Raw genomic sequence first — 127,629 nt, forward strand, 5'->3', positions numbered from 1 at the left:
TTACACATCAATTTACCACAGCCTAATGAGAATCGCCAGAGAATTCTTAAGTTCACCTTAAAAAGGGGTTTAAACGTGCATCTAAATAGTTACTTGCATTGGTCCTTATTTCATGCAAAAGAGTCCTGATGCGGTAGGGTCACGATCTTCGATCCTTAGGCCTGGTGCTGGAGGTTGTCCTTGAAGGTAAACTTTCCAAAGAGTCAAAGTGTTGAAAGAGGTGTCTCGGAAGGAAGAAGAGAAGTTCTGAGCATTCGTGTCTGTGTGACGCTCTTTTTTGAATGCTTTCTGGCACGCCCATCATGTGGCCTGAATAGCCAATCACAAGTGTGACATTTTGGCGGGAGAAGTTCCCTTTGTCTGGGTTTACGACTGACCGGAATTTTTTAGGGCTGGTCCAGAGAGAGACTGTAGTTTGTTGCAGTTACAATTTCTATCTTATAGAAATTGTATGATGTATTTTGTGATCACATGGTATGCATCACTGTTCCAGTAGTAAAGAGAAGTTCCTTCTGACACCAAGAAAGGGACCTTTAGGAGGTAGGAAAGTAGAGATACACTTATACACTTAATTATAGGTAATTAGAGTTTACCTAATGCACAATAGAAAGTTGTAACTAGTATAATTCATACAAGGGAACGTACACACAACGCGTGCATATACGGGATCCACTTATAATCACATATTCCTAGCACAAGATACAGACAATATGTTTTAAGTGTGTGCGTGATTGTGTATTGCGAAGGTGGGGCCAGACAGGAGGTCTTTGGAATGCTTTGAAGCTTGGAGCCCCGATGAGCAGTTTGCAGACCCCGTCTGCTTCGCATCGTCTTGGTGACAGTGGGGGCAGACGGGACAATCAGGCTGAGGGTCCAGGTTGTAATTTGTATGTAAATGTCAAAGGTTAAAAGGTTCTTTGAAGATCAACCATCTATGATCCTACGCAGACGCTACATTTGTGACAGTGGGGGAAGACGGGACGATCAGAGTGAGGGTCCAGGGTTGTAATTGGTATGTAAATGTCAAAGGTTAAAAGGTTCTTTGAAGATCAACCATCTGTGATCCTACGCAGACGCTACAAATCCCCCCTTGTGGCTGAAAAGTGTTCAACTAGAAACCTTATCAGACACATTGGATCATGAAGGTGGGATGACAGATGGATCCTGTAAGTCAGATAGCAGGTGGATCAGCAAGCCTTTGGGTCTTCCATCCGGGTGTTCCCCTTGGTCAAGTTCAGCACTGCCTCCGCCTGGGGTACTCTCCTACGGCGGTTTTTCTTGAAAGGTCCGGGGAAATGCAGCCGTGCACCGGTTCGTGGACCTTTGCACCAAATTTACTCTGTTAAACAGGACGGAGGCAAGGCCGAGAGTTAGGGTGCAACTGATCGCTGTGGCGAGGCAAAGAGCTGTGTCGGCCGCAGTCCAGGATCGGGCAACAGGAAAGTTGGTCTGGACAGGTTGCCTAGACAATGCTTGGAGGGCTGTGTCGATTGGGGTGATATCAATTATCTGAGACCCCCCTTCCTCAATGCTCTGTTCCAGTTCGGGCTCCAGGGTGAGGCTGTGATCCTTGAAGAAAGTTGGAAGTTCCACCGCAGACTGGTACTCGTCGCTTGGAAGGTGGTACAACGCCAGGTATACTTGAGGGTTACGGTCGTTGGTGATGAGAAGTCCATGTTGGTCCCTCAGTGCAATGCCGGATGCTGGACCTGGGGATGTGATCTCAGGTTGTGGTTGTCCTCTGGTTAGCTGGAGGCATAGCAAGGACAGCCACAGCAGCACCCCCCTTTGTCTTTCCCTGCCAGAAGCCACATGTCTCTTGATCTGGTTACGATGGAACCATTTGAACGCTGGTTCTTTCTGTCCACGGCTTTGCTTGATCTGGTATGCGACAGGAAAGAGTTTGTCCATGATCTCATGCGGTCCAGTCCAGTGTGGAGGAAATTCCTTTGACAGCCGATGAGAGGATGTCTGAGGCGGTTGTATGTTGCAGTAATAACAGACCTTGTCACCCACGTCCAGTTCTTGGTGTGATGCCTTCCAGTTGTAATATGCTTTCCGGCCGTCTGCACTCTTTTGGAGTCGTTGTTGGGCAAAAGCAAATGCGGTTCTCAAATGCCGGTGCGGTTCCTCAAGGTACTGGTGAGTGGTGTAGTTGGTGTCTCCTGGCTGGTATAGCAGGTGTACTTGTATTCCCAGAAGTTTCCAGGTTTGCTGTATAATCTCAGCTGTGAAGTTGGTGCCCTTGTCTGAGTTGACTCTCAGTGGCAGCCCGAACTTTGTGAACTGGAATACGACTGTGAGGAAATACTTGTAGCCTCTAGTTGACCTAGGCAGGGGTCCAACCCAGTCACTTTGGAGGTCTGACCAAGGAGATGTGACTCCTCTGCGCTGCAGTGAGGCTCTGTGGTTTGTTTTTGTTGGTTGGAATTGGTAACAAGAAAAGAATTCTTTCACATACTCTGCCAAATCTTGCTGCATGCTGGGCCAGTATGCCGCTTGTTCTAGTGTCTCATACGTGGTACTTGTGCCATGGTGTCTCGCGCTTGGTGTGTCGTGAGCATATATTAGCATGACCCCCCTTAGGCACTGTGGCACCACAAGCCTTGGCGCAGTGATGTCATCAGGGCAGTACCCAAGAATATTGTGCATCACACACAGCATAGGTTTCACGTTGAGTAGTGCTTTGAGGGTTGGCGTATTGGCCATTTGTGCAGCTGTGATAGGGCGGTTGGAGGGGTCAGAGAGGTGGTGAGGGATAGTGTGTATAGCTGGGTCAGAGGCCTGCATGTCAGCAATGTCCATGGTGGTGATTTGAGGAGCCAGCGTAAGCGGCTGTGAGGTGGTCATTGAAGTGGGCAAAGTCTGTTTGCTGTGGGTTATGGCAGCCACATTAAGGGTGGGTGGGTGGGCAGGTGGATGCCATAACTCGCCGTGTAGTGCACCTGCTGTAGCCAGCTGGAAAGTGCATAGTGATGACCTTGAACCTTGCTCTTGGGTCGGTGTGTTCTCGCAGTTGTTGGCGAGACCTTCTGTGGCCTTTGTGACCTGGCAGTCTGTCTGGCGTGATCTTGGTGACTGAGGAGGCAGAGGTTCTCGCACTTGAGCCCAAATTTTTAGATGTCTGAAGTCCAATAGGGGCTCAAAGCGGTCTAGCAGGTCTTTTCCAATAAGGAGAGGGTATGTGTCAAATGGAGAGATGTACACAGGGTGTACTAAAGTCATAGGGCCGATGGTTAGGTGAATGGGAGCTAGTTGTTCTAGTTGTACATCATTTTGGCTGTATGATTGTACGTTCAGCACACAGTTCTTATATTCGAGAGTTCGATTCTGTCTCTTGGCAGCAATCTGAAGTCTGTCGAAAAGCTGGGCTGACATCAGAGTCAGGTCTGCTCCTGTGTCCACCAGGGCCTCTAGCTTAAACTCACTCTCCAAAGTGGTGGTCAGGTAGAGTTTCTTGGCCACCCCCCTTTCAATTAGGTTCCCCAACAGTCTTGGCATTGGGGCTTGCGTGGTGATCGGCAAGCAGTCAGGACCCGTCTCACGTGACTCTTCCGGAAGGCAGATCACCAAGACAGCACTCCCAGGTACGTCAAGGTCCTGGCTTGAGGCGTGATGCTGGAAATTGGCTGGCTCTGGTGGTTCTGTAATCATCTGCGGTGGTTGCGTGATGTCATCACCTGGTGGTGGGGCCTCTCGTTCTGTGGTCAGCAGAGGATTATGTTTGAGTTGGTTGGGAGGATTATGTTGAGGGGACTTTGATTGGGTGATAGGGTCAGACTGCACGCTTAGTCATGCCTGATCTGACTCATCCTTTTTGTCCCCCCTGTGGTGCCTTTCCTGGAGGAGTTCCTTCAAAACTCTCATAATCTCTGCTGCTTCAGATGTGGCTTCCCAGTTTGGTCCTGCTGGTGATTTAAATCTGGACTGATCCAGAGAGTGTTGAGAAGAGTTCGGCTGCTGCCAATCTGATCTTGACGCTTGTGTTGCTGAAAATTGGCTCCTTCTGGGTCGTCTCTTTCCTTCCCATGTGGCTTCATCCCTTGGGTTGGGGGGTGGTTGTGACCTGTCCCAGGATCTTCCGGAATGACCAGTTTGGTGTTTGTGTCGGGCCCCGTCATGTCCACGCTGCCCCCTGTTGGCTGGAAAGGTTCGTGACCATCTGTTGTCATGGTGGCTTTGCTCGGCGCCCTCTAGAGTGAGTTCTGCACTCTGAGTGGAGACAGGATAGATGGTGTGGGTTTTCGCTGTCTTTTCCGAAACAGCTCTGTGTTTGGCGAAGGCCTTGTGGGCCAAGTCTCTCAGCTGTTGGGTGGACATCGTCCGTGGGCATGCCAGAACCCCCAGATAGTGACTTACTGTGGGGTGCAGGTTCCGGAGGAACAGGGATCTGAAATTGAAATCGTCCTCCATTCCTGGCTCGTTGCGTGCTCCGAAGTAGGCCTGTCGGAGTCTGTTGTAGTAGGCTTGTGTGGTTTCCTGTCTGCCCTGTTTAAGGTCCATGGCAGTGATCAGTCCATGCTCTGACTCTGGGTCAGAGAACTCCCTGATTAGCGCTTGCTGCAGTTGCTGATGATCCATTTTGACGCTCTCTGGCTGTCGGTCCAGGAAACTGCGCACCTCACGGCTAGCAGTGATTCTGAGCAGATAAAGCCTGTCGCGTGTGGTAACGTTAGCAACAGTTTGCAAGTGGAAGTCCACATCATCGAGGTATGAGTGGACATCATGGCCTCCTGCAGGGTTGGGAGTGAAAATAGGAATGTTCCTCGCCAGCTTATCCAGTTCTTTGGTTGACACGCCATGACTGGAATGTAGTCTTTGAGAGGGTTCCCACCCCCTTGCTGCTGGCGGGGGGTTTGGGATGCTGGCAGGTGATGTCCTGAGCACTGGGCTCTCCTCCCTTTTGCTGCTGGTTAGGGGAAACTCTGCGGAGTGCATCTCTCTTCTAGGGTCATCGTGCAGTCTGTATGAGTGCTTGAGCTCTCTGCGAACTGTGTCAAGTTCATCTTTCAAATAGTCTCCTTGTTGGGACAGAGTACTGACCTCGGCCCGGGCAGTTTGCAGGTGGCCCTCACAGGCCCTGGCCCTGGCTTCTCTTTCTTTAAGTTCAGTCTCTGCTCTCATCAGGAGGGTCTTAGCCTCGTTGAGTTCTTCCCTCAGCTCTTCTCTGGCGTCCTTTTCCTGCTCTTCCCGGTGTGCTGTGTCCGCGCGGAGACCAGTCAAGGCGTTCTGGAGTCTCTCCAATTCCTCCTGTAGCTCTGGGTGCTGTTTGTGTGCTGTCCTGTCCTGAGTCTCCAGTTGCTCCAGTTGTCTTCGAACGAGCGTCAGATTCCTCTGTGCTCTCTCATCCTGAAGCTTTAGTGCTGCAGTCCGCCGTTCCTGGTGGTGGATTGTTGCTTCACTCAGCTTTGCCTGGCCGAGGAGGTTGTGAGCCAGTGATGCGGTGATCTTGGCCAGCTCCTTGTGGCTGTAGTCCTGCGTCGGATCGCGGGCCATCAAGATGCTCAGGTTGTCGTCAATCTGCTCTTGGCTCAGGTTCTGCAGGTCCCCGGTGGGTTCATGAAGAAGATTGCTAGTCAGGGCGTTCAGCCAGACTTCTAGACGATCCCAGTGGGCCTCAGGGCTGGATGATCGAGACATGTTGGCTTGCTGGTCAGGCGAGAGAGGGAGAGAAAGGGAGCGAGAGGGAGGGACAACACAAAACAAAACCAATGCAAGTCCTACCAGTGTTAATGACTGCGCCTATAGTACTTAGATTTGACCGCGTGACAGTCTTAAGACTTTGGCAGCTTGGGTTGTCAATGTATTACTCAGCCTTCCCTGATGATTCTCAAAGGTTTGGTAAACAAACAGAAACCAGGTGAAGACAAACAAACAAATACGCCAAACACAGAGGAGAGGTATAGGATTGGTAGGAGCACTACCTATAAGTAAACACACAGGTGTAGAACATAGAAATCGATTCTAAATTTAAATTCAAACACTGTTTAGACTAAAATTTAAATAGATCCAAACAGGGGAGAGAGAGGCTTGGCTCAGTATTAACAAGAATCAAGTTAAGAGGCAAAGAGTCAGACTAAGCCTTTCAGATAAACTGGCAGGCTTAGGCCAACCAACCAAGAAAACCCACCTACTGAGACCGGCCACAAGGTGGCGTGGGTGAGCCCCAAGGGTTAGAACAGAGGGGGTGGAGTTGGAATTTAGGAGTGTTAGACAGGGTGTGGCAGGATTTCTTCGCTGCCTTTCACACATTAACAATTAAAAACAGGAATTCTTCGCTGCTTTAAAACAAATGCAATTTAGCTGCACCAAAAGGGGTGTGTGGCAGGATTTCTTCGCTGCCTGTTACACACTAAAAATTAAAAACAGGATTGCTTCGCTGTTTTTACACAAATGCAGTTAGTTGCACAGCAATGTGTGGGCAGGATTCCTTCGCTGCCTGTTACACAAATGCATTTAGGGCTCTCATTTACGAATAAGGCCTATAAAAAAAAGATGACAAGAGGAACGTCGCTCAAATCAATCTTTATCGCGATGAAGGAAGATTTCTTCGTTCCAACAGGCGATCTGATAATATTAAAATGTACAGCAAAGAGATTTCTTCGTCTTTACAGCACAATTTTAATATTATGAACTAATGGTTGTGTACTTTAACAGACAATGGCTGTTGAAGTACAGTAATGGGGGTGGTCTTGAACCAACCAATCACGAGAGTGAGACTTGCCTCACTTTAAGCATGCATAAAAACACAAAAAGATTGTTACTGAGTTTGCTCACAAAATAAGTTTGAACGTGCCCGCATTCTCCACCATTAAATGTAACGAATTAGCTCAAGAGGAAATATCTAGAATTAATTATAACTGGTTATAATTAATAATAAACATTTAGACTAGATTTGGGAATAAGCTGTAGCAGAATTAATGTTACAATTACTTGATCTGTCCGTCCACGGAGCAGATAATATAATTATTTATCAATTCTGGGAATGATTATTCCCCCTCTTGTCAGGAAAGGTAGCTTTCCCACTCTGCGTACTAGCAGTAAATTTAGCATGTAAACTTAAAGGGTCAAACGTTCAGTGACTCCAGATGTGAGCAGCACACAGAAACAAACGATTGTGAATTTAAAGAATTTAATAAACACGGCTATAGGTAACATACAACAATTAGACAAACATATACATACAGGGTAAAGAAAAGTGATGAAAAGAGAATGGCAGTATTACACATCAATTTACCACAGCCTAATGAGAATCGCCAGAGAATTCTTAAGTTCACCTTAAAAAGGGGTTTAAACGTGCATCTAAATAGTTACTTGCATTGGTCCTTATTTCATGCAAAAGAGTCCTGATGCGGTAGGGTCACGATCTTCGATCCTTAGGCCTGGTGCTGGAGGTTGTCCTTGAAGGTAAACTTTCCAAAGAGTCAAAGTGTTGAAAGAGGTGTCTCGGAAGGAAGAAGAGAAGTTCTGAGCATTCGTGCCTGTGTGACGCTCTTTTTTGAATGCTTTCTGGCACGCCCATCATGTGGCCTGAATAGCCAATCACAAGTGTGACATTTTGGCGGGAGAAGTTCCCTTTGTCTGGGTTTACGACTGACCGGAATTTTTTAGGGCTGGTCCAGAGAGAGACTGTAGTTTGTTGCAGTTACAATTTCTATCTTATAGAAATTGTATGATGTATTTTGTGATCACATGGTATGCATCACTGTTCCAGTAGTAAAGAGAAGTTCCTTCTGACACCAAGAAAGGGACCTTTAGGAGGTAGGAAAGTAGAGATACACTTATACACTTAATTATAGGTAATTAGAGTTTACCTAATGCACAATAGAAAGTTGTAACTAGTATAATTCATACAAGGGAACGTACACACAACGCGTGCATATACGGGATCCACTTATAATCACATATTCCTAGCACAAGATACAGACAATATGTTTTAAGTGTGTGCGTGATTGTGTATTGCGAAGGTGGGGCCAGACAGGAGGTCTTTGGAATGCTTTGAAGCTTGGAGCCCCGATGAGCAGTTTGCAGACCCCGTCTGCTTCGCATCGTCTTGGTGACAGTGGGGGCAGACGGGACAATCAGGCTGAGGGTCCAGGTTGTAATTTGTATGTAAATGTCAAAGGTTAAAAGGTTCTTTGAAGATCAACCATCTATGATCCTACGCAGACGCTACATTTGTGACAGTGGGGGAAGACGGGACGATCAGAGTGAGGGTCCAGGGTTGTAATTGGTATGTAAATGTCAAAGGTTAAAAGGTTCTTTGAAGATCAACCATCTGTGATCCTACGCAGACGCTACACTACATAGCCTGTATGGTGTTTTTTTTCCACCTTTGAGTGTGAATCCAAATCCAGACCTCCAACTTTGATGTCAATGTCCGTAAAACAAGTCAAAATGAGCCTCAGTAGTGTGTGTAGTCACATCCCCATCTAAGGGTGGGGAAACATGACTACGAAGGAGAGGGACGTGTGAGGCAGGAATACACACGCACCAGGCCAAAGTGAAATATTGTGCATTTACACAAACAGAACAGAATGACCGCGACCTGGAAACCAAAACCTGGAGTGCTGTACTGAACAACAGGCAGGAGGAACAAACACACGCTATAGGAGTGACTGTATACAGTTTACACGAAAAATCGAACGCAACACAGGCTTTCCTCTAACTTTTCTCCAACACTCAAACTCCATCCTCCTCTGGCTTTACAACAAGGGGCTTCGTCTGGTGGCTGGAGTTGTCCTTAAATGCTCCTGTCTGATGAGTTGATTGGCAGACCGATTAAGGACCCATCAATTGCCAAACTCCATCCAGCAAACAGACCACCCAAAACCACTCTACAGCCCAAAGGACATAACAGTGTGGCCTCCACATGTGTTAGAGTTATCCGTCTTATCCAACACTTATAAACCAGAGAGATATGACACAAAGCAGTTGAGCTCTTTTTACTTGCAAGGAGAGCGATCAGAGACGATCATGCCTCCAAAAGCTCTGCCGTCTCTTCCGCTTCCTCTCTTTTTATTCATTCATCACAGGATCACACCAAATAAGCTTATAATTTGCATGTAGGGTTGTCTCTTGGTAGACGCTCCATCGCAAGGTCTTCTTGTTTTCTTGCTTCTCCGCGGCCGCAGGACTCCTCTTATCAAGTCGCGGTCATTCTGTTCTGCAAAAAACCTTTAGCCCACCAGTTTCTCATCCAAGGGACTAATGATTAAATATAGTGCACATATTAAAAAGATTAATAAAGTTTAATACATGTGAGATATATATGTCAAAATGATTCATACAGTTTAATACATGTGGGATATATATGTCAAAAAGGTAATAAAGGGTAATAGCATGATAACTTATATACATTTTTCAACAACATGTCTGTATGACATCCCCACAATGCCTGGGCTTGCTCCTGATGAGGTGGCGGATGGTCTCCTGAGGGATCTCTTCCCAGACCTGGACTAACGCCTCCACCAACTCCTGGACAGTCTGCGGTCTGTTTATTGATTAAGCGAGACACGAGGACCCAGATGTCCTGCTAGTGGGTTGTTGCCCTCTTACACCAGCCATAAAGCATAGGAACCAAGAAGTGGTCTGTGGTCCCCGCCTGCAGAACCACGCCTTTATTGGGGATGTCTTGCTAATTGCCTATAATTTCCATCTGTTGTCTATTCCATTTGCACAACAGCATGTGAAATCGATTGTCAGTGTTGCTGGACAATTTGATTTCACTGAAGTGAAAGTGGCTTCTAGTTGCATTGTGATGTTTTAGTGTTCTCTTTGACTTGTTTTAAATGAGCCATGGGAGTTCGTTGGCATGGACCTTGGAAACTGACAATGGCTAAGAAAGGAAATCAGTACGTTTGTGTACTGTTTGACAACTTCACAAAGTGGGTAGAGGCATTTTCATTAGTGTCTAAAACAGCAGAGGTGGTCATAAGGATTACTGGCAATTTACTTTACCATTTTGAATGTCTTCCTTAGAGGACTTTTAACAGACCAAGGTAGAGAATTTGTCATGGCCATAATAATATATATATATATCAAAATATCAAATATACTAATCTAATTGTAATAAGACACTTGCTTAGTTCTGATGTATTTTCATTCTGTTTGTTTTACAAGTTAAACAAGGAGGTGTGCAAGCTCTTTGAGATTTCATGGTCTGTGTTGTGCTCTTGTGGAGAAAATGAATGGAACGATACAGAGATAGGTCTCATTTAAACTTTTACTTTTACTTGTCATTTGCACAATGACAATCAATGGTATTTGATCTCTTTTATTTTATTCTTAGGGCCCTGGCAAAACTTTCCCAAGACAAACCGGACAAGACAAAGTGTTTTCCCTGTACCCCTTATTTGGATGGGAAGCACGTTATCCATATGAGGTCACTGAGACTTTGACATAAGAAAACAGGCAGTTGTCATTTTGAAGTCTTATTTAAAACCTGAATTTTGTTTTTTGTAGCTGGCTTTATTTGCTGATCAGTTAAATGGAGGAAGGTCTACTGAAGGAAGTAAGTCCTGCTCTGCAGATCCAGGACCAGGTGTTCATTCATGTTAAAGAGAACATAAAGACACCCCGAGACCATACTAGGCAAAGAAAGGAAAAGAGTTCTGGTGCCATGGCATTTCAATCCAAAATTGAATTTTAGGAGTCGACAGAGGAAAGGGAAACTGGAGAAAGACCTTTTAAATTCAAATTCAAATTTTATTTGTCACATACATAGTCATACACGATATGATATGCAGTGAAATGCAACTGCTACAGACCACAGTATTGCAAATGTTGTATACAATGAAAAACCATATGCAAATTTTGCAAGCATAACCAAATATTACACTTTTATGTCTTTAACCTAAAATATGTGTAACAGGTAGGGTGAAGGTGTGGAAATGAGTGAAGGTCAATGTATAAAGATAAAAAAGCAGAGATTTTTTGTAAAGAGTAAAAAGAGCAGTGATTTTGTGCAAAGTGAGTTTGTGCAAAGAGTCCAGAGTGATTGAAAGTGAAAGTGCTGGAGTGTATTGGAGTTCTAGGTACTGTTGTTGTTGAGAGCTCGGAAGAAGAGCCTCCTCATTCTCTCTGTGTTGGACTTCAGGGAGCTTCCCTGATCGCAGCAGAGAGAACAGTCCATTGTTGGTGTGGCTGAGGTCCTTCACTATCTTCCTGGCCCTGGTACAGCACCGTTTGCTGTAGATAGATTGAAGGTCAGGGAGCTTGGTACGGATGATGCGTTCGGCTGATTGAACCACCCTCTGTAGGGCTGGCCTGTCCTGCATGGTGCTGTTCCCGAACCAGGTAGAGATGTTTCCCGTCAGGATGCTCTCTATGGAGCAGGAGTAGAAGGCCATTTAAGAGCCTTACAGTAGAATTGGAAAATGCAGACCTATTAGGTAAAGATGGTTCCTGAAAATAAATGTCGATCATCTTGTTCCTTATGTGGAAGACGTTCAGCGGATCCCTCACAAACTGAAAAAATCTTTCTCCATTTGAGTTCCTTTGCCATCTCCATACGTTCGGATCCATTCCAACTATTATATCATAGTGGGACCTTCGGAAGCTGACTTATTAGGGGTGCTCTTTATGGCAACCTACCTGCCACGAAATAAGCACCCCTGCTTATTTCCCACATCAATCACATGGTCACAAGCATGGAAATCCCTCCACTAGTTCTTCTGGGAGTCCCAGCATAAAATGATTTTCAGAGTGTGTTTGCTGAACACTGCACAGCTGCATGTGATTTCACATAAAAGGTTCATGTATAATAAATTCATGTTCATAATAAAACATTGCAAATTTAATAAAGTGCAGCACATAAAGAAAACAAAATAACAAAAATACAATTTAAAATGCAGAAAGTCGACAGCAACTGACAGCAAATGAGTCTTGAATAACGATCCAAATGAAAGCATGCACGGTCTGTGACGTGATCGTCATTGTGAAACACTGCAGCACGGCACACGGTGACACAACGACACGTGTCCTCTGGGGCAGTGGTGGCCTAGCGGTTAAGGAAGCGGCCCAGTAATCTGAAGGTTGCCGGTTCGAATCCCGATCCGCCAAGGTGCCACTGAGGTGCCACTGAGCAAAGCACCGTCCCCACACACTGCTCCCCGGGCGCCGGTCATGGCTGCCCACTGCTCACTCAGGGTGATGGGTTAAATGCAGAGGACAAATTTCACTGTGTGCACTGTGTGCTGTGCTGCTGTGTATCACATGTGACAATCACTTCACTTTATTTATTATTATACTTTAAACCATCACCCTTGGTGAGCGGCCGGCAGCCGTGACGGGCGCCCGGGGAGCAGGGTGTGGGGACGTTGCCTTGCGGATCGGGATTCGAACCGGCGACGTTCTGATTACGGGATAAAAAGGAGACACAGGTAAGACCTGCTACCGGATCTCTCGCAATCCCGGCGCCGGATGCAGAAACCTACGTCGGAAACGAAACTTAATTCCGCAAGTGCCTGGACCAGAAATCGAAAGGGAAGCGAGAGGAGCCGAGGACCGCGGGTCGATCTGACAGCAGCTGGACAAGGTAGGTGCATTTCCCACGAATGTCACACGTCGCTAGAAACGTCGGTGGGCACGATCGGGCGGATCCCTTGTCCGGAGGGACGTCTGATCTTCATGCCTGTACAGCCAGACTTAAATCCACAGCTGCTGTTTGATCAGCCAAGACGTTGCACACCTTCACCAACCCTATTACAAGTCTTTCTTTTAGAATATGTCTGGGAAGATTCTCAATCATCCAGGTAAATTTGTCTGAAAGTCGAGTCGTGGCCACTCGACTTTCTTTCTCTAATGTAGAGACGTTTCATTCTGCATCCACAGAACGTCGTCAATCTGAGGGAAGTTGGCTTGTGACCACAAATTCATCCTCCAGGTTGGTTTTGAGTTTAACATTTGCAATTTTGAGTAGCAAAATTTTGAGTAGTTAAGGTGAGCGGTGTGTGGGTGTTACCGGTTGACCTGGGCGGATGAAGTCACTTACAATGACCGCCATGAGCTGTTCTGTCCAGCTGAACGATCATCCACGTTAAATCAAATGAAAATGTGCTCATCTGTTACAAGCTGGTCAAGTTTTTGCATACTTTGGGTGGTTCAGCTGTTCCTATTGGCTTCTTGTACCACATAGATAGACAGATATAGTATTTTATTTACTGTACTGTTACAGTAATAAACTAAATAAGACAAACAATAGACTGAACAGATGGACACATTGACACAAATCGTGGCGATTGACAGCCCGGTTCCCAGTAAGTTTGACATACCATCAGATATTATTTAGTGTGAAACTGAATTTTGAGTAGTTCAGTGTGTCCTACACTCAGTAAATAGATCTCCTTGTACACAGAGAGGAGTTTTTTTTTAATATATATAATAAAAGTTATTTCTCTGGGCATCTTAATCAGTTAATCTTAATCTTGGACCATCCCCAAGAACTCCAAAGCTGTTCCCTGCACAGATCCAGCCTTCTTTATAAACTTGTTCAGCTTTCTAGTGTCACCGGCTCTGATGCCGCGGCCCAAACAGATGGCGGCAAAGAACATTGGACTTGCAACGACAGGCTGATCAAACACATGCAACATCTCACCTGTTGGGAAAACTGTAGGGCCCACCATCAAATAATTTTCTGAATTTTAGCAGCAGGCTGGTCGCCGTCGTGATCTCAGCACAAAGCGCTGTACTCTACTGACGGTGGACGCAATGGGCAGCATCGCCAGACTCAACCACTATGGCCAGATAAAACGTGTCTCTGTCAGGTTTGAAGATGTTGGAGCTTCGGGTCCGGACCACATTAAAACGTGAGTTTATCTAAATGCACGCTATAGAAACCATACCGCTAGAAGCTGCGGTCGTTGATCACCAGCGTGGAACACGTCTGTGTAGGTTCACCATCCGGGCTGTGGTGAACAACACCACTTACCATGAAGGGTCTGGGCGGAATAAGAAGGAGGCGAAGGAGAAAGCGGCTCAGAAAGCCCTGGATGCCATTGGGCTGCTTGAGGCCACGGAAGAAGTGAGATTTGTTCATAAAAACAGTCTTAAATGTGGTTATGTAATATTGTTGTTATCTGTTAGATTCTCACGATCGTGATAGATTCTCAATAATAGGCCAGGCATTTAATAAATAGTTACCTTTTTTTAAAGAAATGCTTGAGATCCCCAAGCACCTCTGGAATTACAGCCACCATCACACAACCCAACTACCAGTGTTGGTTAAATGAGCACTCCCACAGGACCAGGATCACTTTTACCCCCATTGACTCAACCAGGATAGGTTCCCTCACCACCCCGCAGTACGTATTCCACGTCTCTCTGTTTAAACCAAGCCGCTAGTAAGATGTTATTACAGTATATATAGAAGAAATAGAAAGTCTGTGGTTTGAGAATTGTGCACTCATAATCTGACAGATTTGGAAAGTTAACTGGGCAAATATTATATACTGTATCCACTGTGTATTAAAGATGCTGCAGATATCTTGCTGGTGGTAAAGAATACCCTGAAGGCTATGGGAGAAACAAGAAGGAAGCCAGAGAGGAGGCAGCGAGGCTTGTGTATCAGACCTTGAGAGAGGAAGCCGAGGTGAGGACCCCACCCCCACCATCCACCTAATCCAACCAGATCTTCACTCAGGCAAATGACTCGCTGTTCATCAACATTTTTGATCGTGTTCAGATGACAGGCGATAGCTGCCCTCTGCTGTCTTCCAGACAACACAGTCTGAATCTGAGCGAAAGCGATTCTGGTCTCAGGTAGTTTACGTTTCTGTTGTGGCGTGCCTTTATGCTGTATGTGGTATGGAATTCCTGTGACGTTTTTTTTTTTTTTTTTTTCCTCACAGTGGATGTCTAGAAAATATGACACCCAAAATAGCATCCCGTCGCAGTGTGACCGAGACCAATTTCATTGGGATAGTGAACCACTATTGTCAGAAGACTGGGCAGGTGCATGATTATAAGATGGTGGATAAAAAAGGACCGGCCCATGCCCCTGTGTAAGTAATTCTGCAGAGAGAGGGAGAGAGAGAGAGAGGGAGAGAAAAATCCTGCATGTGTTAATTCCCGTTTATAGATTTGTTTACAGAGTGGTCATGGCGAAGAAGGAGTACCCTGATGGAGAGGGTCACACTGCCATGGAGGCCAAGCAGCGTGCAGCTCAGCAGGCCTGGGAGGCTCTGCAGGAGCAGTCGGACTGGAACAGTCAGGTCATTCATCTGGCATAATGCTTGACAAGTTTGTCAGTGAACGTATTTGGTTACAACCTACAATTGTGCCCTAGTATCATTTGCCCTTGTTTATCTCTTTATTACCTACAATCATTGTTGCAATGTTTTTTTTGCCCACCTACTTCAGGTGTCATTAAAGTCCACCGTCTCGGAAGATGAAATAGTCTCTCAGACACCGAACACAAGGCATGTTTCTAGTGCACGTATACATTGATATTTAGGCAAAATGTATGTGATTAAATTGACTCCATGTGTTCTTTGTTGTCCAGTGAAGGTGCAGACATGGCTTCAGACACAAGCGACTCAATCATCTTCAAAGACTCTTCTGCAGTGAGCTCACCAAAAGTAAGGTTCTTATTTCAGCCGAACTGGTTGGTTGATTGTCTGATCGATTGATTAATTGATTGTCGAATTGATTGCAGGAGATGCACGCTGAAAATAATAAAACAAAAATAAAGTAGGTCTCTGTGTGTATTGTCACATGTGTATGCCCTTCACCTGTGCCTTGTTTCCTCTCTGCTTCTCTGTATGTGACTTCACCCCAGTCCTGTTTTTTGTGTTGTCCGTTTGTGTGTCTATAATACACAATATGTCTGTCTTTTAATATCTTTTAATTAACATGTTTTTTTTTTGTTTTTTTTTTGTAAGCAGATTAGCAGTAAAATTCCCCAGGGAAGCAGACAAAAGGAAAGAGGTATTTAATGGATGTAACATACCTCAGTAAGAAAATATAGCAATAAAATAAAAAGAAGCAGAATAACAGAATAATTTATTTCAAATTTTTAGGACGACCTCACATTCAAAAAACATTCAGAAGAGACACATTTACACTCGCCTTCCTCAAGGTACAGTTTTTTTCCCATGCTCATTCAGGTTGCTGTGCACCTAGTAATAAGTTTGTTTAATATTGATGTTGTTACTGAAATAAAAATTACAGGTGCTGCATGGAATTCTACATATTATAAATATCAGCAACGTCATCTCCACTACAATTTCTCAAAGTACAATTATTATTATTTTCTTTTTGTAGATTTGAACTGGACTTTGAGTCAGTCAGGCAAATTGGAAAAGGTGGATTTGGCAGAGTTTTCAAAGCAAGGCGAAAACTTGAGAAGAGAGACTATGCTGTAAAGGTAGTAAGGAGAACAGAGTGAGTTGAATCGAATTTTGATGTGAATTCAGCAGTGACCGTTCCGTTTCAATTTTGTCTCCATGTTACCAGTGTAAATGATGTTCCATTTACCCTCTCAGGAAAGCAGAACGCGAGGTCGGAGCCCTGGCAGATCTTCAACATGAGAACATAGTGCGATACTACACATGTTGGATCGAAGAAACTCAATATAAACATGATGGCTCAGACACTTATAGCACTTCTAGGTAATATTAAATAAACGTTAAGTAAAAGTTTAAAAACCAGAGGTTCTAGGTTAAATGACACAATTCAGTGTTAGGAAATACTTTAGAAAGGCATGGAAACACCATGGAATTCCATGTCAACTAATAATTAAAAAATTCTTAGTCTGCACGATTGCTTTACTTATTTCTGTACATGTGCAGCTCAGGCAGTGGCTCCTCTGCAGGCTTCCTCTACATCCAGATGGAGCTGTGTGGAGACAAGACTCTCCGAGTGTGTATTGATGAGTGGAACTCCCACCGAAACCCACAGCGCAGACAGGACTCCCTCCACTTCATTCATCAAATAATGAGGGGGGTGGAGTACATCCACTCAAAAAACCTCATCCACAGAGACTTGAAAGTAAGAACTCAGAACTTAACGTCTTTCATGTAGGGAATTGTTGCGTTGTCCTAACAAAGGTTTTATTGGTTATAATAGCCTCCCAACATCTTGTTTGGAAATGAAAACAATGGAAAACAAGTGAAAATTGGGGACTTTGGCCTGGTCACTGCATCAGACAATGACAATGATGAAGGTTTACTGGAGAGGACTAAACGCACAGGCACCAGGTCTTATATGAGCCCAGAACAGGTAAGGGGTAGAACTTGATTCTTTCACTTGAGTCTGGGCAAACATTAAGCTGTCTGAAATTCATGATGCCTCGTGTTACAGATGAACAAGACAACGTATGACAGAAAAGTGGATGTATTTTCTATTGGGCTAATTTACTTTGAGCTTCTGTGGAACTTGTCTGGAATGGAAAAACAGAAGGTAGGTGTATTAAATGTTAGAAGAGATTTATAAGTGTAAAATGTTTTCATTTTTTTTATTTATTCCTAATTTTAGACTTGGGAAAGCATAAGGAGCAAAAAGTTCCCAGCACGGTTCTGTGAAGAGTTTAGCATTGAAGTATGTATGCTTTTTTTTTTTGTACATTAAAGGATTTAAAACAATGAAATCTGAAAATGAATGTGAAGAAATTCTGAGCATCTGTCCTATGTGATTTTATCTTAGAAAAAGCTGATAGAGCAAATGCTGTGCTCTCAGCCCATGGACAGGCCGGATGCCAAAGACTTGTCCCTAGAGCTAGAGAAATGTCGAGATCTTCTGCTGAAACATCAGAACAGAGAGTCAAAAGTTGAATGCCATTCTGTGTAACATGGACAGTTCCCCAGAACAGAAAATAATGACCCGAGCATGAATCTGCAGCCATTCTATCCAGACAGGAGTTCATTTGAACATCAACTGAACATCAACTGTGTTATGTCTTTCTCATCTGTGGTCTTTAGCATAGTTATCATTTTGGCAGGTGGCCAATGCATGAATGTTCCTTGCTGATTTCAAAACTTTGCACTAAAGTCGTTTTAATATTAGGTTTTCCTGAATGCAATATTTTATGCAGATATTTTGTCTCATAGTTTTTATGTGTAGAAATGCATTAAAATCCCCTAGTGTTTATTATTCTCTTGTAATTCATTAAATACTGTATGTCATATGGTTATGGGGCTTTTTAAGCTTTTAACCCTCCTGTATTTCTATGTAAATTCCTCCTGTAATTTTCACTCTGTGTAAACGGCTGAGATGAATAAAGCACACTTGGCAGTATTTGATAGGAACATGTACTTTTCTCTGCTTCTTTGCATTATTTTTCTGCATTAAATTTCACCTGCTAGAAATAACTTGTCTTACTGCATTGTAAAATACAACCAGGGATTTATTGCCGGACATTTCAGGTGATCAACTGTACAAAGGGTGATTTTGAATGACAACAGATAAGAAATGGGCAGGATACAGATCCCATTATGTACATACAGTGCATCTGGCGATTCACTTTTTCCACAGTTTGTTACATTACAGTCTTATTCCAAAATTGATTAAATATTTTTCCCCCTCAGAATTCTACACCCTATAATGACAAGGTGAAAATGTTTACTTAAAGTTTTGGCAAATTTATTAAAATAAAAAAAAAAATTAGAAAGAACAGAATTGCTATAAAGCTCAAAATTGAGCTTAGGTTCCTCCTGTTTCTCCTGATCATCCTTGAGAACTTTCTGCAGCTTAGCCAATCACAAAACTAGTCAACCGGAGGAAAAAACTGTTGATTGGACATGATTTAGAAAGAAACACACCTGTCTATATAAGGTCCCATAGTTGACAGCTCATGTCAGAGCCCAAAGTCAAAGGAATAGTCTGTAGACCTCCGAGACAGGGTTGTCTTGATGCACAAGCTTGGGGAAGGTTACAAAAAAGTTTATGCTGCTTTGAAGGTCTCAATGAGTGACCTCCATCACTCGCAAGTGGAAGAAGTTGAAAACCACCAGGACTCTTCCTAGAGCTGGCTTGTCACCTAAACTGAGCGATCAGGGGAGCAGGGCCTTAGTCAAGGAGGTGACCATGAACCCGATGGTCACTCTGTCAGAGTGTGGACAGGGGAAAACCTTCTAGAAGGCCAACTATCTCTGCAGAAATCAACCTATCAGGCCTGTATGGTTGAGTGGCTAGATGGAATCCACTTCTTAAAGTAAAAGGCACCTGAAGGACTCTCAGACCATGAGAAACAGAATTCTCTGGTCTGATGAAACAAAGATTGAACTCTTTTATGTGAATGCAAGGCATCACATTTGGAGGACAACAGGCTGGGTAGCCACTCAAGACAACAGTATTGTCAGAGCACACAGGAGGGAAGAGGTGGACGAGGAATGCCAAACCAGTACGGTGGCCACACACCAGCAAGATTCTTGGATGAGATGGAATCATCCATCCACCTAGACAAGATGTTTAGATGCCCATGGCACCAAATCACAGGTGTGAATGGGTTCTTATCACCCACTGCTGCTTGTTTTACCCTTTCTAAGTCAGACTGTGTACAGCATTCGGTGTCTGTGTGCATATGTTGGACAGTACGCCCTGCATTCTGCGCGGTTTCATTTCAGTTTGTGTTCTGATGAACTTGCAGGAGACAGGTAAGCTTAAATGCATTGAACATACATTTGGACAATGATCATTAACAAGGATGAAGACACAAATGTGGAATCAAAGGAATTGCCAATCACAAAACTAGCACCGCCCTGTATCTCTTGATTGACAGACAAAGTCATTCTGCTGAAAAGTCACATAATAAAATAATTTTCCAATAATTTTTTTAAATAAAAGGCCTCTGAAATAATCTGTGTTGTTGGGTAAAAGAAATGACCATGAAAAAATATTTCACAATTATAAGTACATTTATGTAGCATAATTCAATATATTTCACAATAATTAGCCGCATATCAAAATGTGTTCAATTATTTCCGTATATTATTATATAATCATTCTCTTATTTATTTCATTATGTCGTATTTATGTATTTCATTTTGAACACCTTGGAGATTACAAAAATATATACAAAATTACACCCAGATGTTCAACTAAATCAACAATGCATAACACACCAATCTACACATATTGCGTTTAATGCTGTGTACATTTAAAAACTTCACTGTAAATCTGACTTGTTCCAACACAATATTCTTAAACATTGACACAAAATGTATAAACTAAAGTGCTACACACGGTTTGTGTAATTTTCCTATACATTCATTCTGAGAATGCTCAAGCATTGTAGATGTTTCTATCGCATCTATCACATCTTTTCCTCCCTGATCAGATGGATATTGCCATACAAAAAATCAACAAATAACTCTTTGAATATGTGTCCTTGGGTTAAATATTCTGATGAGGAGCCAAAGGTCTCCTTGGTACCATATGGCCGGACAACTGAATGTTGTGGTGGGGTTTACATATGTTGTTTCTATTGCAGGACAACTTTGCATATAAATAGTTTCTGATTAATTTGACCTTATTAGAACTTATGCTCATCCCCCATTCACATGAAAGCAAGCTTACTCGAGGCCACATGGAGAGTGATGGCAGTTTTTTCAAAGCATTTGGCACGAGATGTTGATGCTGTGGCAGTTAACCACCACACACAGTTAATCACCAAAACACCTGTCACCAGGCGATCTTCCTCTCTGCCAAAAACATCGGCGCAACTGCCACTTTGTACCCCCCCATACCCCGCCACCCCCCTCGCTCAAAACTGCAAGACTTTTACAAAGCCGCCTACGTGACACACCAGGCAGAGGGAGAAGTATCGAGGAGAGATGCTACCGCTGGTGAGGAAGAGGTCCAGGCCAGGAGAGGCCCACGGACAGGGCAGCCATGAGGTCAGGTTTACGAAGGTGACCATTTACTTGGTGGAGAGGCGTATGGGACGTAGCAGGAGACGGATCCTGACCAACCTGGCAAGATCAAAGGGCTTTTACGTGGAGGACATTTTAAGGTATAACCTTCAAGTTTTCCCTGAAAGACAAGAATGCCTCTAATTCAGTAAACCAGTGGCTCTCCAACTTTTTACAGGAGGCAGTATTTTCCCTTATTTAATCAATTGCATTGAAACATTCAGAGCTGTAAATGCACAAAACTGTATCACACTGAGAATTCTAAAATGAATAATTTCACAACAGCAGTACATTTAACAATCTCTGCTCAAAAAATATAAATATTAAAATTGTTTGATATTAAGAGCTTGGTCTACATGGCTATTTAAAGTCTAATAACACAGCCCTATGAAGCCTGGGTCAACCGAGGTCAACTTCACCACTACTTTGGTTCAGCATCCAAGCTGCTTCTGTACTTAGTCAGCTAATGACTTTAAAACATAGTTTATATTGGATTTCACCGATCACATAGTTAATGTAGATTAGTGTAAATTAGGGACAAATAAAAAAAAAAAGTTGTTTTTCTTAATTAAAATAACTCCCAGTTATACCACTAGAGGGAGCACAAACACTGAGAACCATGGAAATGAAAGCTATAAGAATTTTTAATCACCAAATAAACCATCAAATAAAATACAAGCAGAACACATGGGGTGTGTGAATTAATGCTGTTAACAGAGATCAATTTTATGCTATTTTTTAATTTGAATCCCCTGACTTTCTATGTGACTTTTCCCGTGGCAAATCTTTTCAGGGGTCACTCAGGGTCATGTGTTTTGCAGATCTGGCCACATGTTCAGATTTACCACTGGGTCCAGATTTTTCTGCTTGCCTACAGATGGCTATAAAAAAGCACCTGTCCGAGCAGGTTGCAGGGAGACCATGCCACGCTGGTGCCGGCCAGCATTTTGAAGTAGGGGACCGGGTGTTCAGGGGGTGGGCTGTCCACCGGTGGGAATTGAGTGGAAGGGTGGGCAGTTGCAACTGCTGCCAGCCTGTATGCATCAAACCCAGCCGGCGTGGCATCATTCCCAGAAATGCAGCTTGATTTTACAGTTGCACGGCTCAGTACTTTATTGTTTGAAGGCAACCACAGGAAGTCAACTCTGTGATGCAACAAAAAACGACATTTGAGAATTTAATATAATTTTTTTTTCACCAACCATACACACACCCTGTCACACTCATTAAATCCCTGGGGTAGGGCACAGTCTGTAATCCAAGGATAGACAGATAGACTTGATCACTTACACTTTTACAATAAACTTTTGCCATCAATAAATGAATTTGCCATCAAAGAAGGCAAATGTTTGCCAATATCACACCTCTAGAGGATTACTCACTTTTCGTCTCCCCAGAGCAACACAGCTAGGGCAGATGTTTTTTGTATTTATATAGCTTAAAAAATATAATTCGAACCCAGAACATGCTGATTACGGGTCCGCTTCCTTACCTGCTAGGCCACCACTGCCTCAATGATTTGCACATGATTTCACTGTACTTTTTTTGCACACATTATGGAATTTTGCAATGGGATAAGGACCAAGGAAGAATTTGCCTCTGTAGGTATCTGTCTTTAGGTATTTGCCACACTTTAGACCAGGTTTGTACAACCTCCTGGATGACTGTGGATCCAGTCCAAGTTCCTTCAGTTGAGCTTAATGAGTTTGAAAGAGCAACAACGCTCTGCATAAGGATGACTGCTAGTGTCCTTGCATTTCCTTTTTATAGCTCATATATTTCTCTTTCTGCTTCTTGAGGTCAATACATTAGACTGGACTTAGACTTTGACTGGAGTTTCATGCTTTAATAAACCGAATCATGCACAGAGTAAATATTTCAACCATATTTTTGAACTTCACTTTAGACTATTTCATCTTGAATAACATTATATTAAAAAACACTTGCTACGTGTGTGTGTGTGTGTGTGTGTGTGTGTGTGTGTGTGTGTGTGTGTGTGTGTGTGTGTATATATATATATATATATATATATATATAGTACAATTATGGCAAGCTAAACAGGAAATAAATAATATATATATTGACAGGGAACTGAATATATGGAATGAAAGTCTGAATATATGGAATGAAGTCTGAATATATGGAATGAAACCCGAATATATGGAATGAAAGTCTGAATATATGGAATGAAACCCGAATATATGGAATGAAAGTCTGAATATATGGAATGAAACCCGAATATATGGAATGAAAGTCTGAATATATGGAATGAAACCCGAATATATGGAATGAAAGTCTGAATATATGGAATGAAGTCTGAATATATGGAATGAAATCTGACGTCATGCAGTAACACCGTTCTACCAACATTCAGTATAGGACTACTGATGAAGAGATTTTTCAATAGTTCCACATCAGGCGAGCTTCCCACCGCCATTCCTACCTACATCCTCCGTAAACAGGGAGGAATTACAGGGCAAACTAACTTCAGCATTTTAAATCCGATATACCGCCTTGCAACGTTTAGATTCAGGCTGCACACACAAAGTTTATTCTATTCTATTTTATACTCGTCGCTGCCTGTGCGAGTATCTTTGGAGCCTTTTTTACGTGTAAAATCTGCACCAGCTACACCGGGTTCATCGTAAACTCAACTCACTATAGAGCAGAATCAGCCACAGGGACGATTTTATACAAATTTCAGCGCGGTTTAGCGTGTTTAATTAAAGACACAAAGGTTCTGCTAACTTTAAAAAGTGCAAATTACATTAATGTATAAAATAGAATAGAATAAACTTTGTGTGTGCAGCCTGAATGTAAACGTTGCAAGGCGCGCTGGGATCGGGCAGCGCTGGTATATCGGATTTAAAATGCTGAAGTTAGTTTGCCCTGTAATTCCTCCCTGTTTACGGAGGTTGTAGGTAGGAATGGTGGTGGGAAGCTCGCCTGTTTCGGTCAGTGCGGGTGCTTGATGAATTAGCAGCTACTGTCGCTGGTAGAATTGTTAGCAGTGTTACTGCAAGCATTAGCCAGAGCGTTTATTATGTCGTCGCTGCTTAAATCTGCTGCCACTGGGTTTGGTGAAGAATCACTCGTGTGAGGAACAATTCACCTGTTTAGCGAACTAACAATCTCTAAATGGCGCCAACGGTTTGGTGACGTCAGATTTCATTCCATATATTCAGACTTTCATTCCATATATTCAGACTTTCATTCCATATATTCAGACTTCATTCCATATATTCAGGTTTCATTCCATATATTCAGACTTCATTCCATATATTCAGACTTTCATTCCATATATTCAGGTTTCATTCCATATATTCAGACTTCATTCCATATATTCAGACTTCATTCCATATATTCAGACTTCATTCCATATATTCAGACTTTCATTCCATATATTCAGACTTCATTCCATATATTCAGAATTTCATTCCATATATTCAGACTTCATTCCATATATTCAGACTTTCATTCCATATATTCAGGTTTCATTCCATATATTCAGAATTTCATTCCATATATTCAGACTTCATTCCATATATTCAGGTTTCATTCCATATATTCAGAATTTCATTCCATATATTCGGGTTTCATTCCATATATTCAGACTTTCATTCCATATATTCAGACTTCATTCCATATATTCAGGTTTCATTCCATATATTCAGAATTTCATTCCATATATTCAGACTTCATTCCATATATTCAGAATTTCATTCCATATATTCAGACTTTCATTCCATATATTCAGACTTCATTCCATATATTCAGGTTTCATTCCATATATTCAGAATTTCATTCCATATATTCGGGTTTCATTCCATATATTCAGACTTTCATTCCATATATTCAAGTTTCATTCCATATATTCAGACATTCATTCCATATATTCAAGTTTCATTCCATATATTCAGACTTTCATTCCATATATTCAAGTTTCATTCCATATATTCGGGTTTCATTCCATATATTCAGACTTTCATTCCATATATTCGGGTTTCATTCCGTATATTCAGACTTCATTCCATATATTCAGACTTTCCTTCCATATATTCAGTTCCCTGTCAATATATATATTATTTATTTCCTGTTTGGCTTGCCATATACAATGTGGTGGACAATGAGAATCTGAAATGATGGCTTGGCATTCAGGAGAGTAGAGCCAATCCATTAATGGTCTAAAAAAACAAGCAGTGTACCAAAAACAAGCCCTCTTGGGTTAAGATGGATCCCATTTAAGATGCATCCACCAGGCATGCTTGCTGATATTTTAAGAGCTTAATTACTGGCCTAATTTCTTTCCTAGTAGTAATGAATGCCTAATGGGTTTTATGAAATGCAGGGAGTGTCCTCAGCACTGGATTTGTTCTGATAAAGTTTACACGCACAGTTTTACCCCAAGAAGTGTGTATTGAGATATTTAGAGCACGCAGCACTGAGATTCCCTATTAATCCCAAAGGCGTGTTCCAGTGAAACTATGCAAATGTAGAAGCCGTGGCACCATCTGTTTTCCCATCCGACTCCAGCGTGCTCAGGGTGGGTAGGCTGCATGGCATTTGCATACCTATGCAGCATTACAAATTCAGAATGCTTTATCTGTGGGGAGAAACATTTACAGCCACGTACAGTTTAGGAAAGGAATAACGTTTTACCTCTGTGTTGTATTTATTCATTAAAAGGTTTCACTGTTAAATTGTTAAAAGTATGAATTTTAATTGTGCCTTGTACTGCATACACTGTACACACAACATTAAAGCTTTAAACCTGGTGTTGAACTCTTAATCATTTTAAAACATTGGTACCACAGGTTATATAATCCTAGTACACAGAAAAAAAGAGCACAGAAATCAGTAAAATATGTTGGCATTAGTAACATATGAGGTTTCAAGACCTTGAACTGGAATAGAGACCTTGCTGCTCTGTTATTGGTCTGATCTGGCTGTAAACATGGGCACTTAAACCTGCAGCCAGCAGTGCTCCTCTGAGATATTAAACCCTCAGCTCTGGCCTACTGCCACTGTTATTTTGGACTCATTATGCAAGAACAAGTTTTAAATATATTGAGTTAAAAAAAAACGCCCCTCTTGTCATCTGTTAACGAAGCCTCACATTTCATTTCTCCTGCTACGTATTCCTTGCACAGATTTAATCGGCTCTCAGCAAGATGAGCAACGCTCTTGCCAATCTCGTGACAGAGTTTCCCCCAGAATGCCTTTTCTTCCATCCATATCTGCATGCACGCAGGCACCGGCGTCATCGTAGCCACCTGGCAGACAGGGCACTGTTGCGCCTGCTGGGGTGTGAGCTGGAGCAGCGTTTGGGGGATTAGTCTCACAGACAATTTGGATGATTGCACCCCTGTGTTAGTGCTCTCCCGGGGTGACAGGGGAGATACGGGGACTGCCAAGCTGTAAGGGGGCAGAACGGCCTACCCATGTTCAGAGAAAACCATGCAGTCTCTGCTGACCCATGTTGCTTTGAAAGTTAACCCACATTTAACCATGATCTATAACCCATATTATTGTCTCTAAAAATAGTAATTTTATAGCTGTATGTTGAATTACACTTTGATATAGCTACAGTGAAAACGGAAAGTATTCACAAAAGTATTCACAACCTTTGCCATGCATCTCAAAATCTAGCTCAGCTGCCTCCTGTTTCCCCTGATCATCCTTGAGATCTTTAGTTGGAATCCACTTTAGTTTAGATCTTTAGTTGGAAAAAACTGTTGATTGGACATGATTTGGAAAGACACACACCTGTCTACATAAGGTCCCACAGTTGACAGTTAATGTTAGGGCACAAACCATGGAGTCAAAGGAATTGTTTGTAGACCTCTGAGACAGGATTGTCTTGAGATTGAAGAAGCTTGAAGAAGGTTGAAATGTTCTGCTGCTTTGAAGGTCACAATGAGCACAGTGACCTCAATCCTCTGAAAGTGGAAGAGCTGGCCAGCCACGTAAACTGAGCAATCAGAGGAGAATGGCCTTTGTCAGGGAGTGACCAAGAACCTGATGGTCACTCTGTCAGAGCTCCAGAGGTCCTCTGTGAACAGAGAAGAACCTTCTAGAAGGACAACCATCTCTGCAGAAATCCTCTAATCAGACCTGTATGGCCAGACGAAAGCCATGGCACATGGCAACCCACCTGGAGTTTACCAAAAAGCACTTGAAGGACTCTCAAACCATGAGAAACAAAATTCTCTGGTCTGAGGAGACAAAGATTGAACTCTTTGGTGTGAATGAAAGAAACCAGGCACCACTCATCACCAGGTCAACACCATCCCTACAGTGAAGCGTGATGGTGGGAGCATCATGCTGTGAGCATCATGCAGGAACTGAGAAACTAAAGTGAAGTGATTATCATTGTTATACATTGTGATACAAATGTGTCCTCTGCTTTTAACCATCACCCTTGGTGAGCAGTGGGCAGCCATGACAGGTGCCCGGGGAGCAGTGTGTGGGGACGGTGCTTTGCTCAGTGGCACCTCAGTGACACCTTGGTGGATCGGGATTCAAACTAGCAACCTTCTGATTACGGGGCCGCTTCCTTAACCACTAGGCCACCACTGCCCCGACTAGTCAGGATAGAGGGAAAGATGACTGCAGCAATGTACGGAGACAGCCTGGATGAAAACCTGCCCCAGAGCACTCTTGAACGATTCATCTTTCTGCAAGGCAACAACCCTAAGCGCACAGCCAAGATATGTAAGCAGTGTCTTCAGAACAACTCCATGAATGTCCTTGAGTGACCCAGCCAGAGCCCAGACTTTAATCTCATTCAACATCTCTGGAGAGATCTTAAAATGGCAGTGCACAACTTCGCATCCCATCCAACCTGATGGAGATTGAGAGGTGCAGCCACGAGGAATGGGCGAAACAGGCCAAGAAAAAGTGTGCCAAGCTTGTTGCATCATATTGAGGCTGTAATTGTTGCCAAAACCTCAATACACCTTTTTCACATTGTCATTATGAGGTGTTGTGTGTAGAATTGAATCCATTTTGGAAAAAGGCTGAAATATAACAAAATGTGGTGTGCTGTGAATACTTTCTGGATGCACTCTATATGCCATTGTAAGTATTTATACAGACCAATCAGTTCAGTTACACTTCTACAGAGTAGGCTATGCTACAGGTACTTTACACTGACAGTTCTGCCTTTCTTTGTGTGGACAGTGGTACGGTGACCCACATCGTGGCCGAGGGGAACCCAGCCATGGAGTTGTGGCTCTGGCTCCGGGCCCAGGGTCTACCCCTGCCGGCCAGGTTGGAGGTGCTGGACATCAGCTGGTTCACCGAAAGCATGCAAGCAGGAGAGCCTGTTCCAGTGGAGACCCGGCATCGAATACAGGTGTGGTTAACAGAGTGTCAGTTAATAAGATGGGGTCCGATGTGTGGCTTTTAGATTCACAGCATTACAGGGCCCGGCTGTGGCTTTGCGTTGCAGTGACATCAGGGAGGACACTAGATGGTGCTCAAAGTTAAAAGGGCAAATACTTGTTCTCAAGGAACAAGTTTTTAGAGTGTTGAGAATGGAGGGAAAGCTGCTCTACACTTGGGCAAATTGACAGGACGGGGTTTAAATCTTTCAGTTTAAGGAAGTAGTGTGTGTGAAGGCTGTCAGTCATGCTTACAGGCTCCACCCTTTTAAAGCTTTGATAACATAATTAAATGTAATTTTCTGGGTGTCAGAAATAATTACACATCAACAAAAAGGGCTGGATGGGTTGTTATCTATCTAATACAGATTAGTGTTGTTTGTCCCTCATTCTTTGGAACATAATCCACAATCATAATGCAATAATCCATAAATTGACTCTTTGAAAATTAAAGGTAGACTCGACTGCACTTTTCCACTTTCCCTCTGAAGTGTGCACTACATCAGGACAGTTTTCTAATGCTCATTACATATGACACTTAAATGGCCCTGCTCCTGACTGGACTTCAAGCATAAATTACTTTTTGAACCGCATGCTGTTGAGATTGCTAGGAAGCGTGGGCACCATAAGTGCCATAATTGATTACCAGGCCAGCAAGGCAACAATAGGCTGCAGATAATGCTTAAACGCAGACGGAAATGATGGAGCACCCTGTTGGTTAGATCTCTTCTCAGCTGTGATTGAGCCAATATTCCCTGAAAATGTGGGGAGTTCAATAAATGACTCAAAGGAATGTAATATTATCCTATTCTTTAAGGGGCAGTGGTGGCCTAGCGGGTAAGGAAGCGGACCCGTAATTGGAATGTTGCCATTCAAATCCCAAACCAGGCAACCAGCCACAATGCCACTGAATACAGCCATGAAGCCAAGCTGCACGGGGCAACCATCTGTGAGACAGACAATCTTACGCTGTCTGCCACAGCATATGTAGCAAATGCACACCCCTAAAAAATTCTCTGTGGGGGCTTGAAAGGCAGACACTCTCCATATACTGTCGCCCTGGAGCTGCCTGCAAGACCATCTTCCTCTGGCACGTCTCTTCAAAGGCATGTGACAGCAAATGTCATTATGAGCTGCAAAATGTCAAACGCTCATGGAAAACGGACAGAAAACAAGGATGATGATGCATTTCCTCTTTCACAGCAGTGTGCATCATCTAGGACTGACAAAACACAAATGTCCATATTCTAATACACTTTTAAAAATAACATTTATGATTTTACTTTGTTCATTGCTGGTAGAACAGATCAGCAATACAATTGAAACATTTTGTATTTCAAACATTTATAAAGTACATAATAACAATAATGATAATAATAAAAATAATGTTGCAGGCTGGCACCCTGCTCTGCACCCATTGTTCTGGAAGCTTCAGTAGAAATGGTAATGAAAAGTAAGTGAGTGAGGGAATAATATCAAAACCCCCTTCTTTTTATGAAAAAAAAAATTGAGGCAGTGGTGTCCAAATTTGAGGCAGTGGTGGCCTAGCGGTTAAGGAACCGGCCCCGTAATTAGAAGGTTGTTCGAATTCCAATCCGCCAAGGTGCCACTGAGCAAAGCACCGTACCCACACACTGCTCCCTGGGCGCCTGTCATGGCTGCCCACTGCAAGGGTGATGGGTTAAAAGCAGAGGACACGTTTCGTTGTGCTCACGTATGCTAGGGTGGTAGGGTGGTAGTAGCCTAGTGGGTAACACACTCGCCTATGAACCAGAAGACCCGGGTTCGAATCCCACTTACTACCATTGTGTCACCGAGCAAGACACTTAACCCTAAGTTGCTCCAGGGAGACTGTCCCTGTAACTACTGATTGTAAGTCGCTCTGGATAAAGGCGTCTGATAAATGCTGTAAATGTAAATGTAAATGCTGTGTTGCACTGTTTCGCAATGATAACTTTCACTTCAAATTCAGAATCATGACCAGGTTTACTATGTTATGCATTCTGTGGAATTTTGCTGTTCAGTATAATTATTACGAACTTTCATATTCTTTGCATTTGTAATAAATATACACATGAGCTGGGCACGATTGCCAGTCCCTGGGCACTGAGTGCAGGCCCGACCCGGTGGGACTTTTCCTTTCTCCGTTTCCTCAATCCTTTTACCCAAGGCAGATTGTTATGTGTTTGTTCGTCCTCTATAAGTAACCTACAATTTTGTGAAATAAGTTTTCAAAATTGAGTATAAGCAAACGTTACAGATTGGAAAAGCGGAACGTTTTCATGTACATCCAGGATGCGTTTATTATGACGGCTGACACCATTGTATGCATCGTAATAAATGTGGATGCTTTTTTTTCACTGGCGGCTGGTGTGACCACGGACTGTGAAAAGATGGCTGGCTTGACTGGAGTCTCCGCCTGTAGCTCAGCTCAGACTATTAAGTGCAGTGGCGTGTGACTTCTGAAATGCAGCTATGCCAACATCAACCCCACCCCCCATGGTGGAATGAGTGAGTTGACTTGTTTCACACCCAGAGACGTCGATGGACTTCAGCTTTTGAAGGAAACCCCTGCGCTCATTAATCTTTTCCTGAACAGGACAGTCCTGGCCGCAATCAGTCTGCGATTGGCCGTGCGGTAACAATCTCATTAGCCCACATGGACACGCCTCACGCGTTCTCTTGTAGATCATTAACCTCAGCAGACGTTGTCCTCACCAACACAAATGAACCTGCAACCACAAGGTTAGGACAATCATTGTCAGTCTTTATCCAGGTTCTGTTCAATAAGCTATAATATTCGTATTTCATAAATGAAATGCTTATAAACACAACTTACGGGCCACAGAAAAATAGTTTGGCCTCAGGCTTTTCTGTGCTGTGGACATAATAAGAACCGGAATGAAGAACATTTACCGGTCTCCTATTTAAAGAGAACGCCGGTTCCGAGATTAGTTCCGAATTTCAAAGGAAAACGTTTTCCTCGGGGCTATAATTTCCCTCCCTTTGTGAGGAAGTTGCCTTTTGCTGTGAGATTTCTCTGCATCTGCTAAAGGAGCGGCGTCGGCCTTTCCTCACTGTCATTTCCAAGTCGTTTAAATCCACTCAAATGGACCCTCTCAGCACTTTTCCAACCTGACCCAAGGAAAGTTTCAAGCCTGAGTGTCCTATCCTTTGTGTACATTGTTTAAATGAAAGGCATTAACGTCCCAATTTATTATAATTTTATTTTGTTCTTTTTTTTTTTTTTTTCCACACTGGTCCAACAAAACTGTTGGACAACTGTAATTGTTTCCAGAGGCACTTCTTTTGATACATTAGAGATGAGGGAGAGGCAATTTCCCCGCAACGAGAAAACATTTGACAAGCAAATAGCGTGGCAGGGCTGTCTTTAGATGCTGCAGGTAACACAGGGTAACAGCCAGTCAGGGCGCCAAGGGCCATTCGGCTGTTAGGAGGAGCAGATTTCCCCGCACACTGGCAGGTCTGATTACCGACTTTTGGAAATGTCCTGGGCGAGCATTGATTAAATAAAATCACGAAAAATTCTATAAATACTTAAAGAAATAACTAGTAATTTACCAATAAGTAGTAGTCTACATTCAGTATCTTCAGTAAATCTCATTTTCCTTTGCGTTTACTTGAACAGGACTCTTCTCAGCAGTTGGGGACCGTTTTAACCAGTAGGGTGTCTCAGTACGCCTGCCAGAGACGAACGACCCTGGACAACCGTAACAAGATATTCACGGTAAACAGAAGACACACACACACACACACACACAGAGTCATGTTCAGAATCAGACACATTAAACCCCGAATGAGCAGCGTCTGCACTCAAGCCGCCGTAACCGCGGGGACAGCTAAGGCGGCGATGGAAGCTGGCAAGTGTTTTTGCAGATCAGTGCGGCCGCAGTCCAATTGCGCTGGAGATGACACTCCAGCCGGAGAACGAGCCTCTTCTCAACTGCTGCCATCTGCTCGCCGACTCAGGACACTAAGGGCAGCGAAGCACTTCCTGTCGTATTGCTTCCCAGAGCGCCAATGACTTCTGTTGAGTGACGTGTTCATTGGTTGCGAGGTTTCATTTGTTATTCTGCCAAGAAGAGGAAGACAGTGTGCTGTCTTGTTTGCGCCGCATTATAAATCCGCCATAACCACTGCCAGTGGAAGGGGAAAAGAGTGATTATAGGGTTACAGTGGTACCTGTCAAAGAGTGGACGTGTTAGGCAGCAGGTGAAAAGTCACATCTTGACGTTGTTGGCAGCAGGAAAAATGTGTAAAGGTCTGACAAGGACCAGGCATCTCCAGGATGACTGGGTCAGAAAATGTTTCAAACAGGTCTTGTGAGGCCTTTTCAGAGCAGGGAGTGAGGTAAGTAGTGACCAAAAGTGATGCAATGAGCGTGCGTGAGTATGTATGTGAGGATATACAGTACAGGTCAAAAGTTTGAACAAATCACTCATGTTTTCTTTATTTTCATGACCATTTATTTTGTAGATTCTCACTGAAGGCATCAAAACTCTGAATGAACACATGGGGTTTTGTACTTAACAAAAAAAGGTGAAATAACTGAAAACATGTTTTATATTCTAGTTTCTTTGCTCTGATTACTGCTTTGCACTCTCTTGGCATTCTCTCGATGAGCTTCAAGAGGTCGTCACCTGAAATGTTTCTCCAACAGTCTTCAAGGAGTTCCCAGAGGTGTTTAGCACTTGTTGGCCCCTTTACCTTCACTCTGCGGTCCAGCTCACCCCAAACCATCTCGATTGGGTTCAGGTCCGGTGACTGGTGAGGTCAGGTCATCTGCCGCAGCACTCCATCACTCTTCATAGTTTTGATGCATTCAGTGAGAATCTACCAATGTAAACAGCCATGAAAATAAAGAAAAAAACATGAGAAGGTGTGTTCAAACTTTTGGCCTGTACTGTATTTTCATGAATATTTTACAGTTTGTGTGTTATGATGTCTCTTTCTATGTTTGCCAAGCCTGTCAGTTCTGATCAATATGTTATGAAAGGGAGGGCAGCAGTCGTGATGCATGATGCCATGTTCAGAATCTGATGAGATGCCCAGGGCTGACAACAAAATTTACTTTTGCTTCAATTGTACAATTAGCATTCAATTCCTTTATCTAATTGTCTTTCCTAGTAACATTTTACTACATCGACACAAAGGGTTATAGTTTCACTAAACTATAAGAGCACTAATGTCTTCTCAGTTTTCAGAAATAGACATAAACTAAAGTCTGCTCACTGTTGTAGACATCTTGGGACCACACCCGTTTTAATTCAAGCATTCTGGTGGGTGAATGTTATTGTAGTGAATGTTACATTACTGAACATGCCTACAACAGAATAGGAAAAATATGGGCAAAATATTGGGAAAACCATTTCTTTTTTAATCCAGTAAAAATGTGCACAGATATTTTCAAATCTGAGTTAAACGAGGGAGAACATTTTTTTTCAGTGGAAATCATCAGTCAGGCATTGACATCTCTACTGAACCTGTAATGGCAGGAAATCACACATTACCATAGATATTTTCTCCTTTTTTCTCCTGTAAGCAGACAGTTATAAATAATTCAGATTCACATAGGTTGCACCGTGAACTCATCACTGTGACGTACTGGTGAAACTGGTCTGCGAACATTTGGAATGGGAACGGGAAGCAGGAATAAGGTCGGGAAAGGGAGGGGGGGAAAGGAGAAGATGAGCATGGAGGAGAGAGACTGCAGATGATCTCCTAACAGCGCTTCAGAGAGCTGTCAGTCATTTCCCTCCAGCTCCTCCTCAGGGTCCCACATTATTGACTTGTTTGACTTTGTTCATCTTTTTTCTTCATGCCTGTTTTCTCCCCCAGGGTGTTCTCCCTGCCTGAGCAATGCTCCTGCCTTCACTTCATCAGCTCACTTTCATTATCGCTTGCCAGGATCTTCGACTCCATTTGTCATCATTTCACCAGCGTATTGACTAGCATGGCTGTGAAAATTGATGGGTAGGGCCAGATGGGAGGTGGTGAAATCTGAACTGGACAGTGTCCACGGGCTCTAATTAGAGGGCTACAGTGGATGAGATCTTCCTTGTTGACTTTGCCTACATCACTTGGCCCCTGGTGCCCAGGGTTGAGGGTTGAGCAGCGCTTGACTGAGCGACAGCAACTTCCAATCGATCCCCTTTAGCAATCCGGCAAGCATTCTCATACATAATGTCAGCAGAAGGACGTCCCGAGATGAAAGGCAAGAAAGCGTGTTCTGTGTTTTGCCTTGTTCACACCCGCTGCTGGATGAAGGTGAATGTGAACTAATGATTTGCTTCAACGACTCATTTTAAGGAGACGCCTGGGTATACCCACTGTCCAGTCATGCCGTATCTAGCAATTTAGAATGCCAGAGGACACAAACTCAGCTTCTTAAGATTGCTGAGTTCATGACTTGAGGTGAGATCCAAACATTTCATTTGTTTACATTTACATTTACAGCATTTATCAGACGCCCTTATCCAGAGCGACTTACAATCAGTATTTACAGGGACAGTCTCCCTGGAGCAACTTAGGGTTAAGTGTCTTGCTCAGGGACACAATGGTAGTAAGTGGGATTCGAACCTGGGTCTTCTGGTTCATAGGCAAGTGTGTTACCCACTAGGCTACTACCACCCTCATGAATTTGTCCCCTTGATTCAAGCAACTGGCCAAGATTCCGCTTTCTTTTATCACTCTAATTCAATTTACCCATAACCCTGGAAATAGTGGTTTATTTGACATGTCTTTATCCATTCATAGTTGTCTGTAGTGCTTGCTTTAGTCACCGAGCTGCTTCACTTTAACCTTTTTGATTTCTTTGGTTCTCAAACTGAGATACATGCTCTGGCAGTGTGCTGGGAGGTTAATGGTAATATTCAAATCTGCTGTGTGTATAAATGCAGTGTGGGTATCATTATTAATATCCTATAGGACACTTAATATCCTCACTTGCTTTTTGTTTGCTATATATTAATAACAGGAATATGCTATTGCTTTTCAATGTTGGTCATAACATTGGAGTGCTCATCTTGAAAAGTTAAACTATACATACACTATTTGAGGTCAGAAGGCCATAATTGAATTGAATAATGGCTAATTTAAATGGCACTTAAATTGATTGCCGATAACCCGATGGTCTTATTGAAGATATCTGAGCATGCCAAGCTAAAAGCCGTACCACAAAATGCTGATGAGGAATAGGCAGAGTCCAATTCAGTTGCAGTTCTGTCAGTTCCGGAGGTGGACTGAAGCTACAGAAAAATCATTATGGAACAGTTTGATTGGTTTTCAGTCAGTCGAATGGAATTTCATTTGCTCCTCTCAGCAGAGAGAAGGGGCCGCGCAACATTTTCGTTTTATACCTGTGACAGACACCCCGTAGACAGCAAGGTGTAAATGGTGTCTCATTAAGGCCCCTCGGAGATGGACATGAGATATTGGTAAGACTTGGATAAGATGGGAGCTCCTGGAACTCAGAAAACAATGGATCGTCTTCCAGAGTGCCTCAGCAGGACGTTTCCACATGACCCCAGTGCTGCACAGCAGGAGTTCGGCCTCCCAACTACACTGTTTGCAGCTTTACAACCTAGCCCACTTATTACCCCACACAGTGAGGGAGCTCACATGAGTGTGTGGGTGCTGGTGGACGATCATAAATTTAAAGTGCAATAAATGTGAGATTATTTTGGCTCCCTGTGTATTATTAATGTGAAATTATAGTCAATTGAATAATCTTCATTCAGATGTGAAAATTTGATTAGCTGTAATGTGTATGCCCTTTAGGAGTCTGTGTGGTTGTATGCATAGCACGTACAACATTATTTTGGGGCTTGTTTATAGAATAATGACAATTTAATTTGTTCAGAATAGTAGTTATGTAGTGAATTAACTGCATTGACACATGCATCAGAAAATTAAATTAAATAGTCCTGAAATTACTCCCCAGGGCTCACTTGCTTAATGTTTAGTTTAAAAGATAATACCTTGAATGAACTCCCAACCCTTTACATATTTTTAGATATATGATATGTGAAATGAGAATTATGTATTGAGAGCTTCCTGTTCCTCAATTCCCAAGTGAGCTCCACTGAAGTGAATTGGAATGTTTTCCCCATCACATCCTTTTTCTATTTTGAGTTCATTCATGCATGTGGTGATTATGAATAGCTGCAATGTTCATTACCCACAGTTCTTTTCTTCATGGACCCAAAGTACCATTTTTTTGTGGTTTCTGCTGGGGCCTTATGATTCATATTGGATTAAAAGACTTTAACCACATTGACTCAGTCATTCATATAAGGTTCATTGTGTTTTACCTGGGTAGAATCTTGGAGTAGAATCAAAAAGTTGAGAGAGCAAAACCATTTGTATAATTATTATGATTAACAGTAGTAGTAGTATGAATTTTCATGTCAAGCTGAAAGTTGATAACAATTTGTATATGTTGCCTAGCAACATCAAGAATGCACTGATTATAACAGTTTTGAACATGTCTTATCCTTTTTCCTTTGTGATTTTAACCCTATGCCAATTTGGATAACACAATTGCTCCTATAACAATAACTCACTTCATTTAATGGCCAATATCATGAAAGATGCTGACCCAACATCCCAGTGCTGTGCTCATAAACCGTGAACATTACTGTATTTTATGACCAGCCGACTTCAGTGTGCACTCTATGTTGTGCCTTTTAAAATATTCATTTATACTAAATAGCAGGGACAGGGGTGTCTTGGAATGGAGAACTCCTTAACCCAAAAATGCCAGACACACACACTCACAAAAGTATTGGATGTTTGCACATTCATTCTTTTGTGCCATCAGCTTCTTGTTTCAGTAAGGGATAGTGCAGGCCTTTGGTGATGTTGTGTTTCAATGATCACTGGAAAATGACAGGTTCCTCTCCAGCACTGGCAAACCCATATGTCACAGCCTGGTGACTGGGAATAAACCCGGCACTGCAGCCTGACTCAATAGAAAGTAAGATAGGGGGAGGAAGAAGTGAGGCAGAGAGGGGTGAAAAATGTGTGTTTGTCTTTTCTGACACCTGTCGGCCCTACACTACGGGTCATTGGATATGAGGCTTGACTCCACACCTGACATTTCTTTTCACCCCCCTTCCTTTCCTCCGTCAGGATGCATTTGAGGTTCTGGTGGAGCACTTAGAGTTCAGTGACAGCAAGGGGCCGTGCCTGGCGTTCAAGCGCGCAGCATCTGTGCTGAAAAGCCTGCCATCGACGCTGCGTCATCTCGGAGACGCAGACGGCCTGCCCTGCCTTGGAGAGCACTGCAGAGATGTGTTGGAGGTACTGAACTCAAATCCCCAATATACGCACCATTACGTTAACCTGCCTATATCTACACAAGAACATTTAGAGGGGAACCATGGCTCTTGATCAGCTCTATCTTCAGAATATTGATAAAAAGTTATTAAACAAAAAAATATATAAAACAAATGACTTAAGACAGGCATGTAGATAGATAGTGTTCCACCCACACTGGTGACTGTTTTCTGAATGTCTGTTCTTTCACATTGGCACTGATTTTGTTGGTCAAAAGCTATTGTTACAGTGAGTTCAAGTACATCATAATATCATCAACAATATATTTTAAGAACATGTTAGGAATTAGACTTGAAATTCTATGCAATAATACTGTTAGCATGGTTAGACTATTCTCACCAAAACTCACCTTTATAAAATATGTTATACATATTATGCGAGTCTGGACAAAAATGCCAGGTGGTGTCCATTCACATGAGTGCTGGGTCCTTCAAAAGGGAGCGCGCATGTCACTCACCTTTGTCTTGTGTTGAGCTGACCTTTATTCAGTGTTATGCCAAGTACGGCCTTAAGTTTTCTGGAAAATGTGTTGTGCGTTCTTTTTTATTTTTCATTATGAAACACATTTGTTCTTGATTTTGAACATCTGTGCCTCTCTCTCCTGCTTGCGTGGTGTTGCACATAGTTATCTGTTTGCAGTCTGTAGCCTTATCTGCTGTCTTGCTGATTGATTTTCTTTAACCAGTCCCCTGTGTTTGTGCTTCTTTTTGCAAGGCCTTGTAGCTCTTTTGTTTCCACGTTGGTAATCACTACATTCCACATGTATTAATTCTGTGGCTGCCTCCTTCTGGGACTCCATCTGAACACTGAACACTGTGTGATAAGGCTCTCCCAATCTGGAGGCTTCTTCAAATGCTTCCACAAATGCCTCCTCCTTTTCCCTGTCCGAGAATCTATCCCCTAATTCACTGCATAGTGAGTTTTTTTTTTCCTGAACATGGCTGTTGCAGCAAAGGAAACATCTGCTGACAAAAAATTTCAGACTTAATTTAATGTGTTGTGGTAGAAGATACAACTAACAATGTTATAAATAATCCTGGGCTAGCCTGTTCAAGCCATATTTTCTGAAGAGGCTGGAAGAACTTTTTTTTATTAAAAATAAAAATTGCAGCCCATTTTTCAGTTTTGACTCTTTCCTTGACTTTGCCTACATCACTTGGGGCATTTGCATATTTTTTTCAAAATTGGACTTAACAATAATAAAAAAGTCATACTTTATTAAATGTAATTCTCTATTATTAATCAAATTGGTTCAATATATGTTGCAGAGTATACATTTCTACACCATTGTTAGGTCTTTTATGTGTAATTTGCCTCCTAGGCCCATCTGCCTAATAAATTCATCTAAATGAAGACAGACACCTTCAGCCATTATTTTCTCATCCCGCTAATGAGCCGGCGCCCAGCTTTGGCGATCAGCAGAGCCAGATGTGTCTTGCCGATGTGAGCAAACACAGATTTTCTCACTCATGTTCACGTTCAGGCTGACAGGCGCCCGGTGAAAGGAGGAGAGGGAAATGAGAGACGATTGAGTGGATGATAGGAACGGCTCTTGTGTAATTAGAAATCCTCACCGCAGCGCTGTGGCGTGAGATAAGCCATCGCTTCCCATTACACTCCAGAGTGATTTACACAGAGAGAGATGCAGCGACACATTGACTATATGAGGATGCATGGGTCTGGGGTTGTCTAAGGGCCCTATTTTTTCCACCTCATTTTGTGCTGTCCTCCATGTGTCTGGTGCCATGCAGCTCATTTTCTGGCCATTCACCCACGTCTTCCAAATGAACAAAAAAATATGTTTGCCTTTTGCACTTGTAGAAGTGGTGTTTTTTTTTAATGAGGCCCAATGTGAGAAAATCATGATAATATGATAACTTGTTATGTTCACAAGTTATTTCTGCCCTCTAGACTTTCCAATGTATATTTTCACCTTGTGTTTTACAGGTCTATAGAAATTGTGAGGTTTTCCGCATGAGATAGACAAAGACCAGAATGCAGAACACAGTGGGATGCACGCATACACACACACACATGCACGTGACCCTTTTCTCATTAGAGACTCAAATGTAAAGCAGAGAGCACAGAGATAATGGAGGACTAATTAAAATGAGGTGGAATATAAAACTCCCTATCAGTTCCTCCTTTGGCTTAATTGCAGCAACTTCAGCACCATGGCTGATTGAAATTGACTCAATAAATAAAGGCTTTAGGCTTCAGGGTGTTTCTTCTGCCAATGTGTCTTCAGGTTCATTCCTCATTAGGTGCGAGTATATCTCTTAGAGATATGAAGGTAGTTTGTTGTTATTGTATTTTGTATTCTCAAATCCTGTCTCCCCAGGAGATTTTTGAATGTGGTAAATGCTCAAGAGTTGAAGACTTGATGTGCAACGAGAAATTTCGTACAATGAAGGTAAGAAGCTATTCAGAAATTTATACATACACATTCACACGCAACATTCATCAACCAATTTATTAACACAGAGATCAGAAATTGCATTGTTTGCATGACTGACGAATAAAGTACAAAGACTGAAGGCTAAAATTCTCGCTTTAAAAAAGTGGAAATGGAAATGTAACACCTTTGACGTCACAGGAATGAACACTTTTAAATTTATTAACACATGTAGATTACTATTGTAGTATAAATGGTACCAATGTTAAAGAAGGGGGGGGGGGTAGAGAGCCCCAAGGGATGGGGAAAGAAAAGAGACCATAGCCATGAAGAGAACCTCTCGGCATTTCACTTGCAAAAAGTTTGCCACGGACCAATGAGATTGTCCTTAGAATTTTTGCCTTGTCCAAACAGAACTCCTGCTATTGGAACACAGTGGTCATCCAGCCCCCCCACAAAACTTTCCATCATGGCACCTCAGACCATTTTGGCACCCTGGTGATATTTCTTATTTGTGAGTGGAAAGCCACAGTTTGGGGATAAATTGGGGGTCTTCATTAAAGTCATGGGCCTGGAATTTCCCATCTTGCAATATATTACGTTTAAGATTTTTAGTCAAATGCATTAACAAAGCAATAATCATACACAGAATGGTCATGAAGGTTAACACCAGTGTTTACTGTAGTTACTGTCAAACTAAAGCCATTAAAAGTAGAGAAGATGCATTTGCTCTGTTTACTTTAATCTTTGTCTTTCTTACATTTTATGTAATTTTCTTCAAATTCAATATTCTAATTATAAGAATTGTGTGCTTTGTAACACATGATAAACACTAGACAAATTTGCTTACAAGGATGTGAAAAAAGAAATGCAAGCATGTATTTCAGTATGCATATTTAGGAGAAATTATTCCATTATTCCATTATGTCTGATTCTGTAAAAAAGTACAATTTTGCAGCTCATGCCATGGTTAAATATTCTTCTTCCACAAGAATTGAGAAGATACACTATGTTGCCAAAAATATTGTGTTGCCTGGCCACAAGTTTTTTTTAAACCAAGCCTGCTGGCTGCCTCTACAGACATTTGTGAAGGAATGGGTGACTTTTATGAGCTCAATGTATTCTTGCCTGGTGCCGTGATAAGTAACTTCATGTGTAATGTCAAAGTCAATAGGTACAGACTTCAAAACTTCACGTGGCCTTCAGATTAGCTCAAGAACAGTGCGTAGAGAGCTTTTTTTTTGGATAAAGATTCATGGAGAGAAAACTTTGAGACTGACCTCAAATACTTCTTATTTTAATTAAATTTCCAGGATCACATCTTCACCCCAGAAGACTTATATCTGTTATATCTACAAGGGGTGTATTAAAACTATGGATTAAGCATGGGATGTTGTTAAAAGTTCATATGTGTGTAAAGGGAGATGTCCCAACACTTTAGGCTATACAGTGTGTGATTTCTCACCAGCTGTTCACCAGTGTGTTCGGTGTGGGACCCAAGACTGCAGAGAAGTGGTACCACAGAGGCCTTCGGACACTACAGGAAGTGGTCTCCCAGCCCAACGTGCATCTGAACAAGATGCAGAGAGCAGGTGAGTTGAAGCAAATTTGCTTCTTAGTTCTCAATGATGTGCCACCATTGTGGCTTGGAAGACTTTTTAAAACATCTTGGATTCTCTCTTGGAGGCTTAATCCTTTGGACTGTTAACCTGTTAACCTGACATGCTACACCTGCATGGCAACTCATATAATCGAAGGTCAATGGAGAAGAGAGGGAGCTAAAGGGTAAAGCTTTTCAGTGAGCATGGCGAGCGAACACACTCATCAATCAGCCATGGAAAAGGCCATCAGTGTAAAGGTCAAACATGTTCCCTCAGACTCCTTTCATGAATGATGATTGGATGCTTTTGTTTTCTTCTTCACTTATTTTTTTCCCTATGAACCTTACCTGACCTCGGCTTTTATGAGCCGACTGGTATCGCTCTTCACCAATCTATCAAGCAATCTTGTTTCAAAAGGGTCAAAAGTCACCGAAGCCATTCAGTTGTCAGGTGTACAAACAGAACCAATTATGCAGATGGAGTTTGGAGAAACTTTGCAAGCTGAGGCCGTGGGTTATAATTCAAGGCTAAATTAACATTTTCTGATGGAGCGTGAAGCACCCTGTTGAATTTGCATGGGAACAGATTTCACCATGTGACATAAGAAAGGCCGTTGCTAGGAATTCTTTGCCCCCAGATAGAATAGAACTCAGGCCCACTTTGCTTCAAGTTTTTACACACTTTTAGCCCAGTATTGACAGCCCTGCACAGGAGACAGCATGACACAAGCTTCCTTGCTTTTCCAATGATGATGAGGCAGAAGAAGAAAAATGGCTGTATGATGAGATGGATTAGGTGTGTTTATTGTAACCGAGGCCCGGAGTGTCTCTGGCTTTGCAGCTTTAATGAGGCGCTCGCACAGCAGCACGGGGGAAGATAATTAATGCGTTTCACCCCGTGAACTCTGCTGGGCCAGGAGGCTAATGGAAAAAAAATGCCTCAAATATGTGTACAGTTAGCATTAGTAAAGCTACAGATAATTAAATGCCTGGCCGTCGCATCTGAGGGCTTAATGTAGGAGTTAAGATCTTCTCACACGCCTCTCCTGAGTACTGATTGCTCCTCTTTCCATCCCCGTTAATTCCCGAAGAGAACTGAGCCGTGAGAATGGCTCAGAGTAAGACTTTTTAAAACGTTTGTCCAGCAAAATGCCGCTCTGACTGCCTGCTGTCGGCAGGTCTTCTGTACTACAGAGACATCTCCAGAGGCATCAGCAGAGCCGAGGCGGATGCCGTGGGCCGAATTATCGCGGAAACCATGCACTGTATCTCACCCAGCGCCACCATGACTCTAACAGGCGGCTTTCGCAGGTAAACTTTCTGTAATTAGTTTTATTTTATATTTCCTGTTCTATGCTTGTTCTATAAAAGAAACACATCTGTTACATGAAAATATCCCAGATGTTTATGAACAGCCCTGGAAAAAATGGTGGGTGAAAAATAATCTTTAAATTATATTCTTAAATAAATGACTTTTCCTGTTTGGATCCAACACTTTTATTAGCAGTGGTTCTCAGTATAAAATAAATCAAATTTAAATAGACAAAAGGCCTATTTGTATTCAGTGACTTAAGGATGAACAACTATACTGAGCTGCCTGTAATACTGGGTCAATATAAATCAGCTGCTGAGAGAAGTATGGCTGGACTGAAGTTGTAAAAGATTCTTTTTGAGGGGAGAGGCAAACCACTGAAAGACTCTTGAAAAGGAATTCATGGGCATCAGAAACCCCATAGATGCTTGTTCAGCTGCTCCAATGGCTGAACCAGGAAAATATTAAAACAATAGTGATGTCAGACTGATACATTTGCCTATTTGTGAAACTGATGGATGCGAGATTGTTATCTATATTTTTTAAGACAGTTCCTCATTTTTGTGTAATAGCTACATTCAATTCTCCTGTAATGTTTAGGATTGAATTTTCCTTAAGGCCTTGGGATAGGAAATAATGTGAAAGTTTCCATTGCGGTTCCTCAGAAATGCTCTTTCATGCATTGTTTATTTCTCAATCGGGACCTTGTACAACTGTTTATCTGCACTTCAATAATTTTTCCATGACACAAAAATGCAAGCTGTTGTCTTGGAGAGCCGGAACAACCTTCAAGGACTCTTGTCTGTTCTGGAATGTTGGTGTCACTTTGGTTCTTGTAATGAAGAGGAATGTGTGTAAACTCTAGACTTTGTGCTGTATTACGCAGCCGAGTTGAGGGAGTCCTTAGAAGACGTAAGCGCTCGCAAAGAGGAATGAAACAATGCGGAGCGCCCTTTGTTCTCAACTCAATCTACCTGCTACCCTAATCGCTTTTTTTTCTGCTGCCGCTGTTATTGTTAACATGGCTGTACAAAGTTCTGCCTCTGGCGGGGCCCGTCTGGGTTTCCTTCCTGCTGGGGAGAGTGATAAATGTCTACCTGCCCCTTTCCACAAGCTTATAGACAAAATCACGAGCTTTGTGTTTTTCCACATGTCCTGTACGTTCTTCCCAAATAAATGTCTTCAAACAAAGACTTTGCTCAGTGCTGCCACTTCTGACTACCAGAAAGCTATCTGAAGGGTTGACAGTTGTCTGTGGAGGTGGTGCCTCTCGCCCAGGTAACCGCTCAATGGAAAGCACTCAACCCTGGCAGCACCATGGTTCCTAGTCATCTAGCTTGGCATGAAAATACAGAAAAAGACAGCTTAAAATTGTGAAAAAGTGATACAAGTGTTGTGACTAATTTGACCCGGATGTTGTGCGTTCACGGGAGCGGAGCGCAATTCGCCACAGCTTGCTGGTACAACCAACCGACTGATTGGCGGCTGCCTTCGCTCCTTGTTTGCAAGAACACGCGTTTCTTTCTTTATTCGCGTCCCCTCGCCTGCCAATCCCATAAGCCCCTGTGCCGATCTTCTGCCCGGCTTCTTTTGGAAATGACGGCGGTGCATGCGCGCATTCACATGGCTGAGAACGGGCGGGATCCTGCTTTTATGCGGAGTTTACAAAGGGCCCCCGTTCTCGGGGAACAAATCGCTTGGTTCTGCTCAGGTGCTCTTGTGTGACTGTAATTGTGCAAACAGCTGGCAAACTCCCCAGCCCTGTATCCAGTGGAGAAATGAAAGCTGGGGGGGGGGGGGGGGGCAGCACACAAACAAGCAAACATTTGCATATGCAAATTTCGGCGGCGGACAGGACGCATTGACGACGAATGCTGCACCTGTGGTGGCCAACAAAACGTTCTAAAGCAACGTTCCGTTCCCTCCTCCAAAATATTGATACACCAACGATGGATGCTGGGGGGAAGTGTTTGGGCGTGCTGCATTTTCCCTCCTCCACTAAATAGGAAAGCGCTGTAGAGCAGATGAGGAAATGCACCAGAGATGGCGGAGGACTCAATTCATCTGTAGCAGCTGGCTCACGGTGACATTTGCACAGTTCATCAGAGGCCCCGAACCGTCCCACAGTACAAACACAAAAGATTTGCAAAGTTTAGGCTTACAAGGTACGCAAGATATACAGTAAAGCGCTTTGTTCTGCAGCCTTTGTTCTGCACAGACTGACACAGGAATGGGACTGCAGAAATGTATTTTTTATTTTTTTTTTTATTAATTTTATTATGTGACAGGAAGCAGACTTTAGCAGCCTAGATGTGAACATCCACAGCTGATGTCATGACCCTAGGGGTCTTGAAGATCCATATAGCTCCCATACAGCAGGGGTTTGTGCAATCATTAGTGCATGGACAAATTTGACATTTAATTAAGTATTTGACCCTGGAAAGGACAAATCTGCACTTGAAAAATGGTGAATAAAGCAAAAATATCTGCATTCGCCTGCATATTAAAACCAGTCTGCTTTCTTTTTTAAAAAGTGCTATATATTTCTTTGGGGCTGATCACATAACTACCCATAAGTAACGTAGTTAAGCCTGTGTTCCTTAAGGTTCATCCATATAAGGGGGCTGGTTAATGTTGGTTAATTTAGTGTTTTTCAAAACATCAAAAAAATTATCAAAGCAAACTTGGTCTCACCCAAAGTCATCCTTTGTGCCTTCAGCATAACCCTTACTGTTAAACTAAAGCCTTGCTGGAATCACTGGAACATGTGTTTGCTTCCGAATAAAGTCGCCATTGGCTCAACTGACAGGTGCCATGATGCGTCCTGGCATGTCCCGTCTGGGGTATCTAGTGAACTTGATGGTGGAGGCAGATATTGAAAAATGTTTTCATAACTTGACAATTACATATAAAGATGTCTGTTGCAAAACACCAACAGGGACAAAATTGAGCACAGATCAATAAGGAGGGCAGTAGGTGTTCACCAAACACCAGTAAAAATGCCACACTACTATGCTTATTTCTCAATGTAATATAATGATATTGTAATCTAATGCAATATAATGCAACATAATGATATGAGAATTAGATGACTGGTGTATTCTTCATTAATGTAAAACCACCCAGAACTGATAAATGTGTTTTAACCAGTAGAAAAGATTGCTTAAGTAGCAGCTTTAATCCATCATCAGCTAGAAGTTTCTACCAGCACTTGCCGTAGGATTGTCACGTCCATGCGGGAATGACGTGGCGGGTGCATGGAGAGCAGGAGGAGTGACGAGGAATGAAGGACGCTTTCACCTGACATCACGAAACTGGGGTTTAATAGTGAATCACAGGACAGGGGAGACATCCGAGACGGATCCCGGACCGGAGTAACCCCATTTTGGACTGGATTGTGACAAGGCTCTAATACATGCTTAGGAAGGCACAGGTGTTGAGAATGCAATATACACTACCTCAGCACTAGGAACTGCACACTGCTCCTATAAAAATGTGCAAAAGAAGGGCTTGCTCTGCCACAGGATTACTGCTTTTTGCCGAGGTTCTGTCCTTCAGTGGGGCAGTGGTGGCTTAGCAGTCAAGGACGTGGCCATGTTGCTGGTTGCACAAAAGGTTACCGGTTCGAATCCCGATCCGCCAAGGTGCCACTGAGGTTCCACTGAGCAAAGTACCTGCTCATTATTCTGAACTGCATTCTAAAAGCACGGTGTGGTACTTCTAATAATTTCCATTGTTTCAGAACAAATGATAATCTTCTGCTTTGTCTCATTGCTGGGTAGGAGTCAAGTAGCTTGGCCATCATCCATGGTGCTGCCCTCCGGAGTATTAAACTGGTCGGATGCTCGGTGTTAAGGAATAACGTCATGTTGTCTGGCTATAGAGTTTTGGGATCAAAGACTCCACAACTGGAGAAAAGACATTCCTTTTTTCTACACTTTCAGAATCCTTAGAACTTGCAGGCTAGATCTGATACACAAGTGCATTGCAGCATGCACCGACACTGGCGGCAATGAAAAAATAAAACCTTGAGCTTTGCCCTATGGCTTTCATCACCACAGAAAGCTTGTGCTGGTGCTCCTGCTGCTTGCTAGAACCTGCTAGGAAATCATGAACGGAACAGAAAATTGATTGAAGGCACTTACACAGATGATTTAACATTCAAACAGTTAAAAATGGAGAGGAGGAGTGCACAGTCTGTTCTATTTTATGGTATAGTGATGATTCGCTTTATGGCTCAGCGTCTTTCACGCTGACCTTTTAAAGCAATTTCCTTGTCAGAGGAAATGTTGAGAATTAAATTGTGAGACTTTTGGCATGCTTCCTTCATCTTAAAATGGACACCAGTTCTGCCAACTCCCACCATTTTTCAAAGAAAAAATGACCAGTATTCCATGTAACTACTCCTGTATCTTCTGTATGAACTTTAATGTCCCAATGGAATGCGTGCCCATTTTATTTTACTGCTTATTGGATAACCTAAAATTGTTTTCATTACAGGACAGCATTTTAACAATTAAAGATTATTAACAATTAATTACCTGACCCAGAAACCTGACTGAAATAGAACAGTGTTGCTGAAATTGGTCTAAATGGACATTTGTAGCATTTACTTCCCCTTTGTCTTCATTACTATTGCACAGTTGGTGCACACATTTCCCCCGTTGATCCTGTATGGTCTCTCTTCACTCAGAGGCCTTTGCACTGCTTCAGCATGTTGACTCCACTAATTGGGAGCCCAGCAGAAAGTCAAATGCCATAAGTCAGCACCCGGGAAAGTGCTGTGTGTGTTCAGTCGAAACGTTTGTCACAGGAGGGGGGTGGGGTGTTGGATTCAGAGTCCATCTGTTTTAAGAAAAAGATGAGCATTCAGCGTATAATGAGAGGAGCCACAGGATCAGACAAAAAATGTTTTGATATAGCATTAAGAGGCTATGGTGGCTGAGATGGTAGGAAGTAGAATTTGAACCTGGAACTTTGCAGGTCATGTGTTTAATTTGTAGGTTTTTTTCATAGGCACCAAAGCAAAAAGTGAAAACAACACTGTTTATCTAAACTGCAAGCAAATGTGTTAATTTAAATGAAAACTATTTCAGTTACTGTTGGGAAGGTAAGAATCCATTCACTACAGTAGCAAAAAACTTTTGCAATGTACTGTATATTGTGTAAAAATGTTTTGGGTAACTTAAGTCTCATCATGTTAATGTGCCTCTTCAGCTGTGCTGTGCCAAAACCAAGAAAACCTCAAATTTTGCCCAAAGCTTCTGCATTTTTATTTTTCAGCACTCGGAGAATGCTTTCATTTGGCTTTACTCAAGTGGAACAAGCTGGCAGATGTGAAGTCGTTCCTTTTATTCTGCAGCTTCAAAGTGCGTTGAGATAAACACCTTAAAAAAATGAAGACAGCACTGCTTTGGTTTTGAGTTGAGTTCAAGGTTTTATGTATAGGGTTTAAGCACTTTCCACATCCTGAAAACAGCACACATTCACAAAATCAGCACATTTATAACTGATTAACATCATTTTAGCATTTAACCGCTGGGAATATATGGTAGAATAACACATTTCAGGGAATCAAATGAAGGGGACAAACAAATCCCGATTAACAAATCCTGAATACAATTAAATGGGAACAAAGCTTATAAAAGCATAGTCGGCTTAACAGGAGCCGAACCAGGACAATCACTCACTTTCCATGACCACTTCTTCTCAGTTCTTCTGGGTTTCGCTTGCTGCAGTCTATTTTTTTTTTTTTGGTGGGTGTGGGGGGGGTGCTCTCACACTGGGCAGGTCACACAAACAGCCTCCATTCACTCACACGTTTACACGTTTCACCCAGTTCATAACTTTGTATGACAAAAGGACCCACGGGAACAATTTTTGCATGTTTTGCGTCATTTTGAGTCTTGGAAGTTTTGAGACAATCATACTAACCGCCACACCACTATGCAGGGTAATTAGGAATATATTTATCCAATTGTGTTTTTTTTTTCTTTGCATAATTCTACAGTTTGCCATGTTGATAATGTGCCAGTGTTTTTTTTTCCACTCCCCGGTGGTGTTAACAAGATGGCAGCAGAGTAATGAGACGTGCTTATTAGGACTTGCAACGTAGCCATATGAAGCACTGATGTGTTGGCAAATTTAAACATTTTAACATTTCCATTTATTATGTGTTGACATGCGTTTGCATGTTAAAATTCGATGAGCACTTTTGGCTCTTTACCATTAACACTGTGACACCTGGAGACACATGGAGACACATAAAGTATTTAGTCAGCCACCAGTTGTGCAAGTTCTCCCACTTAAAAAGATGAGAGAGACCTGTAATTTTCATCATAGGTATACCTCAACTATGAGAGACAAAAGGAGAAAAAACATCCAGAAAATTACATCCTCTGATTTTTAAAGAATTTATTTGCAAATTATGGCGGAAAATTAGTATTTGGTCACTAACAAACAAGCAAGATTTCTTACTCTCACAGACCTATAACTTGTTCTGTAAAATGCTCCTCTGTCCTGCACTCATTACCTGTATTAATGGCACATGTTTGAACTCATTATCAGTATAAAAGACACCTGTCCACAACATCACAGTCACCCTCCAAACTCCACTATGGCCAAGACCAAAGAGCTGCGTAAGGACACCAGAAACAAAACTGTAGACCTGCACAAGGCTGGGAAGACTGAATCTGCAATAGGTAAGCAGCTTGGTGTGAAGAAATCAACTGTGGGAGCAATTATTAGAAAATGGAAGACATTCAAGACCGCTGTTAATCTCCCTCGATCTGGGGGTCCACACAAGATCTTACTCCATGGGGGCAAAATGATTACAAGAACGGTGATCAAAAATTCCAGAACCACACAGGGGGACGTAGTGAATGAGGCCGGCAGGCTCCTGCAGAGAGCTGGGACCAAAGTAACAAAGGCTACACTCAGTAACACACTACACCGCCAGGGACACAAATCCTGCAGTGCCAGACGTGTTCCCTTGCTTAAGCCAGTACATGTCCGGACCCGTCTGAAGTTTGCTAGAGAGCATCTGGATAATCCAGAAGAGGATTGGGAGAATGTCATATGGTCTGATGAAACCAAAATAGAACTTTTTGGTAAAAACTGTACTTGTCATGTTTGGAGGAGAAAGAATGCTGAGCTGCATCCAAAGAACACCATACCTACTGTATAGTATGGGGGTGGAAACATCATGCTTTGGGGGTGTTTTTCTGCAAAGGGACCCGGACGACTGATCTGTGTAAAGGAAAGAATGAATGGGGCCATGTATCGTGAGATTTTGAATGAAAACCTCCTTCCATCAGCAAGGGCATTGAATATGAAACGTCTTTCAGCATGACAATGATCCCAAACACACTGCCCGGGCAACAAAGGGGTGGCTTCCTAAGAAGCATTTCAAGGTTCTGAAGTGGCCTAGCCAGTCTCCAGATCTCAACCCCATAGAAAATCTTTGGAGGGAGTTGAAAGTCTGTGTTACCCAGCAACAGCCCCAAAACATCACTGCTCTAGAGGAGATCTGCATGGAAGAATAGGGCCAAAATACCAGCAACAGTGTGTGAAAACCTTACAGAAAATGTTTGACCTCCGTCATTGCCAACAAAGGGTATATTACAAAGTATTGAGATGAACTTTTGTTAGTGACCAATAATTTGCAAATAAATTCTTGTGATGTGATTTTCTGGATTTTTTTGGTCTTTCATTGAGGTATACCTATGATGAAAATTACAGGCCTCTCTCATCTTTTTAAGTGGGAGAACTTGCACAATTGTTGGCTGACTAAATACTTTTTTGCCCTACTGTATGTCTTTGCCTCTTGTTTTACTTCTGGGTCAGCACAAAAAAAATACTGTTTTCGTGGTTCTTCATTTATACAGGCCCAAAGTTTAGACGCCCATTCTCATTGAATGTGTTTTCTTTATTTTCATGACATTTACGTTGGTAGATTCTCACTGAAGGCATCAAAACTATGAATGAACACATGTGGAGTTATGTACTTAACAAAAAGTGGTGACCTGGTCTCCACAGTCACCGGACCTGAACCCAGTCGAGATGGTTTGGGGTGAACTGGACCGCAGAGTGAAGGCAAAGGGGCCAACAAGTGCTAAACACCCCGGGGAACTCCTTAAAGACTGTTGGAAAACCATTTCAGGTGACGACCTCTTGAAGCTCATCTGGAGAATGCCAAGAGTGTGCAAAGCAGTAATCAGAGCAAAGAAACTAGAATATAAAACATGTTTTCAATTATTTCACCATTTTTGTTAAATACAAAACCCCACGTGCTCATTCATAGTTTTGACAGGTAGCAAGAAAACACATTGACTGAGAAGGTGTGTCCAAACGTTTGGCCTGTACTGTAGTTAACAAGAAATCAATTGTGCTTGGACTGTTCTGTCTCAAACTGGGACTCCTATTGTTTATCCTAATATGATCAATTTAACTTCAAATTTCAGTCCAAGACTGAGGGAGGAAAGTGTCTTCACTTGAAGGCATCTCTACCTCATGCAAATCTGCTAACATCAAGCATGCATGGGTGCGCTTTCATTCCGATTCATGCAGTCATGACCTCTACACCAGATGGAGTCCACCCCCCACCCCCATCCTTACCCTTCCCCATTCCCTCACCACGGTCCATCAGCTTTTGTTATAGCTCCACATAAGTGTTCAAAATGGACGATCAAATACACCTTCGCATTTCCTCCAGAGCCTTGCTCCCGACACAGCTGCTCCTTAGCGTCCACTCAACATTCGACAGATCCTGGTCAAAGCAATGATGATTTATCGGTGCTTTGCTCCGGAGCCACTTCAGCCTTTATCCTGTTTTCTGTGCTGTCTCAATAAAAAAAATTACACTTCAGGGTTACAGGCCCACGTGATTCACTTTTCATCCAGTCGTTACCCAGCCAAATGGATATTCACACCAGATGGTTTTCATGACAGTATAAACAGCACAAGTCAGATTGGGCCACTTCAGTATGTGGTCAAAAATAAAATACAGATCAAAAACCTAAACTTGTTCCTCTTTAACGTCACTCTCAATTTATGTCTGCCATTTAACATTTTGCTCTATTTCTCTTTATCCTCCTCATTGCGTCTTTGTGAAGTTGTCATGTTTAGTTTGAGCATTTAAGTGAACAAGCACAAACTCCAGACTCAATGCTGGACATTGATTCTGGTATCAAAACCGTGAAGTCTTTGTCAAAAGACTAAAAACAGGGGAATTACGGCCTACAGTCTGTACATAAGAAAAAAAAAACACACCTAAGAGGGAGATGTTCTTTTTATTTCTTATTTCATAAGTACATCGTTTTGAAATATTAAAATATTTTTTTTCAACAATGCAAGCAAAAAGAATCAGATAAAGTTAAAAAGTAAATTTAAACTGTTTGTGCACACGTTTTTAACTTCTGCCATGATTTATATAGAATATATGTAATTTCTCTCAGTGGCTGGTGATTCATCCATATCATCTCCTCTCTTTTCATGCAACACCCTGTGCTGAGTCTCCAAACTCTTTTGGGGACCCATGATTAAAAAAGGAAAAAAAAATCTTTTTTAACCTCATTGTGATCAAAGCCCCTTCGTCTACTGTTCACAGCAAGTGGGTCCCGGAGCAGAAGTCTGCTGGTTCCTGCTGGCACACTGGAGACCAGTTCTTAAAGATGACGAGCCTCTAGCTGATTGGCTTCTTCAGGCTCTTGGGTCTCAGGGGCGGCTCAGATCAGTCTCTGAACGAGAAATCACCTCCTGCCGGCCTCAATCAACTTTTCAAAGGCGGGACGGCATGTTGAAATTTCTGTGAGCACTCTTTGGTGTGTAGGAGTGAGTAGGTTTGTGTGTGTGTGTGTGTGTGTGTGTGATTTGAATGTTACCACCAAATCAAGGAATTACAAGCTCAATAAATATGCAAAGTAAGCTGTCACTGCCAAAGTTGCACATTCACATTTGATCTAGTTGCGATAAAATACCCGGAATTAAAGACAGCTTTAGTATTGAAAAAAAAGTCTGCTATTGAATCTTTCACTCCTCATTGTTGGCACCCTTCTGCACTTTTCCCCTCTAATTTCATTTATTGTTTTTCATTCTTTTTTTCCCCAAACACATTCAGCCTGTTAACACCGGTGTTACGCACACCAACATACCAAACACCATTTGCCAGCAATTTCTCCTTTTTATTTCTGCTTCATTTTTGCTGCTGATACAGAGGAAACACTTGGACATTTGTCTTCATTCTCAACTCACTTTCAACTCAGCGTTTTCATTACCATAATCCAAGTATAAAACCTCAAGCCCCATCAGCTGTGAGAAGAGCCTCAGATGAGGCGCACCAAATAAGGCCTGGCGACTTAACGATGCAGGACAAATTGCTTGTTGGTATAATGGGAAAGATCCGAAGCTATTACAGTATATCCTTCTTCCCTGGGCACTACCCTTAAACCAAGAGGCCAGTCTGCCGTCTCATTGCGGCTAACAAGTGTGACTAAAGGCGTTCCTGCTGAGTGGCTTTCCCGTTGCCGTGGTGACAGCTGCTCTAAATTCTAAATGGGATGGGTGTTTCCTTTGCAGGGGCAAGGCATTTGGGCACGACGTGGACTACATCCTGTCCACGCCTGAGTCTGGGGCTGAGGAGGCGCTGCTGTTGAGGGTCATAGACAGGCTCCGGTACCAAGTAAGTGACCCGAAATTAAGACCAATTCTCCTGTAGAATATATTTGCAATGGTTTCCATGACAGGAGTGAAGTGCTCCGCAACAGGATGGATGGGGTTTGGGAAATTGCAGAACAGACCCCAGCAGAGTAAACAACAAGGTATCTTATGCGTCACCACAAAACCAGTTGAAACACTGATGGAAGGACTCCCCTGATATGAGACACATCCCAATGTAATATCAGATTTTATTCGTCAGTTGATTACTATATGTTGCAGGAATATGACTTGCTAAGTATGTGTAATAAATGGTGCACAAATGATAAAAATGTACACATTTTTTAGCTTTCACATTGGCTATCACATGGTCCAGTAAAGAAATAAGCTCTACAGCAATGTCAAGTTCACCAGTCAGTGTTGCAAAAGTTCCTGTTTGATTAGATCCTTAAAATGTGCTGGTCATGGTGTAGCACTGTGAGAGAAGTGGATTCTGTAAAAGGAGAGCTGGTGAGAGAGTGCAGCGAATCAATGCCCTGTGCACAGGAGAAAAAGAATATAAGAAATAAACTTGAAAAGGAAGAAGGAATCTATTCATCACAATTGGGTTTTTTTTATATTGCGGTTCTGTGCTGTAGCCTTCACAGCCTTTCTTGCTGATGTTATAGTAGGTTATATATAGGTTCCCAGAACACATTCATTATCTGCACTCAGTGCCATCAACGTTGCCTGCCCAGTGTTTTTATTTATGGTAGCACATCATAGAACAATGATATCACCATCCCAACTCTTTTTCTTTGCTTCCGCCCATTCATGCGGCCTGATACCTCAATTTGTAAGATGGCCTGGGTGACATGGTTTGGAAGTTTGCACCAGATGCACATCAACCACATATGCTCAACAGTTGCAAAAATATTTAATAACAGCCCAGCATGTAGGTGAAGAGGTCTTATTAGCTGTCTTTAGAGGTGTTCAGCATAAACGTGCATCGTGTCATTCCACCACCTTTACCGTGGTGTTGCAGAAACTTGAACGTGAAAAATGATGTTGCTCAATCTTCACACATTCACTGAATATTCAACGCTGCTTCTGAATGACTAAATTTACAATTTCACAATGTAGAGCTGCACCACAACTAGACCTGGATGATTTTAAAATGCACATGCCATTTTAAACTCAAAAACTGACTTTGTCTATGACTACATTTACAGTCTGGATCTAATTTACTCTCTAGTTTTGCTTTTTTTCATAACTGATTAGTAGGTATTTTCTTCTTGTACTTTACCATGGAGATGAAAGCACATCCCACCATGGGAACGCTGACACATTACATCGAATGCCTGAAATCATAATTAATGAGTGGCTTTAGGAGCCGTCCTCATTCTTTCAAGTGTTTCAGAATGTGCTGTGTGTGTCAGGCCACGGTTCACTTCTGAACCGTAATTTATCCCCTCATTCTTTATGAAATGGGTCAGGACATCAAACACAAGTACTGTAGAGAGACTTTAAAGTCCCTTGAGTGCTGTATCATGAGCTCTGCAAAATAAAAGCAGGAGAATGATGGGGGGTTTACTAACCCTATATTCTCTTCTGATCCTAAATACACTAGTTCTCTTTTACACAAGTACACCGACTTTAGCTTCTGAAGTACTGGATTAGTGATTTGTCCATCATTTTCCAGTCTAGCATCAGATCTTATAGCTGTGGGCAGAGGTGTGTAGTAACGAGTTACATTTAATTTGTTATATTTACTTGAGTAGCTTTTTTTGTAAAAAAAAACAAACAAAACAACTTCTAAGAGTGGTTTTACAACGTGATACTTTTCCTTTTTGTACATTTGTGAATAAGAAAACTCTTACTTAACTACATTGGGCAACACTTGACTTTTTAAACCATTTGTATGCTTTACCAAGATCACGTTTCACCATTCAGACGTAGCAGCAAAGATCACATGACACTGTTTCACCAATCATATGTAGCCATGCAGTCACATTTACAGCATTTATCAGATGCCCTTATCCAGATCAACTTATAATCAGTAGTTACAGTGGGATTTGAACCTGGGTCTTCTGGTTCACAGGCGACTTCACAAGAGGACTTCTTTTTACTTGTACTTTGAGTATTATTATTTTGTAATAATGCTAGCGCTTACTTGAGTAGAATCGTGACGTTGTGAGAATGCGTCCTTCTTCCTCGTCAAGTCTTGTCTTTATCTCAGTTCACCTGCCTTGCCATGCCAGACGGCAGTAGCAGGCTGTGGCAGGCTGTGGGTCACCTTTTGGTACTGGAGCCATGGAAACACACAACACAGTGACAGCCTTTTAAAAAGACATACACAGAACAGGAGCTCTGTTGATTTCAGTCTATTTCTTGTTTGGGTCTAGGGATTCCAGCTCATGCCTTTCTGCTTACCTGCTTAGACAATAGAAATATTCAGAAACTCAAAATCAATTCTAGTTGTCTGTACGTTGGACAGGAGCAACTGATGGACGGTAAATCATTTTTAACAACCAAATGATTACATTTAATGATGGTTTTATGAACAAAGTTTGAAAGGGGGAGGAGCCTGTAAGCAAGATGGACAGCTGTCACCCAGGTGTAGCAGGGCATTAACGTCCTCTTCCTCCTCCTTTGTTTCCCTCCAATCTCTACACTCCTAATTACCCTTCTGAAATTGAAAGTGAAGTGATTGTGATTCTCAGCACACGGTGACACAACAAAATGTGTCCTCTGCTTTTATCCATCCCTCTTGGTGAGCAGTGGGCAGCCATGACAGGCGCCTGGGGATGCAGTGTGAGGGGACGGTACTTTGCTCAGAAGTACCTTAGTGGCACCTTGCCAGATCAGGATTCGAACCGGCAAACTTCTTAACCGCTAGGCCACCACTGACCCTAATATGTCAGGATATGTCAGTGGATGTCACAGACATGACCACGTCCACTACAAACACCAATACACACGATCAGTGCTTCAGATCAAGCAGTGTGACCTAATCAAGCAAAAACCATATGAATTTTGAATGAACATTGATAAATGTGATAAACATTAATTGAGAACATGAAAGATTCATTTTTTATTGCATATTGTGCAGCCCTAATTTGAGTGACTGTATGTAGGAAAAGGGGCCAAGAATGGAGATTTAGTCCTTGAATCCCAGATCTCGGATGGATGGATGGTTTTAGTGGGACACTATGACCTTCTCACTCCTCAAGAACCTCATTACACAAGGAAGGGTTGGTGGCCTAAAGAAAAGTTTTTCTTCACAAAAACCATTTGCGTGCATTCAGCAGTTTCCTCCTTAATCACAAGCCCTAGAGGGGCTGTTAAGGTACAGAGTTGTGACTGAGTGTGTGTGTGTGTGTGTGTGTGTGTGTGCGCGGGGCGGTCGTCTCTGCCACCTGCTTCTCCTGCGGTTGATCGCATTCTGAGAAATAACCAGCAGGAAGCATTTGATGAAGTGCAGGCTGCTGGTGCCGAGCTTCCAGCCTCGCTCCCCTTTTCATGCCCCCCCCCCTTCCTAACTCTCAGGTTTAAAAATAGACGCTGGTTATGAGTGGAAACTTCCCTCGCCTCCTTCGTTCTGACAGCGAAGGCCTGCTGGGCACCGGCATGGCTGCCGCCTGTGCCGAACTTCACCCGGCCCACCCCCAAGCTGTTTAGGGTGCAGGTGATACAACACTCGACCCGGTGGCCCAGCAAGCGGCCCTCGGGGAGTGCGCGGCGAGCGATGGAGAGGAAGTGATTAAGCGCAGATAGCGGAGGTCGGAGTTAAGTCGCGTAACCTTGTCATGCACAGTTTGGCCCCCCAGGGGGACTTGATGCGTCGACAAGCTTCAATATCATTTTTTTTTTTCTTTTGGCCTACAGCGGGGGTAAAAATACATCCATCTGAAAATGTCCTTGTAAAAATAGGCTCCATCGTTCATTATTTTTTTTGCCCTTTTCCCCACCAATGGGTTATGAAAGCTTGACTCGCGGGCAGATACAAAGAAAGCAGCTTACGTTCGAGATGCATGAGGGTCGGCCTCAGTGCAGGCTGGGAAGGTGATATAACACACAGGTCAGGCCGGATTCTACGTTCTGGATTAGAGGACATGATTGGTGCTTCACTAAAGGGCGTACTAGTCAGAGAATGATTATTTACTTACTTACTTAACTACATTTTAATTGGGGAATTTTTATTAACTCAGAAAACCCAAAATTAGCTACAGCTGAAGGAATCAGCACAGACATTCTGAGAAGGTAGTTTTAATGAACAAACGGAACAAGGCAGAGCATCCAGAAAAACAGGAATCAAAAGGTCAAACACGTGCAAAGTCAGCCTCTCAACGGCCTCTTGGTTTAACACCCAGTGAATGTTCAGTCCATGTCCTAGGAGCCAAGACAGAGAAGAGTCTAGATGAATGCGTTCCTGGTACCTTGAGTCGAGCAGTGCTGGAGGATCGGAGAGATCGAGGTGCAGAGCGAGGAGTGATGACATTCTGAGCAGCTACAGGAAGCCAGTAGTGGGAACGTAGCAACAGAGTGTTGTGGGAGAAATTGGGAAGATTGAAAAAGTTGTGCTGCAGCGTTATGAATGAGACCAACCAGGAGAGAGTTACAGTAGTCCAGATTGGAGCCGACCAGAGATGGGACAAGTCTATGCAGCATATGTTGATAAAGTCCTTATAGATGAATAACGTTCTATATGGTAACGTTCTATTGAAAATATGAGAGGTTGTGTGCAGTGACAGAAGGACAGATTGGAGAGTTGTCCAGGGAGACTGTTGTGGGGAGGAATCAGCGTGAATTAATAGCAGGTTTGCTTTGGTGGTGTTCCGTTTCAGATGATGAGCTGCTATCCAGGATGAGATATCAGACAGGCAGAAATCTTGGTAGACACATGTACATCTGATGGCGGAAAAGAATGGAAGAGATGGGTGTCATCTGCATAATGTGGTCTGATAATCCATGTGAAGATATGATCTCACCAAGAGATTTTGGAAAAGAAATGTTGCTGGGTGTGAGTTTGCTAGGAGTGTGTGTTGGTTTCTTCTTCTCATGCATCATTAAGAGCCATTGTGTGCCACTTTAGTAGGGAGTGATCAATTATTTTCAGACTAGGGTTCACAGAATCACAGAAGCAGTGCGTCCTTCAGCACAATCATTTCCTCCACGTTGATTTGAATTACTGTCTCGCTTATGAATACAGCATTATATAATCAATTAATATTGGCAAATTTTCCGTATGTACAGTACAGTCAAAAGTTTGGACACACCTTCTCATTCAATGTGTTTTCTTTATTTTCATGACCATTTATATTGGTAGATTCTCACTGAAGGCATCAAAACTATGAATGAACACATGTGGAGTTATGTACTTAACAAAAAAAGGTGAAATAACTAAAAACATGTTTTATATTTTAGTTTCTTTGCTCTGATTACTGCTTTGCACACTCTTGGCATTCTCTCGATGAGCTTCAAGAGGTCGTCACCTGAAATGCTTTTTTTTTTAAAAACGGGATGCTTGATGCGATTTTCAAATACAGGGCCGTGCTATATGAAGGTGCACTTGTTTGTTGTAAACTTTAGTGTAAAGTGCAGTCTATTCAGCACAGGTTAAAAAAAAACATACATTGCTGAAGTAGCTGTAACATTCACCATAATCACCATAAGACTTGCTATGTGCCCAAGCTTATTCATTGGGGCCACCACAACCCCAAGCACCAAACTACCCTTGTACGCTGTGGCTGCAGTGTTTCTTTACCATGTAATCTATTAATTTGGTGCAGAATTTTTTTAAAAACGTGGGCGCATATGTCTGTGAGCGCAAACACACAAACACACACACACGCACACACACAGACACACAGGGATATGCCAGGCGGCGGTAATTTCCGTAATCAGCATCAACAGTTCCCGCAAAGCCCCAAATCAAAGGCGAGCCCGGTTCAAACGCATTCTGCTAACTCACGCTAATCTGGACTTGAAGGGAGAGTTTGAAGTCGGCATCTGAGTCAGACAGAGAGTGACATTAGATCAGAGTGGCACCCCCCCCCCCCCCCCCCCCCCAGCTTCAGCGTTTTCCATTGTCCTCCGAGGCCAAGTGGCGCCGGCGCGTCAGCTGTTTGTCGAGCGACTTTAAAGTCTGAAATAAATAAACAAGTCCGGAACGCTAACCTTTCACAGGGTATTTGCAAAGTTGCACGTCTCTCTAGCTTTCAGCCACTCTCACTGGATGGCTAAAGTGTGTGTGTGTGTGTGTGCATATGTCTCGTGCACGGAGGTCTGTCAAATGATTTTTGATTGACTGCGTGCTTATCAGAATTGATCGCTTTGACTTTTTTTCCCGTCCTACATTGCACGTTTCTTGATCGCAGACCACGCCCCACTGTGTTGCATCAGCCCCAGGTTATGCACAACTTTAATGGGATTCATGGCAAGGCCAGACATTCTCGAATAAAATAAATACCAGTTTAAATCATTTAAATATTTAAGCGATGTCAGGGATGCAGTGTGCCGCAGTGATTAATTCAGTCTGCTAGCTGCTGCAGATAACTTTAGTTTTATCAAGACAGCCACCTGGGAGGGACTTGGACTGCAGCTCACCGTTTTAATGGCTTCTAGCTTTTCTCCCATTATTCAAGCACAAGCAGGGTTCGAAGGGCCAAAACAATGCAAAAAAAAAAAAAAACGCGAAATAAATAGCATCATTAAAGTCAATATGCGTTATTTTCATGCCATTTATGACAGCTGACCCTAATTTAAGCATAAAATGTAGTCTAAACAATCAATCTGGTCTCAGGAATTGTAATGAATTTGCGAATTCAGACGTGGCGAACACCATGCATGGATCTTTCCAGATTTTCTCTCAAACTATGCGTATTAAGCGAAGCACCAAAAGCTAATTTGGCAACGCTGATTTAGGCATAAGCTACAGATGCTTTATTAGATGTTTCATATTTCCAGGACGTTTTTCACTGATTAGGTTTTGTTTTGCCAATGCGAACTGGGATCTATGTTCGATTTTTCTGATCTGCTTTAAAATCTGCATCATATGCAATTTGTGCGTTAACACTGTTGTCATAGCCTGACATTTCTGGGTGCTAAAATTAAAATTAAACAAATTGTTGAACTTGTAAGAAAAGTTCTGTGATTTTTTTCCCTTTTCAGCTCTAACCTTGTAGTGGAGCCTTGTGTTGAACAAAATGTATGAGTGAACAAAACCTAGAGAATGGCAATGGAAATGACATGAAGAAAATGAGACTGATGCAGAAATTGTGAGCGTCGAGCCTGACCCTTAAGACCTAGCAACCCTGTTTTTTTGCCCAGCAGGAAAGCACCTTGTGTGATAAGTGAGACGAGGACTGCATGGATAGATGGAGTCGAGTTTCCCCCACTTTCCCACTGAGTTTGTAATTTCGTTCCCATCGCTCGGGCCGCCACTGCCCCTCTGACAGATGACTCTCGTCATGCCCCGGCAGGGAAGAGAAATGTCCCCTCTAATTGCACGCGAGAGTCATTCTCAGTGCCCTAAAGATTGAGGTCAGAAGGACCCTGTCATGGAGGACATGAGTACGAGTCACTAACCAGTGTTAATTAAATGAAGCGAGGTTTCCATACCGGAGCGTACATGGTGGCCCAGGAACACCTGACCCTCAATCCTGTGTGTGAACCGCGAGTGACTCTCTGCCCCAGCACTGGTTAATGGCACCTTCCTGCAGAGACTCATGGGGAATATACTGTGCGAGGCTTGCAGATGGCAGACAAGTGCTCTGAAATGCTTTTTGTTACTGAGCAATGTAATTTTCTTACAGTGAAATGTATTTGAATGTCAGAAACAAATAGAGAAATTGATTTTTAGTCAGGCATTTTATTTTATTTTTTTTAAATTGTGTATTATTAACTCTGCGCACTAAGCTGGAAATACATGAAGCTGTCGTTGCAGTGGCTGATCTTGTACAAACAACTTAACTCTCAGTCAGTTTGATAGTAAACCAGGGATTTCATTTAAACCGCAGAAATATTAATAACACTCATTATCTAAATTGTCACGATGGACTTAAAACAGTGCACAAACAGTGTTAATTGCATGTTTTGACACTGCAATTCAAGCTCAAGTTTATTGTCATATACAGATAACAGTGCCATGTGTCACAGCGGATCCTGCTAGTTCTTTTTAACTCCCGGAACACTGAGTGCAGGCCACGCCCCCTGGAGTGACTGCGCCTGCAGCCCTGCACTATAAGACTGTTGCTGCACCAGTGCTCCGGGTTCCAGTATTAAACAGCAAACCAATGAGTGAAGGGAGACGCCGTGTGCACCCAGCCACTCGTTATTTAGTCATAGTCATAGTAGTCATTTTGGTTTTGGTTGGAACCGATTGGGCAAGTGGTACGGATTGTGTACTGACATGCCTTTGTGGAACAAGTTCAGCATGGCTGAAAGGACTGTGGTGAAGGGGCAGTGGTGGCCTAGTGGTTAATGAAGCGGCCCCGTAATCAGAAGGTTGCCGGTTTAAAATCCCGATCCGCCAAGGTGCCACTGAGGTGCCACTGAGCAAAGCACCGTCCCCACACACTGCTCCCCGGGCGCCTTTCATGGCTGCCCACTGCTCACAAAGGGTTAAAAGCAGTGGACAGTGCTGCAGTGTATCGCATTGACAATCTCTTCACCCTGGGGTGGGGTGGTCGAGCCCTATTATACGTGATGGACTCAAAAACATCACACTGACATAGAACAACGATAAAAGACAAATTTCCGAAAAAGGTCACAAGAAAAATGAAAATACTAGTAAACATCATTATGTATGAATACATAACCAGCTTTGATGTTTGTCTTTCAAAGAGGACATTTTGTTGGGAAATGTAACTTTTCAGTGCTTGTGCTTTTAGGTCTCAGATATACTTACAAACACAACCCAGATTTTTTTGTTAGCTGCCAACATGTGCTGTTCGGATTTTAAAACCCATGTGACATGAGGATCTCAACCCACGTTTTAAGAAGTATCTTTTTTTTTCACGTACCTGGAGAAGGAGGGTGAGGTGAATTGATTAGCATTTAACAGAAACAGTGAGGGGGAGCATGAGACAGTTTGTCTGTCCCTGTATGTTGGAGATGACAGTGGAAGCCAAAATATGTTCATGTTGTGAACGGTTTCAAAGATTCATACAATGAAAAATGCAGATGCGCTATTCCACTGTTAGATTTCCATCTGTTAAGAAAGCAGCAGGGCAAAAGAATGGCTTTCCACGGACCAGTGATTCATTACGGGCCTCGTCAGCCTGTCAGATTGACTGCCCTTAGCACTTTTTATATTTGGCCACTTTCTGGGTCAGATTAACCCAATAATATACTTTCGCCTGGAGTCGAGGACACTATCTTGAGTTTACAAACCACAGCCTTCTACTGAGAGAGTTAAGCGCCTCGAATTACCCCAGCCACCATATTGTTGGCAATCTTGAGTTGTGAGGCACAATCAAAATGTCAGATAAGCTCAGTAGCTTTTTCAAAACGCTACTTTATTGAAAAGACTTCGGTTCATTTTCCACCTTCCAGGAGTTAAATATCTGACCTCATTAGACATTACAGAATTAACTATTTTAGACTATTTTAGAGCTGTATTTTCAGTGCCTGGGAATAAAAGAGATATTTTTTAAGCCAAAAAATAGTTTGTGCAGCTCGCCTTTGTGTGTTGGATCAGGGGTTGCTGGGAAGGCTGAAAAAGGTGAACTGAGCTTGATGCAGATAACACTCTACCTCAGCTTGGCCATATGAATGCTGCACAAGGGGTGTCTGGCTTATTGTGACTGAGGGAGACAGTCATCCAAAGACATCCACTGCTTTGTTCAAGTTGGAAGAAAATTCCTATTCTGTCATAGCTCTAATTTGCTAAAGGCTTACAAGTCATGTCATTTATGTGTTGGTCTTCATGTATTTTATGTATATTTGCATGTAGGTTGGTTGGGTATGATAATTGGCAGAATACCTGATCATAGACCGGAAACTATTAAAAAAAACAGGTGGAAAAAAACAGTTCTAAATGTATCTCATCTTACTTTTAGAATGATACATAGAAGCTTTATTGATCCCAAAAAGAAATGCTGGCCACGCCCCCCTGGCATCCTGTGTATTTGTGCTACGGGTTCCGGTATTGAACCCTGAACTTCATGAACGAAGGGAGCACGTTTTGTTCTCAGACGCTATATTGTTTGTTGTTGCTTTCTTTGTTCTTCGTTTGCGAATGTCTTGACAAGTGTCTTTGTCATGGTCGGAGGTGGTGTGCCTCTAAGTGAGTCTAATGGTTTTGATGGTTGTGTTTTCTTTTCTGAAGTGTGTAGTGAATCCCGTGTGAGTGGACTTTCCCATTTCCCGTTTCCTCACTCCTTATCCCGAAGTACAGCCCTATATGTTGGTTTGGCATTAGATTTATTATAAATAAAGTTTTTTTTGTTATATAAAATATACAGGTATTTATCCACTCCTGGGTCCTTCTCATTTAATGACAATGGGGTATAATTTAGTGCAGTTTGGTGTTCTAAATGTAGGGCTGTTTGCCTGTGTAAAGTCACAGGTGTTATTAGGATTTAAACACATACACAGATATATAAAATAACGTTTGGTAGCCATCAGTATCTTGAAGAAAGTATTCTAGCACCTTTTTTGTTTGTGTGTGATTATTTCTGTCTCCTAGAACCCAAACTTTACTCATGTCTTTATAAAATGGCTTTTACACTGCTTTATGTGGGCAGTGTGACATGGCGAATCTTGAACAAACATCTGCATATAGTAGAGAGTTTATTCATTATTAATTTTATTTTCAAGTCTCAAGATAGATAGAAAATAATTGTTCAATTGCACTTTTATGTTAAGAACCTATAATTAATCCATAAACTCTTGCATTCACTGCAATTCTGAATGCCTGGGGTGATTTTTTTTAAATCTGTGAAAAATGAACATGTTTTTTGTAAACCTGTCAATATGAGATGAAAGGAGCTTCACACCGTTTCAGGAACGGCGTTTGACAATTAAATTGAGTTCCAGAGAGCTGTCGATCCGCCGGCAATTACCTCTCAGACTGGGTGCAGTACATTTATGAGCTGCAGCAGGGACACAGGAGCTCAACAATTATTGCTGGTTTGGAATTAAACTGACAATTTGTAATGTTAATCGCCTTAGTGCCCCCCTATCAGGGATGCTGAATAATCAGGCTGGGCAAAAGCCCAGAGGAAATGCATTTAGAGGCTCCACGCTCATCCCTGGACACTCCAAACCTCTTCTCTCCCTCTCCCTCTGTCTCCTTTTCTCGCTTTGTTGTTCTTTGGTTTTCTCTCCCACTCTCTCCTTCTTTCATTCCCTTTACTTTCTAAGATATTTTTAAAGCCCCTATAAATTTGCTCCAACTTTCCCACTCTTTTGCTTCTAGCAAATCCTGCATGCATGTAAAAATGCATCCAACTGTCATCTCAAATTCTCGTAAGTGTCAATTATTAATCACCCAGCTCTCCTGTCCAATTCTGTAAAGCACAGCTAATTCGGTGGGTGCAGCTTATCTTGATCATTCATTATTTATGAACGACACCTCCAACTGGATGTTAACATGGAAATGATTCATTCTTCTCAGCTTCTTCTAGTCTCCATCACACTTGTTGATTAGTGTGTATCTGAGTTTGTAGGTTGGAAAAAAATAATTCAGTCATGTGGTTCCCCAAGATCAATTAACAATTGACAATTATCTATTGGTGGAAAAATGGGAAATAAATACAACTGTGATAATGGTCATATGAAGTGGCCTTCAGCATTTTGACCATAACATGATTATAATTTGATTTTAACAGTACTGTTGCCGACAGGTAATTCTACAAGCTACTGTAAATCATTGCTAGTCTGTTGGGTCACTGAAAAATGTACATTTGAAATTAGTTCCCAAATTGCCTGGCTTACTGTTCAATGACATCTAAAGTTAAGTCTCTATTGTTAATAACATTAAAAGGAATGGATTTCCTGTGTGTTATTTTTTTTAACCTTTAATAGCCTACAAATATAAATATGGTGAAAGTGATTGTCACGTGACACGGCACCCAGTGCACACGGTAAAATGCGGCTTCTGCTTTTAACCCTGAGGGAACAGTGTGAGGGGACAGGTCGGCTTCATTACATGCTAGGCCACCATTGCCCCACCACTGATCATTTCATAAAATCTTTTCTCTCCAGGGAATTCTTCTCTATTGCGACTATCAGGAGTCCACCTTTGACAAGGAGAGAATTCCCTGTCGCCGCTTTGAGGCCATGGACCACTTTCCCAAGTGTTTCCTGATCCTGAAGTTAGATGCCATGACTGTGGAGGATGGCGGTCTGCAGAATAACCCAGAGGACCAACGGGGATGGAGGGCGGTGAGGGTGGACCTGGTGGCTCCACCTGCTGACCGTTACGCCTACACCCTTCTGGGCTGGACAGGCTCTACGGTACTGACATAACATTACAGAACATTTATATGCACCTCACACAAACATCACACAGGAAGCACAGCTACTACACAGAACCCCATTCCTGTTAACAAACCAGTGACAATACTGTACAGTCCTGAATATAAAAATCACAGGGAACATCTGGTTAAGGAGGTGAGATCTGTATAGTCTCTACTAACACACATAAAATTACATTAGATGCCATTATAAACAATAACCTTACTTATAATACACTGTTAATACGGCTTCTATTATATGTAAGGATTGTGAAAAGTTTAAAATTTCCTTCTTTTTGGAAAAAAAAACAAAAAAAATTTTTTTGTTTACAAAGTTGCAGATTCCCACCAACATTCTGCAGACAAAAATGTCAGAGACAGATTTGGGACAGAGGTGGGCAGATTGCATATAAAGTGATATTAAGCTGCCCCAGGGTTATAAGATAAGAAAGGAATGCAACAGTTATGTCGTAATAATTTAAAAGAACATACGTTTAAAGAACAAAATATTTTGCATAATGTAGTGGAATTAAGGTAAACTTTCTCTCCAAAGGGAAATACTTTAGTGAAGTAAAGATACATGAAAACACTACTTAAGTACTTTAATGAATTACCTTTAATTCGTTATTGCCCACTTCTGGTGCTTTGCAGTAGAATGGGCTTGAAAGCTTTACTCATGGCAAAGAAATACATTTAAAATGTAAGAAGACCACAGACCTGCTGACAATTCAGGAATCTAATATGAACTTGAAATGTCAAGGTTTCATTTGTGGAGGTTAATGGAAGGAGTGTGTGTGCAGACATTAGTTTAAGACTCTGCAGTAAATACAGCAAATGCTGAGTGGGCACTTCCACAGACGCGGGCCTGATATCATCTTATCAGTGGTAAAGTTCACGTCCAAGTCACTGAGTCAGAAGAGGACAATAGAAAAGCGTCTGCTTGGTAAGGCCGAGAGGAGAAACTCGTTTGAACGACAGACTGGTTTGCTGCTGGGCGGCCGGTCTGGTTTCCAGCGCTCATCCTGGCCACTGTTGTTCTGCAGCAGTTTGAGAGGGACCTGAGACGGTTTGCCCGACTGGAGAGAGGGATGCTGCTTGATAACCATGCCCTGTATGACCGAAACAAGGTAATGTAGACACACATACATGCATATGTAGGTTTATATTAGGTCATTACTAATGATCAATTAATGTAATAAAAATAAAAACAAATCTGGTCACCATAACTAAAAGTAATGCATATAAAAAATAAAATGACATATTAATATTAACAATGTAAACATTCCCTGTATTAGTTGAACAACTAAAAAAATATCCCCAAACCCCTTATTTGTCCTAAATCCCTTCTTAAAAGGGCCGTACTAGGGAAAGATGAGATTCTGGCTTCTGTCTCAGTTGGAGAAGTCTGTTCACAACTTATGAAAACAGATGAGGGAAAAAAAAACAACAACTGCATGTAGACATTGCAGTGCTCACCACACACCAAGCATATGGCATTATTTTTCATCTAAAGCAAATAAAGGCATATGTTCAGCAAGTCCAGCTCCAGTTCATGAATGATTATGAAAATTGCATCTGCATTTACAGTAATAGAGAATGATTCATTGCAAATTCGTGTGGTTACTTTATCCCACAACATTGTTCAACGTTATTGAAGTGTTTCAGAGTGCCCCTCCGATAAAAATGCAAAATTTCTCCACCATTCCGGCTCATTTGTGCTTCGGCCGGGCAACCATGACCGGAGCCTCCGCGTTATCCTTAATAATCCCAGTTGTGTGTGACTGAGCCGCCAGGGAAGCGGTGTGTGGAAAGTGTGACTCGAGCGCGGATTTGCTCCTCCACATTCCCGTCCGAGGAGTGCGCGTGTATATAAATGTGGGTGGCGAATTACCACCAAGCCCGTCATCCTCAAAGGTTATTCAAGGGATTAGGGCTGCTTATGCGAAAACGTCTACTCTGGAGGATGCGCACGCACGCACACTCACACACACACACTCACACACCAACATTTAAAGTTGAAGTTTTTTTTTATTCCATCCACCACCTCCGCTAAGTTGATGTTAATGCACCATGGTTTTGGTTAATTATGGCTCTTGCTCACTCTGTAGCTCTTCCGCTCAGCAGCACTATTCCATATGGAGGTCCATCCGGCTTTCGAGATGGGAATGAAAAGGCTAATTGCCTCCTTGCATCATGCAAAGACTTGTTCGGGCTCCACTAATTGAGCATAGAATCATCAGTAGCAGTTTTGGGAATAAGTGACATGCTCCTGGTTTTCCCCTGATACAAACAGGTACAAAGTCCCACACACGTGCTCAACGACTTACTGCACAAGGGCGTCGTAGTAGGGGACAACGAGGAATGATTGCCCAGGGAAAAGATAAAAAGAATGGCTTCCAGAGATACTGTTTATGTACAGGGCCCGTCATATTAAGCACGTCTTGTAGTGCATGTGCAGTAGACGTCACAGCACAATGTTGCTCCATAAGTCTGGGAAACAATATAGATTTTTGGTTATAATGCTTCCTGCCCCAACATTAGCGTTCCCTATCATCCCTCCATCAAATGCAAAAGCCTGAAGTTGCAGGACCAAATACTAGCAGGAGACACTGAATGCGATTAGCTAGTTATATAGATTGATTCAATCTATATATTGAAATTGTTTAGAAGTTAATGCAACAGATATTATGTTATTTTTAAAACTCCAGAGATAGTATCTTTACTTTCAGCTAAACAATAAAAACATGTTTTTTTTTGGGAGATTCAAGTGGTTGGCATTTGCCCACATAAGGGTAAACCCAGAAATGTGCAGGACTAGCATCCTCTAGGATTAGGGTTGGAGATTTACAGAAAAAAAAAATTAAAAGTACCTGAAACATATTGCTTCCCTATCCCCTAATATCTGAAATATAAATACGACATCCTTTATATCCACATCATGTCTTTCAGTCTTCTTTCTCACTACAAGGACATCTGGCTACTTTTCCACACAATACAACTTAAATCATGTTTTTTCCACCCAGTCTTTTTCAGAAACAACTTGATATTTGCATATGTTGCTTAATTTGTTAGCAGAGAATGATTGACAGCGCTTTTTTGCAGATGGTGATTGTTCGTGTGGATAATGAAGCAGTCCAGACGGCTGAAAGACTCACAGACACGTGCAGTAAAATGAAAAATTAAATTAAACGTAAATTTAACCAGTAAAAACATAAAATGACACAATAAATCCTAACATCTAATGTTTTCATTTGCAAATGAATTCATAGTTTTAAAAATAACCCAAGAAAGAACAAAAGTCATAAGGGACGCCCCCGGTGAAGCCCCACATGAGCACAGGGCCTGAAGGAGGACTGGTTTGATATGCCGCGATAGAAAATTTAATTGACAGCCCATCTCATTAGACATCAAATGCAAACAACGTGTCAAGTCCCCCCTGACTGCGGGGGGACTTTTTTTTTTTTTTTGCTTTGTTTCACTGAGAAAACCGTACCGCGTTCCCACGGCCTCTAATCGAGTTTGGGGTCCCGTCGGGATCCGCGTGTGAAATGGAACCGTAAACCTGCCCACAGATTTACATGCTTGGGCGTCCTACACTCCCCCCATAATGTAGCCATCCATCACTGTCCCCGCCTAGTACCAGCAAGCAATGGCCTTACCGTGCTGACAGGCAATCAGGGCAGTTTTTTCTTTCTTTCACTTTTTTTTAAGTGAGCCAGCATATTCTATAATGTGTCCTGTCAATCACATCACATTTAACACTCGTTCCATCAGCCTATCAGACGCACACATAGATTAATAACTGGTCATTAATAGTTCCTGACACACACAGAGTTGCCTGTCCATAGTTTTGCATTTAATTCCAATTCACCACAGACAGCCTGCCGCTGCTGGGGAGTCTCCAGCTTTCACAGCCGTGGGTCGTCTGGTTCAGATTCTGGGCTTTGATTGTGTTTATCCTCTTGAAAAGGCGAGCCTTGGAGGAAACATCAAAGTGCGCCAATGACATATGTAAATGCAGACATGAACGAGGAAAAATAAATAAATAAAGATATAAAGGGTCCCAGATGACAGACAGCACACAGAGACACTCCTCAAGCTCCTTATGCTTACTGTTCCAGAACCCAGGTCCTGGCTCCTCGCATCATTTGCATGTTGTGGGTGCAGGGTCAGAGGGTCCAAGTGTGCACTGGGACTGGGGGGCATGTGGGGTGTCACCGTGGTCACCGAGGAGTGACATCCTGTCACTGCGCAGCCCCTACTGGTTGTGTTGTGTTGGGCAATCGGTCTCCTGTATCCGTGTCCCTCCTCCTGTCCATCTCTCTATGGATGTGACTTGACCCATCTGCATGAGTTGTTGGGGGTTTGTGGAATAAATATATTGTTGAAGACAGCCAGACAGACAGACAGACAGAAGAAAAATTATAAAGTCAAACACAAAAGGTGTCTTTGTTTGTCACACATTGGTTACAAAAAGAAACCTAGAAGGGACTAGACAATAAACACATAATAAAGAAAGAAGGGGGTATAGTTATTACATAGTGAAGGATGTTTGTACATTGAAAAAATTAAGGAAAGACAGATATCAGTCAACCAATAAATACATTAATAAGTAAAATGACTACAGTGCATGGTGTGTGTGTGGAATAGGCTATAAATAGAATTGAATAAAAAATGCCTTTTGTTGTCTCTACACACCTGTACAATGATATGTACAATGATAAAAGCAACTCCTTCAGTACAGACATGTATGTAGACAATAGTGCAAGAAAAAAAAAATATACAAAATACAATAAGGTGTCAGGAATTAAAAAGTGACCATGCTATATACACATGGGATGAACAAATAACTTAGTGAGGTTTTATATACAGTGTGTGTGGGTTGCAGAATTTGCACAATAGAATATTGTTACAAATAGAATATGTAACAATACATTGGATTGCTTCTGACAGACAGGATGTCAAGACAGGATTATCGTTGATGTCTATGTATGCACATGTGTGTGTTTATGAACAAAGCTAAATAAAAAAAAATAAAATGAATAAATGAACAAATAAATAAATAAATAATTACAAGTCATTATTTTTTATTGGCTGTACACAATAACCCATGCAACACCCTTATATTCATGTAAACAGAATAGTATATAATGTGTATTCGCCACACCCTTCAATATGGCCACTGGGCTAAAGTCACAATGTCTGAGGGTCTTGTAATTTGCCAGGTCATCCAATTAAGACACTAAATGAAGTAAAATCACAGGCCTTAAATGAAAATTAGACAAGAAAAAAGCCTGGGCAATATAGCCTGGAGATAAGAGATGTCGGACGGCTCTTCCTCACTAAGACACACCCGCGTGTCTTTAACGGCAGGACTCAAGGTCGTCCGATCTGAAATCATTCGTCTGAATGACCAGTTTTTCATTGCCGCAGCTCCATCAGCGCCCTGATTACAGTAATGAAGATCAATTAGCTGCCTCCGTTGGCGGATTGTGCGCTGGCCGTTGCCTGTTTCCTTTTTATCTGCTGCCCCTGAAGGCTGGGGAGGAGTGGCCTTGCTGTCTGAGGCTCGTCAGAGCAAAAATCTTAATTAATTGGAGCGACGTATGGCCACAGCTGCTGTGATTACGACACTTTCATCCTTTCTAATTGACTGCTCTGTGTAAAAAAAACTCACCCCGCGTGAGAGTTTGGCCCGGCGCAATCACACCGCCTCTCGGCTGCTGACCGCAGAAGGTCGGCAGACACATCCTGTCCTCCTCACCGATGCAGGAACTGACGACGCACCGGTGAAACGTGCAAACGACCACAATTACTGCATCGCACTGGGGCCTTCGCCTTGACAGAGGATCTAACATCTTTAGCAGGGTGGTAATTAGCTCCGGAACGACGCTGTCAGAGTAATAATAATTTCTCAGCCGGTGATTACATTTTTAAAAGATCCTTGGTATTTTCAGTGTAAAGGCCCCCTCTGAGAGTTTTTTTTTGGGGGGGTGGTACCCTCAGATCAGTGTTCGGGGGTAGGCCAGCCGGCCAGTGAGCATGTCCTCTACTGTAGGCCTGAAGGTGGGTGATAATTAATATGTGGCGTGGGGCTGTGATGAATGAGGCAAAGTGGAAGGTTTTTCATCAGGCGCGAGACAGGCGCGTCTCTCTCCTCTTCTCCCAACCCATCCCCAGCCCAGTGAACGCCCCAAAAATAACCCCCACTTTCTGCAGAGGTCACCAGAAAACTTCAGAGTTTGTGAGTGTGCATACTATGCACTATGGTTGGCCTTTTTTAACAATGCTGTATATGAAGATATGTAACATGCACTCACAGTGCATCACTGTTGTAATTTAGAAATGTGCACTGGAAGTGCATTAGTACTTCATTGAGACCTTTATTACTGACTATGACATTAATAGTCATTGCAAAGATGTAGAAAATAATACACTTTGGGGCTGCTTTTTGACCCATGATATGGACTGAAGTGTGATAAAGTAAGACTAATGCACTACACAAACCTTTTTATTATTTTTATTCTGAACAGTTTAATCGGAACATTTTGCTTCATGACTATGTTGATAAAACCAAATGCTTTACTGAGATCTTTCAGAATGTTACTATGGTTACATACATTTGTGAACGGTTTTGAGAAACGTTTCAGTTCATGGGCTTTCTGTGTGTGTGTGTGTGTGTGTGTGCGCATGTGCAAGAGATCATCAGTCAAATCTAGTTTGAGAAATTAGCTGCCCAGCTCCCCTCTGCCTCTCCGGCCGGATGTCCTGACTGTGTGACGGCGGTGCTGCTGTCGCCGTGATGGAGGGATATTAATACTCCCACCTTCCTCGTCCCCTGGCAGCACAGCCTGTTTCACATCTCAACTGGGTCATCACTTCCGTGTAGCATTTTCTTTATAGCTTTAATGAACACTTGTTCTTTTTTAAAATTATAACATAAAAAATGTCATGCATGGACATCCATTTCACCATTGGACAGGGGACAACATGACCATTTTCAGTGATTTAAAACCAGATACCTGAAGGTTACAGAAGAATTTTGAAAGAGTGTTTAATTTTTTTTTTATATATTTTCTATATATATTCTTACATTCTAATCATTCCATAAAAAACTACTATATACACACACACACACACACACACACACACATATATATATAATTATTTATGATCATTATATATAATTAAATATTTGAATAAATAAACTGTTACAGAGACAAGTGTGGGGAAAAAGGCTCAGCAACAATATTCATCAACAATATTCATCATCTGACTTCACTGTCCATTTCCATTTTTATGAAGGGATTGTCTCCGGCCAGGAAGAATTTTGAATTAGTGTCATAGGTCAGACCCCAATGCAAAATGTGTGAAATGTTTACAAACAATGGCAACAATTAATGCATTTAAAAATGTGACCGCCCTGGTCAACAACGTGCCATGGCTGATTCTGACCCAGCATGCAAAGAGAGCGTGTAAAGAGCGAGGAGACTGTGATGAAAATCTCCCCGTTTCATTTCAGGCATCATGTCGTTAGAGCTCACAGCGCCGTTTACATCGTCTCTCACACACTCAGACACATTCACACCACACCTGGCACTCTCTCTCACACACACACACACACACACACACACACACACACACACACACACACACACACTTATCCACAGCGTGTCGGTTGAGTGGACAATAACACGGCAATTGCATTGGGCTTTGGGGAGCGTCAGACTCCAACAATGCGCAGCTGGTGCCCGAGACGGGGGCACGGCGATGATGTCTCCTCAGCCGGGCCGCCCAACGCAAGACAGAGGCGCTCGCTTTCATCTCGCCTCTCATCACGCCAAGGCCTTTACCACGACACAGACGTGAGAAGTGAGAAAACGCCAGGCGTCCTTTTGGAAGCGTTTGCATCTGTGTGGCAGTGACGTTGTTTCTCTTTTTTTTTTAAATGACGTGGGGGCTTCTTGGTTTCTGAATGCCAAGGGGTGAATCAAAAGAGAATTTAAAACGGGCATGTCAGTTTTTTATTTCTATGAAATATTTTTCCTCTTTTCTTCTTTCTACTGTATCGCATTTGAGTCAAGGTCAAACTCATTGACTTGTGCCCGGGCTGAAGAGTGAATAGAGCTTCTTTTGATGCGCCGCTGCTTCCCACTTGCACTGAAACGAGTGTAGAAACCTTTAGAATAAAGAGAGTCTGTCAGCCGTTCTTTGTTGGGAGAAAACTTTTTGTTGAAGCGAGTGAGAAGTTTTGTGAAACTACCATATTTAAATGCACACTGAATGCATCACATGGAGAAACGCTTCACAAAAGAAAACACCGTCTCAGTGAGGGTACAGCATGGTACTTCCTGTTGCTACACCTGGCAACTTTTCACCCACTGGCATGTGAGTTTGTCGCAATGTAGCCATTGGGCAACAAAGGCACCTCACATCATGACAAATATTTAGCAACATGTACTGTAAGCAAACTACAGAAACAAAATATTGTATTAAGAAAATGTTTCATTGCAACTCCCAGCAGTTTCCAATATCCGTACTTGGCAAGTTGTCATGACTTGCACTTAATTTTTGACTGTCAATTAATAAAGAACCATACATTATTCAGTAAAGCATTGTGTAATAATGAAAGTTTTACCCCTTTTACCCCTGCTGGACCAAAACATACTGAACTGAACCATGACTAAGGTAAAACTAAGGTACATAGGAAGCCATCGTTTTGCATACAGTTTACATATAACTTTACTGTATTCATCAGACACCCTTATTTAGGAGCAAATTGAGCAAAGGATCGTCCCTACACACTGCTCGCCGGACGCCTATCTCCAGCTAGGAAGAATTTTGAGTTCGTGTCATAGGTCAGACCCAAATGCAAAATGTGCGAAATGTTTAAAAATAATAGCAACAATTAATGCACAGCCCTGGTTCACAATGTGTCATGGCTTTTTCTGACCCAGCATGCAGTTCTCACTGAAGGTCACCAAGGCCACCAAGCAGTGGGCTCACCCTTGCCCTCAATTCACCAAAGGTGATGGGTTAAAAGCAGAGGAAACATTTGGTTGTGTACACCATGTGCAGTGCTGCGGTGTTTCACAACGACAATCACTTCACTTGCACTATAGATGCTCACCAAATACCATGTGAACACTTTTTTTTTTTTTATTATTTGTACTGGAAAACTATTTATCTATTTCTACATGTCAAAGTGAAGGAAGTATTTCATTAGTACAAAGCACTACATTAAGTAGAATATTTAATACATTTTTTTACACAAACTGGGCGGTAGATTATAGTTGCTGTGTGAAGAAATGTCTGACATGCAGGTAAACGGACCCTTTCTGCTTCGTTTTCTAATTCTAGAATGATTGGTGGCAAAGATTAGTCTCTAATGAAGTGAAAAGTGTTTTCCAGTCGACATCCCTGTCAGCGTGTGTTTTTCTCAAGTTCAAGTTCATATTATTTGCATTTCTTAATTAGCTGTTTGTTGAAGTACAGGCGGTCTACAGTCTACATGTGACGCATGCAACGCTGATCAAGGCAGGCAGGGCTTCACAGCAGAGAAAGTGTCTGATGGCGTTTGGCCTGTGATCTGTGTATTAATTTAACATAACAAATACAGAACAGACAGTCCATAAATTATCATAATTTGAACACAAACCAATTACTTTGGCTATAAGGATTAAGTGATTATTGTTTTTTTTAGAAATTAGTAGGCTTGGTATCGATTGAAAAGAGTAAATGAAAAATGTAAGCATTTTTAAAATATATAATAATTAAAAACTGGTCAACATTCATAAATAAATGAATCCCAACACTAAATTGCAAAAGATTTTTGGTTGACAGTGTCATATACAATGATATAAGCACCACTAGATGGTGTCTGTGAAAGGTGATTTAGGTGATTAAGGTACATAAACCTACATTTAAAAAGAAGGCCTGAAAACTGAAAGTAACAAAATGTGCAAATATGTGCATTTTATGAGTCTATGATGATTGATGAATTAACATGATGATCAATTTATGACAACCCTAGTATTATATTTTAGATATCACGCATACAGGATCAAAACACTGTATAACAGCTATACAATCTCAACAAATCATAGCCCCAGCCTCATATTGTTTGCTGTATATATATTTTCCCTCTAACATATTTTCTCCTTCATTTAGCTCCAAAGCGTGAAGGGAGAGTGCTAATACTTTTGTAATGATTTATTTACACTGATGGCAGCCGGTCGGTTCCACTCAAATGTGCCATGCATCAGAAAAGATGAAAATGTGATAATGCCGAATATTGCCAGCAAAATTGGCTCATTTTTCAGGACAATGTTCTAGGCAAACATATGGTAATGACGCTCAGCGGGTGTGCCGACGCCAGCCCGCTATGTGTTGCTATCTCGTTGCTCCCTAAGCCGATCGCACAAAGTGGATTACGGTTGTGATTCTCCACTTCCTTGTTGCAGTAGGGTATAGTGATCTGGCGCTAATAGAGTGTGTGCGGGGTTACTGTCGTGCTCATAAATAAATGCGGTGCGCGCAAAACAACGATTCCAGCGAAGCTACAGACACCCGTTATCTTCAGTTAAAATCCTCTCAGGCCCATCAACTGTGTTTGATGACATGCTAAAATCAGATTGCTCTGATGAAGGGCCTGTTTGAGGCTCATTGCCAAATCACGAGCATCTGTCAGACTCTCCGCTCCTTCACAGCCCTTTGAAAAGCAAATGCGTTTTTTGTCGGTTTTGAAACTTTTTGACTGGACCTTTGGTATTTCGTTCTCTTTCACTCTTTGTGTCTCTTTTTTACACACACACATATGCAGCGCTCCCTGACAGGTCCTTTATCTGTAATGGCCCACTTAGGCCTCGCGCGCTGCTCCTCTGATTAATGCTCATCGGCCGCATCCTGAATTTAATCTCCCCGCAGCTGCAGTAATCAACCGGCTGTCAGTGCGCTTGGCCCGGGCAGGAGGCCTCTGAGCAACAGGTCCACCTTCCGTCCCATTGCTTTCTCCCACGCGTTGTGCTGCGGGGCCGCGGAGGCTCGGTTTAACCTTCACATGCTTATAGAGGGAAAAAAAAACAAGAATTGTGTGTGTTTTTTAACCTTTAACTTAAACTTTCAATTAACATTAGGAAAATGAATAATTTGACTATTTCATAATAAAATATTAACTTGTAATGCATATGTGTCAATCGGCCATGACATTTTAACCACCAGTCTAATTAGTAGGTCTTGCATTAACACTAAAACAACCCTGACCTCTGAACGTATTGACCAGGAAGTTGTGGGGTGGTACCTCGATATAATCAGACTGAATTGAGATGTGTTGGCTTGGCCTACAAATGCTTCAACTCAAAGTGTTCCTCAAACCATGAACCATGTTTGCAATGTGTCAGGGCACCATCAGGGACTAAAGGATAGGTTGGTAGTATGTGTCTGAGTAACAGCCACATGAATGCAGGACCCAAGGTTAACCATCATACTGTCTCCACCAGTTTGTCTTCATCCTATAATGCATCCTGGTCCCATTTCATCCTCAGACAAGGAACACAAACACCAGGCCATAATGTAAAAATAATTCTGTTCACCTTGTTCAATTGCTCCATGGTTCTGTTCTGATGCTTCCATGCCCATTGTAGATGGTTTGTCATTAGACACCTTATTTCCTTCCTTGGACCACGTTTGGTAGGTGTTGAACACTGAAGACCAGAAACATCTCACAAGAGCTGTACTTTTTTAGATGGTCAGACCCAGCCATCATAATTTGGTTCTTGCTCAAATCCTTAATTTATGTTTTTGCTTCACACACATCAACTTCATGGACAAAATTCTCACTGCAGCCAGGCAGACATTCAGGGACTCTTTCAGAATGGGTTAGACCATCTGTTATAGGCGAAGAGCAGTCAGACCTGCAATGTTCCAGACTCAGACTGGTCAGCCGTCCCACCCTTCAAACTGATTTTTTTTAGCTGCATAACATAGGACATGAGCCCAAGGAAGGATTGTGACTCAGTGACATTCATTTGAAGCCACAGTCATCTTGGCAGCTGGGCCCTTATCTGCCAGCAGATAAGGAAATCATTAAGGGGCATGTTGTAAGGAGTGATAAGGGGAAAGAAAGGGCGGATGTAAAAATTGATGTAGCAAGAGGGTGACGGATGAGGTGGTGGGGGCAGCAGTTAGTGAGCAGGCTGGAAAGTGCTGAGTATGATTATGTCACAAGGGAGAAAAAAAGGATGAAAAAGAAAAGGAGTGGGCACACATGCTGATGACAAGATATCCTGTAATGTCAAACCTGATTTCCAAACATGCTTTCCATAGAAACTCACCCCTGAAACAGCAGTTGAGCATGTCCACAAGATTCAATCACACCCCTGAGTGATATTCCTCCGTGGTTTACTTCTAGTGATAATGAATAAATAGAAAGGTCTTGTAATATAATATTTGTACCTGTAATATGAAGTGCTTAGGGATGTAAATGTACATGTTAACTGCAGTGATCATTTGTAAATATTTAAATATTATGTATATATGTTAAATTCAATCAATGCAGTATTTTTCCAGTGTGGGGCCTTGCCCATAGCATGTAATGCAAAATTCTAGTGATAATTGTAGGGGCAGTGGTGGCCTAGCGGTTAAGGAAGTGGCCCTGTAATCAGAAGGTTGCCGGTTCGATTCCCGATCTGCCAAGGTGCCACTGAGGTGCCACTGAGCAAAAGCACCGTCCCCACACACTGCTCCCCGGGCTCACTCAGGGTGATGGGTTAAATGCAGAGGACAAATTTCACTGTGTGCATCATGTGCTGTGCTGCTGTGTATCACATGTGACAATCACTTCACTTTAAACTTTACTTTTAAAATTCGGAGTGGAACCTTGGCGGATATTTAAATGCACACAGTATGTGACACACGGTCCACTATGCTTGTAATGTCCTGGAACCTTGGGCCATTTCCCTTTTTTGTCTTCCTGTCTGCCTAATTACCTTGATCATGTGGCCCTAATTATCCTAATTTACTCCCTATAGACCCCCCCCCCCTTCCCCCCCGTCTTGCCATGTCCTTGTCACTCATCTTGTCCTTATATCCTCATATGTATGTCATTGGGCTGTTCACATTCAGTTGAGACAATTGTGCTTTACACCTCAAATCAGTCATGGCAGTGTTTTGGGGCACATCATCCTAAACTTTTACATTTACATTTAAGGCATTTAGCAGACACCCTTATCCAGAGCAACTTACAAGGTGCTTTCATGTTACTATCAATGAAGTGATCTTCATTGATGGAATGATCTAAAGGACCATAATCACCCTGATTGTAACCCTAAAGCAGCCAACACACAAGGCAATGGTGCCCCTCTTTGCTTCTGGAACAAATGGGTTCCCGGGCACTGCTACAGTGCACCTTCCTGCTCATTCTTGTCAAACACTTTGCTTATTTCTGGGCTCCACCTCTTGTCCTCGTGCTCATCTGGCTCCCCGGTGCTCACCCCATGGATCTTCTCACATTTCTCCATAAACTGACCAGGCTGGGGAGGTAATCATGAGTGTTGCGGGGAGGTTGAAACCCTACTCTCCCTCCCTCATCCCACAACTCGTCTCAATCCTCACCATCACAGTCGGTCAGGTTGGACTCTGCTGTGAGGATGTACACACCTTACAACATATTACTCCACACATGGGAGGATGCGGGACCAGGAGACCTCTGCCCAGTCTATCCCACATCGGGATCAGCAGGAAATAGTCTGCTATAGAAATAGTCCTCCTGGTGAGTGAATGTAGACAGCATCTCTTCTACAAGTTGAGCTTTCTGTTAAGACACAGGCGCATGGCAATGTAAACATAAAGTTAATCTTAAATATGGCTTCATGACCTGAAAAACACAAAGAAAAGGGAAAACACATGCAGCATGAGACACGAGCAAAGCTCGACAGGGGAGTGTGGGCACGAAAAGTTTACCATTAAAATTGTATGCACTTTATTTCTGGTTTAGTAAAGAAAAAGTAGACCAGATCATCTCCCCTTAACACCCTGTCTGAGCATCTTTTTCACGCTTAAAACGATGATTTATCAAGTTTTCATGTTTAGGGCAGTTTTGCAGATACACTTACGTTCAGTCTGAGAGATATGTATATAAATTCCTTATATGTATATAGTGAAAGTGAAGTGATTGTCATTGTGAAACACAGCAGCACAGCACATGGTGCACACAACGAAATGTGTCCTCTGCTTTTAACCATCACCCTTGGTGAGCAATCGGCAGCTATGACAGGCACCCGGGGAGCAGTGTGTGGGGACGGTGCTTTGCTCAGTGGCACCTTGGCGGATTGGGATTCGAACCAGCAACCTTCTGATTACTTAGCGTGATAGATTTTCTCATCTGGTATTATTAATTTATCTTCCGGCATCAGTTTATGGTTTTTATAGTTTAACCTGTTCAGGAAAAACAAATGGAAAACTAAATTGTATTTCAACACAGAACTGATGCTGCATTTATTGTACCTTGGAAGTGGGAAAGCAAACTCAAAATTGCATCATTTTTAATGTACAATGAAATCCCTCAGCTTTGTTGCTAGAATTTATATTAAAAATCATATGCCTTTGCGAAACAACATTTAAATACATAATGGAGGATGAGACAGCAAGAGATCCAGCCATGTATTCAATACATTATAGACATAATTAATAACAAAAATTAACAAAAATTCAAGTTCAGATGCTGCCTGACCGTCCACTCTGTGATTGCTTAAGTTTCTGCTCTCTGCTTGACTAAAGCAATAAAGTATTTGTAATAAGACACATAGAACTTGGACAGCATTTCCAGGACAGCATTTTAGCCCCTTCGGTCTGTGGCCTAAAACCTGATGATTTTCAAATCTATAAATAAAAAATGTGATGAGTAGACATTTTTTGGATCATTAAAATCCTATATCCTGTGCTCCTCCCAGTAATGCTTCCATAAATCTCTTGTGACACTTGTGACTGGCCTGGAGTGAACAGGGCACCTGGGTCTGGTGTGGTGTCACCACAGGACACAGATAAGTGAGCGATGTTCACAGCATGGCATCGGAAGTTTTTTGGACCAGAAGATGTTTAAGTCTTATTCCGTTTTCCCCCCTCCAGCGATGTTGTTATTCCACTTTTTTTTTTTACAGACTTTTTTTTTAGTTCTCACTCTCCTCTCCTCTCCCCTGCCATCTTCTGACACCCGTCTTACTGCCCCTTCCCCCTCCACACTCCCACACACCCATTATCACACTTTCCACAGGGAAACAGAGGGGTACAGAGACAGAATAGCGCCGTATTTTTAGACTCTTATCGGTCTCGTTTTTTTTCACTTTCTGCAGAGAGAATCTCTACCCATTGTCTCTAAACTCCTGCAGCCCGCAAAAGCATTATTACAAAAATAAAAAAGAGGAAACAGAGGAAAAGGAACCAGAGTGAGAAAGGAGCAGCGAATGAGAGGAGAGTTTCATTATTAATGAGAGGAGACATCTGGAGCTGTCCTTGTTGGATCTGTTGGCCTTTATTGACGGCCTTGTTGCGGTGACAGTGCCGGGATTAGTTTTCATTTTGACTCATCAACGTGTCAGCACAGCCAACATTCTCCTGTGGCTCCTGGCTATACTTGACCTGACAACAGAACCTTTGTCCAAAGGTCATACGAGTATTATTATTTAAATCCATGCTCCATGATCTATGCTTATTCCATATAAGAAATAAATGCTGTTCACAAAAAATGGTTTTGTTTCCTTTTATAATGGGGCGGTGGTGGCCTAGCTGTTAAGGAAGCAGCCCCATAGTCATAAGGTTGCCGTTCGCATCCCAATCCGCCGAGGTAAAGTGTAGTGATTGTCACATGTTATACACAGCAGCACAGCACACGGTGCACACAGTGAAATTTGTCCTCTGCATTTAACCCATAACCCTGAGTGAGCAGTTGGCAGCCATGACAGGCGCCCGGGGAGCAGTGTGTGGGGACAGTGCTTTGCTCAGTGGCACCTCAGTGGCACCTTAGCAGATCGGGATTTGAACCGGCAACCTTCTGATTACGTGGCCGCTTCCTTAACCGCTAGGCCACCACTGCCCCACTGAGGTGCCACTGAGCAAAGCACCGTCCCCACACACTGCTCCCCGGACGCCTGTCAGGGCTGCCCAATGCTCACTAAGGGTGATGGTTAAAAGCAGAGGACACGTTTCGTTGTGTTACCATGTGCTGTGCTGCAGTGTTTCCCAGTGACAATCTCTTCACTTTCACTTCACAGTAAATTCACAGGTTCAAACCCCACTTGCTACCATTCTGTCCCTGACCAAGACACTGAGTGTCTCCAGGGGGGACTGTCCCTGTAACTACTGATTGTAAGTCGCTCTGGATAAGGCCATCTGATAAACTGTGTAAATGGGACACAATGGTAATAAGTGGGATTTCAAAATCAAGATGATAAATGTATGAAATTAACAAATTATGTCCTTTGTACATTCTGTAGACATTTCTAGTATATTTTGGTATAGTGTAGTTGGTCTAGTATATATTACACTATTGTTTGTTATGGTTGGGGTTATGCCACAAAAATTCACATGACGGATCACATCATGGATAAAATATGGCTAGAGAATTGTCTGCAAATAATTGTCTTGATCCTTGGTAGGTCACAAAGCTCCTTTGTGTGTTCCAATGCCAGCACATCAGTTTCTAGATTGTCCAGTGAATTATGGGATATATGACTTCTGGCTTTTTGTGCTCATGTTGCACACGACAAATTTTGAATTTTGGAGTGAATGTAGCTGACTGATGACAGCCAGTTTCTCACATTTATGAACATTTGGCAGCCGGTGCTAATGCTCAGATGGCGGATGTGCCTCGGTGAACAAGTTCAGCGCTACTCAAATGCCTTTTCCGTGATTGGATGAATGTCATGTGATTATTGCGTTCAACACGCCCTTTCTCTTCCACTGCTCTCTGATATTTATATATCTCCTGGTTGGCCTTAGGGCTTTGTGCCGAAGCATTGTGCATCATGGTGTGTTAAACATCGTTGAAGGATGTTCAGTACCAGCCTTTTCTGTCCTTGGAATCTACAAGGAAGAACCAGAAGAGTCAAACAAATCCTTCTGCAAAAACAATCCATTTAATTATCGTGTCCTTTATCATTTGTACATGCATTTTAGCTTGTCGCAAGGAAGGCGCTGCGTATCTGTTGGTTTAAATGCTCTGTCAACGTTTGTCATAGTAAAAAGCATAAATCTGATTTGCAGAACGTCCTCAGATGTGACAGCATATGCAGACTGAACGTTAATGAATATGCGTGTTTATTCACACATAACGCAGGAGCCAGATTCAATTAGCCAGTGGCTGTCTTCATGCCAAGGCCTTGTGCTTTTATTGGGAAGCATTGAAATGGAGACTAAACGAGCTTCAGCAAACATGTCAGGCCTTGCTGGAAAACTGGACGTTAGCGCTTTCGGCTTTTTTTATTTGATGCTCTGTCCTAGAGACTTATTTTCCACATTTAGTGACAGCGTCATTACTACTTTGTCTCTTTTAACACCAAACCCAAGCCTTGCTAACAACTTCACTCGCAAATAAAACAAGTTGCACATACACAAGCGGGAGAAACAAGTGTGTGTGTGTTTGCATGCCTCTGCAAGCAAATGCAGTCACTTCTACACTTACGAGTAGACAGCGAGCTACAGCAGCGCCCCTGCACTCTGAAAAATACAAATGTAAAAACACAGTACCCTACCAGAAGTACCGGGACAGCCGCCAGACTGCAGAAACAACGACCTGTCAGGAGAATATGCTAATGTGCCTGAAAAGAGACAGAAAAGTATTCTGAGGCAGAAGGGAAAAGGCGGATGACACTCAGGATGAATGTCAGCGTGTTGAAATCCGTTCTTGCAGTGGTTCTTGTCCTGATTCCTGCAGGATCCCCGCCAAAATGTTTGCTTTCCAACCTGCCATGTTCATTATTAATAGTCCATTAATACACAGTTTAGTTCTCATGCACTGGATTGTACTACCATAACAATACAATACAATCCCCACGTGGGACTCTGAGGACGGGGGACTGTCTTCTGGAATTACAGAAATGAGCAGAGAGCTTGCTAGTTATCTGTATGTATGTGTATGCTGTATATCCCACCCAAGTCTTTTTGATGGTGTGTAGTTATTTCTGACAACCAGATGATGAACTTTAATTATATTTTTATGAACAGTTTTAAAAGGGGAGGAGCTTGTAGGCATGATTGACAGCTCTCACACATCCTACTTTTTATTCTGGATCCTATTCAAATGTCACACGCCCAGGTGTAGTGCAGGGCTCCTGAGTTTTAGCAGGGCTCCTCGGTTTCATTTACATTTACAGCATTTATCAGACGCCCTTATTTAGAGCGACTCAGTAGTTACAGAGACAGTCTCCCTGGAGACACTCAGGGTTAAGAGGCTTGCTCAGCGACACAATGGTAGTAAGTGGGGTTTGCATAGTATGCATTTATTTAAAGGCAAGACCTTATATATCAGACTCTCCAAAGATACCAAACTCTGTGTAATGTAAGAGGTAGGACTAGAGGCGCTAGTTACTTTCTGGGACAATTTTTGCTTCAGTTGTTTAAAGTTCGATTAATTACTTTGCATGTCATTAATTTTGTGCTTGCATTCTTGCCATTCCTTTTCTTTTGAGGGACCCTATGTGAACCCAAGAAGGCTCTGTTCATGATAAACTGAACATCACAATTGTTTAAACTAATTGAAACAAGGGTTGTGTACAAAAGGTAATAATGAAACAATTTGTTATTTACAGGGAAACTGGGAAGAGCAGGGAAACGTCAATTATTGTTATCATTAGAGCACAGTTCTGCGGCACTTTTTAGCTGTTTAGATAAGATGGTACTCCGTGTGACAGCACAAAAATTGTGATCTGACTGGGAGGCACGTTGTCTAAATGGACCATTCGAATAGGATCCAGTGATGAATAAGCGTTAGAAAAGGGAGAATGAAATCTTTTGACAATGGTGCCATGGCAGGGAAAAAGTTTTTCCCTGGAGGTAAAGTTCTGGCACACAATCTGCTGAGTCCGCACATTTATTGACGACTCTATCGATCACATTTTATTTTATTACATTGTAGCAGGTGTCCCAAAACAGTGAGTAAGGGCGAAACAAGTTCATAAGAATGAAAAAATTAATGAAATAAAAAAAAAATTCAATGTTGATCTTAATTTTTTGGGCAAATTATCAGCTTGAGGTGCCAGTAAGTTAAAAGTTCTTCATCTTACTGGCATGCTTTTTATGCTGCACGTTGTAAATCCAGGAATTGATTTGGAAGAGCTTAGCTGCCCTCAACAAAAGGTTGCGTTGCTGCCCGACGACCCCCCATCGATGTTTCCGCCCCTGTCATCCCTTTCCGGTACCCTCTGCAGCAATAAAAGCAGACGAACTCCACAGTGATCAAACAGCTGTCGCGTTCGGCACCTCCCCGCTAACAGTCGACTGTTTCCTTTAACAGGCGAACGTGGTGAACACTAAGCCTCCAAACAAAGACTGCGGCATTCGCCTCACCCTAGACTAATTTCCTCTGACTGCTTTGATGGTGCTGAGCATCTGAGGGGGTGACCCGGGGAGCCCGGATTTCTGTTTCATCCCTCTGTCCCTTCCAGCCTGTGATTCATCCTGTCACATGGCATCATCACAGGTTCTCATGCCCAGCCTCACCGGATTCTTACAGTGAGAAAACGCTGCCCGGTTTTATATATAGAGCAAATTAAATTGGCTTTAGGCCTCTCTGGCCTTGAAGATCAGGGGGCTCCTTCATTTTTCAAGGATGTCAGAAACTTATGGGCCTTGTAATGGGTTTGATATATTTAAAAAAAATAATAAATAAGGTGCCATTCTCACCTTGGTTTCTTCAATTTAGAGGATAGTATATAGCTGCCACAATAGGCCAGGGGTTTTGTGATTGAATGTCTTTGTGAGGAATACCTTTCTTGTCATAGCCAGAATAATAAGAGAAAAAGTATTTATTTAATTATAAATATATATAAAAAGAAAAATAATAATAATAATGTTAACAATGTACAATTGTTAAAAGGCAATGCAATCATTAAGGAATATCTTAAGGCTAATAATTATAATTGTAATAATTATAATAATTTTATCACAGCCCCTAACAGTCACGACTGGGCGCTGCTGGACTCTCTGCCTGCACCAATCAGCCTGACAATTAACGTGGTACCTGAGACTGACCTTTATGTTTGAGTTATGTTATGTTGAGTCCTATCGATTTGACACTCGCCTGCGGGTTGTTTAAGTTTCCTTTTGTTTCTTGCCTTTTGTGTTAAGTTTATGGTAAAATCCTTTTTTTCAGTGGCAACCTTCTGCGGCTCCCTCCTTATCGTGACACTAACTGTCCATTTGTCCTTGAAAATGAGCCTGTCCTGGCTGGTGTCCTCACAAGGATGAATCAGTGATTAAAAGGTCTTAGAGGCAGAGCACCTGGTGAGTGTGTGTGTGTGTGTGAGATATTTGAATGTGTGCATTACACCGGTTAATATGTGACTTTCTATGTGAGAGCTTTGTCAACTGTGTGTGTGTGTGTGTGTGTGTGTGGTTGTTTTGGCAATGAATTATGGCTTGGTTTGAATTTTCAACTGAACAGGTCAGAGGTCAGAATATATGTGGTGGGGGGTGTTGAGGGCGCGTGCAGAATGACACTTTTTACAGCACTTGCACGTGAACGAGATTTGAACGGGGTTACCTTTAAAAATGCCTTGCGAACCTGAAGATTATTGGCCCTGTCGGCTTACCATAGTAGAGGCTGGGAGTAGAGAGGGTGCTGCGGTGGTCTCATGGGAATGTTACAGATGGTCATTATTATTATTGCTACTACTACTTAATAGGCTTTGCTAAGCAGGTGCATTCATGTGGACTTGTTCTTTTCATATTAAGACACCAGATCACCAGACATTTACAAAAACACCCACAAACTCTTGCCATTTCATTTTTTCCTGGTTACTTGTTTTGGTTGCAAAACTGTGCTGAATGATTGATCTTTTGTTAATGTAGAGGATCACTGTGTCGTCTGGTTTACGTGCTGTATTTATGATTGTGAGATACCGTTAGAAGACCCCCCTACTATTTCCAGCACACACACACTCACAAACCAAATCAGCCAAAGCTGGGCAAATACACCATTTACATGTACATTACACTTAAATCATTTATCAGACACCCTTATCCAGAGTAGTTACAGGGACAGTCCCACTGCAGCAACTTTGGGTTAAGCATCTTGCTCAGGGACACAATGGTAATCAGTGGGATTTGAACCTGGGTCTTCAGGTTCATAGGCAGGTGTGTTACCCACTAGGCTACTACCACCCTACATACACCAAATGTATTAAAAGCTCGATATACTCACAGCTTTACTGTAAATAGGTTAATATAATATAATATAAACCAGGACAAACCAAACCAGGGGCAGTGGTGGCCTAACGGTTAAGGAAGCGACCCCGTAATCAGAAGGTTGCCGGTTCGAATCCCGATCCGCCAAGGTACCACTGAGGTGCCACTGAGCAAAGCACCGTCCCCACACACTGCTCCCCGGGCGCCGGTCATGGCTGCCCACTGCTCACTCAGGGTGATGGGTTAAATGCAGAGGACAAATTTCACTGTGTGCACCGTGTGCTGTGCTGCTGTGTATCACATGTGACAATCACTTCACTTTATTATTATTATTATTTTAAGGTGAACTGTTGCTGTGCAATGTATTAGTAAGGCAAAAATAATAACACTTTTTGGTGCTTTGATCCATAATTTAAGTGTTATAAGGTCACAGTTTTCCTGTTTTCAGATATTTTATCACTGCTTTGAACAGATTTTACTACCCGGCGCCTAACTATTTTATAAAAGGCTGTGCACAAGCGTCTTTGTTGCAAAGTGATAAAATAAGAAATAAGTGCCCGCAGGGCTTCAGCCACATTCTGTTTCTAGCATCACAGAGGTCTTTGAATTTGTGGAAAGAAGAGATCGTCGACGTGGGCAGACTCACTGAGGGCCTGTGAAGCCCGCACCAAGAGCTGCATGATTATACGGAATGGGAGCGTGGAGAGCTTAGTGTCTGGTGTCTCAGCAGGATGGAGGTCAGTGGAAGTGAAACGTCCTGGACTGAACCCAGCTTATCTGCCGGAGAGCATCAGAGAGCTGCAGAGCTGGAGGAACTAGTGGCTGATGTTCTCCAGCATTCGTAACAAGGCCAAGGTCGTGGGGTTGCCAGGTTGGAGAAAAAGGTTCTCTGCAGCACTGTGCAGTAAACCCACCTATTACATTATTTACATCAATAATGCAGGTTTTTATATAGCCACAACTTTAGAGCACTTTTCATGCACTTCTTTCATTATATGGGAAGATGACAAACTGCTGCTGACGTTGCATGAAAAAGGCACTTTTCCAGATCCACTGATCTTCAAAAGCAGCCTTAGATAAACCTTGATTCCCTCCCATCTGTGTTTCTGATTGGTGAATAAAACTGACAGGAATGGGATAATAATAGACTTCCAAAACAAATTCATAGTTGATAACTGATAAATTGATAACATAATTCATAAATGTGATATTTTTCCCTTGATTATTCAGATTATCTTTTCTGTAAATAAAGCTATGATGTGTTGCACATGACCTTCACTGCCTTAAATATTGAGACTTAATTTAATTGCTGACATTTCAGGTTGGTGCCTCACTCTACTCTTAAGGAGTGAAGGGAGGTTCTAGAAACTGCAGAATCTAGTTAAATGGGCACCTGCTGAGCTTAAGGATTCATCACCCTCATACTCACTATTTTCACTTTTCTGGTGATATAATATTTCACAATTCACCCTTAGGAATGATGCTGCTAGCCTTGTGAACTCGATCTGTCCATTGCTTAAAACCTGGTGTTCTATATGGAAGACCCGTTATTTTTTTTACCATTATTTAGTGACCTTGCAGATGTGTGAACTGTGTGAAAGGATGGGACTCATTGTTTAACCTCCCTTGAAAATTAACATTTTGATTTGCAAATCTGTGAGCCAAATAGGTACAGCTACATCTCGCCAAACATTCCTTTGAGTAATAAGCGACGCTGTTGGCCAACACTGAGCAGCTCTGGTGACATCAGCCGTCCAATCTCAGCTGTTTCGTCTTTGACGTGTCACTTTAGTTTAGCTCTTGGAGGCAAGATGTGTCAAGGCTGCATCATGCTCAACGAGCATGAGGTGGGAAAGAGGGTGGGTCCCTGTTTCTCTCAAACGTTTCCTCTGGAGCCTGTCCAGGTTTGTGAACATTGACAGATGCGCATAGGTGCTTGTCACCGTCCGTCCGTCATTAGTTTCATCACAGGAAATTTAACACGAAGCGCCATCATGCGTGAAAGCCAACCCTGACAAACGTGCCATGCATTTGCATGATTAGTGATTAGCCGGTGGGTAAGTGATGAACTCTCTGTCATTTGATTACGTCTGTCAGGAAATCCCAGGTGAACCTGGCAGGTGTTTTGTGCTGGATGGCCATGTATGAGTGTGAGAAGCAGTTTTATAACACAGCTACTTCCGGTACTATACACAGCTTAACAGCTACTTCCGGTACTAGAACCTGATTGGCTAAGCCATGTTGTAAAATACTGGTGGTAAAATACTTCATTCGAACCAGAGGCGTGAACCTTCACTGATCTCACGACTCGATTCCATTAGTTTTCATGGTCAATGCGTGTCTCCCAGTTACCTGATTGTGTTCATCTGTTGCATGTAGTATATATGTATCCTGTTTCCGCCCTGTCCCTGCCCAGTCATTGTGTATGTTTAGTGTCTTGCCATGTGTGTCAATGTACTTCTAATGTATAAACTTATTTAGCCTTACAGCTTTTATATAGTATTATCACTTTAAAAGAAAAAAAAACGACAAACAATACGAAGAAAATAAAAAAAAATTCAACTAAATAAAAATGGAATAAGCAAAATGTCCAATTTTCAAATAAAGAAACAAAACATTACAATTACCGCCCTAGTTTGTGACACCCTGGGGTCATGGAGCCATTACAGCTGTTGCCCATGGAGTTCTGATCCATCCTAGCTTGTACGAATTGGACTTAATGGGTCGGGACTCCATAGAACCGAAATTAAAGTGGACACGTGAACATAACCTGAGTGGTAGTTTATGTTCCTGGCCTTGTGCCTCACGCCTGTGGGTTTCTTTTTTTCTTTTGTTTTGGCCCTTGTGCCGTCTTTCCCAGTTGGCCTGTGAAGATTATTTATTTATTTAAAATGACCTTTTTAATATATAATCTTAAACTGATTTCTGTTTTCACTTTTATTTCTTTTGCTAGACTGTTCCATAATATAACCACTGTTATTAAAATACACATACTTTTTAAAGTTGTTTTGACACTATGCATTTTTAAATGTGGCCAAGAGTCTCCCTCTTAATTATTATCACCCTTTTTTCACTTGTAACTATTTCTGTATTTTATTTGCAGGTATGTTATTTCTTGCTTTACATTGTTTGTGCTGTTTTACATTAAACTAAGTCTGCAAAGCTCATTTGTGTAGTCCTTTTATTCTGTGTTATTTATCATTCTCATGGCCCTTTTCTGAATTATATTTATTGTTTGTATTTTGCTGTTTTAAAGTAGATCAGTTCCACAGACTTCTTTAGAATGCCTTAGATACAGTAGTATTAATGTACACTGATGTATAAAGTACTTTCTGGTTGCCAACTTCCCTGTGAGAGGTTTCCAACAGATTCTGTTATCTAGGATCACTCCAAGAATTTAGATAAAATTTTCTATACATATGCACACAAAATATATTTGTATCATCTGCAAATAATGCAAATTTTAATGTTATACTCAGCAAAATTCATGTATATACATGAACTTTTTTGGCACTAATACAGATCCTTGAAATGCAAGGATACAATATTCATGAATACATTTAGTAATATCTTCTGTTAAATCAATCAATGGCTATTATTTCTAAATAAAAATAAACTGTCAAATTGTTTTATAAATAGTTTTCTTTTTATTCTTAAAACCAATAACAACGTCATATATTTCTTTCTCCTCCACTGTTCTTAATTTCTTTTCTTGTTCACCTTTATTTCATCTGACAGTTTTGTCCTATTTTTATGACTATGAACTTTCCTCTTTTCCACATTTTGGAGATTTCGTTTGGGAATCAAGGAGGTCAGGCACTTTTTTTGGATGGGAAACCTGCCATACAAACTCCATTTTTGTTCATCCCAAATGAATAGGTCGTCAGACACTTTGTGGCTGAGTTTCTGTTGTGTCTCAGTAGATAAGATGCTTTATTGATCCCAAAGGGAAATCTTCCACTGTGCAATAATGTCATGGAATATAACTGGGAAGAGCTCTTCCGAACAAAGGCATCAACAAGAACATTTATTTCTTATTAAGCCCAAACTCACAAACAGAAGGTTGAATCCCGTTCTGCTGATGCCCGCCAAACTTTGACCGTGTCTATCTTAGACCCATTCTTTCTCTACTGATATGTTTTACATCTGATGTTGGTCACCTGAGGTCAGTTATTACCTTTTGATCACACAGTGTATATGAAGATGCTGTTGTGCAAGTAAGTGAAATGTGATGATTCATGATATGAACAAAGATGATGATTATTATGCATTTTTTTCTCCACTTTTGTGATCCGCAGTTGTTTTGATTATCAGTCAAGTTCCTTCAATGATTGTGGATTTTTTTTTTTTCCAGAGCATTCTTCTGCCAGCGAAGACTGAGGAGGATATATTTGCCCACTTGGGACTGGAGTACATCGAACCTTGGCAGCGAAATGCGTAGAGGAAATATAAAAAGGATTCATTGACAGCTACGCATACGCCCACATTAGCCCTCGCTTGTCTGCACATGCTGCTGGACCACAGTTCCCTGCCATCATCATCATCTGCTTGTTCACAACATGCACCCAATTCAGGCTGACGCATGCTGATCAAGTCTTATTGTTTGTTTGTTTTTTTTATGAATTTTGCTAAGTGCTTTTTTTTTCCATCTTCAAGTGTGTGTGAGGTAGGTTTGAGACTCTGTGTGTAATCAGCACAGCAGTCCTGGCCCTCCACCTCACCCCAGCCTGTAGACACACGTGATGAGCCGCTGGTGTTACTTCCAGGCTGATTACACATTCAGCCGAGATCGTTTCAGGCTACGGATCCAAATTCCTCATTACTGCACGCCATGCGCCTCCTGCGGAGTGCCGGTGAGGACATCCCTGGCTCTTCATCTACAGAACACTTGCAGTGGAGCAGGATCTTGTACCCAAGTAACCAATCACATGATCTCCTGTTGACATTGCTCATAGTTTTTCAGGGTTTCTTGAAGAGTTGGCTGACTTTTAATTCAACAGAAAACAAATTTTTTGACCATGAACCCCACGAGTCACTTTTCAGGGCTACTCTGATTGCTCAAAAAAATTAACAACGAGCCACGAAAAGCTGAGTAAGAGTATATTATGGTGATTATTACTGGTGTTTGTGCTCAGATGTTGGTCATGTTTGAAGAGATCACAGTTTTTCTTGCAATTTATTTTCTAGCAACAGCTGTGTTGTTTGCATTATTAAATTGTGTATTCAGAAATAATAAAAAAGGCACTCTAAATCAGTAGTTTCTCATGAGGTCAAGTATCCATATATATTACAACAAAACAGAAGAAATACTATTTATAAAAATGTGCATGTTAGATGTGTTGCCAGTCAGGAGATCCATGTCGTTGTGTGCCAGTATCATATCTATCAGATTAACTGTGAACAGATTCATCTTTTTCAGTTTTTAAAAAATGTGTATTCACTGATTATACCTGAATACATCTAATTTTGCTTTGATAAACCAAATTGCCTCCCTCTGCCCCATGAAAGTAACTATAGCAACAGAGTCCAGAGAAATTTTACATCCACAGTGTGACCAGTGATGGGACACTGTGGGAAGCAATGGCAAACGCTTTCATCTCTGCTTGTGATAAAGTGTCCACATGTCTGTGACCACCATCCGCACATCATTTTTAACACACATTCTTTTGTTTTCCTTCTTGTTACTCGATTCTAAAGATGTGTCACATGACAGCACCTCCCTGACAGCAGGTTTAAAAGGAGCTAATATGATCACAAGCGAAGAAATAGACTCGAGGCTTCACGACAGACAAGCAGCGGCCTGGGTTAGTGCCCAGATGTGTGCAGCAGCAATTCCTGCAGTGCTATATTTCGCTCATGCTGCTGATATGAGTTATTGAGGCGTCTGTTTAGTCTGTTACAAAGAGCCTGTGCTGCACGCTCCCTACTGTGCATGCTCAAATCTCTTCTGACACTCCCTATCTGTAATCAGAGACGCTTAAAATGGAAGAATTCATAAAGTTTAATTCGGTGGAGCCATCACAATGAGAAATTGACCATTTTTCTCCCACAGAGCTTACTGACATTAGACAGGACAGCGAAAAGCTGTGTGGGCATGTCCATTATTAGTCATTATACAATTGCATTTTTTGTCATTATACAATTGCAATTAGTGCTTGTGTTAAAATTCAAGTTGATTATGATGGTCAGGACAGGAGCACCACAATGGACTCTTCTAACACCCTTCCTCATGCCATGTTCAGAAATTTTCTGAGGTATCACAGATGGGCAGGAGGAGGAGTATAGGCTGGTGGTGGACAGTTTTGTGGAGTGGTGTCAGTCAAACTCTCTACCGCTGAACATCACAGAGACAAAAGAAATGATTGTGGACTGTAGGAAGCAGGTCACTCCTCACTCCCCAGTCACCATTACAGGGTTAGATATTGAAGTAGTGGATTATTACAGGTACCTAGGAGGTACACATAGACAGCAAACTGGACTCGTCTAGGAACACTCACCCTTCTTTAAGAAGAGTCAACAGAGTCATCTCTTCTCCTACTAAGAATGCCCAGATCCTTCAGCGTATGTGGTTCTATCAATCTAAAAACACACAAAACATGTAGCACAACAATTAACTTTAACCTTATTCCACTTATTACAGCCTTATCCATATTGTATTTATCTTACTTCACCTACCTCATTCACTGTCAGTTTATAAATAGCACAAATGCACATACCTGTTAACTAAGAAGTTACACTACATTTTGTAAATGTGTTTCTATCTTTGATGCACTGGGCATGTAAGCTGCAGTTGACTCCTCCATCATGATGCCAGGAAAGGTGAGGCTGAAAAAAAGAGCAGAAAGATCAAAAGATGAGGGTGAGGGAGGGCAGCGAAAGTTTGGTTATTGCAATTACATGCTGAAACATTTTGCTACATTTTGTTTTATTTGATTGTTTGCCTATAAAATTTGAGATATGCGAATTATCACGTAGACAGACAGATACAAGACAGACAATGGGATGGGCGACAGTTTTGGGACATATATCCTGCGCAATTTCCTAAATTTTGTTGAGTTGCAGACATCTGGTCATCAATAAACAAAATTTTCCAGAGCAGAACCTTATGATTACACCTCACTGACCTGCACAGCTTTTATGTAATGGCAATATTCTGGTCAGTGGCCCACGTCCTCCTGAGTCCAGAGTACAGCTCCTGTTCATGAGACATCTTGGACTTTCTGTTGGATTTGTCCTATTTATTAAGACCCCAAAAGTAGAGCATTACTTTCCAGGACTCGACTCCTGAGCCCCGTCCTCACTCTTTCCAGCCCTCTGATGGCTTACACCTGCTCTCCAAAAAAAAAGGGAAGATGAAAGATGTTCAACTGTCCATGAACTGTAGTGGAGTAATCCAGAGGGGTGGTGACCCAACTTTGCAGGACAGGGGAGAAAGGGAACAAGTGCCACTATAAAAATTACTTTGAAATTATTTCTCACGTGAGCTTTGTTTTCAAATGCCTTTGCTCTGCCAACATTTGAACAAATCAGTCAGTCATCTTTTTTTCATGTCTAGGCTACAGTGTGCAAAGAAAATTGAGTAAACAAATCTCTCACTATTACCCTATTTTTTTACTTTGCTTCACAATAAATCAAACCAGTCAAAAGTCTTTTTGTTTATGCCTCCGTGAAATGCTCCAGTTCCTGTAATGGGTAAGTGCTTACAACTCAATAAGCAGAAAAGTGCAAAAGCGCTTTGGACAAAGCACCCCAATCTATGAGGCCTGAGAGTAGGAGTCACAGCATTTTAATTCCCTGCGTTATCAGCAGTCTATAAATCCTGGGGGGCAAAGCTTGCTCCGAGATACAGAAAATGGGCCCAGTAATAGAGGTATTACGACAGAGTGCAACACGTCATTAAACATGGCCTGGTCAACTTCGTGAAAACGTTCCACCAGCACCAATATCTTGCCAGTGGGTAAATGTCACCACTGAACCATGTCTCATTTCCTGGGATGAAAAAAAACTTACTCTAATTGAAAAGGGATATGAGATGATACAGGGTACTGGTGGCCTAGTGGGGGGCAGTGGTGGAAAGTGGTTAAGGAAGCGACCCTGTAATCAGAAGCTTGCCGGTTCGAATCCTGATCCGCCAAGGTACCACTGAGCAAAGCACCATCCCCACACACTGCACCTGTCATGGCTGCCCACTGCTCACCAAGGGTGATTGGTTATAAGCAGAGGACACATTTCTATGTGTCACCGTGTGCTGTGCTGCGTATCACAATGACAATCAATTCACTTTCTTTTTTTTCATTTTAAAAGAGAAGGACACATCAAAATTAACCATTTTCTTTGTGGAAGAAGCAAATTTTTTTCTCTGTGAGCAAGTGTTGAGTTGTATGCAAATGAGGACTGAATACTCCCTTTTGTGTCCCAAAATAAACTGAAACAAAAAAGTAACATAAAACTAACCTGGATATCACATATAATTTAATACAAAAAAAAAAAAAAAAAAAATGCACAGGAGGTCATGGTGACCCTGATGCTTGACTATGCAAATCTAACCTAAATTTAAGGAATTTTATCAACACATTCTATTAAATATTGCAATCACTGTTTAAGATGTCATTCGTTAAATTCAGAAAATATTTGAATGACACCTTTGGTGTCATTGCAGAACGCATGACCAAGTGTTGCCAGATTGGGTGGTTTTCAGTTAGACATTTTGTTGCAAATAGGTATTAAGGAATCCAATTGTAAATTCTTAAATACCCACAGAATTTAAACATTTTTCAGATACTCTTTATGATCCTCATACTACCTCAATGTAAAACAAATACAGAAATTATCTGCAGATCTGACAAAAATTTGATAATGAAATAACAGAGCTGTTCATAACTAACTAACTGATGTCTCATCTTTGGCCTTTCACAACAACGTAAATTTGCTACATTGAGAACTAATGGAGACACCTCACAGAGCTTCACACTTCATAATAACTCATTAAAGAGTTGTATGGAAATACACCAAACCTGGTGTTTAGAATTATGGAAAGGCTAAGTAGAAATTAACATCCAAGTTGTTTTTGCCTGATATTTTAACAACTGGAATAAAATTGCTTTATTAGTGTTATTCTGTGACATGCTAATTATTCCTAATGCCTCGCAATTGCAGTTTTCCCTTTTAGTTCCAATGGGACAAAGAAATGAAAAATTATCAGAATTGTCCAAGCCTCTGACTGAGCCCTGGCACTATGTCAGACAAATGCCTTGACAGAATTCACAAGTTTGAGGCTTTTGCCCAATTCTCCCAGCATCATAATGATTAGCACCTCTATAATGCATCACATTCTGTGAAGGTTCGGTCCAAAGACAAAAACGAAAGAGCTCTCCGTCCACCTGTTGGCTTTTCAGGACAGAACAGACATAGACTCTATTTCATCAATTTATCACCAAGCGAGCCAAAAAGACAAGTGCTCTCGCAAGGACAAGTGGACCCAAAACATGACAGCAAGATGACTTTCCCTGCTTATTTATTCAGGCCCTCTCCTGTCTGCAGCTCTCATTTATATCTGTAACCACACAGAGATTGTGTGTTTTCATAGTTGATATTTAATATAAGCAAGTAGACGAGTCCTACTCCACTCCTCCTCTCCTGTGGAATCATCTCTGTAATCTAATCAGCTGGAGAGCCGCTCTGCTCGACTCCCCATTATGTCTCGCGGTAAACAGACACACAAAGAGCGACGGAAATAGATCTGGTGAGAAGTCTGATGGTAGTTTCACACTTGAGCGAGGATAAACTTTTTTTTATTTTTTATTTTAGAGGCATTGTGTCAGAGGACAGTGATTTATTAGCTGAGCTGTGCGGCGCTACAGTGCACGTGTCGCGGCCAGTCAAACCCAATGGAGAGATGTGACAGAATAGGGACATGGCATATCCTGTCCCCCCCTGGGGTCTGTCACACCACCACGATCGATACAGCCGCCTCAGTCACCGCGTGGTGCCATGGATCCGTGTGGATCTTTGGATGAGCGGTAGTTAGCTCATCAACCTACTCTCAACTCCATCGGCGTGTCAAAGTCCAGACGTTCATTTTTAAATTATTTTCAGAAAGATTAAATTACAAAGCAGAGAATGCTGAGGCAACCCTGACATGCAAATGATATTTAGCTCAGACAATGTCAGTCTATTGGAAGAGTGCTGACAAGTTAACAATTATCCACCAAAGGGACTCATTTCAGCTCTGATAAATTAGCCCGAATGAATGTAGAGAGAAAATACACACCAATGCTCTCTCTAATGCAGACACACAGTATGGAGCCCGGTGCATGTGCAAAGAATGAAATTTCATGAACAAATAGTAACACAAAAAAGATAATGAGATCCCAACAGTCAAAATGCTGGGCTATAGGGAATGTAATGTTCATGTAAGGCAACATTACTGCAATTTTCTTATCTTCTGAACATAATAAAAAAGTTAGTACTCAGACTTTTAGACTTTTAGGGTAGACTGGACAACCAAACAAGTGCAACATATTTTGAAAGGAACTTCTGCAACAGCATTCGGGCTGCATTTTCTAAAATGATTAATTACTTTTTAAAATTTCCAGAATAGAAATGTATTTTGGGGTGTTATTTCGGCAATTAAACAAATGAATTAAATGATATACAGTCAATGTGTACTCTTTAATGAATGCATTTCTTCTATACTTGTGACATTTCATGTGTGTTCAGAGTTTACAGTAATAAGAAGTTACTGTTTGCTAGATGTTACTGCTTGCTGTATGTTGGAGTGGAGGAAACTTCGCACGCAGAAGATGACCTTTAATAATGTTTTTTTTTTTAAAGGGAGGAGTCTGTAGGCATGATTGACAGCTCTCACACATCACATGTCATTCTGGACTATTCAAAAATGGCACTAGGACCAAAACCTAGTCCTTAGAGTGGGGACCTTGCAGCATTCACAAACGCACAACACCAATCATAAAAAATTCATAACCCTTCGACCCATAACTTTTATTAAAGTGACCCTCTCCCAACCCATCATTGCTGCAAGCCGCCAGGCAGCTGAAGGAAGCTTGAAGGCCTCATGAATATGCAGAAGAAACTGGAGGGGAGGGCAACTCCACAACTGCACACTTACAGGGCCAAAACGTTTAACCTCTCCCCAATTACTGACATCGCTTCATTTCTCAGCATAAAAAGGAAGGGGCAGTGGTGGCCTAGCGGTTAAGGAAGTGGCCCCGTAATCAGAAGGTTGCCGGTTTGAATCTCAATCCGTCAAGGTGCCACTGAGGTGCCACTCAGCAAATCACCGTCCACACACACTGCTCCCCGGGCGCCTGTCATGGCTGCCCGCTGCTCACCAAAGGTGATGGTTAAAAGCAGAGGACACATTTTGTTGTGTGCACTGTGTGCTGTGCTGCAGTGTATCACAATAACAATCACTTTACTTTCACTTCATAAAAACATCACTGCAGCCATCATTTCCTGCCTTTAAGGCCCATTTGATCATTAGCATGGATATTTTTTTCACATGACACTGGACACAGTTTATTTGACACCCATTGATGAAGTGGGTGCAATGATGAAAGATAGAATTAGGTTCTATACACCACGGTTTCTTAAAAAGTGGAATGCACAATTATAAACCATTGTAATTCCAACACAGTTCACCTGATTTTATTGTAAATACCCTCATATTAAAAATGAAAATCTCTGCTCCATTGTTAATAAAATCAAAAAGGTTTGTGTCAATGGCCTAAAATTTTTAGACCTGACTGTGTGTATGTGTGTGTGTCATTGAAAAAAATATTTGAATCACTGCTGATTTTGTAAGTTGGCCCACTAACAAAGAAATAATCAGTCTATAATTTCAATGGTAGGTTTATTTGAACAGTGAGAGACAGAGAAATAAACCAAAATCCAAAAGAATGCATTTTCATGAATGAGAAACATATTTGATCCCTTTATCAATAAGCAAGATTTCTGACTCCTATATATTTTATAAAGGTAAGGAGGTAACATTGGGAGCTTCTCAACTCATTACCTGTATAAAAGACATCGTCCTTTGAAGCAATTAATCTATCCGGATTCCAAACTCTGCACCATGGTCAAGACCAAAGAGCTTTTCAAAGATATCAGGCACAAGATTGTGGATTGTGTACACATTGCTGGAATGGGCTACAAGACCATCGGCAAGCAGCTGGGTGAGAAGGTGACAATTGGTGTGATTATTTGCAAATGTTAGAACCATAAAATAGCTGCCAATCTCCCTCTGTCTAGAGCTGAATACACAATCTCACCTCTTGGAGTTTCAATGATAATGAGAATGGTGTGAAATGGTTCAATAAATGGTGTGGAATGGTTCAAGAAAGAACATCTGAGTGACTTAAAAGAGGACTGGGTGAAAGTTGTGTCATCAGATGGGACCAAAATTGACCTCTTTGGCATCAACTCAACTTGCTGTCCTCTCCAACAAACATGGAGGTGGAAACACGATGCTTTGAAGGTGTTTTTCTGCCAAGGGGACAGGATCACTGCATTGCATTAAAGGAAGGATGGATTGGAAAACATTGGGTGAGAACCTTATTCTTTCAGCCAGGGTATTGAAAATGGCTTGGAGAGAATCTGCAACGAATAGAACCTTGTGATGAACTACAAGAAATGTTTTACCAACCAAATAATAAAGCATGTTTTGCAAATTTCATTAAAGAAAGTTCAAATTAATTTATCTTGATTTTTTGTTATTGTTCTATCTTCCACTCTTCAAATAAACCTACCACTGAAATTAGAGGCTGATCATTGCTTTGTTAGTGGGCAACCATACAAAATCAGCAGAGTACAAAACACACACACACAAAACACACACTTATTCTGTTTGTGACTGGCCAGATATTAAAAAAAGTTTATTTGACTCTGGGTTTGGGTGTATTTTCTACTATATTTTTAACTAATTGGCTTTCATGATCGGCATCTCTTTACTTAAGCAACTACTATGTTGTGCAGTTGAAAGGAGAACAAGATAAGCGGACATTTATCCAGCAGTTGAGTTTGTCCAGCTAAATAACAAGTTTTGCATATTTTGTGCTAAACAATGCTTTATTATGGTCGCTAATGTTCTTATTCTCTCTTTTAACAGTCATTTATGAACATAGTACTTGTCAGAATTGATTTGTGGAAAACTGTGAAAAACTGACTCATTGAAGTATCTTATTTAATCTTCATGTGCATCTCCATCCACCATTGAACATTTTGCCTTTAAGAAGCTCCTGGTCTCTTTCTGTTTGTATCAGATACCCTCTGCAGCATCTGTGCGAACTTCTAACACAATATGCAGCACATAGGTCACATCCAAAATCTGAACATAAGTGGTGTGTCACGTCTCCTCAACCAGTAATCAGGTCTCCTCGTCTCCATTGCTGATGCCAGTCACGCGCTGTGGTTCACATATTTTAATGTGTCGCCTTGAAAGGCCCCCCGCCAGATGTTCTCATGAAGAGCTGCTCAAAAATGCTTAGCCTCTGCAGGTGCCAGATAGCTTTTTGATAGCCTTAAAATGTGGCCCTGCAATCGGATTTCTCCTTCCCAGAAAGTTCTCCAGAAGGACGTGTGTTTAACGCGCTCCAAACTTCAGCTGAAGTGACTCTCATAATTCACGTATGTACAGTTACATCACTCATCAGCTACTTACTGCACACCTGACACTTAGTGAATAGCAGACGGATGCATTAGAACCGTATAAGGAGCAATTAACACTCATTATAGCGAGAACATACTTGTGAGTTTTTATTGCTGTAATTTCACAAGGAACCGGTGAAAACACTAACATCCAAACGTGTGGGAATTACAATTATGCAGATAAAACAAAACCAGAACACAGAAGCAGAATAGTTTGCATTATTTAGGAAATTAATGGATGAAAACCAAGGAACTGAAAGAATGTGAGGGTCATGAAAATAGTACTTGTCATGCAGCGTTGCATGATAGTCAGGGGAGAGCCATTGGGGCCAAGTGGTCTGGTGAACTGTCCTCCCTAAGTGCATGTTCACTTAGGATGCTCCCACAGGCCAAAGAGAAAAGAAGTGATTGTCATTGTGAAACACTGCAGCACAGCACACAGTGACACAACGAAATGTGTCCTCTGCATTTAACCATCACCCTTGGTGAGCATTGGCAGCCATGACAGGCTGGGGAGCAGTGTGTGGGGATGGTATTTTGCTCAGTGGCACCTCAGTGGCACCTTGGCAGCTCGGCATTCGAACTGGCAACCTTCCGATTACGAGTCTGTTTTCCTTATCCACTATGCCAACCACTGCCGCAGTAATAGTAATTGGCCTTAGCCTTAAAGTTGCCTGATAGATTTTCAATTTATGATCCTGAGAGTTAATACTTCTAACCACAAAAACAAACACACAGTTAATGGTTGCTTTTCTTAAACCTTTCGGAAGCAGAAGTAGTTTTAGTATGGAATGGAAAAAACTCATCTTCGATTCGAAAAACATTTCAGGCAGACACAACTGAAGGAACCACTAGATTTTAGAAAAACGCTTTCAACTGCAAATCTATTCAATCACAAAACGCCATTCAAGTGTCTGACAAGGTAGCACAGCAGCAACGTGAAAGAAAAAAATCCTTTCATTGTCAGTACCTTTATTTATATATTTATGTCTGTACTTTCATTTATATTTTTTGCTGACTTATTTATAAAATTTACTCTCTTATACAATTGCGTAATACGAATAATAGAACTAATTACTTCCAGTGCTAAGTAATAAGTTAAGTAATATTGTTGCCACAAAACGGGGGGAAATGTCATCCCTTCTTTCTCAGTGTGGCAAGTGACCAAGCCTCTATCACCTGTTGAATGTGCATGCTGACTTTTAAAGAGTTCACGCTAATTCAAAACAACTGCTCGATTAATACGAGGAACTTTGGAGGTTGGGGTTTAAAAAACTTCCCAGGAAGAAATGTCTCCTGCCTCCCCGGCTGAGTGCCTTCAAACGACTGGGAAAAGTGATGTAATGTGTGGGATTAGTTGCTAAACTGAATTCTTTGTATGACTAAGCTTGTGACCTTCCCCCCCCTCCCACGCAGTCCCTCTTTCAATCTCTTCCTCCCGCTATCACTTGCATCCACACTGTGTTGCCAGGCCATCGGAAGCCCTCTATGGGGGGGCGAAACATCACAGGCACCGAATCACCGCAGTTGGGAAAAACGATCCGGGTGAAGAACCCTGCAGTTTTCCACATCCTCTGTCCTACATTGTTCCTTTCACCTCCTCCGACGCATGGCAGGCTGGATCCCTTCTCATCCCGGGGCATGAATAATCACTGCAGCTCGCACTGCTCGATGCCGGCAGAGCCACAAGACAGAGCGAATGGATTTCCCCGACGACAGAGATCGGAATTTAATCTCTCCCCTCCGTGTCCCAGAATGTTATCACTGATAAGAGATGACACGTCCCCCCACCAGCTGCGAGCAGCGGCATTTAACCTCCCCTCGAGCTGATGATGGACCCGCGTTCCCACATTCGGCCGACCTGATGCTTCTTATGACTGATGGCTTCAACAGAGACCAGTGGTACACGGCACTTAGCCACGGAGCCCAGACTCCTCTCAACCACCTCAAGGCTATTCCTACATTCGCTCTTCCATTTATTCCATTTTCGGATTATTTTGGCCTGGTGATAGCTACAGTAGCCATGATATATACAGCCAGGCACTTATATTTTGGGGGTGTTGGGATTTAGAAATTGCTCTTGTAGGAGGCTGGCGGCAGCTGGTTGATATGTTCGGGAGAGTGCAGAGGTGTTGGGTTATTGGAGGGTGGGCTGATGGATTGAAATGGAGGGGGAGCTGGTGGCAGCAGCACAAACCACAGATGTGAGTGCGGGGACTTCCCACGCTTTTAATAATGATCCATGCTCGCAGCAATGGATCGTAATACAATTACTATTGAGCTATCGTAACGGTTAAATTCAGGGTCGGGGAATGCCGTTTTGCAGAAGGACAAACTCGTTGTATAAATAATAGTGCAAAGGACAGGGAAATGAGCATAGCATGCGCCATCTGGCCCCGCACCAGTGTCTCGAGCACTGATGCGACGGAAGAGATGATTTTCTCTCATCACGTCGAGGAGCATTGAACTCGTGCCAGACGGGATTCAGGGTGCACTTAGGGAAAATACGTGAATTTAAACTCCCACGTTTGCCCATTTGTGGCACATGGCTTCCTTTATTTTTGTGCGTGAGATCATGCCATAGTCCTAATGAAGCGAATTTCATCACGACGTTCATGATGACTGGATTCTGACCATGTGCTCAAGCTCGCCATCGCAAAAGGGCTAGAGAGATCCAACTGGCAGACAGTCAGATTCTTTTTTCCTGACCTTGGCCATGATGGGAAACCGCAGCAATGCTCGCTAACACGGACATGGCTATTTTCGGCCGCTCACTGAATGTCTGATGGACCTCACTGAAAACAATGCTTCCCCTACTACCTTAATAAGTGACATGTATCGTAGCGGTAAATGGAGGACATAGATGTCGAAAGCTATTGTAAATTCTTCATTTTTGGTCTTGCTCAAACATGCTTTCATTGTTCCCCTCACTGTCGTTCAGGCCCAAAAATCGATTGTGTTGGCGAGGCGACTTCCATTACTCAGAATTACTCATCCACGGACGGAGAGGGAAAAATGAGATATTAATCAATGTAACCTTTGCAGCTAACAACCTTGTTATTCTTCAAAGCCAAACAAAATGAGAATTTGTCCCTATTACAGAATGATTATGAACACCAACAGCTAACAGGCATAACACGACACTATTGATCACTACGTTGTGGTGGCTCAAATGGTCACGTCTGAATGGTTGGATTTGAAATAATTTGTTTGGTTTGACCATTCATAACAGATGCCATTGTCGCAAAGCTCTACCCTAGTCGACACTTCAGTTAATCCAGCCCCAAATGTGTGGGAAACCCTATTGGGAACCCTATAGGGAACTGGTACTGATGGAATAATGACTCTGAAATTGATTGTACAGAATGTGCAAATAATTATTTTCACATTCTGGAACATTTAAAGCTCCTCCTGTAGTTGCTCATGCAGAACTGGGTGGTAGTGGCCTATTGGGTATTCCACTTAGCCATGAACCAAAGGGTAGCAGGTTCAAACCCATTAATTGCTCCAGGGGAACTCTGCCTCTACCTAGTGATTGTAAATTACTGTGATAAGATTGTTGGCTTCATGCACTGAAATACACCCCCATTCTCCTCCGTTTCCATCAGTATTTCTACAGAAGGAAGAAAACAATACCCCTGTTCTGGGGGAGGGGGTTGTCGGTGGACATTGCAAACTTGATCTCCTCTATATGGAACTCATCTCAGTTTTTCACCTACTGTTTTCTTTTTGGAAGCATTTATGGGTTCTTTTTAGGGCTGATAAAAGCAACCTGTAATATTAGGACGTCAATGAAAAACGGAAATTAAATCTGGAGTCATGGCGGCTCCTGGCTGAAGGGTTTGCAATACACAAGGTTATAAGATCCAATCTGTCAACGTCCAGTTTGATTCATTTGAGATTCAGGAGAGAGACACAGACTCCGCAGGCAGCAGGGAGTAGGAGTTTTTTTTGTCGGGCAAGGCTCCTCCACGCCTAATTAAACAGAGCAAACACTTTTGTTTTTTTTTGTTCTTATATACCTCTGATCTAATTATCTCTTGAGAATCAGAGAACCTGTGTGGTTTGTTCAATCTCAATAACAGAATAATTATCTGTAGAGGAATTAATGGGAAAAAGGTTGGTCGGTTATAAATTAGACTGAGGTCATGGATTATGTCCTAAAAAGGGTCTGTGGCTCCAGTCCAATTTGTGTTTGCTCTAGGGTTGAGATTTTAATCAGAGGACCAATAACACACACACACACACACACACCATCTTCTGGGCCCAGAGCTCAACCAGCAAAACGATCGGACATTTGATGAAAAACCAAAGCTGAGGCATGAAGAGAAGATATTGGGGCGTAAGAGAACTACAAAACAAACATTTACCCATCAACCCCCTTCCCAGGCTCATTGCAGTGGACAGCACAAAGCCTGGAAGCATTACAAGAGAAGGGTCAGTTTATGCAAGACAAAGCTCAAGCGGATTATGACTCAGGGGGGGGTCATGTTCTTGCTTGTAAGCATTAAACCAATCTTTCTTAAAATGAAAAGCAAACACGAAGTTCTGCAGCACCCCCCAGCACGCGCCGAAATCACTCACGCCATGTCTGACGGCTGCCACTTTGATGCCTGTCAAGAGGTTAATAAAGTGGACAGGATTTGGTTGGCAGATAAGCTCACAGCTGGAGGGATCGCTTTACACCGGATGATAATGCGCTCCGCCGAGCGTTCAGCATGCCGCGAGCACAGACTGCTTATCTCCCCTCATCATTTTAGCGCAGTGCGAAGCGATAGATTATCTATTGAAGCCGAGGGATCCGCATTAGCCCAAAGGATGATGTATCACTTTGGGTGAAAGATGAACTTTCCCGAAAATAGAAATGTGCGTCTAGGTTACGCTCACTGATTATGAGCCTCACTCGCGAAACCACACCTTCCGAGAGAAGTGTACTTAGTTCAGGAGTAGTGAAACTGAGGTGGACCACAAGAAGATTTATTCTACATTCACTATCGACACTTCATTACCACGCTGAAGAACTCTGGAGGAGGAGCGGTAACCGGAGAGAAGTGGCGATCTTCAACTCTGAACATTTGTGCCTCGCCGAGCATCTATGACATTACACAGCCAATGATGTGGGGATAAATTGCTTCTAACTGGCCCAAAATTGCTGGCTCGGCTTGAATTAATCTTAATCGAATTTCTGTCTGGGGCTGTTAAAACGGAGCGCGATGGAGCTCCGGTTCCGCACAAGCATTATTAATGTAAATGTGGCGCGTGTGAGCACACAGGAGGCAGATGAAAGATGCTTTCAAGTTCGGAAAGGACTGCGACTCTGCCTCGCAAAATGGTGTTTTTGATAAAGCGTTCTTTATTTCAGTTCATTATGGAGCCACTTGCTTCAGGTTTCATTTTGTGCCCTGAATCTCTCATTAGTCCAGGTGTTAAAAAGAGAAGATCTCAGAAATATTGAAAATTAGAAATATTTTACTCAAAAAAAAAAAAAAAATCATATTATTAATACAAATAATTGTCTTTTAAGCTACATACAGGGTGGACAGTTCATTTAACATATACACAAAGTTGCAGACGGCAGTAAATTGCATGTGTGCGATATAGACAAACCAGGCTACATAAAGTGCAAACATTAAAACATAGACAGTGCAAGAGAAACATTTACAGCAAACAAAAGATGTAGACGACAAATAATGCGGAAGCAGTGAAATGTGTGTAATGTAATGTGCCAAGAAGAACCACAATGTGCAAAGATACTGATGTACAAAACAGAACAGTGCAACGTTAGATAATATATTCTGAATATAGAGGCAGTAGTGTGTGTGTGTGTGTGTGTGTGTGTGTGGGGGGGTGTCAGTCCAGTCCCTGATTCTGATGGCCTGTGGAAGGAAGCTGTTGCACAATCTGACAGTGAGGGCTGAAATGCTTTGGTACATTTTTTTCCGGATGGCAAGAGAGTGAAAGTACATGTGAGGGCTGTGAAGAGTACTTTCTGGATGCCGGGCCAGTTGCAGTTAAATGCTGAAGTGACGTCTATGAATGGCATTTGTGCACGTGTGTCCTTATTGTCCATGTGTGTGAGATGCAGGGTGGTGGAAATGGCATCGTCCGTGGAAAGATTTGGATGATTATGTTGTGTCCAGGCAGCAGGTTCTTTGTGTGTTTCTTGATCAGTCTCTTGAAGCACTTCATCATGATGGGTGTAAATGCAATGGGACATAGTCATTAAGGCATGACACTGAAGCTCCTTTAGCAAGGACACAGTGGTGGTGCATCTCCCAGGGATGTTGTTTCTTCCAGCAGGCTTTCCTGAGTTAACGCTGCAAAGAACTGTCCTCGAGTCCCCCATGGTTACACAGCCTGGTTGCCCTGCTACATGTGCCATGCGTCCCCGTTGCCTTGGAAGTGGCTGAGGATTTTCTGCCTGTGTTCACATTTTGCTGCGCTAATGACTAGCTGGCCACCTTGTCACCCTTCCTGAGAGCTGAGTCTCAAGCTTTGAGCGGTCCACAGCTTCTGGTTGGATTGTGAGGTGATGGACTTTAAGACCGTGACATCATCAGTGTCCTCCTTCACACAATATAGAAGCCTGCAGACTAGAACCAGCTGACGCAGGAACAGTTTCTTTCCACTTGCATCACCCTCCTAAACAGATGAACTGTCACTAACATTACAACTGTAATTTATGTACAATTGTAATCTTTAAATACGATATTAGCCTATGTCTATTATTGTTGTTGTTTTATACTGTTCTGCTGGAGAGACACAATTGACCGGAATCAAATCCCTTGAATGTGTTCGCTCACATACTTGGTGAATAAACGCGATTCTGGTTTTGATTTGCTGAAGTAGCTGTTCACTGATGTTGTGTTTTCCTGAACATATACCAGTCAGTGCACTCAAAACTGCTCCCACTGGCCAGGTTCTAACCTGCTTCAGAATTGGCTTGTATGTGTGGAATTGACAGTGACGTGGTCTGAATGTCCGAGATAGGGGTGTGGCTACGCCTGATATGCACCGACATTGTTTGTGTAAAGACGATTGCAAAGTCCACATACTGATGGAGCTATTGGAGAACTGATTTGAGATCCGTATGATTGAAATCTGTGGCAACGATGAACAATCTGTCAGTCTGTCACTAATAGCTCCATACAGCACACAGAGCTGCGCAACAACATCAACAACATTTATTTCTTACATAGCCCATAATATATATATATATATATATATATATATATATATATATATATATATATATATACATACATATATATATATATATATAGAACTATATATATATACATACATACATACATATATATATATATATATATACACACACACACACACACATATATATATATATAAAGGTCTGCATCTCACAGTCACATACAACACCAGCCATGAACAATATCAGTACAGTACAGACTTCTTGCACCATTCCGTGTTGTTAACACATAAGGCACCGCTGCGAGTCTTACTGCACAGTGGTGCATTTCTGTTGGCACGCAATGAAGTAAACCAGTCTAGCTGATGTCACTGAGGTTTGATGAATTTTAGTTTACTGTCCAAGGAAACAGACGTTGGATAGAGCTGGGTTGAGTTCTTGTAATTAATCACAACTACTAAAATCCTCCAGAGAGTATGGGTCTGGTTTATGGTGCTCTAATCAGCATGGACTGTGAATGTTTGCTTATGCTGTCAGCATTTAAAGAAATAGATCAATAAAAAAGGCCTAGTGATTGCAAATAATTATAAGTGGCAGCTGTCACACACCCTTCCTTATGCTGGATTGTTAAAGCCTGTTCTCATTCACAAACGTTGCAAATTCCATGCTGCCAGATACCCGACTTTTAGTTAGGGTTAGGGGTTTTGTCCAAATTTGTCCAAAAATGCACCAAAACACATACAAAATGGCCAAAATTGTATAATTAGCATTTAAATGTGCCAGAAAGTATTTTACAAGTTTTTCTTTTACATTTACATTTTTTACAAAGAACTGGATGACATTAAACAGAAATAAAAATCAACTTAATGGGCAATTAATTTAGGTATTTCAAAGTGGAGACATGTGACCTGAACACGAAAAGGCCATCAGCACTGGCCTACCTTACTCACTAGCTTTTTTTGTAGCCTCTGCTGTGGTTGTGCCAAAACATTTAATTAACACAGGGATGAGTTTAACTCTAAATTGTTAGTTAAAATACTGTTCAGTGCTTCCAAAGTAATGAGCTCGGGTCACTGACCGACATCACACCTCTCTACATGGGAGCACGGGTTTACATACAAATGAGCTCGTTTTACTGAGGTCTGGCACTACACATGGATATTAGCAGGTAACAGTATCTAACTTCCAATTTTTACGTTTTTTTCCAAGCTCTGCTAGGGTCAAAATTACTGTTGCATTCTAAAATACAGCATACCTGCACACTAGTGGCCACTAAACTAAACTCACCAATTACTCCCACAAGTAAAAACTCCTCATAAAGGAAATTTCTCAGTGTTACTACCCAGCTCTGGTAACTGAATATTGACACATGCATAAAGTTTGTTTTTATGTATCTATGTATTTCTGTAAATAATAGTGCTGTAGTTCTCTCTTTTTTGTGGTCTCTGTCCTATCTTGGTCTCGATGCTATTTGGCCTCAGTCTTGTCTTGGTGTCAGACATAGAGGTCTTGATGGGATGGAAAAAAAAGAAAAACAAGTGCATCCTCACAGAACAGTATCATTGTTAAGCACCTCGATTCAAATGCAACCTGTCAGCTCTTCTTTTTTTGCGTGCACGACCTATTGGCCATTAGCGAGGAGATGGCGGCTTGTGCTGACCGCCTGAAAACGGGGGATTATGGGGCTTCAGCTGGGGGGACATCTACATTCAGGCATTTGGAGGGAAAGAACCATGAAAAGTAAGACAACTAACTACAAGTTCAGTGACTAAGAATGAGGAAAATGTAGTACAGTCGTTTGTTCAGCAGGAAATACTTTGTTTTAATAAGGTCCTTTTGGGAATTTCTGTGGCCTGTGAAAATTTCCACAGATCTTGTAATTGTTCCTGGATGAAGTCAATAATGCAACCTAAGTCCCTCCATCAGCTGAGCCTGTTATCTTCTTGTGTCTAGGTGCAAAAAGAAACTCGATTAGCGGAGTCCTCTCAATCATTGTCACGACTACGGACTTACGGGGGAAGGAAGCGCAGAGGTCTGACATACTGGGAAGGGGTTTTTATTATACAACAAATAAACAAACTCAAAGAAATACAAATAAACAATGGCGCGATGGCCAAAAACAGTTTAACATAAATAAAAGAACTGAAACAAACCCGTAGGCGTGTGGCGATTGCCAGAACTCAAAACACATAAAACTAAACAAGGTCAAGTTCGTGCATAGAGTTCACGAAAATGCCAGCGACCCCGAACGGGCGGAAACTTCCGGCATTTATGGGGCGTCAGGATTAAAGTCAGGTGTGGAGGCCAGCTGCAGGCAATCCTGACAGAGCCCCCCCTCCAAGGGCTACGTCCTCGGAGCCCCAACAGTACCATCAGTGGAGGCGGCGGGGTGGACGGCGGCAACCACAGGGCTCCTGCCCTGCTGTATCCTCCCCTTGGAGGACCCGGTCCCTCGGGCTGGCTCCCCGGCGTGGTCAGGCGTGGCGGCCCCGGTCCCTCGGGCTGGCTCCCCGGCGTGGTCAGGCGTGGCGGCCCCGGTCCCTCGGGCTGGCTCCCCGGCGTGGTCAGGCGTGGCGGCCCGGTCCCTCGGGCTGGCTCCCCGGCGTGGTCAGGCGTGGCGGCCCCGGTCCCTCGGGCTGGCTCCCCGGCGTGGTCAGGCGTGGCGGCCCCGGTCCCTCGGGCTGGCTCCCCGGCGTGGTCAGGCGTGGCGGCCCCGGACCCTCGGGCTGGCTCCCGGCGTGGTCAGGCGTGGCGGCCCGGCGTGGTCCCGCTTGCCGGCCCCGGACCCTCGGCCTGGCTCCCCGGCGTGGTCCCGCTTGCCGGCCCCGGACCCTCGGCCTGGCTCCCCGGCGTGATCCCGCTTGGCGGCCCCGGACCCTCGGCCTGGCTCCCCGGCGTGGTCCCGCTTGGCGGCCCCGGACCCTCGGCCTGGCTCCCCGGCGTGGTCCCGCTTGGCGGCCCCGGACCCTCGGCCTGGCTCCCCGGCGTGGTCCCGCTTGGCGGCCCCGGACCCTCGGCCTGGCTCCCCGGCGTGGTCCCGCTTGGCGGCCCCGGACCCTCGGCCTGGCTCCCCGGCGTGGTCCCGCTTGGCGGCCCCGGACCCTCGGCCTGGCTCCCCGGCGTGGTCCCGCATGACGGCCCCGGACTCCCGTATCTGCACACAATAATCAGGGCCGATCCATCTGGGTACGTGTGGGCCCTGTCTCCACATGTCCCCTCTGACACATCTTGTGTCACCCCCTGCACCGCGCAGGGAGATTGTCCCAGAGCCTCCGGCGACTGTTCCAGGCACCCCAGGCTGGTGCCTTCTGGGACTATGCAGCCCCTCTCGCTGCACGGCCCTGGTGCCAAGGGGGGGGCATTGCCAGACCATCCGGCTAGCCCCTTCTGCGTCCGTTGGGACAAGCAGGCCCTCTTCCTGCCTGTCCCAGCTGGGTCCTCATGCCTACCCGGGGGCTCTATGGCGCTCCACCCCTCTGGAGGCAGACGCAGGCCCATGCCTGCCCCGCCCTCCTCACTGGCTACCGGAGGACCCAGCTCCATCGCTTCCCCACCTCCCCTCCCCTCAGGAGGAGTCCCCAACCCGAACTGCACCCCCCCAAAAAATTCTTTGGGGGAGCACCCCCCCCGGCTGGACTTAGGGGTACCTTGGGGCTTGTCCACCTCGCCTTGGACCAGCACATTCGGGTCAGGAACCTCCTCCCTGGGGTTCGGCGCCGCGGCTGGGTCGCCATCTGGTGGACACAAAGAGGGGAAGTGGGGGCGACATACGGACACATATGCCACACAGACACACACAGACAGAGACAGACAGAAGAGAGGGTCGTCTGGCTCCCTCTCTGGGCTCTCCGGGACCTCCTCAGGGGGCACAGCCAGGATCTCGGGAGGAGCGACCTTCTCGTCGCCCACCAGTGCTGGGTCTTCTTGCCCCGGATCCTGACTGGCACTGGATGTGGTGGAGGGGCAGAGTTCGATCCCTGGCTCAGGCCGATCAAACTCCGCCCTCAGTCTCTGTTGGAAGTCCCGAAAACTCCTGTCTGTCTCTCCCTGCTGCCAGAGGGTTGTGCTCCAGCCCCATGCTGATCCAGTCAGACACGTGAGGATGGTAGTGATCTCGTCTGTGTCTGCTGCCCCACTGAAGGGTCCCGGGACAATTGGGCGGTCCCACACGGGGCTGGGCACGTCGCTGGAGATGGTGGTAGGTGTGTGGTGTGGAGGGGGGTGGACGTCTTCTCCAGCAGGTGTGGACACTGGTGCTGCGCTGCCATTTTGCTGGGGAACGTCCGGGCAGAGGGAAGGCGGGTCGGCGACTGGAGCAGGAATGGAGGATTCCCTGCGAGGCAGTCCCGGCAGCGCAGTTGCTGGCTGGCGACCTCCCGTCGCCCTCTTCCACCAGCTTTCCTCACACTGCTGGGAGGGACGTGGGTCTCCACGGACCTCGTGACGCTCCTGGATGGGCGCGATGGGCGGAGCCATCCCGGCACCGACTGCCCAAACGGCGTCATCCTGGTCGTCGTCCGTGTCAACCTCGTACCCCCGGAAGTCACATGGGTCATCACGGACGCCGCGATGATCTCGGACGCGCACGCTGGGCGGAGCCATCCCAGCACCGACCGCCCACCGAAAATCCACGTCATCATCGCTTTAGTCATCCGTGTCCTCCCACCGGTGACTCCAAGGGTCGTCCACCCTGCGGACATCCTGGACCCATGGCGCGATAAGCTCCCATGGGCAGTACTCTGGCCATTCGGGCTGGAGGCTGCCCACCTCCTCGCTGGAGGAACGCCGCCGTTGTTGTTGCTTCTCACCCCCCTGGAAGTGACGTGGGTCCCCACGGACCTTGCGACGATCGCAGACTGGCGCGATGGGCGGAGCCCAACTCTCGTCTTCCGTGCTCTCGTCGTCGTCCGTGTCGTCCCAGTCCACAGGGAGCCTTGCCAGCAGAGCGCAGAGTTCTTGGCTCGACATGGCGAAGATCGTGGGGGTCGCATCTTCTGCGCTCGCTGCCCACGTCACTTCCTCGCTGCTGCCGACGCCAACGTCCTCGCTCCGCCCACTCACCCGCCGACGTTGTCGCTTCCGGGTTTCGCGGAGTTTCCCGGGGGTGACGTCATCACGCGGCGCCGCGTACCACGGCTTCTCGGGGAGAAAACGCTCGACCAGAACGGGCGGCGCGTCTCTCCCCTGGCGTCCGCGTTCGCCGCGCCGGGCTGCGTCCTTCGCGGCGTTTCTTCTCCTCTGCTTTCCACCTCTGCGCTTTTGGGGGGGTCGCTGGCATTCTGTCACGACTACGGACTTACGGGGGAAGGAAGCGCAGAGGTCTGACATGCTGGGAACGGGGTTTTTATTATACAACAAATAAACAAACTCAAAGAAATACAAATAAACAATGGCGCGATGGCCAAAAACAGTTTAACATAAATAAAAGAACTGAAACAAACCCGTAGGCGTGTGGCGATTGCCAGAACTCAAAACACATAAAACTAAACAAGGTCAAGTTCGTGCATAGAGTTCACGAAAATGCCAGCGACCCCGAACGGGCGGAAACTTCCGGCATTTATGGGGCGTCAGGATTAAAGTCAGGTGTGGAGGCCAGCTGCAGGCAATCCTGACAATCATGAGTTGTGTATTTTAAGTTTTTAGGAATATAAATGAATTTAGAGTAAATTATTTTAATTTAACCCCAAAACACTACCTTTATTAAGCCACTAACTGTAGATCAGTGAAGCAACACTGGCTTACTAATGTTAATGTGATGAATTTGCTGGAAGAAAACTTAAGAGTGTCAGTGCACATTTGAGAGCCAAATGTCATTGTCTTCAATTCAAAGCAAGGGAACTTTACAACTTATCCGAGGCCTCTGTACCTGGTATAATCCCATCTCTTTCTCTTGATGAGCTCTAATAAAATGTTTATAAGAGAGCATTGCTAAGAATATTATTTTCCATCAGGCCTTGTAACTATGACAAACAAATGAGAGACATATGGACAATATAATTTGATTTGATTTAACAAGTAATGACAACAGTTTTTTTCTCGACAGTTCATCTGAGTAATGTGATGCAGATTCTAGCCCTAGTCTGTATTTGGTCTTGATCTCTGTGAATAAAATAGATGTTTTCATCAATGGTAACTTAAGCACGTTGTAAGTCACTCTGGATAAGGGCGTCTGCCAAATGCCGTAAATGTAATGTAAATTTAAATCTTGGTCTCGACCAGACTTGGTCTTAGTCTCACCTTACCTCAAGGGTGGTAGTAGTCTAGTGGGTAACACACTCGCCTATGAACCAGGTTCAAATCCCACTTACTACCATTGTGTCCCTAAGCAAGACACTTAACCCTAATAAAAATCTGTCAGAACTTACCCGCTCACCAATGGCACTCCCAAGCAATTAGGGACCTTGCCCCGATGGCACTCAGACTAGGGGTGATCTTCCAAATACAAAGGCTAGGGACAAAGTTATCAGAAATGATGTACCTTTCCTCATTCCTTTTATTATTGTGTTTTTATTGATGTGTATTGGTATAAAATGTGTTTATGCTGTGTCCATTAAACTAGCCATGTTTGTGTGTGTGAAAGAGAATAGTATTTAAACCAAATGCTTGAAGCAGGAATGAGAAGGGACTCTGTTCTCCCTCCCCCAGAAACTGGGAAAACCCAAAATATGGATTCAAACTGACACAACCTCTAACCATTGGTCCACGCCATGTCCACATAAAAGTTCACCCTTTTCATCGTTACTTCTTTTGTCGTTTGTTCTATTACTATTCTATTATTTAACCTACTTATCATGATTAAGTGTGAATGGGTGAACGAATGAATCCGTGTTACATCCGTATATTCTGTCTCTCCTGTTTATGGTATTATAGTCTGTTCAATAAAACTCCAAAAGGCATTTCTTAGGAATGTACAAAATTTTCCTGCATTTAAATATGGTCACTGCACTGGAAAAGATCTCATCTGCTCTTAATTAAAATCTTTTACTAGTAAAAGTGAATAATTCTGGGGATGTGTTTGAAGATCGGATTGGTCAACCGATTTATCCAACATGGTAATTGGATACCTCTGGTCTTGGCTATGTCTTGGTCTCGGTTTAGACGGTCTTGACCAAAACACAAGTAAGTAACCTCTAATTCAAAATTACGCATGCCCTACATTGAATGAAACATACAGTGTAATATTATTGAGAGTCACTGAGAGTAGTTTGATTTTGGGGACCATTAATGAGATTAAGATGGCTGTGTGGAATCAGAATTACGTCTAAACCTTCTGAATCCCTATCTGACATATTCTTACTTCATCAATGTGGGATTCATGGTTTATTTGAATAAGCTGAGATTTGGAAAACCCACATGTGAATTCTTCTTCTAAAACTGTGGGTGTAGTGATAAGACTGGTTTATGATTTAAAAATAAAGAAAAAAGTCTATCCTATGTTCAGAGAAAAACAAGACTCTGGTAAATGATGACTTGATGCTATTGGACGGCTAAGCACCAAAGATGGATGATCAAAGGGTTACATGTAATTAACTCGGTGCATGAAATGTGCATAACCAATAAAGACAAAGCCTTGTCACAAAATAATTTCACCTTTATGCAGAGCAGATGGCAAATAATTATAGAACTGCAGCATCATTGTCTTTCATGATAAAAACAACACCATGTTTGTTTAAGCATGATTTAATCAATCCCGCCCGCCTCGTCTCACCTCACATTCATTGTCTGTCGAACATTGGAATGGCACAACTCATAAGAATCTTCCAATAATATTTTGTTACCATACGACACACTTTTTTCTTCATTACACAAGTTGTGAGTGACTGCACTCATCACCTCAAAAGCGGTTTGTATTTTGCACATGGTCATGAGTAGTGGCGATATAATGCAGGCTGGGGAATAACATGAGCCAACCAGCAGTCTGTTCATTTCAACACAATAAAAATGAAAGGAACACTTAAACAACACAAAGTGTGACTTCTGTGAAATCAAACTGTCCACTTAGGAAGCAACACTGTAATGCTGTTGTGCAAATAGAATAGACAACAGGTAGAAATTATAGGCAATTAGCAAGACAATAAAGGCGTGGTTCTGAAGGTGGTAACCACAGACCACTTCTCAGTTCCTATGCTTTCTGGCTGATGTCACTTTTGAATGCTGGCGTTCGCTGTGGTGGTAGCATGAGATGGAGTCTACAACCCACACAAGTGGCTCAGGTAGTGCAGCTCATCTAGCAATACATTGGGGTTGTGCTTCCTGCCCAACACCATGCAGCATGTTTGCCATTTGGCAGAGAACACCAAGATTGGCAAATTTGCTACTGGCGCCCTGTGCTCTTCACAGATGTAAGAAGTTTTTCACTGAGCACATGCGACAGACATTACAGAGTCTGGATAAGCTGTGGAGAAGGTTCTGTTGTTTGCAAGTCCAGCATGACCAGTTTGGCAGTGGGTCAGTAATGGTGTGGGGTGGCATTTTTTGGGGGGCCAGACAGCCCTCGATGTGCTTGCCAGAGGTAGCCTGACTGCCATTAGGTACCGAGACGAGATCCTTAGACCCCTTGTGGGACTATATGCTGGTGAAAGTTGGCACACTTTATAGGGTGTGTCTGCAGTTCCTGCAAGACTAAGGCATTGATGCTATGGACTGTCCCGCGTGTTCTTCAGACCTGATTTCAATTGAGCACATCTGGGACATCATGTCTCGCTCCATCCACCAATGCTACGTTGCACCACAGACTGTCCAGGAGTTGGCGGATGCTTTAGTCCAGGTCTGGGAGGAAACCATCTGCCACCTCATCAGGAGCATGCCCAGGCACTGTAGGCAGGTCATACAGGCACGTGAAGACCACACACACTACTGAGCCTCATTTTGACTTATTTTAAGGGCATTATATCAAGGTTGAATCAGCCTTTAGTGTGTTTTTCTTTAATTTTAAGTGTAAATTTGAGTTTGATTTCAATCAATGATTTTTGTGGGATTTTGTTGTCAGCTCATTGAACTATGTAAAGAACAAAGTATTTAATAAGAATATTTCATTCATTCAATGTTTTATTTTTTATTTTTTATTTAATATTTGAGCAGTGTATAAAAAAGAAAAAAAAAAAAAGGTGCTGGATGGTGACGTCTCATCAATCTTTAAACACCACAGGTAGTACCTCAATTCCAATAGGAGCCCATTATCACTGAGACAGTGGATATGAGGCCTGATGCATCAGACACTTTCATCAGAGCCCTGAAATTACTGCTGCTCGGTGCTTCATTGACAGATTTGAATTCCCAAGGCTTCATTTTTTACACACCAAAGTCCAATAACATTCTGAACGTTTTCATGTAGTCAATACTCTGAGTCAGTAATGAACTGGGCTTTAAAAGCAACACCAAAAAAGGTTTTGTATTTATCAGTTGTCTAAGCCGATCCTCAAACACGGACTTATATTCAATAACAAAAGTAAAATGTAAATAGTGAATTATTCAAGATTACTAGTAAAAGATATTAATTAAGAGCAGATATGATCTTATTTAAATGCAGGAGAATTATGTACACTCTTAAGAAATGCCTTTTGGAGTTTACTGAACAGACTACATTGTATTACTACAACACCATAAACAGGGGAGACAGAAAATACATGTACACTAACACTGTTTCATTCATATGGTATGATCTTTATCTTTAACTAAATATCAGGTTCAAACTTTATACAAGCAGGTTGGTGCAACAGGAAACTTTGCAAGCCCTGATGCAAACTCTGGCTTACGGCTGACAGAGGAGATGCAATGAATCAGAAAGAGGTTATCAGCAGCGTGCAAGGTAAGCAGTATCGTAGGACATCGAGACTCAGCATGATGTGTGAGGGGTTTCCTGTGAGGACAGTCGTCGGCAGTGGGTTGCGGCTGTCTTCGTGTGTTTGTGTCTGCTCGGGTTCTTCGTCGTTGGTTGGTGAGTACGGTGTGTGATGAGTCAAGCCAAAGTTGCTTCTGAGCAGCAAAGTCCATGCGGAGACTGTGTTGACTAAAAGAGCGGTTTGAACCTCGAAAAGTTTTGAAAGGTGAAAAAAAAAAAAAATAAAAAAAAAATGGTGATGAGGTTTTAACAAAAAAACAATGGTGAGAGGTTTTAACAGTTTGAATCCTTTTTTTGGGCTGGCCCAGTTTCTGGGTGAGGGAGACCTCTTTTATTACAAAAACATTCCTGAGCATATCCTAAGTTTCAACCATTTGGTTCAAATACTGTTCTCTTTCACACACACACACACATACTCAAAAACCTACTCAGCATTTAATATCAGTCTGAAAGATATCAAATATGGCCTATATAGTGTTTTGCATAAAACACATTTTATACCGATACACATCAATAAAAACAAGATAATAAGAGGAATGAGGAAAGGTACATGATTTCTGATAAATATGCCATAATGAGTTTTCCAAAAGCCCTTTTTGTATTGATCCGGTGCGAAGGGATGCACAGAGGAATGCTGGCTTGTCGGCAGCCTGTCTGCCATCTGTGTTTCTTTCTTATCAGTAGAGATGGTTTACGATCCTTTTCCTTACGGTCCCTTTGCTTTGTTTTGGGAAGACCTCCCCTGGTACGAGTGTCATTGGCGCTCCATTGGAGTGCGGTGCAGTTGTGACAGATGCAAGTTTTTATGACCAAAGAATACATTAAGGCCTTTACAGGCTTTGGAACACATTCAACCAGCTTGTGTGCTCCGTAAAACCGAGGCCAAGACATACTAAGGTGAGACCAAGGCCAAACACAGACTAGGGCTAGAATTGACATCACATTACTCAGATCATCTGTGGAGAAAAAAGGTATTGCTGTAAAGTCATTACATGTTAAATTAATATATTAAATGCAAGCAAAGAATGCATTAAGGGCTGTACAGGCTTGTGAACACATTCAACCAGCCTGCGTGTCCCCTACAGAGGTATTAATGTGGTCATCGTTGTAGTTTACCTTACTTCACAGCCACAGAATGGCCCTGAAATTCTACAAAGAAAAATATTTGACCTATGCAAGTATGCAGTACATGAGCTGAATATGTTAAAATATAAAGTGCCATTGGTTCGACCTCTCAGATGTCACACAACCCGGTTAAATTACCATCATGTAAATATTTCTCCCACTCTGTATGGGAAGACCATGACCCATCAGCATGGCTATGAAGGCTTCCTGGCTCAATAGTTTGTAATTAACGAAGTGGCTGCCAATCAAAAAAATTCGAGAATCTCATTTCCTGTTGGCATGTGCTATGTAAAAGCCTTGTGACATTCTGTAATGGGCCTTTCTCATCTCTGGCGCTCTGTGGTTGGCAAGGTTGGCGGGCTTCATCTCCCATCCCGTGATAAGCTGTGTGGTGAACAACAAGCCCCCCGGCTTAACCTGCAGGAAATGAGCTCTCCTGAAGAGCACTCCACGCCAATCCTGCGTTATGTTTTCCTCCTGACGTTATTAAGACCTTTTGATGTTGCACGAAGGGTGGTCCCTGCATCACGCAGACTGAAATTGAGCATAATTAATGCTGTGTTCCTCTCGTTTTTCCAACCCCTCCTTTTTTTAATCACCCTCCTCCTTCATCCCGGAGTGTGTCGATGTATAAACAGCTTTGGGGAATTAAAAATGCAACCCCCCCCTCACTCCTTCTGATATCAGGAGCTGCCCCCTCCTGCTCCGTACATTCCCAAGAGCCTCGTTTGGCATTCGACTCCATTGCTAGTTGTGGGTTTGCCATGCAGAGCCTTGACTCTGACCAGGAACACCAGCGTTATAATGCACAAATCATTAAAACTTCAGAATGCATGCATTATTCACATGTTCTCAAATCATGTGGCTGCATACTGCAAGTGTGTACGTGTGAATGTGTGCAAGCACCGTTTAGTTGATTGATCATAAACTATAAAATAGTTCTTCTAGTTCTAAAACCTGTCAAATAAAAGCCTTTTAAATGCACCCGAATACCCTCATACATGAAAAAAGTTTTTATTGATGCACCAGTGCATTAAAGTGTTGCTGAAATGTTGCCTAGCAATCGTACCATCTTAATGGTCCACATTACTCCTCAGAATGTATGTTAATTTTCATCATACACAAATGCAGTTTAACTTTTTTTTTTTCATTAAGGTTTATGAAATAAAAATTACAAGGATTCACTATGCATGCACTTTAGTTAAAAATAATTTTAAAATGAATTTTATTTCTGATTATTTTAGATCATGACCACACAATTTCAATAAAATATTTAAACCAATTTGACCAGACATTATGTGATAGAGACAAAAAAAATCAGCCTTTATCACACAGACACAAAAAAAAATAATCATATTACCCATTGGTACGATAGAATCTAATGTGTTCCAATGTCAGTGAAGTGCTGAAAAAGAGAAAATCGGATTCTTGCCCCAACAGAAAACAAATGACATTTGATTTGAGACTCAATTTTTTGGCTGGCAGAAGTAAGAGAGAAAGCTTTTTCATATTTCATAGGAGCCTTTCTCTGACTCGGCCTGGGCCTCTTGTTCAATCTCGGCGGGCCGTGACGCAGAGGAAATGGGAAGATAAATAAAGCGGGGCTCTGGTTTAAGACTGCCGGAGGGTAGACACGGAGGTGATGTGAAGCCATAGGTGATAATTAAGAGAGAACGATTCTCAGTCCGCTTCATATTTTTAGACGCCTACAAAATGATGGAAGGATGGAAGGAAGTATGGATTTTTAAGTGTAAGGAGAAATGTCATTTATTTCTCACTGGATGTCGTTGACTCAGACGCCTGTATTTTCATCGTCCCTCCGAGAAAATGAACTTCTCAGGTTAACTAAGCGCCTTGTCAGCAGTGCTTCTGATTGAAGGTGGTGACATCTTTCCCTCTCCTCTTCTCAGCGACTCTGGAGGCTGGGGGGGGAGATAATTGTCGTTATTCGAGGAAGACGGTGAATACTGTGATTAAGTCTCCGCCAAGGCGTATCTCGCCATGCGTGTGCTGGGCCAGCCGTTGCTTGGTCTCCCCGCCGGCTAATTGTGGGTTGCTTGCTTCGGGAAGACAAAGAGGGGGGAATTAAATAAATAAATCCATAAATATGGAGACTGCAGGACCCGAAGCAGCACACAGGAGAGAGGACAACAATTAAAGAGTCGGGACCCGACCATTTAGCTTCCAGTCACAGCGGAGAGAGTAGAGTGGGTGGGGGAGGGGCGAGAAGATATTCTGAGCAGACCTTGGTGCGAGGCGGCTGGATTTGTCTGCAGATGATTAATGCCTGTCGCACACTAAATGGGGTGTGAAAGGAGTCGTTTTCTAAAGTTGCAGATCGTTTGAGGATTTATCATCGACAACTGATGCGCCGGTATCCATGCTGTGTAGTGATTTTATGTCTTATCAAGGACTAAAGTGTCCCTCATGGACAGGAAATATGCAGTTTATTAAAGCAAAATAATGTTTGGCCATGCTGTCGTGTTAGAATTAGGGCAGTGGTGGCCTAGCGGTGAAGGAAGCGGTCCCATAATCAGAAGGTTGCCGGTTCAAATCCCGATCTGTCAAGGTGCCACTGAGGTGCCACTGAGCAAAGCACCGTCCCCACGCACTGCTCCCCGGGCGCCTGTCATGTCTGCCCGCTGCTCACTCAGGGTGATAGGTTAAATGCAGAGGACAAATTTTACTGTGTGCACCGTGTGCTGTGCTGCTGTGTATCACATGTGATACACAGAAATTCCATAGTATTGAATTTGGCGTACTGCATAAATTTGCTTTGGTTAAAAGGGCAATATGTTGCTGCCACCTTATCACCCCTCCATTTTTTCATGGACTAACTTTACTCCTTATATACTTGCCAAAACGATCGCAGTTACATGTGACAATATAATAATGAAAACATTAGGAATGCTTCATTTAAATATGCATGCTAGTCTGTAGTAAGGGAGGCGATGAATGCTACACCTGGGCATGTGATGTACTGACAAGAGGGGGTTTAAATGTGTGACATGCCATACATTCCCTCAGGTTCATCCCCTTTTTAAATTATGTTAATGAAAATAACATTGAAGTTCATCTTCCTCACAAATAATTACACATCAACAAAAATTGCTGGGTGGGCAGTTAATTCCTCCTCTCCAATTGGTCTCTGTGATCATAAGCAAGTCCTTGTATAATGTGGTGGTGCAGGGTGATCGAGGTAGACGGGAGCAGACGATGGCGATGACATGAGCGGAGACAGGATGAAGGACAGACAGAGCAGACGAGCTGAGAGTGTGACAGTTCTTGTTTCTATGTTTACTTCTGTTAATTCCCAAGACATTACCGAACACGCCCAATGCGCCATGTCTCATTTAGCCCTTTTATTTATTTTCCCTATGTGGTTTAGGGGTAGGATTTGTGTTAATGCAGAGAGAGTTACACATTTATGAAACACATTACACATCTAGTAATGTACAGTTATAAACAAAATCTTTATAGCTTGTGTATTCTCTGGCACTTTAAAATTTCTGATCCTTTCACTTTATGCAGGAAGATGCGCTCCAGACAAACGAGTTATAATTTTGGAAAGTTCTATAAAATCACTTTGCATCAGGGTGCAAGTTGAAATTTTCGTGCTGAAAAATGGGTCTGCAGATTTTCTGGCATGCCCAACATCAAGTGTCGGCCTTTGTTGTTGGCGGACCTCAAAGAACATTGGCAGACACGTTGCCCTTCCAAATGTTTGATCCATCTGTCTGAAAGCCAAGCCTTTGCTCCCTCCATATGCAGCTCTGTGGGTGATGGGAATGTTGGGGTCTGATCCAGTGTTCGTGCACGCAGAATAGAAGAATGGAGCAGATAAAATGACTGATTCCTAAGGTCCCGCCTTTTTGTTTCTGATGAAATGTAAACATACAGAAGACCCCAGGGAGACAGGTTCTGACACTTTTAAACATCATGTTTGTGTCCTTTTTCATTGCTGGTTTTATTGCACTCTACAGGAAGGCTGTTTTGTCCGTGGTGGAGGCGTGGCACTTTTCAGACTAATTATTCAACATCTATGGCGAATGCATTCACACCTCGCTGTCAGCAGATGTTCAGCCTCTACTACAATGTGCAGGTGCGCACCCCATAACACTTCACTGCTGGCACCTGAGTGTTTGAGGATTAATGCCACATTAAATATAAAAAACAAAAATGTGAATGTGCAAAAAAAAGTTTTTTTTTTTTCAATAGAGTCCCTCTCCCTGCTCAAAAGGTCCATTCATAGCTCAGATTTAATAGAGCTTCAATTTGGCTTCAATTGCTTGGGAAAAACACTGAAGTAAAGGCCAAGATTACAAGTAATTGAACTTGTAAAGGCTAATGAAAATTACAAAGATAACAATGAAATTATAATGCTAACAATAATAATAACAGAACATGAAAAACAAGGATAAATACCCTTTTAAAGAAACTGAGAGACTTATGAGTTCTTTTAAGTGAAAGTGAAACTGAAGTGTTACATCCCTGGACGTATGCTCCCATGTGTTCTCTGTGTGTGGCTGTGTCCTGTCTCTTTTAGGTTGACTTCGTGGGAGGAGTTGAAGCCTACCAGCTCCACCTACCATCTGCCTATTGGTCACCTCCACCTATATAAAGAGACTTCAGATGGTGTTCGGGAGGTCCCCAGGGTCCACAGAGGTCTGCAAGGAGCTCTATTGCAATTTCATTTGTGTGTCTTATTGCTTTGTGTGATAGACCCCTTTGTTGTTAGCCTTTTGTGTGTGTTTGAGTTATCCCTGCTGGACCACCCCTTTCCTTTTGGCTGTACTGATGTTGGTTAGCTGTGCTGAGTCCGCTGTTTTATTGTACCTGTTAGCTCACTGTAAATAAATGCACTGTTTGTATGCTTTGTTTGGTTGTGTGTGTAATAGTGGACCTCCTCTCCACACCCTTGTCACGTTTCTTAAACCCCTAGAAATAGGAATATGACAGAAGTGATTGTCATTGTGATACACTGCAGCACAGCACATGGTGACACAATGAAATGTGTCCTCAGCTTTTAACCATCACCCTTGGTGAGCAGTGGGCAGCCACCACAGGCGCCCAGGGAGCAGTGTATGGGGACGGTGCTTTGCTCAGTGGCACCTTGGTGGTTCAGGATTCAAACCGGCAACCTTCTAATTACCTGATTACGTTACCTTAGCCGACTAGGCCACCACTTCCCCATTATATGTCATGTTTATAAATTTACAGGCAGTAGACATTAGTAAAATTCTCACTCTTCCTTACCTTTTGCTCTCTACGAGACACTACTGATACATTCATGAGAATGCACCTTTGATTTCCTGTTTCTATGGAAATTGTCTGGTTTCACATCACAGATATTGGCGACAAGGATGCTAATAGAAGGCTTATACACTTGAGGGTCCATACAGCTTTAGCCACATGCATGCAGGTACAGTTCTGCACTTTCACAATGCAGACAGAGGAGCAGGCTAGTCTTCTTTAAAGATGTGAAATCTGATTGTTATCTGTAATTGCCATCAGGCAGGAACCCTCTTTTGGAGCTGGCAGGCGTTTCATTCTAATTGCGCATTGTGCATGCGGGCGCTCTCACCACCTCCTCAGCAAACCAGCTCTGATGTCTTGTCGCCCCCGTGAATCTAAACAGGGACAAACCTGTGGTCTTTGGAAGTTGATTTTCCAACCAACAGACATAACATGATGCCAATCTGATTAATTGAAAGCAACGTGGCTCCATGGAAGCACCCCCTTCGGTGTGCTGTAGACCCACAGCAGTAGAGGTGTCCCTGGAGGTCTGCTTTAATTTCCACATTTATGAGTATAAATGCTTTCCCACCAGTGCATCAATCACAATAGCGAGCATTCTGTGAGCTTGCAAGCCACATTGGGGACTTGGAAATACGGGTCACGCTCCATCCATTTGTACCACTGCAGAGAGACTGGAGAAAAATGTAGGTTAAGTGTAACTGCATGCTCAGGGATTCAGTGCGATGTTCACTGCGAGGCGTAATGAAGAGAAGATTTCACACCTTGAGTTTATTCACAGCTTAAAAAAAAGTTTTTAGCGTGAACGTGCTAATAAGCAGAAAAGGCATCAATGCAGTCAAGTATCATTATTTCTACTGCAATTTAGGACCAAATGCATGCAACCCTTTAGTTAATATAACAGGCCAGAGATTTTTTTATGTAACATGAAAAGACTCTGCACTCATTAAGATGATCTGACTTCCTTCTTAAATATTCAATCTATAGAATTAGTAGACCAGCTGAATAAATTATGCAATTATTTTGTTATAAAGTGCCCGTAAAGTAAAACGCCTTTACAGCAGCAATGTACATTTTCACATCACAGGGCTTACAAGTGGCCACCTCTGGCCCAATGGACATCTGGTCACCATGATGTTCTTCTGTCATGATTATGTTCTTGATTTTCGCCCATTTCCAATTGTGACCTCTGACTAATTTGTCCTTTTCAGAACTTGGCATCAATGTCTTTAGGATTGGTGTATATAATGAGCGTGATACTCACTTTTGGCTGGCTTTCTCCATTTTCAGGGCAACCTGATTAATCTTGAAATTTACCTGGTGCCATCTGTAAAGTAAAAATCCATTGATTGAAAAGTGTGAGCAGTCATTATAATCAGGCTCTCAGCTGACTTGATTTTATTGATGCATACTGACGCTGATCCCAGACCTGACTGACTGAACCAATCCCAGATTATAATAGGCTTGTACAGAAGGACGATGCATGATGGGTGCATTCCTTCACACACTTCCTTTCTCACACAGATTTGCCCTTCACTCTGGAACAGGTTTATTCTGGCTCATTAGATCATCAGTACAACCTTTATGCTTTCTATTTTTTTACAATTATCCTAACTGACACATAGTGGTTTAGTTTCAATGCTTCAATTGTGCATCTGGAAATGTTTTACATTATTAAATAGAGCTCAATTGTCCATTTTGTACCATTTGTTTTCTCAAAATGATCTCTTGAGTGATTCCCAGTAATTGCATCTGACCTTAGGTTTTACCTTATATTTTAATTCAATATCTGTTGAAAAACAGGAGGTGGATTCTTGTATTAATTAAATGTTGGACCTGGGATAATAATTCCGACTCACTGCATTCGGCTGTGAATTTGCCGAAAACAGTAGTCTTTGTCATTGTTGGGTGACTGCAGGCACCGGTACCGATTCTGAAGTGGCTCTTGGCCCGGCTCAGACTGCAGCAGCGTCGAAGGAACAACATTTTGAACCTGAGTCAGTGTCACCGCTCTCGCAACTGAAATGTGCAGAGCTGCTAAAAACTTTGAAACCGTTGTTGCACTTAGTTCTTATCCTGTGCCGTAGGACATAGAAAACATCAAAAAGCGTTCTCTGTGAAAAAAGGAAGGAAAAGAGAAAGCTTGAATTGGTTCCGGGCCATATTGTGCCAACGAGCTGTGTAGATCTTTTGTTTTTCGTCGGGAATATATCAGTTTGGTGGCGTTGCCGGAGCGATTAAGACTGCTGAGGTGATCAAAGCCCGTCTGGACAGCCCCCAGCGCTGACAAGATAACAATTTGTCTCTGAGAATAATTTAGCGTTCGGTACGCTCTCTGTGCCACTTCAGTAAGGTTTGCCGTTTCGCACGGCTCGACTGAAGCATTGTGCTCTACTCTAATTTTCCCACATGCGAAGACGGTCATATGAAAGGGATGTGGGAACAAGCAAAAGCTCAAAACTTCAAAATGAAATAAATAACTCTAAAATAAATAAATAAGGGTAAAAACAAAGAACCATAAAGGTGCTTGCTGAGAAAGAACAATCATTAGCAATGCTAACAAACAGCGGTGCGGTGGGTGAATAATTCAAACGTTCTGGTTAACTGGATGCCTAAAGCATTTCCTTTTTTCTTTTTTTTTTAACCTGCCATGTTTTAAAAAATATTGCTAATAAAAGGTGAAAATGCCTGCTTCGCTTTTTAAAAAAAAAAACACCACCACCCTGTGCATCGAATAAAACATTCATGCAACTCAGCATTAAAATATTATGATGCACTTAAGGTCTATAGGAACTGAATGGGCAGTACACACATCAGCACAGGCCTACTGTACCCCCCACACACACCTGCACACACTCAATGGCCACTTTCTGCATTCTGCAGTCAGGTGACTTATGATGCTCGTTCTACTTCATTTATTTCCACGTCGGCGTTAATGCCTCTCTGAAGTCAGCGGTTGCAAATCTGGAAAAACAAGCGTAAACATCTGACCAGCGTTTTACAAATGGCGCCAGCAAGATTATTGCAGACCCGTCACGCCCTGTGCAGTTTATTCCATCTGCTGTGTTCAGGTAAATGACTGATTACTCAAAGTCAAAGCTCACAATTAAACAAAAGCTTCCTTCCCAATGCTGTAACTTCCCAAAACAACATTTAACACGGTTTATTGCAATATAAAAAAAAA

General features: G+C 42.6%; 2 protein-coding genes across 8 annotated transcripts; both read left to right on the plus strand.

The window, feature by feature from the left end:
- The first annotated feature begins 12,404 nt into the window (after window positions 1-12,404).
- Window positions 12,405-18,245, plus strand: eif2ak2 (eukaryotic translation initiation factor 2-alpha kinase 2). 7 transcript variants are annotated; one of them, XM_028989603.1, is made up of 22 exons: window positions 12,512-12,538; window positions 12,725-12,755; window positions 12,835-12,886; window positions 13,648-13,808; window positions 13,894-14,023; window positions 14,155-14,303; window positions 14,473-14,590; window positions 14,684-14,760; window positions 14,850-15,002; window positions 15,080-15,212; window positions 15,361-15,419; window positions 15,503-15,578; window positions 15,656-15,690; window positions 15,882-15,927; window positions 16,020-16,078; window positions 16,264-16,383; window positions 16,485-16,610; window positions 16,791-16,989; window positions 17,068-17,220; window positions 17,302-17,400; window positions 17,476-17,538; window positions 17,644-18,245. In XM_028989603.1, the coding sequence occupies exons 4-22, from the start codon at window positions 13,711-13,713 to the stop codon at window positions 17,785-17,787; spliced, it is 2,037 nt and encodes a 678-aa protein (XP_028845436.1). In that variant the 5' UTR covers window positions 12,512-12,538; window positions 12,725-12,755; window positions 12,835-12,886; window positions 13,648-13,710; the 3' UTR covers window positions 17,788-18,245. The 7 variants fall into 7 exon arrangements, with proteins under 7 accessions (XP_028845433.1, XP_028845437.1, XP_028845434.1 ...); XM_028989601.1 differs by having other exon boundaries at window positions 12,452-12,755; window positions 13,651-13,808; XM_028989602.1 differs by lacking the exon at window positions 12,725-12,755 and having other exon boundaries at window positions 12,467-12,538.
- Window positions 18,246-20,752: 2,507 nt separating this feature from the next.
- dntt (deoxynucleotidyltransferase, terminal) lies at window positions 20,753-91,920 on the plus strand. Its single transcript, XM_028989606.1, has 11 exons — window positions 20,753-20,950; window positions 28,032-28,206; window positions 31,884-31,982; window positions 37,388-37,558; window positions 39,936-40,007; window positions 41,458-41,581; window positions 42,768-42,900; window positions 53,477-53,579; window positions 65,747-65,998; window positions 67,041-67,124; window positions 91,748-91,920. The coding sequence occupies exons 1-11, from the start codon at window positions 20,772-20,774 to the stop codon at window positions 91,832-91,834; spliced, it is 1,479 nt and encodes a 492-aa protein (XP_028845439.1). The 5' UTR covers window positions 20,753-20,771; the 3' UTR covers window positions 91,835-91,920.
- The last annotated feature ends 35,709 nt before the right edge of the window (window positions 91,921-127,629 follow it).

Source organism: Denticeps clupeoides, chromosome 8 (genome assembly GCF_900700375.1).
Source record: "Denticeps clupeoides chromosome 8, fDenClu1.1, whole genome shotgun sequence".
Taxonomy (NCBI): Eukaryota; Metazoa; Chordata; class Actinopteri; order Clupeiformes; family Denticipitidae; genus Denticeps; species Denticeps clupeoides.

Excerpts from the sequence above, each read along its gene's own strand:
- dntt (XM_028989606.1), top strand. The coding sequence starts at position 20,772 with ATGCTACCGCTGGTGAGGAAGAGGTCCAGGCCAGGAGAGGCCCACGGA. Across the intron at positions 41,582-42,767 it reads GAACAAGATGCAGAGAGCAG|GTCTTCTGTACTACAGAGAC; the intron begins GTGAGTTGAAGC and ends TGCTGTCGGCAG. Across the intron at positions 65,999-67,040 it reads TGGGCTGGACAGGCTCTACG|CAGTTTGAGAGGGACCTGAG; the intron begins GTACTGACATAA and ends GTTGTTCTGCAG.
- eif2ak2 (XM_028989600.1), top strand. The coding sequence starts at position 13,711 with ATGGGCAGCATCGCCAGACTCAACCACTATGGCCAGATAAAACGTGTC. Across the intron at positions 15,691-15,881 it reads AATAATAAAACAAAAATAAA|CAGATTAGCAGTAAAATTCC; the intron begins GTAGGTCTCTGT and ends TTTTTTTGTAAG. Across the intron at positions 16,384-16,484 it reads AAGGTAGTAAGGAGAACAGA|GAAAGCAGAACGCGAGGTCG; the intron begins GTGAGTTGAATC and ends TTACCCTCTCAG.